At 44.8% G+C, this 134,962-nt stretch overlaps 1 protein-coding gene across 2 annotated transcripts; it reads left to right on the top strand.

Moving 5' to 3' along the window:
- Nucleotides 1-14,103: 14,103 nt before the first annotated feature.
- LOC140494230 (uncharacterized) lies at nt 14,104-86,457 on the top strand. Of its 2 annotated transcripts, none has more exons than XM_072593456.1 (12): nt 14,104-14,233; nt 29,774-30,160; nt 40,257-40,595; nt 54,619-54,735; nt 57,637-57,676; nt 61,900-61,961; nt 68,120-68,167; nt 68,261-68,296; nt 80,987-81,063; nt 84,631-84,684; nt 84,779-84,814; nt 85,338-86,457. In XM_072593456.1, exons 1-9 carry the CDS (start codon nt 14,173-14,175, stop codon nt 81,046-81,048), a joined length of 1,152 nt encoding a protein of 383 aa, XP_072449557.1. In that variant the 5' UTR covers nt 14,104-14,172; the 3' UTR covers nt 81,049-81,063; nt 84,631-84,684; nt 84,779-84,814; nt 85,338-86,457. The 2 variants fall into 2 exon arrangements, with proteins under 2 accessions (XP_072449557.1, XP_072449552.1); XM_072593451.1 differs by having other exon boundaries at nt 40,248-40,595.
- Nucleotides 86,458-134,962: the final 48,505 nt, after the last annotated feature.

Below are 134,962 nucleotides of genomic sequence, written 5' to 3'. Positions count from 1 at the left end.
GCCTCGGGCAACTGTCTGTGTGGAGTTTGCATATTCACCCCGTGTCTGCGTGGGTTTCCTCCGGGTGCTCCGGTTCCCTCCCACAGTTCAAAGATGTGCAGGTCAGGTGAATTGGCCATGCTAAATTGACCATAGTGTTAGGGAAATGGGGCTGGGGGGGTTACTCTTCGGAGGGTCAGTGTGGACTTGTTGGGCCGAAGGGCCTGTTTCCACATTGTAGGTGATCTAATCATATCTTGCTTAATGATGTTGATCACTCCAATTCTCTGACCCAGAAAGGAACAATTATTGTTTTTCAGATTGTGACCTGTTTCAGACAATTTATTTGCTTCAGATTTAAGTTTAAAGATACATTTAATTCATTCAGTCTGCTTCACTCTTCATTTCCAAACAAACAGCATTGTGCTAACAACCAGGTACTGATGTCAGTTCATGAATAAACATTGACCAAAATGTAAGGGAGAACTTTGAATAGTGACCAGAGGTTCTTTTAGGTCTACCCCCAGTGTCCCAGAATCTTCAGGGGCCTGAGTGATGAGCCAAGATCAAATTTGTGGTGGAATCAGATGAGAAGTGCGCTGAGGTCTATCTCAGTATCGGAAGCATCTCGCGGCATCTTTTATGGATTTGCTGAGCAGTGAGGCAGGTCTCTCACTGGGCAGCAGCAAATTGGGAATTAAGGGACATTATAACTTTTTAAATGTCTTATTACTGCCCGAACCTTACTGACTAACATTCAGCTTCCTGTCTTACCAAACATGCCGAACAAGCTAGACATCATGAATCCTCAACATGGTGGACAGAGCAGGTACCTGGAGACTTCAGCTCACCGCTGGCTGTGAGGAGCCTCCACGCTGCTCAGCACCAAACAGCGTCTCAGGGAATGATCCACAGGAATCATCCACACACACACCCATCATCCACAGACATTGGCATCCCAACATTTACCAACCCCTCCCCATCTTCACAGCAGCTCAACGATACATTGACGGGTCACTTTGGAAGCACAGACCCATATTGAGGGCAACTAACATTGAAAGGTTACTGCAGGGACAGTTTGTGCAGAGTACTCAGCTCACAGATAGGATCAGGGACCACATACCAGGCCTTATCACCACGTGGGCTGCAACCTCAAATAATCCATTGTCAGCCACTAGTGGTCCCCATCAGCAGCTCTTGATTCTCTCAGGCTGACCTTTGCCCATTCTTTTGTCTGCCTAACTATATCTCTCTCTCTCTGGGTTTTATCTCCAGCTATCATTTACTCCATCTCCTTCCGTCCACCCCTTCTTTGGTGTAGACACCAACCCTTTCCTGTGTGCAATCAGTTCTAAACAATGATCACTATACCCGAAACATTAACTCTGCTTTCTCTCCACAGGTGCTGCCAGTCCAGCTCCAGAAGTTTCTGCTTCTGTTTCTGATTTCCAGCGCTCGCAATTCTTTGCTTGTTTTTGATCTCAGGGTTGCTCGCTTGTTGTTCTCTCAGCACTTGCTCGGTCAGCACCAACCTGCATGCTCACAGTATCCATTCCTTTCCTTTCCTCACCTTGCCAGGCCTTACTGTGCTGTGCCTGGCCATGCCAGTTCGTGCATTGCTGCTTTAGCCAGAGCTGAAGGCTCTCATTACTGCTGTTTTGACAGGCTCTTCCGCACAGGTTCACCAGCTCCTTTCCATGCTTCTCTGCCGGGATCTATTCAACATCTTAAGGCACAATTGGAGACTTCACTCTGACAACTGCAGCATGTGCCAGCTGCCCACACAAGCAAACACACTGCATGTCTATTCAACTCGATGGCCTTGTCAGAAACTGGGTGGGGGCTGGACCTCAGGCCAGTTAAATGAAGGTGTCACCTGCTCAGGCCAGGCACCATCAGCAAATCTGTCTGCCTGCAGTTCAGGGAGAGGGCGACAGTCAGTGCTGTGGGGCCAGCAGCTTCAGTCAGGAGAACCTCGTGTTGTTAGTCTGGGAGTGGTCAGGGCTCTGACCAGTCATGTTCCAGGGGCTGTCAGTCAAAGTCACTCAGAGATTTGGGGTGAATACGGTCCTGGGGACCGGTCCATTGATTGTTCAGGAGGCACAGTGGTGGAATCATTACTGAAAGGGTTGGGGGAGTTGAGGCCTGGTGGGGAAAGGCAGAGGGACTTGTGGAGGTTGGGACAAGTTTGATAATTGGCGAGGGCATCTCAAGGTGTATGGGGGGAGGGGGATGAATATGGATCAGCACAGGAGGGTATGTCAGGCCATGGGGTGGGGGAGTGGTTTGCATTGCCAGTGACCACCATCATGGTCTCCACAGGGGGAATGTAAAGGGGCAGAGTAGACATCACTAAGGTGTAATGTCAGGGTTCGGGGCAGGGAGGACAGTCATTGGTGATGTTCATTGTGGTGGGGATTCATGTCCGAAAATGTGTGGACAGGGTCTGTCAGGTAGTGTGAGGTATAAAGGGGACATGGAGGTGTGAGACCGTGTACCTCGTGATCTGGCAGAGCCCAATGCTGACAGTGTCCACCGTGAACTGCATTCCCTGCCAGCACTTACCACTCTCTAAATATGAAATGGAATGGGAAATGGCTGGGCCAGTGACCCAGGATAGATGGGGATAATGTCACTCTGACAGTAAAAGCCTGGGATCCACCTCTACTGTTACAAACTCCAGTTACATTTAATTTACAGTCATTTCATCATCTGTTTGCAAACTATGCAGAGCACACATGGAGAGGGGTCATCTGCTGGGTCAAAGTAATTGGCACCTTGCCATTGGTGTTGCCAATTGAACACTGGCTCCTCAATGATGCAGATGCTTATTGTCTCAGACTTAGAAAGAGGTGAATGTTGGCCAAAGATGTGCAACACCCAATGGTGCTGACATCATCTCTCACGTCAGTGTAACAATAGTCTAAGGAAGGGTCACCGTACCCGGAACATTAACCCTGATTTCTCTTCACAGATGCTGTCAGACCTCCTGAGCTTTTCCAACAACTTCCTTTTTGTTTCTGATTTACAGCATCCACAGTTCTTTCAGGTTTTATTGAACAATCGTCTGCACTGAATGCGGCGAGGGCACATGGGATCCTTGTCTTTCAGTGGTTTCCTGGTGAGTGGTGAGTTGTTTCAGGAATAGCCCTTGGTAAAACTGGGATAGAATTGGATGTGCAGGAGCCACAGGAACGGGGTAGGTAATGATGTACATTTGGTAAGATGAAGTGAGAAGTCTCACTTGTCCTCACAGCAGGAGTCTCTCCAAAAGTCCTGAGGCAACTTGTACACCGACAAAGCAATGCAAGATTCAGCTCAAACAATTAACCACATTGTGTAGGACCAAATCCAGACACAGGCCTGACCTGGGAAAGACAGCAGATTCCGTTCCTTGAAGGACATTCATGAACCTATTGGCAATAAATGCTGGCCCAACCCACGTCCCATATCCCATCAACAGATAATAAACATTTACTGAACACGTTTTGGAAATCCTGGTATTCTACAGCGATCCCTTTCTCCATGTTGATTGTCACTTCCTTAAAGAACTCGAATAAATTCATAAAACATTATTTCCCTTTCAACAAACCACATTGACTCTGCCTGATTGCATTCTGATTATCTAAATCCTGATCCCACCTCCTTCCTAATGGATCTCAGCATTTTCCCATGGACAGCATAAAGTCTGAACACCCAGATGCTTTCAGCAAATTAATCTTTGCGCTCTTTCTTTTTGACAATCCATGAAATCAAATTGATTTAAGTAACAACCCAAGAATGTTGTAAAAATAAAAATCAAATCTCCAAAGGAAGTGTGCAGATTGTCATTAAAATGTCATCCCCTGAATGATGTACTGCAGCTCCTGCAATGCCGAGTGTTCAAAGCTGGCTGGACATATCGATGTGGGTATTGCAATGTCTCTTTCTCGTCATTGTTTTAAAATTATCAATATAATGTCATTGTGGTGGAGATAGTGCCCTCCTACCTGTCACATTTAGCATTTTTCACAGACACAGGAAGCTTCTTACAGTTGTCAGCCATCCACAGTTGAGTCAGGGAGACAGCCTTTCTCAGGGGCCCCTGGTGCACTCAGCCGAGTGCAGCCTCCGATCTGTCCTGGCCCTGCTCGGGGCAGTCAGAGTCAGGATGGTCTCCATATAAGGGATGAGGAACCGAATAATCAGCAGCACACTCTCCGTCCAGACTCTTTCTGCCCCTTTGCAGGCTGTTTTTCTCCGGGAATGAGAGAGAGCCAGGTAACAATGCTCAAAAAAACTTAGTACTGCTTGGACTTACCAAAAAGACACAAGATACAGCCCAAAGCGCCAGGGGTCTGAGAAGGAAAGTATAGAAATTAAAGAAATAACATGCAAACCACACACAGGCTTCAGCATCCACAACTGATTTCTTTGTTCTATTAAGACCTGTGCTTGGTTTTAAAGTCAAACCAGACTCACTGAATTTGTATCTTTCTCCACCTGGATTAGTGATTAACTCAGCAGGGATCTGTGACCCTGGCTCACCCCTTATCCCCACAATGTGTGCTCAGGACGGACAGTCCAGGATAGCAGCCTCCATCTGTGTCCCCAGTCACTGTCCCTTCAGCAATACAGGGGGATCTGGGTTACCAGAGAGAAGGAGCGAAACTCTTTATCTGATCTTGTGCTCTTCCTGTCCTGGGATTGTTAGATGGGGACATTTATAAGGGATCTTTGTTTTCCATTTCCTTTCAGTTTTGAAAGAGTAGGGATTGCCTCATTCTGTATCAGACCTTGTGATGTTCCTGCCCTGGGAGTGTTTGATGGAGATAATGTCAAGGGTGCTTTCCTTCAGGTTATTTTCAGGTTTAAAAAGTAGAAGGAACATGATTCTGTATCCAACCCTGTGCTGGGTGTGTTTAAACAGAATTATAAAACTTTATAATAAAGACACTGAGAGAAAACATTGAGGAAATGCTTGGCATATCTTGTCTCATTCGCTAAAGAGTGTTAACAGGAGGAGGAAGGACAACATTTGAATATTGCAAATTTTATAACAGAATCAACTGTATTTTATCGAAAAAGAATAAAATTTGATCGAGATAGCAAATACAATGAACAATAGAATTCAAGGAGTTCTCAGAGATAAACAAACCTGGGACATGACCAAAAGAGAACAGCTATTAACTTTGGAATACAACATTGAAAAATCCCAAGCCTAGAGAAAACAATGATTGTTAAAAGACAAAGGAAACCCAGGATTATCTATAGGAATGCCCATCATTGATCAGGTGTTTTACAGGAGTGGTCCCATAGAGGGGAATGGGAGGGCACAGCAACTATTTTGGGTATGATCATTATAACACATTGTATAAAAATGTGGACGGACACCTCAGCACCACACTCTACCGCAAACTCACAGACAACCTCACAATGCTACACTTCTCCAGCTTCCACCCAAAACATATTAAAACAGCCATTCCCTATGGACAAGCCCTACTCATACACCCGATCTGCTCAGATGAGGAAGAACGTGATGGACACCTGGAAGTACTCAAGGATGCCCTCACAAGAACGGGGTACGATGCTCAACTCATCGACCGTGAGTTCCGACGTGCCACAGCAAGGAACCGTAATGACCTCCTCAGGAGACAGACACGTGCTGCAACTGACAGGGTACCCTTCGTTGTTCAGTACTTCCCAGGGGCTGAAAAACTACACCATGTTCTTCGTGACCTGCAACACATTATCAATGAGGCTGAGCACCTCACCAAGACCTTCCCCACACCTCCACTACTTGCCTTTAAACAACCGCCAAACCTCAAACAGATCATTGTTCTTAGCAAACTGCCCGGCTCTCAAGACAACTCCATACAACCCTGTCAAGACGCTGCAAGACGTGTCAGAGTGTGGACATAGATACCACCATTACGCATGGGAACACCTCCCACCTTGTACATGGCAGGTACTCATGTGACTCAGCCAACGTTGTCTAGCTTACACGTTGCAGGCAAGGATGCCTGGAGGCATGGTACATTGGGTAAACCGAGCGAAGGCTACGACAACGGATGAATGGGCACCGCACAGCAATCAACAGACAGGAGGGCTCCCTCTCAGTTGGGGAACACTTCAGTGGTCCAGGACATTCAGCCTCGGACATTCGGGTGACTATCCTCCAAGGTGGACTTCAGGACAGGCAGCAGAGGAAAGTGGCCGAGCAGAGGCTGATAGCTAAGTTCAGTACCCAAACGGAGGGCCTCAACCGGGACCTTGGGTTCATGTCACATTACAGGTGATCACCATTGTACTACACACACACACAGATATTCCTACACACACACACTCTCACATACACACGGACACAGGTACACACAGACACGCACACAGACACCCACACATAGCCTTATAGACACACACACTCCCACACATGCACCCCCTCACAGACTTAAGACACTCTGCACTCACTACACACACACACACACTTTCTCACACTCACAACCCCCACCCCAGACAGACACACACAGACAGACAAAGACCCACATGCACACATATATTTTGTGTGGTGAATTGTTTTGTACTTGCAGAGTTACATTGCACTTTGCTCAAAAACTGCATACATTCATGTCGAACTCTGAGCTCAAAAACTGCATGATTTTATGTAAAACTTTGTTATCTCACCTTTTGGATTGGAATCAATCTGAACATCAGGTCATAGACAGAAAACACAGGGGGCTAACACCTTCAACATATTGTCTAGCTATCACCATTGTTAACAGCTAACCTGAGAACGCAACTTTAAAAAGAAGGGTTTTGTGATTTACATATGAAAGAAGTGAAACTATCACTGTATTCTAACAGATGAAAGGCTTAACAGACAATCAATTTTTCAATGTATAATTTCAGTTACATCACACTGCAAATTTTTGCTATAAATTCTGTTTTACGATCGAGCCCTCCACAATCACCTGATGAAGGAGCGTCGCTCCGAAAGCTAGTGTGCTTCCAATTAAACCTGTTGGACTATAACCTGGTGTTGTGTGATTTTTAACTTTGTACACCCCTGTCCAACACCGGCATCTCCGAATTATAAAAAGACTGTTTTTGACTGCAAAAATCAGAGTGTGTCATTGATCTCTCTTCCGGCCTGAGCTGCAGGTTCAGGGATCGATTGTGTTCTCACGTTGAAGACAGATTCGGGGATGATCCTTTGGCCCTCTCCGTGCATTCACCAGTTTCTGATTGAATAAAAGTCAGCCACGTCCCTGAATCCTGTCTGTCTCCTGACTCTTTGTCTCCAGTCTGGGTTCTCTCTCCTACAGATTGATGAGACAATGAGGAGGTTCAGCTTGAAGCCGAGATGTGGGAGAGCAAAATTTTATGTACCACCCTTCTTAGAATATAAGGCACTTGGTGTGTGAAAAGCCAGAGCAAACATAAAGTTTAATTGGAGTGAGCAGGAGGAGACAGAATTACAGTTCGGGGTGGACTGGGGGTGCCCGGCACACGACAGCGTGAGACAAAGAGACACCAAGAGACTCGGGTGGGAGAATGCAAGATAAAGAGAGACCAAGAGTCTTCAGCAAGGGACAATGTGAAAACAAAAAGAGCAAGGGAGACCCTAAGACATGAAGAAGTAACAAAGAGGATTGATGAGGGCAGAGCGGTAGATGTGATCTATATGGACTTCAGTAAGGCGTTCGACAAGGTTCCCCATGGGAGACTGTTTAGCAAGGTTAGATCTCATGGAATACAGGGAGAACAAGTCATTTGGATTCAGAAAGGGGAGGGTGAACAACCAGAAATCATGTTACATGTTGGCACCAATGATATAGCCAGGAAAAGGATTGAGGATATAAAAAGTGATTTCAGGGAGTTAGGTTGGAAGCTGCAGAGCAGGACGAATAGAGTAGTGTTCTCAGGTTTATGACTAGTGCCATGAGATAGCAAGGCGAGGAACAGGGAGCGGGCGCAGCTTAACACGTGGCTGCACAGCTGGTGTAGGAGGGAGGGCTTCAGATATGTAGATAATTGGGATAGCTTCTGGGGAAGGTGGGACCTGTGAATGTAGGATGGGTTGCACCTGAGCTGGAAGGGGACCAATGTCCTGGGTGGAAGGTTTGCTCGAGTGGTTCAGGAGGGTTTAAACTAGTATGGCAGGGGGGGTGGGAACCTGAGCTATATACCGGTGGTGAGTGTTGATGGAGATGAGGCAATAGCAAGAGGTAGCGCAGCCAGTGGGAAGGAATTTCCTGGGAAAGAACCAAGGGATTGATTAAAGTATGTTTGCTTTAATGCAAGGAGTATCAGGAACAAAAGTGATGAGCTTAGAGCATGGATCAGAACCTGGTGCTATGATGTTGTGGCCATAACAGAGATGTGGGTTTCTCAGGGGCAGGAATGGTTGCTGGAAGTTCCAGGGTTTAGAACATTTAAAAAGAATAGGGAGGGGGGAGAAAGAGGAGGGGGTGTGGCACTGCTAATCAGAGAGGGTATCACAGCTACAGAAGTTACCATTGTCGAGGAGGGTCTGCCTACTGAGTGAGTATGGGTGGAAGTTAGGAACAGTAAGGGAGCAGTCACCTCATTCGGGGTTTACTACAGGCCCCCCAATAGCAGCAGGGAGATTGAAGAAAGCACAGGTCGGCAGGTTTTGGAAAAGTGTGAATGTAGTAGGGTTGTTGTAATGGTGACTTTAACTTTCCCAATATTGATTGGAACCTCCTTTGAGCAGAAGATTTGAATGGAGCTGTTTTTGTAAGGTGTGTTCAGGAGGGTTTCCTAACTCAGTACGTTGACAGGCCGACAAGGGGAGAGGCCATTTTGGATTTGGTGCACGGCAATGAGCCGGGGCAGGTGACAGATCTTGTGGTGGGAGAGCATCTTGTTGATAGTGACCACAACTGCCTCACATTCTACATAGCTATGGAGAAGAAGAGAAGCAGGCACAATGGGAGGATATCTAATTGGGGAAATGGAAACTATGATGCTATCAGGCGTGAGTTGGGGAGCATGGACTGGGAGCAATTGTCCCATGGAAAGGGCACTATAGACTGTGGAGACTGTTTAAGGAACAGTTGTTGCAAGTGATGCATAGATGTGTTCCTCTGAGACAGGCAAGAAGGGCTAAGATAAAGGAACCTTGGATGATGAGAGCGGAGGCGCTTCTCATCAAAAGAAAGAAGGCAGCTTACATAAGGTGGAGGAGTAAGGGCCTTGCTCAGCTCTAGAGGATTACATGACCCCAGCCCCTATCACCAAACCATTATCTCCCAGACCATATAGAACCTCATCACCTCAGGAGATCTCCCACCCACAGCTTCCAACCTCATAGTCGGGGAAGCCCGCACTGCCCGGTTCTACGTCCTTCCCAAGATCCACAAGCCTGACCACCCTGGCTGGCCCATTGTCACAGCATGTTCCTGCCCCACTGAACTCATCTCTACCTACCTCGACACTGTCCTATCCCCCCTAGTCCAGGAACTCCCCACATATGTTTGAGACACTACCCATGCCCTCCACCTCCTCCAATACTTCTGTTTTCCCGGCCCCCAACGCCTCATCTTCACCATGGATATCCAATCCCTCTACACCTCCATCCTCCATGATCAGAGCCTCCAAGCCCTCCATTTCTTCCTCTCCAGACGTCCCCAACAGTACCCTTCCACTGACACTCTCATTCGTTTGGCCGAACTGGTCCTCACCCTTAACAATTTCTCCTTTGAATCCTCCCACTTCCTCCAGACCAAAGGGGTAGCCATGGGCACACGTATGGGCCCCAGCTATGCCTGTCTCTTTGTTGGCTATGTAGAGCAGTTGATCTTCAGTAATTACACCGGCACCACTCCCCACCTCTTCCTCCGCTACATTGATGACTGCATTGGCACCACCTCGTGCTCTCGCGAGGAGGTTGAGCAATTCATCAACTTCACCAACACATTCCACCCTGACCTTAAATTTACCTGGACTATCTCTGACACCTCCCTCCCCTTCCTGGACCTCTCCATCTCCATTAGTGACGACCGACTTGACTGACATTTTTTACAAACCCACCAACTCCCACAGCTACCTGGATTACACCTCTTCCCACCCTATCTCTTGCAAAAATGCCATCCCGTATTCCCAATTTCTCTGCCTTCGCCGTATCTGCTCCCAGGAGGACCAGTTCCACCAGAGAACACACCAGATGTCCTCCTTCTTTAGGGACTGCAATTTCCCTTCCCACATGGTTAAAGATGCCCTCCAACGCATCTCGTCCACATCCCGCACCTCCGCCCTCAGATCCCACCCCTCCAACCGTAACAAGGACAGAACGCCCCGGTGCTCACCTTCCACCCTACCAACCTTTGCATAAACCAAATCATCCACCGACATTTCCGCCACCTTCAAACAGACCCCACCACCAGGAATATATTTCGCTCCCCACCCCTTTCCGCCTTTCGCAAAGACCGTTCACTCCGTGACTACCTGGTCAGGTCCACACCCCCCTACAACCCACCCTCCCATTCCGGCACTTTCCCCTGCCACCGCAGGAACTGTAAAACCTGTGCCCACACCTCCTCCCTCACCTCTATCCAAGGCCCTAAAGGAGCCTTCCACATCCATCAAAGTTTTCCCTGCACATCCACTAATATCCGTTGCTCCCGATGTGGTCTCCTCTACATTGGGGAGACTGGGCGCCTCCTAGCAGAGCGCTTTAGGGAACATCTCCGGGACACCCGCACCAATCAACCACACCGCCCCGTGGCCCAACATTTCAACTCCCCCTCCCACTCTGCCGAGGACATGGAGGTCCTGGGCCTCCTTCACCGCTGCTCCCTCACCACCAGACACCTGGAAGAAGAATGCCTCATCTTCAGCCTCGGAACACTTCAACCCCAGGGCATCAATGTGGACTTCAACAGTTTCCTCATTTCCCCTTCCCCCACCTCATCCTAGTTCTAAACTTCCAGCTCAGCACTGTCCCCATGACTTGTCCGGACTTGTCCTACCTGCCTATCTCCTTTTCCACCTATCCACTCCACCCTCCTCTCTGACCTATCACCTTCATCTCCTCCCCCACTCACCCATTGTACTCTATGCTACTCTCTCCCCACCCCCACCCTCCTCTAGCTTATCTCTCCACGCTTCAGGCTCACTGCCTTTATTCCTGATGAAGGGCTTTTGCCCAAAACGTTGATTTTGAAGCTTCTTGGATGCTGCCTGAACTGCTGTGCTCTTCCAGCACCACTAATCCAGAATCTGGTTTCCAGCATCTGCAGTTATTATTTTTACCTCTTGAGGATTACAAGCAGGCGAGGAAAGAGCTCAAAAATGGTCTGAGGAGAGCCAGGAGGAGGCACAAGAAAGGCTTGGCAGGAAGGATTAGGGAGAATCCAAAGGCATTTTACACGTATGTGAGGAAGAAGAGAATGATCAAAGAAAGATTAGGGCTGATCAGGGATCGACTCTGTGTATAGAGTCTGAGGAGGTAGGGGAGGCCCTAAATGAGTTTATGCTTCTGTCTTTGCTAAAGAAAAGGACCTTATAGTGAATGAAACCATTGAGGAGCAGGTATGCATGCTGGAATGGATAGAGATTGAGGAAGCTCATGTGCTGAAAACTTTGACAAACATTAAGATTGACAAGGCGCCGGGGCCAGACCAGATTTGTCCTCGGCTGCTTTGGGAAGCGAGAAATGTGATTGCTTCGCCGCTTGCAAAGATCTTTGCATCCTTGCTCTCCACCGGAGTCGTACCTGAGGACTGCAGTGAGGCAAATGTAATTCCTCTCTTCAAGAAAGGAAATAGGGAAATCCCCGGCAATTACAGACCAGTCAGTCTCATGTCTGTCGTCTGCAAGGTGTTAGAAAGGATTCTGAGGGATAGGATTTATAACCATCTGGAAGAGCATGGCTTGATTAAGTGCAGTCAGCACGGCTTTGTGAGGGGCAGGTCATGCCTCACAAATCTTATTGAGTTCTTTGAGGATGTTACTAGACAAGTTGATGAGGGTCAAGTGGTAGATGTGGTGTATATGGACTTCAGTAAGGCATTTGATAAGGTTCCCCATGGTAGGCTCGTTCAGAAGGTCAGGAGGAATGGGATACAGGGAAATTGAGCTGTCTAGATACAGAATTGGCTGGTCGACAGAAGACAGCGAGTGGTAGTGGAAGGAAAGTAATCTACCTGGAGGTGAGCGGTGTTCCACAGGGCTCTGTTCTTGGGCCTCTACTCTTTGTAATTTTTAACAATGACTTGGATGAGGAGATTGAAGGATGGTTTAGCAAGTTTGCAGACGACACAAAGGTTGGAGGTGTCGTTGACTGTATAGAAGACTGTTGTAGGCTGCAGCGGGACATTGACAGAATTCAGAGATGGGCTGAGAGGTGGCAGATGGAGTTCAACCTGGATAAATGCGAGGTGATGCATTTTGGAAGGTCGAACTTGAAAGTTGAGAACAGGATTAAAGACAGGATTCTTGGCAGTGTGGACAAACAGTGGGATCTTGGTGTGCAGGTACATAGATCCCGGAAAATGGCGACCCAAGTGGACAGGGTTGTTAAGAAAGCATATGGTGTTTTGGCTTTCATTAACAGGGGGATTGAGTTTAAGAGCCGTGAGATCTTGTTGCAGCTCTATAAAACTTAGGTTAGACTGCACTTGGAATACTGCGTCCAGTTCTGGTTGCCCTATTATAGGAAAGATGTGGATGCTTTGGAGAGGGTTCAGAGGAGGTTTACCAGAGTGCTGCCTGGAATGGAGGGCTTATCTTACAAAGAGAGGTTGACTGAGCTTGACTTTTTTCATTGGATAAAAGAAGGAAAAGAGGGGACCAAATTGAGGTGTACAAGATAATGAAAGGTATAGATAGAGTTGATAGCCAGAGACTTTTTCCCAAGGCAGAAATTGTTAACACGAGGGGTCAAAGTTTTAAGCTGTTTGGTGGAAGGTATAGAGGGGATGTCAGAGGTGGGTTCTTTATGCAGAGAGTTGTGAGAGCATGGAATGTGTTGCCAGCAGCAGTTGTGGAAGCGAGGTCATTGGGGATATTTAAGAGACTGCTGGACATGCATATGGTCACAGAAATTTGAGGGTTCGTACATTAGGTTTACCTTACATGAGGATCAATGGTTGGCACAACATTGTGGGCTGAAGGGCCTGTCCTGTGCTGTACTGTTAAAAGAAATCATATTCTTGAAATAACTTACAGTTTTACAATAAAACGTGACATCTTCGTTCAGTAAATGCATTAAAGGTGTGAGGTTAGAGTCTGTCTGTATTCCAATCTTGAGTCAGACTGGTTCTATTTCCAAAGTAGGAATTTATAAAATGTTACATTGATTGGCTGCCTGCAGGTTGTGGATGTTTTGACAAAATGGAATGTCCCTGCACTTTTGCAAATTCACATTCACCCAATATAAATGTGTGTGAGGATGTGAGGGACAAAGAGAGAGAGAGAGTGTGTATGTGTGTGAGTGAGAGAGCGAGAGAGTGTGAGAGTTTGCACTTGAGTGTGTATGTATGGATGTGAATGTGAGTGCTTGAGAGTGTGTGTTTGCATGTGTGCGTACTGGGTAGTGTGTGTGTGTGAATGTGACGGCGTATAAGCCTGTGAGAGGGTTTGTGCTTGGGTGTGAGTGTGAGGAGTGTATGTGTGTGTGTCTGAGAGAGAGCGGGTGTATAAGAAAGGGCCCTTTGGTCGTCTCCCTGCACTAACTGGTTTTTACTTGAATAAACGTTGGCCACGTGCCTGAATCCTGTCTGCCTCCTGAGTCTTTGTACCCATTCGGGGGGGATAATGTCAAGGTGCTTTCCTTCTGGTTATTTTCAATGTTAAAAAGTTGAAGGAGTTTTACTCTGGATCCAACCCCGAGCTGTGGCTGTCCTGGGAGTGTTTGATGGAGATGGAGTTGAAAGAGTTTTACTCTGTCTCTAACACTGTCCTGCCCCAGCTCACAGAGTGTTTGATGCTGAAGCTGTTGATTTAGAGATTTGTGTTGGAAGCTGATGGAACATCTCCCTTTCTCAACGGTTGCTGTGGTTGGTGCCTCATTTTATAATAGCTTTGTCATTCTCTCAGCTCCTCCTGACCGTACACAGACTTCCTGTTTGTTGTTCGTATCGTGCATGATTGCCTCACATTTATTTGGCAGGAAGTCAAGTAACTTCTGTATTTTTCTGTAAAAGGACAAGAGTAAGCGAGTGAGAAGGATGAAATGGTGAAGTATTAACGATGAGGTCTCTCTATGTTTGTCTTTCTGCAGTCCTGCTGTCAGTCTCAGTACGGGGTCACAGTAAGTACTTTCTAATACTGACCTTTCAAATCCACTTTGTTCATCATGGAATTGCCTCCTCCTTGATGGTCTGTTTACTGTCTGGTATTTAGTTCCCAAACTGTTCCTGCTCAGCACGATGTGCCTTTTCCTTCACTGCGGTTTCTACATCAGGGAAAAATCATTTGTTTTATCAAAAATGAAAGCAGTGACAATTGACAATTCCGAGTGTGATGATTTATTCCTTCATGTTTTCCTTGTAGATTCATGAATCTTAGACATTTACAGTGTAGAAGGAGGCCATTTTGGGTGATCATGTCTGTATCAGTCAACAATGATCTCACTCTACTTCTCCCATTTTGCAGCTCTCCATCTAAAAGCCTTCTTAACCAACTTATTGGGGGCTTTAATGTAATTAGTGAGATGGAGATCGCGGTGGGAGGTGGGATTCAGTTGGAGGGAATTTTGAAAATCAAAAAGGGATGCTGTTCAGAGGGTCAATGTGGATTTGTTGGGTCAAATCTCCAGTTTTCACACTGCATGGATTCGGAAAAATAGAAATGACAGAGTAGAGGTGCAGGCGACTGAAGAGGCAAACAGAAATGCAAATGAACATCGAAGTACAAATGTTACCAGTGTTTATAACTCAACCGCCCTTTCAGGCAGTGTGTTCCAGAGTCGGATTAACCTTGACCTGAGGAAGAATCTGTTCAAGTCTCCTCTCACCCTCTATCTCCGACCTTAAATCTATATTCCCTGTTTACTGACCACAGTATGAATGAAGAAAGGACCTTCTTGCCTATCCTATCTGAGCACTCAGAATTATCCATATTTTATTAGTTTTCCTGTCAACCAATCAAAAAAAAAGAGAGAGCAGAGAATGCAGGGTAGTGAAGAGGTGAATGATAATCAAAGTGTGAAGGGAAGGGGTCGGAGATGTACAGAGAAAGATACAAGAGGCGAGGCCACATTGGATTTGGTACTGGGCAATAAACTGGGCCAGCTGTTAGATTTGGTGATAGTGACCACAATTTGGTTAAGTTTACTTTAGCGATGGCAAGGTGCATGTATATACTGCAGGGCAAGAGTTATAGCTGGGGGAAAGGCAATTATGATGCAATTCGGCAAGATTTACGAAGCATAAGATGGGGAACGAAACTACAGGGGATGGTCACAATTGAAATGTGGAGCCTGTTCAAGGAACAGCTCCTGCGTGTCCTTGATAAGTATGTACCAGTCAGGCAGGGAGGACGTGGTTGAGTGAAGGAACCATGATTTATGAAAGAAGTTGAAGCTCTTGTCAAGAGGAAGAAGGAGGCTTATGGAAAGATGAGACGGGAGACTCAGATAGGGCACTTGATTGTTAGACGTTAACCAGGAAGGACCTAAAGAGAGAGCTAAGAAGAGTCAGGAGGGGACATGAGAATTCTTTGGCAGGTAGGATCAAGGAAACCTCTAAAGCTTCCTTTCGGTGTATCAGGAATAAAAAAATGACTAGAGAAAGATTAGGGCCAATCAACGACAGTAGTGGGAAGTTGTGTGTGGAGTCTGAAGAGATAGGAGCGGCATTAAATGAATATGCTTCGTCTGGGTGGCACAGTGGCTCAGTGGTTAGCCCTGCTGCCTCACAGCGCCAGGGTCCTGGGTTCAATTCCCACCTCGGGCGACTGTCTGTGTGGAGTTTGTACATTCTCCCCATGTCTGTATGGGTTTTCTCTGGGTGCTCCAGTTTCCTCTCACAATCCTAGGATTGAGAGGTCAGGTGAATTGGTCATGCTAAATTGCCCATTGTGTTCGGTGCATTAGTCAGCAGTAAATATAGGGTCGGGAAATGGGTATGGGTGGGCTACTCTTCGGAATGTCACTGTGGACATGTTGGGCCAAATGGCCTGTTTCCATACTGTAGGTAATCTAATCTAATCTAAGCATTCACACAGGAAAAACACATTGTTGTCGAGGAGAATACTGAGGTGGAGACTATTATAGACAGTAGGTGCAGGTGTAGGCCATTCTGCCCTTTGAGCCAGCACCACCATTCATTCTTATCATGGCTGATCATCCTTAATCAGTATCGTATTCCTGCCTTATCCCCATAACTCTTGATTCCACTTTCCTGAAGAGCTCTGTCCAACTCTTTCTTGAAAGTATCCAGAGACTTGACCTCCACAGCCCTCTGGGGCAGAGCATTCCACACACTCACCACTCTCTGGGTGAAGAAGTTTCTCCTCAACTCTGTTCTAAATGGCCTACCACTTATTTTTAAACTTTGCCCCTCTGGTTCGGGACTCACCCATCAGCGGAAACATGCTTCCTGCCTCCAATCCTTTAATAATCTTACATGTCTCAATCAGATCGCCTCTTAGCCTTCTAAACTCAAGGGTATACAAGCCCAGTTGCTCCAATCTTTCAACGTAAGATAGTCCAGCCATTCCAGGAATTGACCTCATGAACCTACGCTGCACTCCCTCAATAGCCAGAATGTCTTTCCTCAAATTTGGAGACCAGAAGTGCACACAGTACTCCAGGTGTGGTCTCTGTACAGCTGCAGAAGATCCTCTTTGCTTCTATACTCAATCCCTCTTGTTATGAAGGACAGCATGCTATTAGCTTTCTTTACTACCTGCTGTACCTGCATGCTTGCTTTCATTGACTGATGTAGGCGAGACTTTTCCACATTAAACTTCATTTCCCATCTCTCAGCCCAGCTCTGCACCTTATCTGTGTCCCTCTGTAATCTGCAACACCCTTCTGCACTGTCCACAGCTCCACTGACTTTAGTGTCATTTGCAAATTTACTAACCCATCCTTCTATGCCCTCATCCAGGTGACAAACAGCAGTGGCCGCAAAACTGATCATTGCGGTACAGCCACTAGTAACTGAACTCTAGGATGAACATTTCCCATCAACCACCATCCTCTGTCTTCTTCCAGGAAGCCAATGTCTGATCCAAACTGGTAAATCATTAGGACAAGGTGTCACATTCTGTCCAATTCTGGAAAGTGTGAAAATTGATAAATGTCCTGGGCTGGATAGGATTTATCCAAGGACTGCCTGGGAAATCAGGGAAGAGATTGCAGAGGCTTTGGTTTTGATCTTTATGTCATCATTGTCTACAGGAATAGTGCCAGAAGACTGGAGGATAGCAATTGTTGTCCCCTTGTTCAAGAGGGGAGTAGAGATAACCTGGTAATTATAGACCAGTGAGCCTGACTTCGGTTGTGAGTGAAGTGTTGGAAATGATTATAAGAGATAGGATTTATAATCATCCAGAAAGAAATAAGTTGATTAGGGACAGACAACACTGTTTTTGTGAAGTGTAGGTCACACCTCACAAACCTTATTGAGTTCTTTGAGATGGTGACCAAACAGGTGGATGAGGATAAAGTGGTTGACGTGGTAGATATGGATTTCAGTAAAGCATTTGATAAAGTTCCCCATGGTTGGCTGTTGCAAAATATACGGAGGCATGGGATTGAGGGTGATTTAGCAGTTTGGATCAGAAATTGGCTAGCTGAAAGACGAGAGAGGGTGGTGATTGATGGGAAATGTTCATCCTGGTTTTCAGTTAGTAGTGGTGTACTGCAAGGATATGTTTTTGGGGCCACTGCTGTTTGTCATTTTCATAAATGAATTGGATGAGGGCACAGAAGGATGGGTAAGTATATTTGCAGATGGCACTAAAGTCAGAGGAGTTGTATACAGTGCTGAAGGACATTGTAGATTACAGAGGGACATAGATAAGCTGCAGAGGTGGGCTGACATGTGGCAAATGGAGTTTGATGAGGAAAAGTGTGAGGTGATTCACTTTGGAAGGAGTAATAGGAATACAGAGTACTGGGCTAATGGTAAGATTCTTGGTAATGTGGATGAGCAGAGAGATCTGGAGGTCCATGTGCATTGATCGCTGAAAGTTGCCACTCAGGTTGATAGATTTTTTAAGAAGGCTTACAGTGTGTTAGCTTTAATTGGGAGAGGGATTGTGTTTCAGAACAAGAGGTCAGGTTGCAGCTGTACAAAACTCTGGTGTGGCCACACTTGGAGTAGTGCATACAGGTCTCGTCAGTACATTATAGGAAGGATGTGGAAGCTTTGGAAAGAGATCAGAGGAGATTTCTGAGGATATTGCCTAGTATGGAGGGAAGGTTTTATGTGGAAAGGCTGAGGGACTTGAGGCTGCTTTCATTATCGAGAAGAAGGTTAAGAGGTGACTAATAGAGAATACAAGATGATCAAAGGATTGGATAAGGTGGACAGTGAGAGTCTTTTTCCTCGGATGGTGATGGCTAGCACGAGGGGACATAGCTTTAAACTGAGGGTTGATCGATAGAGGACAGATGTCAGAGGTAGGTTCTTTACTCAGAGAGTAGGAAGGGCATAGAATGCTCTGCCTGCAACAGTAATAGACTAACCAACTTTAAGGGCAATTAAATAGTTATTGGTCAATATATGGATGATAATGGAATAGTGTAGGGTAGATGGGCTTCAGGTTGGTGCAACATTGAGGGCCGAAGGGCCTGTACTGCGCTGTATTGTTCTGTGTTCTACGTTCTAAAGATGTAGTAGAAGTTAACAGCAGCTTAACAAATAAAGTTAAAAAAATTGAACTTTGTGCTCTTTATCCCTGTCTGGAAAAACATTCAAAAAATGAAAGGAGTTGGGGTCACATTGTTAATAAAGGAGGGTTTCAGTGTGGTGATGAGGAGTGATACAAGGACTAGAGGTTATGATGTGGAATCAGTTTAGGTGGAAATTCGGAATATCAGGGGAAAGGAATCACTGGTATAAGTTGTTAATAGGACGTGGAAAAGTTGTCTCACTGCAGGATAAATTATAAACCAGGAAATAGTAGAGGGGTGCAACGAAGTTATGACAATGGTCATGGGTGATTTTCATCTGAATATTGACTCGACAAATCAGATCAGCAAAGATAACAAGGAGAATGAATGTGTAAAATGCAGAAAGGATGGTTTCTTTAGAGAAGCCCATTGCAGAATTTGCCTGGTAATAGGTTACTTTGATCTACTTATGTGTAATAGGGGAATATTATGAAGCGTTTCTGTAATTGAGGATCCTCTCGGGCATAGCGATCACAACATTGTAGAATTTCAAATCAGCTTGAGGGAGAGCAACTTGGGTCTAAGAATCGTGTCCTCAACTTCAGTGAAGCCAATCACAGAGATTTGAAGAAAAAGGATTGTCTAAAGTGAGCTCAGAAAATACACAATGGGGAAAGTAGAAAGCAAGGTGACCAATGACAGACATTTAAATTGCTATTTCCCAAAGCTGAGTGTGAATTTATTCTGAAAAAGTTGATGAGAAGGATAAACCACCTGAGGTTAACAAAGATGGTCAAGGAGAATATCCAAACAAAAACTAACACACGTTAAACAGAAAAACCAGTGCGAGGCCAGAGGATGGAGACATTGTTTTAGAAACTGTGAAATGTAAGAATAATAAGCCCAGAGAACCATAAATGTCAAGGAATACTCAAAACTGGATAAAATGGAATAGAGAGTTGCACAACAGATATGAAATGGGTAAAACAACACAGGCCCGAGGGGAGTGCAGGTAGTTCAGGGGTGGGGGGGGATCTCAAAAAACAATTGGAGAGCAAAGAGAATGATGTGAAAACACTGGCGGGAAAGATGAGGGAGAATCCCAGAATTCTACAAGTGTATCAAGGGGAAGAGAATAACTGGGGAGAGAGTCAGGCCTATTAGGGACCAAGGGGACAACCTGTACATGCAGCTGGAGGACACTGGTAGAGGGTTAAGTGAATATTTTACATCTGACCGTATCCTGGAGAAAAGTATTCAGGAAGATTGACTGTTAAGCTCTTGAGCAGATTGATATATAAAGTGAGGAGATATTGTTGGTTCTGGCTTTATAAAAGTGGGTAAATCACCAAGGGCAGTTGTATATCAGCCTACTGTGGGAGATGAGGGAAGAAATTACAGGGGTTCTGATCCAAAACAGTAAATTGTCTCTGGCGACAGGGAGATACTAGAGGATTGGACAACAGCCAGTGGTTCCACTTTACAAGAAGACTGGTAGAGATAGAACAGGGAACTATAGACCAGAGAGTGTAACATTAGTCCTGGGGAAATTACTGATGGAAACAGTGAAGTAGGGGATTAATCTCCATTTTGAGAAACAAGGTTTAATCAGGGATAGTCAGCATGGGTTTGTCAGAGGGAGGGCATGCCTTACTAACCTGGTGGAATATTTTGAGGAGGTGACCAAGTGTTTGAATTAGAGTAGGGCAGTTGATGTTTTTCATATGGAATTCAGCAAGGTCTTTGAGAAAGTCCCACTTGGGAAACTGATAAAGAAAGCAAACACTCATCCGATCCAAGGTAATTTGGGAAGTTGGATTCAAAATGAGCTCAATGACAAGAGACAAAGGATGGTGATAGAAGAATGTTTGTGTGACTGGAGCTTGGTGTGCACTGGTGTACCACAGGGATCAATGCTGGGTCCTTCATTGTTTGTGATGTTCATAATTTATGTAGATGGGCATGTGGGGGGAATGATTTGTACATTTGTGGATGAGACAAAGATTGGCTGGGTGGTTGATAGTGAGCTGTTAGGTTATAGGAGGATACAAATGGATTGAGAAGATGTGCTGATCAATGGCAAATGGAATTTAACCCTTACAAATATGAGGTGACACACTTCAGAAGAAGGAACAAGACAAGGGAGTAGCCAATGAATGAAAATACTATCAAGCTCAGATGACCAGAGGACTCTTGGTTGTGTTTGTTTGCAGATCCCTTTAAGATGGCAGGAGAGGTTGATAAGGAGTTATGAAGGCATATGGGCGACTTGCATTTATCAGTTGTAGCATATATTATAGGTGCACTGAGGTCATGGTAGGTCATGGTGTGGCTGTACAGAAGTTTGGTTTAGTCACAGCTGGAATAGGGTGAGCAGTTCTGGTCACCACACGATCAGAAGGATGTGACTGCACTGTCGGAGGCTGACCAGGATGTTCCTGGGATAGACCAGTCCAGCTGTGAAGACAGGCTGGATAAACCTGAGCTATATTCTTTGGAACAGAGAAGGTTGAGGGGGAACTGATCAAGGTTTCTCAGATTATGAGGGGTATGGTCATAATATAATGAATATAAAGCAGCTATTCCCTTTATTTGAAGGGTCAATAACAAGGAGCACCATTTTGAAGGGAAGGCAGGAGGTTTAGAGGGGAGTTGAGGAAAGGCTATTTTACCCAGAGGGTGGTGGGACTCTGGAATGCACTGCCTCAGAGGGTCGTTGAGGCAGGAAAACCCACAACTTTTAAAAATTATTTGGATGAAAACTTGTGGTGTCATAACATTCAAGGCTATTGGCCGAGTGCAGGAAAGTGGGACTTGTGTTGGTAGTATATATTTTGGTGGTCCAGTCTTAATGGGCTGAAGGGCCACTTCTGCACTGTCTGATTCTGTGATTCTAAACCAACTGCAGATACCAACAAAGATCGTAAAGGTGGAGACAATTGGGATGACAGGAATTGGACAAGAAATAGAAAAACTAACAGCAATCGATGCTCTGGGCATATACAGAGAAAGAAAATAATTGTGGAACTATGTGAGGGAGAAAGTTGGGAATTTAAAACATGGAACAGGGAAATGGCAGATAATTTAGATTTACATGGTGATCAGCTCATAGAAGTTAACAGCACAGAAGGCCATTCAGCCCACTGAGTCTGTGCTGGTCTCCTATGTATTCCAATCCGATTATCCAGCCCTTGCCCTCACATACCCCATGACCAGCCTGTCCATATTTTCTTTCTGCCTAAGGCTATCCTCCTCATTATTGATCACCCCACCAAGTTGTTTATCCTCTGGGAACTTGTTGATCAATCTGCCGACATATAAGTTTATATCATTGATATAAACCACAGACAGCAAGGATCCCAAACCTACCCCAGTGGGCCCCTAGTGGACACGAACATCCAGTCGGAAAAGGGTCCCTCATCCTTCATCTTCTACTTCCAACCAGTCAGCAAATTGTGGATCCAATTTCCCAAATGTCCTTGGATCCCATGGGCTCTGACCTTTACTATCAGTCTCCCATGCGGAGATTGATAAAAGCCTTGCTGAAGTCCAAGTAGACAACATCAAAATCATTGCCTCATCTGCACACCTGGTCTTTGCTTCAAACAAATTCAATTATTGGTCAGATATAAGACCGTAGGATATTGGAGTAGAGCTAAGCCATTTGACCAATCAAGTCTGCTCTGTTTGTGATCATGGCTGATATGTTCCTCAAACACATTCTCTGCTTTCTCCCCATAACACCCTTGAACCCCTGACTAATCAAGAACCCTGTCAGAAATACACTCAAAGACTTGGCCTCCACTGCCCTCTGCAGCAATGAGTTCAACAGAATTCTCACCACAGGCTGAAGAAATTCTTCCTCGTCTCAAATCTAACCCTGCATTCTGTGGCTGTGCTCCTGGGTCCTCATCTCTCCCCCGAGTAGAAACATCTTCACGTTCATGATATCCAGGCCTCTCAGTATTCTGTAAGTTTCAATCAGATCCCCCTCATCCTCCTAAACTCCCTTGAGTACAGACCCAGAATCTGTACTCATCATAACAAGTCTTCGTCCCCTGGATCATTCTTGTAACTTCCTCGATCTCTTCCAATGTCAACAGCTCCATCCTCAGATATAGGGCCCAAAACTGCTGTCAATATTCCAAATGTAGTCTGGCCAGATATAGCCTTATACAGCATAGGCAATACACCCCCTAGCCTTGAATTTACACCCTCTCGAATGTAATGCTAACATCGGATTTGTTTTCTGAACTGCCAACTGTACTTAGAACTTAGAACATAGAACATAAAAAAGTACAGCACAGAACTGGCCCTTCGGCCCACGATGTTGTGCTGAGGTTTAATCCTCATGTAAATTATAGTAACTTCACCTACACACCCCTCAACTCACTGCTATGCATGTTCATGTCCAGCAGTCGCTTAAATGTCCCTAACGACTCTGCTTCCACCACCACCACCGCTGGCAATGCATTCCATGCATTCGCAACTCTCTGTGTAAAGAGCCTACCTCTGACATCTCCTCAATACCTTTCTCCTAATATCTTATAACTATGACCCCTCGTACCAGTCAATCCTGCCCTGGGGAAAAGTCTCTGGCAATTGACTCTATCTATTCCTCTCATTATCTTGTATACCTCGATCAGGTCTCCTTTCTTCCTCCTTCTCTCCAGAGAGAAACGTCCGAGCTTATTCAATCTTTCTTCATAAGGCAAGCTCTCCACTCCAGGCAGCATCCTGGTAAACCTTCTTTGCACCTCTCCAAAGCCTCTGTATCTTTCCTATATTTGGGCAACCAGAACAGGAGACAATATTCCAAGTGTGGTCTCACCGCGGACTTGTAGAGCTGTAGCAAAACCTTACAGCTCTTAAACTCAATCCCCCTGTTAATGAAAGCCAAAACACCATATGCTTTCTTAACAACCCTATCCACTTGGGTGGCAACTTTGAGGGATCCCTCTGTTCCTCTACACTGCCAAGAATCCTGTCATTAATCCTATATTCAGCATTCGATTTTGACCTTCCAAAATGCATCACTTCACATTTATCCAGGTTGAACTCCATCTGCTATTTCTCAGCCCAGATCTGCATCCTGTCTATGTCACGCTGCAGCCTGCAAGAACCCTCAATACTATCAACAGCACCTCTAAACTTTATGTCATCTACAAATTTACTTAGCCACCCCTCAACTTCCTCATCCAAGTCATTTATAAAAACTACAAGGGCAGATCGTGCCTCACAAACCTTGTTGAATTCTTTGAGAAGGTGACTAAGGAGGTGGACGAGGGTAAAGCGGTAGATGTGGTGTATATGGATTTTAGTAAGATGTTTGATAAGGTTCCCCATGGTAGGCTACTGAAAAAAATATGGAGGTATGGCATTGAGGGTGAGTTGGAGGTTTGGATTAGGAATTGGCTGGCTGGAAGAAGACAGAGGGTAGTAGTTGATGGTAAAGGTTCATCTTGGAGTGCAGTTACTAGCGGTGTTCCACAAGGATCTGTTTTGGGACCATTGCTGTTTGTCATTTTTATAAATGACCTGGAGGAGGGGCTAGAAGGTTGGGTGAGCAAGTTTGTGGATGATACGAAAGTCGGTGGAGTTGTTGACAGTGAGGAAGGATGTGTCAGGTTACAGCGGGATATAGATAAGCTGCAGAGCTGGGCAGAAAGGTGGCAAATGGAGTTCACCGTGGGTAAGTGTGAGGTGATTCACTTTGGTATGAGTAACAAAAAGATGGGGTACTGGGCTAATGGTCAGATACTTGGTAGTGTGGAAGAGCAGAGGAATCTTGGTGTCCATGTACACAGATCTCTGAAAGTCGCCACTCAGGTAAATAGTGCGGTGAAGAAGGCATATGGCGTACTGGCTTTTATTGGTAGAGGAATTGAGTTCCGGAGTCCTGAGGTCATGTCGCAGTTGTATACGACTCTGGTGCGGCCACATCTGGAGTATCGTGTGCAGTTTTGGTCACCATATTATAGGAAGGATGTGGAGTCACTGGAACGGGTGCAGAAGAGTTTTACCAGGATGTTGCCTGGTATGGTAGGAAGATCGTATGAGGAAAGGCTGAGGCACTTGGGGCTGTTTTCATTGGAGAAAAGAAGGTTTAGGGGTGACTTGATAGAGGTGTACAAGATGATTAGGGGTTTAGATAGGGTTGACCATGAGAACCTTTTTCCCCGTATGGAGTCAGCTATTATGAGGGGGCATAGCTTTAAATTAAGGGGTGGTCGGTATAGGACAGATGTTAGGGATAGATTCTTTACTCAGCGAGTCGTGAGTTCATTGAATGCCCTGCCAGTAGCAGTGGTGGACTCTCCCTCTTTATGGGCATTTAAATGGGCATTGGATAGGCATATGGAGGATAGTGGGCTAGTGTAGGTTAGGTGAGCTTGGATCGGTGCAACATCGAGGGCCAAAGGGCCTGTACTGCGCTATATTTTTCTATGTTCTATGTTCTATGTACAAAGAGCAGACCCCTGCAGGACCCCACTCATCATTGTCTTCCAGGCAGAATACTTTCCATCTACAGCCACTCTCTGCCTTCTGTTAACCAACCAATTCTGACTCCAGATAGCCAAATCTCCCTGTATCTTATACTTCCTGACTTTTTGAATGAGCCTACTATGGGGAACCTTATCAAATGCCTTGCTGAAGTCCATATACACCGTATCAACTGCTTGACCTTCATCGATGTGTCTTGTCACCTCCTCAAAGAACTTGCTCTTCTCCACAATCTCATTCTTAATGATGGACTGTAAAATCTTTCAAATAACCGAGGTCAGGCTAACCAACCTATCGAATCCCATCTTCTGCCTCGCTATCCTGAACAAAACCATTCTGTCTGCTTTTGATCCATCTCCACCTCTTAAGTGTAGATGAATTCTGCCCCTCAGAATTGCTTCCATAGTTTCCCAACACTGAGGTTAGACTGACTGGCCTGTAGATACCTGGTTAATCCCTTGCTCACTTCTTGAATCACGGTACCACATTGGCTTTCCTCCTGTCTTCTGGCACCTCTCCATCTGCAGATCGAAGCTCCATCTGTATAACCTGAAGTCTAATCTTTAAGCTTTTCTACAAAGATAAGAGGATTATAATTAGCAAAAACTACTGTCTCATTAATTCCATATCAGACATAAATTTCAAAGTGTTGAAGAGCTGAGAGCAATGTTTCCTTTTCCATCGTTAAGCAATGTGAACCAACCAGATAAGAATAACAAATTTCCTTCCCAAGAGTTTATGGTCATCATGAGATTCTTAATTCCAGATTAAAAAAAAATGAAACTCTACTATGGAGGGCTTTGAACTCCATTACCCCAGAAAATGACCTGGATCTCTAGATTTATAGCCTCCTGACAAGACAACTCCACTATTGCACCCCCAGTATGAACAGTCACTTGTTTTGAGTGAACTGCACAGAATCTTCACTTTTCAGTACAATACTGAGCAATGACCTTGTTCCTGTCTTTCTTCATTGCTTCAATATGTGGTTTTGGAGCAATAATCTTCCCTCATGGAATCTCCTAGTAAATCACTGCAATCTCGTACAATTCATGTCAATCTTTTTTTGAAGCTTTTCCAATGTCGTTGGGTTTAGCTGCCTCTGGCTTCAGCACTGTAACCTATCGGTCCGTAAGGGAGGGAGGATTGCTGGGTTGTCACGGGGAGTCAGTATTCTGGTCTTGGTGAGCTAAGCGATCTTGACATTGAGCTTATGTCCTGTTCAATATGTAGGACATTGTTGTGGTGCAGTGGGGAGTGTCCCCACTTCAAGAAGCTCTGGGTTCAAATCACATTTGGTTTCGCCTTCAGCCTACTCAGGACTCTATCAAAGATTGTCATCATTAATGGATCCTAATTCACTGGATGGCCCTTTAAGAGAAGGTTGGGAGTCAATTATAACACTTTATTACATAGGAGATGTTGTGACAACATACACCTTAAACTGCTGTCAATCATTACATACTTCATCAGCATATGATGGGTCAGCCCCATGACTTGTTAGAAAGTCTGAAGCAGCAAAATCGAAGTCAGATTGACAATAAACATCACATCCCAGTCAATCAAAATATTCCCTTCACATAAAAACACACATTATTGTTTCACATACACACTGACCCTGTGTGTGCCTGTTATTTTTGCATCGAAGAGAAGAACATAACAAAAGGATAATTAAACAGAGATATTTCAAATCATGCAATCTTTAGATAGAGTGGATAGAATGTTTCCCCTTGAACTTCACAATTGGAGACATCAGAATAACTGAGGTCAGAATGGATCTGGGCCAAAGGGAAGGCTGAGGGAAGATTTGATTGAGATGTCCAAAATCATGAAGGGTCAGGATAGTGTCAATAGAGAGACTGTACCCACTCATGAAGGGATCAAGAACTAGAGGGCACAGTGGGATGGTAGTTTATAAAATATTATTGTTCATTCAGAATGTGGATTCAAAAGTGGCGTGAAAAGAGATTTTAGGTTTCAGTTCTGTGAAAGTGACTTGTTCATTTGAAACAAAGGGTCAGAATGTGATCTGGAACAGTGAAGTAAAGACAGTGAGAAAGTGTCCTGGAGATAAATGACCTGGAGAGTTCATTGCTGAATATTTACCAAGGTGAGTTTTACAGTCGATACAAACAGATTTTTGAGTACCACCAGTCAGCTGAGTTCAGAAGAACAGAAGTCAGAAGAGTAGTTGTTTTAAAAAATTCCGTAAGTCTCCAGGTTGAGAGTTGTAATAAAATCTCCAGATTATCAACATTGAAAATAAGTGAAGCTGCTTCAGTACTCAAAGGAAGAGGGAGAGAAAGAGTCAATGAGTTAGTTTATGTTAATGCATTTCATAGAGAGACAGAGAGAATCCTATCTGGTGAAAATGCTGAGATTCAGTTGAGTGAGACATCCTTAAGTGAAGCTTAATGAAGTCAATGTAGACGACAGCAACTGTATTATTCTCATCTTCATACCTAGTCACCTCCTCTAAAATTCCATCAAATCCAACTCAATCAAATTCCTTTACAAATTCATGCTAAATATCCTGGATTAACCTTTGTCTCTCCAAGTAATGATTCATTCTGTCCCTCAGAATTGTTTCCAATATTTTCCCCACCATTGATGTTGGCCTCACTGGCTTGTACTCTCCTGGTTTATCACTACCACCCTTGAACAATAGGGTAACAGGTAAAGGGATGATTGGCAAGTGAAATAACAAGGGTTCAGAGATACTGTCCTCCTGTGAGAGTGAAGGGTAAGGCTAGTAAGATGAGGGAACAATGGATACATAAATATATTGAGGCTCTGGTTAAGAATATGAAAGAGTCATGTATTAGGTGTAGACAACTGGGATCAAGTGAATCTCTTGAAGAGTATAAGGGCTGTTGGGGCATTCTTATGAGGGATATCAGGAGGGCAAAAAGTGGACATCAGATAACCTCAGCAGAGAAGGCTGAGGATAAGCCAAAGATATTCTACAAAGTCATTAGAAGCCAGAGGGCAACCAGGGAGGGAATAGGGCCTCTTCAAGATCAATGAGGTCATCTATGTGTGGAACCAGAGGAGAGGGGGGAGATATCCTAAACAAATATTTTGCATCATTTTTTACTGTGGAGAAAGAAATTGATGCAAGGGAACTCGGACAAATAAATATTAATGTCTTGAAAGCAACTCACTTTACTGAAGAGGAAGTGTTGGAGGTCTTGAAAAATATAAAAGTGGCTTTGTGCAGGGAAATCATGTGTCACAAACTTGACTGAGCTTTTTGAAAATTTCACCAAACGACCAGTGAGGGCAGAGGGGGAGATATTGTTTACATGAACTTGTGTAAAGCTGTTGTCAAAGTTCCACATGGTGGACTAATTAGTGAAGTTAGGTGGCATGGGATTCAGGGAGAGAATGCCAGTTGGATACAAAATTTGCTTGATGGTAAGAGACAGAGTGTCGTGATGGGGGATTGTTTTTACATTGGACCATGTGACCTCATTTGAGGAACATTCTAAGATATCATCCATCTTATGTCATTGATTAACTCCTTCATCAATGTTGCAACACCCCCTCCTCTTTGACATTCCCCCTACCCCTACATGTCTCATCTCACAGTTCGATAGCCCAGAACATTGTGCTGTCAATCCTGTCACACCCTCAACCATGTCTCTGTGATAACAACAATATCTCATCCCCACTCATTAATCTACACCCTCAGCTCGTCTGCCTTACTCACAAGTAAATGCCATCCAGCCATGCCACACTCCCTTATGCCCTCATTTGACGATATTCACACTGCCTTCTGGATTTACTTGGATTGCCTTCTCAACGTCAGTTAGCTCAGTTGGCTGGACAGTTGTTCTGTGATGTGGAGTGGTGCCAACAAGGGATGTTTAATTCCCATATTGTCTGAGGTGACCATGAAGTTCCAATCTTCTCAACCTTGCCCCTTGTCTGAGGCCGAGTGACCCTCAGGTTAAATCATGACCAGTCATAACTTCCTTTAACGAGACAGGAGTTCTCTCGCACAATGATGAGTTTACTTTTTTACTTCAGTTTACTTTTTTCCATCTTCATGTCTCTCTGTATCCCCTCCCCCCCACCCCCAAAATGCTTCCACTGCATCCCCCATCCCTCTGCTATGACTGATGAATGAGTCAGGTTGCTGAAGGCTGGCTGGGTAATAGAGTAGAAAGTGATGGGAAATAGAAAAGGTTCTGCAGGGAGGGCCCTGAGTCCTGCTCTTCAGATCACTCTGGGTCTCCTGGAACAATGGAGAGTTCAGATAACTCTCAGGCACCAAACCCTCTCTTCAACCAACAGCTACAACCCCCCACAGTCTAACCTCAGGATGTTTACAAACCACCTGAAGCCCTCTCTTGTATCCAGCCCGGAGCTCATTCCACTCTGTCACTAGTCTGTTCATATTATATCTTTTCTCACTAAATAACAGATTCAGTGCTTTACCTCACTGTTTGGTGTCTTTGCTGTGTTCATATCCTCTCTCTCTCTCTTCCCTCACAGCGGATTCTGCTAATGGTTGGTCAATGACAATCGCGGATGGAGTGAGGGCTGAGGAAGGAGGCTCCGCTGTCTTACCCTGCAGCTTCACCCACCCTGACACTCACCTCACACTCACCGGCTCCATCTTATGGTACAAGGAGGAAACACGGGCTTTTATCTTTAAGTGCACAGATCCTGGTCCAGACCATTCCCAGGGTGAGCTGTGTGAGAATGTGATACAGCGGGACGGTGGGAATCGATTCAGATTCGTGGGGAACCTCAGCAACAAAGATGCCTCAATAATGATGGAGGGATTGAACCGGGAGGATGCTGGTTCCTATTGGTGTCGTGTGGAACTCAATATTGACAATTTTGGATCTGGAAAAGGAACACGCCTGAAAGTGAAAGGTGAGGAATAATGTTCTGATGTGTCACTGCTCTGACAGCTCAATGGGGACAGGCTCCACCTGGTCTGGGAGCTCACGGGTTGGCTCCTTCTCTTGGGCTCTTCCAGTTGGTCTAAGGCAGGAGGCAGTGAGAAAGACAGAGACAGAGAGGCACAAAGAGGGAGAGAGAGAGAGAGAGAGGGAGAAAGAGGTATAGGGAGAGAAAGAGAGAGAGACAGAGAGACAGAGAGAGAGAGACATGACTGGGATTTAGAGACCATTCCATCACCATCTTTGAAACCTCCCACAGTCACATTCATTCATTCTCACGTTCAAACTGGCTTCATTGCTCTGGGATGGGGAACAGAGAAAACAGCACTGACAATCCAAGCTCCAAGATCTCCACCAATGAGGGTCCAGCTTTATCAGCATTGGGTGAGGACAAGAGAGACCTGGCACCTCCTGAACCCTCATTGGATGAGCTCATCTCAGGGTGAAGGAACCCTCAGCTCACATGAGCTGAGAACCTCACTGTTGCTATCCTTCCCGTCTGTTCGCTGAGGAGAAAATGGGGGGAGCTGTCCTTGCCAGAGGCTAATGTCCTGGGGATTGTGGCAGATTGTGAAATTTGAATTTGAAAATATCTAGAACTGAAAACTAGTCTAATAATGACCGTGTAATCGTCACCATTAAAAAAGAATCTGGGTTAATCATGTCCTTTTGGGAGGGAAATCTGCTATCCTTACCCGATCTGACCGACATGTGACTCCATACCCACAGTTATGTGTTTGACTCTTAACTGCCCCTCAGTTGTGGATAAGGAGTGAACCCAGGAGGGCAAATGAAACTGTGGCTGCAAGAGCAGGTCACAGGCTAAGAATCCTATGAATTAACACACCTCCTGACTCCAAAGCCTATTGGCCAGTCAGGAGTGTGATGAAATACTTCCCACTTGCCTGGAACGGTGCAGGAAAATATATCACTGCTCTGTCATTATTACTGGGTCAAAGTCCTGGAAATCCCACCCTAACATCATTGTGGGAATAAAAATAACTATAAAATGCACTGCAGCAAGACAGCAACATTTCCTCCACCAGCACCTTCCAAAGTAGGGACCTTGAAGAGCTCAGTGAACAATGACATCGGATACAGGCCATCCTGACTTGGAACTATCTTTTCATTGTCCAAGGGGATGTGGGTGTCCCATGCACAGTCAGCCTTTATTGGCCAGCCTTGGAGAAGGAATGGTGAGCTGCCTTCTTGAACTGCTGTATTCCCTCAGCTGCAGAGACATTCACGATACGGTTGGGAAAGGATTTCCAAGGCTTTGTTCCAGTGACACTGAAGGAATGATGAAATATTCCCAAATCAGGATGGTGAGTGTCTTGGAGGGAAGCTTGTAGGTGGAGATGTTCTCCTGTATCCCATGTTCATCAGTGAACAACCATCCCCACTTCTGACCTTATGGTGGAGGGAGGGTCATTGACGATGCAGCTAAAGATGGTTAGACCAAGGACACACTAACCTGTGGAACTCCTGCAGAGATGTGTTCTGGAGCTGAGATGACTGATCTCCAAGAAGAACAACCAGCTTCCTCTGTGCCAGGTCTGACTGAAACCCATGGAGGTTTCCTGATGTTTAGGGTATTAAAAAAAAGCAGATATTTTGAAAGTTAGACAGAGAGTAACTGCCATTGAAAGACTGCCGTACAAAACACTCTCAATCAAAGGGACCTTCTTCATATGAAACATCTTTGCAGTGAAAGACAGAAGTCGACCCAGGAGATCTTTAGCTGAATGAAGAAACACACTGACAATAACAGCCATTGTGTGGTTTTGTAATGAAGCTGATGTAACTTTAATACAGGTGGTTATTGGAACAGTATATTGTGATAGAGTTCGAGGCAGAAAGCAAGCAGTTAAAAGGAAAGTTAAAATGGAAAGTTAAAAATCACACAACACCAGGTTATAGTCCAACAGGTTTAATTGGAAGCACACTAGCTTTCGGAGTGACGCTCCTTCATCAGGTGATTGTGAGGGCTCGATTGTAACACAGAATTTATAGCAAAAATTTGCCGTGTGATGTAACTGAAATTATACATTGAAAAATTGATTGTCTGTTAAGCCTTTCATCTGTTAGAATACAGTGATAGTTTCACTTCTTTCATGTGTAAATCACAAAACCCTTTTTTTTAAAGTTGCATTCTTGGGTTAGCTGTTAACAATGGTGATAGCTAGACAATATGTTGAAGGTGTTAGCCCCCTGTGTTCTCTGTCTATGACCTGATGTTTAGATTGATTCTAATCTAAAAAGTGAGATAACAGAGTTTTACATAAATTCATGCAGTTTTTGAGCTCAGAGTTCGACATGAATGCATGCAGTTTTTGAGCAAAGTGCAATGTAACTCTGCAAGTACAAATTCACCACACAAAATATATGTGTGCATGTGGGTCTTTGTCTGTCTGTGTGTGTGTATCTGTCTGGGGTCGGGGTTGTGTGTGTGTGTGAAATCAGTTAAGGGAAAGGAGGCTTAGAGTTGGAAATAGTTGTTGTTTAATGTTCACTTTGAGAGTTAAAGAATAATTTGATTTTTTTGTTTAAGTAGTGGAATTTGGGAGTTCTCTCTCATTCAGACTTTAACAGATTACGATGTGAGGTGAGCTTTTCTGGGTGTTTGGTTTAATTAGCAGAGGGGTTCACCACCATGTCGTTACAGTTTGGGGGCTCAACTGCGATTTGGACGGGTTTAGACAGATCCAGTCTGAGATTTGGAAAGATTTGGGTACAAAAGATCCCAGCAGGTTTAAATACTTGCCGATTAGTGTCCGAGATTTTTAAAGAAAATGTAGGTGAGAGAATTGATTTATTTTCGGTTATTTGTGGTTGGTTAAATTAAAAGTGAGAGAAATGGCTCTTAAAATTGCTGAAGATGTTCTGCAGTTTGAAAATGGTTCCACATTTGCCAAGAAAGTTTAGAAAGACAGCAGAAGACCATACTTTTAGAATTAGCATTGAGGTTAGAACATAGAACATAAAACATAGAACAATACAACATAGAACAGGCCCTTCAGCCCTCGATGTTGTGCCAACCTGTGAACTATTCTCAGTTCATCCCCCTTCACTATCCCATCATCATCCATGTCCTTATCAAAGGATTGTTTAAATCTCCCTTAGAATTGGATCTAACCAGGGACATGGGAAAGCTGAAATTGTAAGGGAGTTAGTCAAGCACTTTGGTGTGTCAGAGAAACAGAGAAGTGCAGGAGAGTTAGAAAAATTTAGTTTACAATTGAGGAAAATGGAGTTACAAGATAAAGAAAAGGAAAGAAGAGCCATGAGAGAAGAAAAGAAGAGAGAGAGAGAGACAAAGAGAGATAGAATAAATGGAGGGAAAGAGACAGAGATAGAGAAAAAGAGAAGAAAGGGAGAGAGAAAGAGAGAAGAAAGTGAAAGGAAAAAGAAAGAGAGAGAGAGAGAGAGAAAAAGAAAGAGAGAGAATGTTGTTAACAGAGCAAAGAGAGAGCGAAGAAAGAGAAAGAGAAAGGGAGAGAGAATTTGAACTTCGGAAGTTGTGAATTAGTCAGGAAAGCCAAGTTAACAGGAAGGAGATGAAGAGTGAAGGTCGTGATATATACAAATACATCAAAGCTCTGCTACATTTTGATGAGAAAGATGTTGAAGCCTTTTTTATTTCATTAGACAATTTGGCTCGGCATAGAGAGTGGTCAGGGAACCTCTGTGTAATGCCAGTTCGGAATAAGCTAGGAGATGTTCCATGGACCACATGAACTACGGGTAGGAGGTCACCTCAGTGTAAGGAAGACTCAGATTAAGGTACAAAAGCAGTTGTATTGGCCTGAGATGCACAAAGATGTTGTTAACTTTTGCCATATGTGTTATACAGGCCAAGTGGTCAGTGAGCCAAAGCAGTAAACCCAACACCTTTGTTGCCAGTTCCCACATTTGAAGAACCTTTCACGTGGGTTATGATGATTGTGTAGGTTCCCTGCCTATAACTATAAGTGGGAACCAGTACTTGCTAACCATAATGCGTGTGTCTCCCAGATTTCCGGATGCAATTCCATTACGGAGCATTAAGACAAAATGGGTGGTAGAGGAGTTAGTAGCTTTCTTCGCTTGGTATGAGCTAACCAGAGAGATTCAGTCAGACCATTACCTCATTTTATTGCTCAGCTGTTTAAAGAAGTCATGGATAGATGAGGCGTACAGCACATTAAACCAAGTGCAGATCATCCTGAAACTCAGGGAGCTTTGGAAAGGTGGCATCAGACCCTGAAGACCATGTTAAGAGTGTGCTGTCAGGATTACCTGAATGATTGGGATGAAGGTATCCCATTAATATTGTTTGCCATTAGAGATGGCTCAAATGAATCTACTCAGTTCACTCCCTTTGAGTTAATATTCGGACATGAAGTGAGAGGTACTTTGAAATTATTTAAAGAGAAATTGACAGGACTGAAGTCGGAGGTCACACACTTGGATTATGTATCAGAGGTGAGAGAGAGATTAAATCAGGCAGGTGAGTTAGCTAAAGAGCATTGAAAGAGGGTGTAGTGGAGATTGAAGCAGGTGGCAGATAAAAACCCCGGAATTCAGACATTTTCCCGTGGGGATGACGTGTTAGTATTGTTACCAATGACAGGATATCCTTTCAAAGTCAGGTTCTGTGGTCCCTGACAAATTGAGAAAAAAGTTGAGTCAGGTAAACTATCTGGTAAAGATGCTGGACAGGAAAAAACTATTGGGTATGTCTTGTGAATATGTTGAAACATTATTATAATAGAGAGAGGGGGAACTGGAGGAAGTGTTAGTTACTGCCCCACAGAGTGAGGAATCAAATCTCATGCTGTGCAGTTTGATTGCCTTAAAATACATTAAACAATGAAGAAGTCCTTGAGGAGTGGGATAGGTTAGTGAACAATCCGTCCCAGGAACAAAGAAGCAGTTGAAAGGATTGTTGCAGCAGTACAAGGACATATGCAGGAATAAGATGGAGAGGCCTGATCCTCTTGTGCATGAGGTAGAAGTAGGGAATGCTGTTCCAATACAACAACACACCTACAGGCTTAATCCTTTTAATGCCACACAGGTCCAGAAGGAAGTGGATGCAATGCTCACTGAAGCTCTCATCAAACTGACTCAAAGCAAGTGGAGTTCGATGATCGTGTTAGTTGTCAAACCTGACGGGATTCAACAATTTTGCGTGGACCATTGGAAGGTTAAGGCCGCTACAAAATCAAACTCAGATCAATACTAAAATTGGAGAAAGTTGGACAAGCCCCTTACATCACAAAGTTGGACTTACTGTTTGGGTATTGTCATCCCTTTATTAGAGAAAGTGAAATAAATTTCTGCGTTTGTCACCCCAAATGGGTTATGTCAATTGAAAGTGCTGCCCTTTTGAATGAAGAACACACCAGCCACAGTTAAAAGGCTCGTGAACAGAGGTGTGGCTGTGTTAACAAACTGTGCAGTATATCTGGATGATGCAGTGATCTTTAGTGAGTCATGGAAGATCACATGGTACAGTTGGCACACAGCTCTTTGAATGATTAAGAGAAGCAAAGCGGTAATAAAATTGAAGAAAACACAATTTGTGAAGGCAGAGGAGACATTATTGGGACAATACATCGGGCATGAAATGTTGACCCTCGGGAATGCAAAGACAAAGACCATCGAGGAATTTCCACAAACAACCTCAAAGAAAGAAGTGCTTTGATTTTGGGGACGAAGTGGATTCTACTGGGAGTTTGTTCCAAATGTCAGCAGGGTAGTGACTTCACTCACGGATTTCCTGAAGAAGACCATAACATTTCGGTGGATGGAACAATGCCTGGAGGCACTTGACAATGTAAGAGTTGTACTAACCATGGCACCAATTTTAGCTGCACCAAATGTTGCAATCAAAGTTGCAATCGATGCTCATGATATTGGTCTTGAGGCTGTACTGCTACAGGAAGATGATGATGGAATCGAATAGCCAGTTCGTTACTTTTCAAAGAAACCCAACACCCACCAGAGAAAAATATTCAACCATCGAAAAGGAATTATTGAGTTTGGTACTGGCCGAACAACATTATCGCAAATTTAATGGAGAAATATTAAATAAGGTTGAACAGATAACAATATTATACGTATGTGTGCGGAAATTAATATGAACTTAAATTAATATCCAATGCATTTCATTGTCATGGGGTTTAGAATGAGGCAAAAAATGGAGACATCTTTTCATTATGATGGTCCTTTTTTTGATTCGGGGGGGTTGTTATGAAGTTGAAGGTGTATACTGTACCTTTAAGCGAGGGTGAAAGCTCTTCTGCACTGAGAATGTGCAGGCACCTGTCACGTGACTGACAAGCAGTCTCAGAGTGTACTGGAAAATTGAAAATATGTAACATTTAGCTGTAAACTAGATACTAGTTGCTTTGACCAAAATTTAAATCTAACCAATCAGTTTAAATTATGCCCCAGGATACTAAAACCCAATCGAGTTTGAATTTATTGTTTTTGCCAACTTCAAAACAATGAAACTACCTGATGTTTGGGGTATCAAAAAAGCAGACATTTTGAAAGTCAGACAGAGAGTAACTGCCATTGAGAAACTGCGATTCAAATCATTCTCTATCAAAGGTACCTTTCTCATATGAAACATCTTTACAGTGAAAGACAGAAGACAACTCAGGGAGATCTTGAGCTGAAAGAAGAAACACACCAATAATAACAGCCACTGTGTGGTTTTGTAATGAAGCTGATGTAACTTTAATACAGGTGGTTCTTGGAACAGTAGATTGTTATAGAGTTGGAGACAGATAGCAAGCAGTTTAGGGAAAGGAGGCTAAGAGTTGGAAATAGTTGTTGTTTAAAGTTCACTTTGAGAGTTAAAGAATAAATTGATTTTTAATATAAAAGTGAATTTTGGGAGTTCTCTGTTCCTCATACTTTAACAGATGGCGATACGAGGTGAGCTTTTCTGGGGGTTTAGTTTAATTAGCAGAAGGCTTCACCACCGTCTCGTCACAGCAGCTTCACCTGGGCAATCAGGATGGACAATACATGTACATCATCTGGGCCAGCGATACCCATGATGGAATAAAACAAAAGTAGAAATTAATGAAACAAAGAACATCCTGAGGAAAAACCAAAAACAAAGCTGCAGATGCTGCAAATCAGAAACAAAAATGGAAATTGTCAGAAAAGCTCAGCAGGTCTGGCAGCACCTGTGGAGAGAAATCAGAGTTAATGTTTCAGGCAGAGTGACCCTTCCTCAAGATGCTGAGGAGTTTGACAAGACAGATTCTGAGAGGATATTTGTTCTTGTGAACAGAAGTCAAACAGGGGGACAATTGCAAAATAACGGATTTTCTATGTAAATTAAGATGAGGAAACATTTAATCTCTCAGCTTCTCTTTTAAGTTGATGAAGCAAAGAACCACATGGCTGATTATGCCCCTCCTCCTGCACCCAAATATCTTACTTAATGTAGAAAAGTTTAATCTGGACTCTGAGTTTAAATTAACCTGTGCTCATTTCAAAGGTCACAGGTTGGAGCTGGTGAATGGTTACATTAGGAATGACACCAGGGGGTTCTCCTTCACACAGAGTGTGGTCAATACTTTGAAGGTGTTTGCTGGACAGAGTGAGGGGGAAGGCTGTAAAATCCTTGACCTCGTTTAAAGAAAATTAACTTTGAGCAATGGGTGGAGGGTTCTGTATGAATGAATTCAGGAGGGTTCAATGGATCCAATCTGTAAGTACCTTCAGCAGTCATACGGCACCAGGTTATTGTCCAACAGGTTTATTTGAAATAACAAGGTTCAGAGTACTGCTCCTGAATCAGGTGAAGTCCTGGTGTAGTGTGACTTCTGACTTTGTCCACCTCAGTGCAACACTGGCACCTCCACATCATGGAAATATCTTGTAACCAAGGTTTGGAGATGCTGGTGTTGGACTGGGGTGTACAAAGTTAAAAATCACACAACACCAGGTTATAGTCCAACAGGCTTATTTGGAAGCACTAGCTTTTGGAGCGCTGCTCCTTCATCAGGTGTTTGTGAAGTATAAGATTGTAAGACACAGAATTTATAGCAAAGGTTTACAGTGTGATGTAACTGAAATGATATATTGAAAAAGATTTGGATAGTTTGTTAAGTCTCTCGTCCGTTAGAATGACCATGTTGACTTCAATTCTTTTATATGTGGATCACAAAAGTTTTTTTTAAAAGTTCCATTCTCAAGTGAACTTTAACAATTGGTGTCTGTCAGCCCAGATAATGTATTGAAGGTGTGAGCTCCCCTGGGTGATACTGTCTGTGCCACAATGTTTAGACTGAGTCTAATCTAAAAAAATGAATTTATAGAATCTTACATAGATTTTTGAGCAAAGTAAAATGTAACTCTGCAAGTACAAATTCACCCCCACAAACTTATATGTGCATGTGTGTGTGTGTGTGTGTGTGTGTGTGGGGGGGGGGGGGGGGTGTGGCGGGCTGGGGTGGGGAAGGGGGGAGGGGGTGGTTGTGAATGTCTGTGAGGAGTGTGTGCCTGTGTGTGAGTGTAAGTATAAAGTCTGTGAGAGGGGCATGTGTGAGTGCGGCAGTGTATGTGTGAGCATATGAGTGAGGGTCTGCATCAGTGTGTGCATCCATAGGTGTGTGTGTGTGTGTGTGTGTGTGTATCGTGATGGGGTCACCTGTAGTATTTCATGAACCCAAGATCCTGGTTGAGGCCATCCCCAGGGGTTCCGAACTTGGCCAAGAGCCTCTGCTCGGCCACTTTTTGTTGCTGCCTGTCCCGAAGTCCGCCTTGGAGGATGGTCACCTGAATGTCCAAGGTTGAATGTCCCAGACTGCTGTATGTGGCAGGTACTCATGCAACTCAGCCAACGTTGTCTATCCCATTCGCTGCAGGCAAGGATACCCTGAGGCATGCTACATTGGTGAGAGCAAGCAGAGGCTACGGCAACGGATGGATGGGCACCGTACAACAATCAACAGACAGGAGTGCTCCCCCCCCGTCCCCCACCCCCATAGTCAGAGAACACTTCAATGGTCCTGCACACACAGACATACACACACATATACAGAGACAAACACATACACAGACACTCCCACACACACACGCATGCGCGCACACACACACTCAGACCCTTCCACACACACACACACATACACACACACACATATTCCTCTAGACACACATACTGGCGCAGATGCTCTTTCATACGCTCACAAATACACTCCCACAATCACACATGCCCCGTCTTACAGACTTATACCCCTTTATACTCATACTCACACACATGCGCACACTCTTTCACAGACACTCACAGCCACCCCCCAACAAACACACACACACACACACACACACACACATATACGTTTGTGGGGTGAATTTGTATTTTCAGAGTTTCATTATACTTTGCTCAAAAAACTGCATGAATCCATGTAAGTTTCTATAAAGTCAATTTTTAGATGAGAATCAGTCTAAACATTGTGGCACCGACAGTATCACCCAGGGGAGCTCACACCTTCAATACATTATCTGGGCTGACAGACATTATCTGGGCTGACAGACATTATCTGGGCTGACAGACACCAATTGTTAAAGTTCACTTGAGAATGTAATTTTTAAAAAAAAATTGTGATTTACATATAAAAGAACTGAAACCAACATGGTCACTCTGACAGACGAGAGACTTAACAAATATCCTGGTCTTTTTCAATATATAATTTCAGTTACATCACACTATAAACATTTGCTGTAAATTCTGTGTCTTACAATCTTATACTCCACAATCACCTGATGAAGGAGCACCGCTCCGGAAGCTAGTGCTTCAAATTAAACCTGTTGGACTATAACCTGGTGATATCTGATTTTTAATCTTGTAATCAAGGTTTTCAAATTGAGTGGCGAGGAGACATTTTGATCAGGGTGACTCTTCTTGGGGAATGTCCAGCACAGACCTGTTAGAGATATGAGTGGAGTTTTTAATTGTTCATTTTATTGTGAAGTTGAAAGGAATGTAACATATTGAAATAAGACCTTCTGCACACTGACCTCATCCATTCTGATGTTTGTCCTTTCCTCAGATGTTCAAGGAGACGTCTCAGTGGTGAGTGGGACAGAGGGAGATTCAGTTACTTTACCCTGTATCTTCATGACCAGGTCCTACCCTGCCCTGACCACTGTTACCTGGATGAGGAAGGAGCCCTACCAACACATCGTTACATTTACAGCCCAATCGCAGGGAACTTGGACAACTGGACACGGTGGAAATCGGTACGAGCTCATCGGGAACCCAGAGGAGGGAAACGCCTCGACCAGGATAAACCAGCTGAGTGTGAGGGACAATCACACTTACCTGTGTCTGGTGGAGTACAGGTCAAGACACAATCTTTTGTATCTGATCCAGAAAGAGACACGGCTGCAGGTACATGGTAAGAAACCGTTCACACATTCTTCAGCCTGTAGAAGGTGCACAATGAGAGTGGAACAGATTCTGTGAATGTTTTGTGATTTGATTTTCTGCTGAAAGGACATGGAACTAAAACATTAACCCTGTTTCTCTCCATCGGTATTGTCTGCCCTGCTGAGTGTTTGCAGCATTTTGATGTTTATTTAAAATGTCCAGCATCTGTAGTGTTTTAGCTTTTGGTTTCAAATTTTTTTCAATATTTAATGTACTATGATGTGCTGATATTTTTTTGGCGCTTCTGATGTCAGTATTGAAAGACATTGACACACTCAGAATATTTAGTTCAATCTCCAAATGACCCAAAGTTATACTGACATTAAGATCATCTCCTTGAACAGGAAGGTGCTACAGACTAATGTGTCCCTCTTGGTTCCAACCTTCATCAGGAATAGTTCCATCAATGCAAGTACATTCCCCCAGTGTCCATCTGACTGTGTGAGGCATCCCAGCCACGTAGGACCTATCCTCACCGTGCATTCAGCCTTGGGTTATAACAGGAGTTGGTGGTGTACTGTTACTGTTACTGTCACTGGGTAACTAATCCAGACACCCAATCCTGGGGCCATGGGTTCAAATCCCACCACAGCAGAAGGTGAATTCTTTTTAAAATCTGGAATTTTAAAAAAAAGCTAACCTAATGGTTGCATGTGACCATTGTTGAGATTTGGAAAAGCCGATCTGATTCAATCATACACTTTAGGGAATCTGGGGTTTGATTCAGTTAGCTGGATGGTTGGTTTGCAAAGCAGTGTGATGCCAACAGTGTGGGTTCAATCCCCACATTGGCTCAGGTGACCATGAAGGACCCTCCTTCTCAACTCTCCCCTCACTGAGGTGTGGTGGCCCTCAGGTTAAACCACCACCAGTTGTCTCTCTCTCTCTCTGTCTCTCTCTCTCTCTCTCTCTCTCTCTCAAGAGAAAGCAGCCCATGGTCTGGTAATAACATAGCAACTTGATTTAGAGAATGAAATCTGCCATTCACACTCAGTGTCATGTGTTGCCATATGCACAATCTTGAGCACTCTCTCTCCATCAGCACCACCTCACACAGACACAGGGCTGCTCATAATCCACCAACTCTGCACAGTCCACTTCTAACTCTGTTTTGGGAAAACAAAACACTGACTGGGTGATTACTTTGCTGAACAGAAATGTTCTGCCCACAAAAATGATTCTCAGCATCCATTTGCCTGCCATTTCCACACCCCACTTTTTGGGGACCCAGTGACCTTCTGGACTCAATATTGAGGTGAATAATTTGAGGGCCTCAGCACCTTCTCCTACCTCCTTCCCCCAACCCCCACACACCAGGCCTTGTCATCACATGGGCTACTACCAAAACAATCCATTGTCAGTGACGAATGGTCCCCATCAGCAGCTGTTCATTCTCCCAGGCTGACCTTTCCCCTTTCAATTGTCTGTCCAATTGCTTTTCTCTCTGTCTGGGGTCTGTTTCCACTGAGTGTTTACTCCTGCCCCCTCACCCCCCTCCCCATCTTCAGCCTCTATACCAACCTTTTCCCAGCTATAATCAGTTATAGAGTCATACAGCACAGGAGCAGACCCTTCAGTTCAACGAGTCCATGCTGACCATAATCCCAAACTAAAGTAGTCCCACCTGCCTGCGCTTTGTACATATCCCTCCAAACATTTCTTTTTCATGAAATTATCTAAATGCCTTTTAAACGTTGTAACTGTCCCCACATCCACCATTTCCTCTGGAAGTTCATTCCACATAAACCACTCTCTGTGTAAAATAAAATTGCCCCTTAGAGGCATAGAGTCATAGAGATGTGCAGCATGGAAACAGACCCTTCGGTCCAACCCGTCCATGCCGACCAGATATCCCAACTCAATCTAGTCCCACCTGCCAGCACCCGGCCCATATCCCTCCAAACCCTTCCTATTCATATACCCATCCAAATGCCTCTTAAATGTTGCAATTGTACCAGCCTACACCACTTCGTCTGGCAGATCATTCCATACACATACCACCCTCTGCGTGAAAAAGTTGCCCCTTAGGTCTGTTTTATATCTTTCCCCTCTCACCCTAAACCTATGCCCTCTAGTTCTGGACTCTCCGACCCCAGGGAAAAGATTTTGCCTATTTATCCTCTCCATGCATCTCGTAATTTTGTAAACCTCTATAAGGTCACCCCTCAGCCTCCTTCCTTATGTCTTTTTAAAATCTTTCTTCTCTCACCTTAAAGATATGCCTCAGTCTTGAAATCTCCCACATGAGCAAAAAGACACCTGCCATTCGCCTTATCTATTTTCCTCATGCTTTTAACGATCTTGATAAGGTCACCTCTCAATCTCGTACGCTCCAGTGAGAAATGTTCTAGTCGCTCCGGACTCTTCCGATAACTCAAGGCCTGCTTTATTTGCAACATCCTGGTAAATCTCTTCTCCAGCTAAATGATATCGTTGCAATAACAGGGTGACCAGAACTGGACACAATAGAGGCCTCACCAGCATCCTGTCCAACCTGAACATAACATCCCAACTCCGATTCTCAAAGGTCTGATCAATGAAGGCAAGTGTGCTGAACCACCGTATATATAGATGATGCAAATTTGGAAGAATTCTGTTCCTGAATCCCTAGGTCTCTGTTCTTCAGCACTACCCAAGGCCCTACTTTTAATTGTGTAAGTCTTCCCTTTGTTTGTTTTCCCAAAGTGCAACACCTCACACTTATCTTAAACTCCATCTGTCACTCTTCACCCCATTGACCCATTTGACTAAGATCTTTTTGTATTCAAAGATAACCTTCTTCACTGTTCAATATTCTATCAATTTTGGTATCAACCACAAACTTGCAAAACATGCTTTTTGTAGTCTCATCGAAATTGTTCATATAAATGACTGACAAAAGTGGGCCCAGCACTGATCCCCGTGGAACACTGCTGGTCACAGGCCTCCAGAACAAAACCCTCCCTCCACCGTCACTCTCTGTCTTCTGCCTTTCAGCCAATTGTGCATCCACTTGCCAAGCTCACCCTGAATCCCATGGGATCCAATTTCACTAATTAGTCTACCATGCGGAGCCTTGTCAAAGGATTTACCAAAGTCTAAGTAAACAATGTTTACCCCTCTGGCCTCATCAATTTTCTTGTTTACTTCTTCAAAAACCTCTATCAAGTTTGTGAGACACGATATCCCTTGCACAAAACCATGCTGACTATCCCGAATCATTCCTTGCCTCTCCAAATGCATATAAATCCAAACTTTCAGAACAACTTACTCACCACCGAAGTCAGACTCCCAGGTCTGAAGTTCCCAGGCTTCTCCTGACATTCCTTCTTGAACATGAGCCACTCTCCAGTCATTCAGCACCTGCCTGTTATTTATGGATGATACAAATGTTCCTGCAGGGGGCCCAGCAATTTCCTCTTCACTTCTGACAAAGTCCTGGGATTGAGTAGATCACGTCTCAGAGATTTATATTTATATTTTCAAAGACCTTGAACAATTCCTCTTCTGTAATACAAGCTGTTTTCAAAATGTCAAGATTTATTTCTCAGAGTTCTCAAGCCTCCACTTCTTTCTCCACAGTAAAAACTGACACAAAATATTCATTTGATATCTCTCCCATCTCCTGAGGGGTGGCATGATGGCTCAGTGGTTAGCACTGGCACCAGGGACCTGAGTTCAATTCCAGACTCAGGCAGCTGGAGTTTGCATGTTCTCCCTGTGTGGTGAGGGTTTCCTCCCACAGTCCAAAGATGTGCAGGTTCGGTGAATTGGCCATGCTACGTTGCCCATAGTGTAAGGTGCATTAGTCAGTGGAAATGGGTCTGGGTGGGTTACTCTTTCGAGGGTCGGTGACGGTTTGTTGGGCTGAAGGGCCTGTTTCCACATTAGATTAGATTAGATTTGTTACAGTGTGGAAACAGGCCCTTCGACCCAACAACTCCACACTGACCCGCCGCAGTGCAACTCACCCAGACCCATTCACGTACATTTACCCCTTCACCTACTACTACGGTCAATTTTAGCTTAACTAATTCACCAAACCTGCATATTTTGTGGACTGTGGGAGGAAACCGGAGCACCTGGAGGAGACCCATGCAGACACGGGGAGAATGTGCAAACTCCACACAGTCGCCCGAGGCATAGAATTGAACCCGAGATTCTGGCGCTGTGAGGCAGCTGTGCTAACCACTGTGCCACTGTGCCACACACATTGTAGGGAATCTAAAACACTAAGGCAATCTCTTTGTTTTTTAAGGAGACTTACACTCTATCTCTTGTTGCTGTCTTGGTCTTAATGTAGTTATAGAATCCCTTTGGATTATCCTTAACCTTATTTGCCGAGGCTATCCCATATCCTTTCTTTGACTTCCTGATCTCCCTCTTATGAATGTCCTGACAGTCATTATATAGTGCAAGAGATCCATTTGGTCCCAGTCGTTTATATTTAGTATATGATTCTTTTTTATCCCTGACAGGAACCTCCATCTCTTTATTCACCTGTTGTTCTCGAAAGCAGTACAGTTGAAACCATCCTTTGTGAATGGTCTTTTCTGTCTCAGAAGAGATCGCAGTGATCCAAGAATCTGAATCCCTGAACATTACTCCACCTCTTCAGCCATTGATTTGTCTCCTTTATCCTTTTGTTCCCTCATCTGAGCTTGGCCCTGGGAGTAAATTAGAGATTACTACTTTTGAGGGTATGTTTTTTAAATCTTCTCCCTAACCTTTGATATTACTTTGTAAAGCCTTTATTCTTTCCCTAACTATGTCATTCCCATGAATGTGTACAAAAACTTCTAGTATCTCACTCTTCCCTTTAACAGTATGTGTCAAACATTTTGCAATGTCCTTAATCCTAGCACCAAGTAAACAGTATAATATCCTAGATTCATGCTCACTGCTGCGGAACTTCCTGTCTGTGCCCTTGACAGGAGAATCACCGACAACAATTATTCTTTTCAATTTTGTCAAACCCCTCCAAACATCAGATTCATTCTTACAGCCCAAGATCTGACTGTCCCTTCTAATTTCCTCTGAGAGATTATCCTTTCAACAGTACGAGAGATTTCTGAACTACCTTCTTACCTTTCCTGACAGTCATCCTTCTATCTGACTGATCCTGCTGTGTTATCACCTCTCAAAATCTACTGGCCATCTAACTCTGTGTCTCTTGGATGCCCTCAATGTCATTAAGTCTAAAAAGAAACAACTTACACTAACATCTTAGTGGGCGGCACGGTGGCACAGTGGTTAGCACTGCTGCCTCACAGCGCCAGAGACCTGGGTTCAATTCCCGCCTCAGGCGACTGACTGTGTGGAGTTTGCACGTTCTCCCCGTGTCTGCGTGGGTTTCCTCCGGGTGCTCCGGTTTCCTCCCACAGTCCAAAGATGTGCAGGTCAGGCGAATTGGCCATGCTAAATTTCCCGTAGTGTTAGGTAAGGGGTAGATGTAGGGGTATGGGTGGGTTACGCTTCGGCGGGGCGGTGTGGACTTGTTGGGCCGAAGGGCCTGTTTCCACACTGTAAGTAATCTAATCTAATCTAATCTAATCTAAAATAAACTACATTTCTTTATCCAAAGATAAACCTTTCTTTATCCAAAGAGTTAATATTAAGCACAAGTGGTCCAGCAGACAGCTATCAATGTTCTGATTAAAAATAAAATCCCACGTGTCAGCCTGTCCAAGAGGTGTGTAAACACAACTTGGTTTGAAACAAAACATTCCTCAGCAATTTCAAAAAAAATTGCTTCAGTGAGTTTAAAAACATCTCTCTCATAATTTCATAGTGGAAAAAGACTGAACAGTCCACATGTGGGCCTGTCCAAAACTTCCATTCAGAAAACTCCATTTCATAAAAAATTGTGTCAGTTTGTTTTGCTTCTTTTGCATTTTTGACGAGAAAAGAGCTAAAAATGAATCAAATAAAAAGCTTTTCTGACTGAAATTTAATAAACGTAAGAAATCTGAAAGTAAACCTGGAAATAAATCTGAATCTCAGGAGCAGCTGCAGGATCCACACTCCTCTCGGTCCACTGTTTTTGATCATTTTATTTCTGAAGAAGTGTCACTGGATCCAAAACATTAACTCTACTTTCTCTCCACAGATGCCCCTATACCTGCTGAGTTTTTCCCGCAATTTCTGTTTTTGTCTCTGCCATCTTTACTTGGTCAGGTCTCCAGGACAGGGGTGGACAGTACATCAGTATTGAAGAAGGGTGTTCACTGTGTCAGGTCAGTGGAAGCGAGTGTGGGTCCTGGAGGTTGGGTCAGGGGCTGTGTGAGGAACAGCACTAGGTCCCATGATTTCTGTCCCTAGCCCTATCTACACGTGAATGCTGACCCACTGAATTATATTTCGCGGCTGGGTAAGGAATCATCTATGATGCTGGGGACATCTTCTGGGTCAAGTTAGTTGTGAATCCTTCAGCCCTGTCATTTGCACTGGTGAGCAGGGCTCCCCCTCATTGAGGATGGGGATATTTGTGGAGACTCATATTCCTGTTAGTTGCTTAATTGTCCTCAACCATTCGTAACTGCATGTGACAGGTCTGCTGAGCTTATATCTGATGCACTGACAGTGGAATCACTTACCCCAGAGCATCAATTGCTGCTCATGCTGTTTGACACGGAAGTAACCCTGTTTTATAGCTGACATCTCATTTTCAGGTTTGATGGTGCTGTTCCTGGCATCCCCTCCTGCATTGTTCATTGAACCAGGATTGATGTCCTGACTTGATGTTAATGGCTGAGTGGGGGAAATATTACAGATCATTGCTGCGAAACAACACAAGGACTGTGAGAGAGAGCGATCCTTCCATCTTGTGGTCAGGACTTTTATTTTCAGTGTTCTGTTTAGCCTGTTACCCTGTCTACATTCTTTTTTTCTCTCATGGTAGAAATATATATCATTTATCTTTTGGATAAAATGGGATTTACAGGTTTCAGCAATGGAGGTGTTGAGAACTGAGACAGGTAGCCCATAAAACATAGGAACAGAAGAAGGCCATTCAGCCCATTGAGTCTGTTCCACATTCAATGAGATCGTGACTGAGATGATAAACGTCAATTCCCCATACTTGCTTTATCTTCACAATCCTCGATTCCGTGAATGATTAAAAATGTATCTATCTCAGCCTTGGTTATACTTAATGACCCAACATTAACTGCTGTCTGTGGTAAAGTAGTCCAAAGATTCACTACCCTCTTAGAGAAAACATTCCTCTCATCTGAAATGTGTAACCCCTCATTCTGAGCTGATGCCCTCTGTTCCTGACAAGGGGGACAACCACGCTGCATCCACCTTATCAAGCACCCGAAGCATCTTTAATGTCTCAATTTGGTCACTCTTCATTCTTCTGTAATCCATCAAGCACAGGCTCAATCTTGTCAAACGCTGCCCATAAGACAGCCCCTCCCGACCTGGCATCAACTAATTGAATCTTCTCTGGACTGCCTCCAATGCCAGTTTCACTTTCCTTTGATAAGGGACCAAATCTATCCACAATATTCCAGCTGTGAGCTAACTAGTGTCTGGTAAAACCTCCCCACTTTAAAATTCTATTCCATTTGAAATAAAGGTCAGCATTCCATTGACCTTCCCTACTCTCTGCTGAATGTTTTTGTGAAACTTCCATATTCTTCTGTTCTGTAACTTTCTGCAGGCTTTCTCTGTTTCACTATATTCAGCCTCTCTATTCTTTGTGCCAAATGTATAACCTTACATTTTCCACATTATATTCCAACTGCAAAGTTTTTCCCACTTATTTAACCTGTCGACATCTCTCTGCAGCTTCTTTATTTCATCCTCATCACTTGCCTTCTCATTTACGTTTTTATCATCAGCAAACTTGGCTACAGTACATTCACTGACCTCATCCAAATCATTAATGTATATTATAGTAAATGTGGCCCCATCTCAGATCCTGTGATACACCACTAATTACAGTTTGCAGGCTGGATATCACTCCTGTCTTATCCCAACTCTCTGTTTTCTATCAGTTAGTCAATTCTCTATCCATGTTCGTATACTACCACCAGCACCATAGAATCTAATCACCTTAAGGAGTTTAATGTGTTGCACCTTCTGAAATATCTTCTAAAAACATATGAAACATCCACCAATTCCCCTTTATCTATCCACCTTGTAACCACCTCAAAGAATTCAAGATAATTTCCTCTTTATGAAATCATGTTGATTCTGCTTGATCGTATTATACATTTCTAAATGTTCTGCTAAGATATCTTAATTTTGATCTCACATTTTCCCAATAAAAGACATTAACTAATTGGTCTACAGAATCATAGAGATGTACAGCATGAAAACAGACCCTTCTGTCCAACCCATCCATGCTGACCAGATTTCCTAAATTAATCTCGTCCCTTTTGCCAGTGCTTGGGCCATGTCTCTCTAAACCCTTCCTATTCATATACCTATCCAGATGCCTTTTAATTTTTGGAATTGTACCTGACTCCACCACTTCCTCTGGCATCTCATTCCATACATGCACCACCTTCAGTGTGAAAATGTTGCCCCTTATGTCCCTTTTAAATGTTTCCCCTCTCACCCTAAACTTATACCCTCTAGTTCTACACTTTCCTACACCAGGATAAAGGCCTTGTCTATTTTCCTGATGAGATTGCCAGGACTATGCCGTGGAAATGCTTAATTTGCTTCAAACACAACACTTGGAGCAACATATCTGTGCTTTACTCACTGATGGAAAGTTATTGGCCTGAAATGTTAACTCTGTTTCTGACTCCACACAGGATGCCAGACCTGCTGAGTTTCTCCAGCACCTTCTTTTTGTTTCCAATTTTCTGCACCCACATTTTTTCACTTTCATTTTTGCTGATGTCTTTATCTCAAATTACGCCCCCAATTCTCCCTCTCCTTCTCCCAATTTGCAGGGCATTCCATCATGTATTGGACTCAGCTATCCACACAGTGACCTGCAGAAGTCTAACCAGATGCTTGTTACTGTAGTTGATGTAAACCTTGGAGCAATGTGCCAGTAAACTATATCCAGCCTGCTGCCTGATGCAGTCCCTTCTTTTTTCCTGCCATCTTGAAAGGAAACATCCGCCATCCCCAGTGAGACCACATTGCTTCAGAACTCCAAGTGATGGACACTTTGGGTAACTTTGTTTTTTGTTTCCTTTTCTTGAAAAACAAGAGTGTTACTTTGGGAGATTTCCAATTCTCTGGGAACTTTCCAAAGATTCTTGGAAGGTTAACACCTGTGTGTTTATTGTCTCTTCAATAACTTCCTTTAATACCCGAGATGCATCCAGTCAGGTCCAGGGGACTAATTGGTCTTTAACTCCATCAGTTTCCTTCGCGGGTTTTCTCTCGTGATAGTTATTAGCCGTATAGATATGTACAGCATGGAAACAGACCCTCCAGCCCAACTCGTCCCCAGCAACCAGGTATTCTAATTAATCCAGTCTCATTTGACAGCACTTGGCCCATTTCCTTCTAAACCCTCCGATTCATACAGGCACCACCTCTTCATATAAAAGGTCCCTTTTCAAATCTTTCCCCTCTCCCATTAAACCTATGCCTTCTAGTTTTGGACTCCCATACCCTGGGGAAAAGACCTTGACGAATCACCCTCTCCATGCCCCTTCTTAAAGCTCAGCCCTCAGCCTCTGATGCACCAGGGAAAATAGCCCAAACCTATTCAGCTTCTCCTTATATTCAAATACTCCAACCCTGGCAACATCCTCCCATATATTTCCTGGACCCTTTCTGATTTCACAAAACCTTTCCGATCGCAGGGAAACCAGAGGTGAATGCAATATTCCAAAAGTGGCCTTACCAGTGACCTGTTGAGTAACAACATGACCCCCCAACTGTTATACTCAATGCACTGACCAAGAAAAGCAAGCGTACCAAACACCCTCTTCAGTACCCTGTCTACCTGTGACTCGACTTTCAAAGAACAATGAATTTTCACTCCAAGACCTCTTTGTTCGGCAACACTCCCCAGGACCCGACCATTAAGTGTGTAAGCCCTGCACTGATTTGTCCTACTAAAATGGAACATCTCACATTTATCTAAATTAAACTCCATCTGCCATTCCTCAGCCCATCATCTCATCTGATCAAAGTCCTGTTGTCCTCTAAGATAACCTTCTTCGCTGTTCACGACGTCATCGATTTTGCTGTCATCTGCAAACTTACTAAACATAGCTGCTGTCTTCAAATCAAAATTTGTTCCTCTAATGATTGAGTCTCCTGCCACTAACACTTTTCTCTTCTCCCCCTTCCCTTCTGAGCCACAGATCCAGGCTCATTGCCAGAGGCCTGGCCACTATGACTTTCCCCTGGTAGGAATGTTATGATGGTTCAACTGCTCATCCAGATACTTTTTAAATGTTGCCAGGTTTTCCGCCTCTATTACCCTCCCAAGGGAGTGCATTCCAAACTCCCATCACCGTTTCTGCAAAGCCCCTCTCATCACACTCGCTTTCACATGAAAATTATGCCCCATCATTCCTGACTTTGCAGTTCAGGGGCCGAACAACTGTGGACATTGTTAACTCTCCAACTGGTCCCCAACGAGAGTATTGTGTCCAGATCTGTCACCACCCATTAAGAGGAATGTGAATGTCCTTGAGAGATTGCAGAGTGACCCGAAATATTATAGGGATGGGCTTGGGGTGTTTCAGGGAGGGGATCAGAGACTGGTTTTCGTTGTAAGTTTTGAGAAGCAAGGGTCATTCTCCTCGGAGCTAAGGAGATTGAGGGGAGATTTGATTGAGACAGTGACAAGTGAAGAGAAAGTAAACAAGTAAAAGGTCTATCCATTAACTGTTGGGACAAGGATGCAGGCCTTAAATTTTGGGGCAGAGGTACAGAGAGAATGTGAGAGGGAAAGGTTTACAAAGTGAGTGCTGATGACTGACAGTCACCAACAGCAACGAAGGGGCATGTGGAAACAGTCATTGATCTCAGAATTAAACCTGATAGGTCCTTGAAGGAAGTGAACCGGCAGAACTTGGGGGGACTCGAACAGATGGGTGGGTCTCACCTGGATTGTTCCATGTGGAGCTAACCAGGACCCAATGGGTAAAATGACCTCCTTCTTGTTGTCAATCCAATGATTGGCATTGACTGAGGACAAGATAGGGCAAGTATCTTCCAATCCCTCACTGAGTGAGCACATGGTGGAACTTCAGGTCTCATTGGCCGAGAATATGTGAAGAGTCACCTCCCTACCTCCCATTGGCTGAGAATGTCAGAGTGTTGTTACCTGCCCATCCTGATTGGTTCAGAGTCAGATGGGGGCTGCTCGTTGCTGAAGATTGAGAAGTGACTTTATTGAAACTTGCAAGATCTTGAGGGGTCTTGAGGGAGTAGATGCTGAGAGGATGTGGGTGAATCTGAAACTTATTTCAAATTAGGACGGAGATGGGGGAGATTACCTCTTTCATGGGATTTTTAATGTATAAAGGTGGTACAGGGTGGGTCTAGTTCCTAACCACTGCCCCACCACATCCCCCCATCCCCCCCTTCCACAGAGTGAAGGAGCACAGACTGAAGTATAGGGCTGTGGAATGAAAAACAAAAGGTTTTAGTGAAGGTGGGAGGGATGTTGGGCCCAGAATGAATGAAGTGATGTGGGTTCAGTCCATTTACTAAGCTGGAACTATCCCACGAATGAGAAACTCAAAATGAGGGGGTGGAGCGTAAGTGATTTTCAACACGGTGCATCCTTCAGGAAACTATAATTGTCTGGTCCAGACACATGAGAAATATGCGTGAGGTATTTAATTACTCATTTCATTGTGAAGTTGAAAGAAATGTAAAAAATTGAATCTGGAACTTCTGGGCACTGACCCCATCCATTCTGATGTTTGTCCTTTCCTCAGCTGCTCAGGGAAATGTCTCAGTGGTGACTGGGACAGAGGGAGATTTAGTCTCTTTACCCTGTATCTTCAGGATCTGGGACTCCCACACACTGACCACTGTTACCTGGATGAGGAAGAAGCCCTATCAGCACGTCATTACATTTAGAGCCCAATCACAGGGAACTTGGACAACTGTACACGGTGGAAATCGGTACGAGCTCAGAGGAGGGAAACGCCTTGACTGGGATAAACCAGCTGAGAGGGAGGGACAATCACACTTACCTGTGTCTGGTGGAATACAGGTCAGAACCTGAGTCTCAGTATCTGATCCTGAAGGAAACCCGGCTACTGGTACATGTTAGAAATCATTCTGCAAAAAAGGCAACAGCTGATGGTATTATTACTGGACTGTTAATCCAGAGACCCAGGTAATGTTCTGGGGACCAGGGTTCAAATCCCACCTTGGCAGATGGTACAATGTGAAATCAAATAAATTGTCAAAGTAAGAATCTAAAGATGGCTGTGTGACCAATGTTGATTGTTGTAAATCCCCATCTGGATCATTGGTGTCCTTTAGGGGAGGAAACTGCCATTCTAACCTGGCCTGGCCTACATGTGACTCCATACCCCATAGTAATGTGGCTGATTCTTAACTATGAGACATGGGCAATAAAGGCTGACTGAGCCAGTCACACCCTCATAACTTAATGACCATGATGAAGGCTTTAGTCTGTAAAGGGTCGAGAGTGTGGGTGGAACAGATTGTGTGAACTTTTTACAATTTGATTTTCTACTGAAAGGTCATTGAACTAAAATATGAAACTGTTTCTCTCCACAGGTATTAGCTGGCCTGCTGACTATTTGATTTTTATTTCAAATTCCCAGCATCTGCAATATTTTGCTTTTGTGTTTGAAATGTGATTTTTTTCAATGTTTAGTGTAATTTGATGTGCTGATTCTTTGAGGTTCATTCTGATGTCAGTATTGAAAGACATTGACACACTCAGAATATTCAGTTCAATCTCCAAATGCACCAAAGTTATACTGACACTGAGATCATCTCCTCGAGCAGGAAGGTGCAACAGCCTAATGTGTCCCTCTTGGTTACAATGAAAGTGTTCACACCTTCATCAGGAATAGTTCCATCAACGCTGGTATGTTCCCCCAGTGTCCATCTGACTGTGTGAGGAAGCACAACAATGTGGAACCAATCCTCGTCCTGCATTCACACATGGGTTATAAAGGAAGGTGGTGGTTTTCTGCTACTGTCACTGGGTGACCAATCCAGACACCCAGATCATGGGTTCAAATCCCACTACAGCACATCTCTGGCCTGGTAATGACATGAGCTGCTTTCACCTACTTCCTGGTCCCCATTATCACATTGTCTTTCTCCCTGGAGGGCCATTCAGTGTCCCTTTGTCTATGTGACTGTCTTTCTCACCTTCTGGGCTCAGTCTCCACCCAGACTCTCACTCATTTCCCCCCCACTCCCATCCCGGTCCCACAATTCCCTGTCAACAGTTTCCATACCACATTTCCTTAGCAGCTGTCAGTTCTGATGAAGGATCACTGGACTCAAAACTTTCATTCTGAGTTCTGAGTTCTGTCCACAGATGACTGCCAGATCTGCAGAGTTTCTCCAGCAATATTTGTTATTGATTCCTTCATGACAACATCTGGTGTGCCGAAATCCCGAGGACAGTCACTATTACCAATTCTTCTCACCCTCAGTCCGGGGGTAGCTGGAGCTAAATCTGTCCTTCCCATTATCCAGCTGAGACCGGGCAAGTCAGCACCGGATCCAACAACTGCCCTGTGGAATGATGTGAAATATCCATCTAAACTTCTATTCTGTGTCACAGAATTAAGCAGCTGCCTCCTTCAAGAATTGTCCTCATCTGGAAAGCACTGCCTGACAGGGCGATGGAAACAGATTCAACAGGGGCATCTTTCAGAAACAAGGGATAAGTATTCGGAAAGGAGCAAGTTACAGGGTTATAGTGATGGACAGGGGGAGGGGGAGGAACTGGATTGCTCTGTCAAAGAATGTCCAATGTGTACATTTAATCTCACACTCTATCACCCAGCTACAGGTTTCACTGCAGCAACATTGAGATATTCCTAACCAATGTTGTTCTTGCTGTTTTACAGTGAAGACTCAGCCTGCTCAGTATGTCTCAGTATATTCACTGGTCATTCCACTGCTCATCCTCCTCCTCCTCCTCATCGTCATTGTCATCATCTTCATCACCTTCAGGAAGAAAGGAGGTGGGTTCTGTCGAGAATGAGGTTCATAAAACAATATGGTTCTGTTTTTGAAACAGCAATAAACAATGACCCTGGATTAATTTTCCCTCACCGACTCTCTCCTCTTCAGTACATTCTCTGAAAACGCTGGCTTTGTCTTTGGTGGGTGGTGGAGGGTGGGTGAAGGTGGCCTGTTCAATAGTATCACCCACTGTCTGATGTCTGACTCATGGGTGATTGAAGATTGAGGCTGTTTCACAAACAAGGCCATTCCACTCCATTCTATTAAACTCTGATGGATTCATCCCCATTCTTCTCCCCATTACTGTCAATTCTCAATGCACCAAAATGTCTTCTCATTCACTTCCATTTGACAGAATCCCAACAGACCACACCTTTTCCATTCATTCTCACTCAGTACAGAATCTCGATGGAACATAAAGGAAGCTGCAATTTGAAACAATTCCTTTTTGTGTTTTTATTGTTAAAATTGATTTGCTGCAAAAAGACAACCTGGTGCCTCAGATAGTCTGAGTAACAGACATCTCGGGGTGGAATGGTAACAATGGCTCCTGTTCGGGCCTGTGCAGTGGGGGCAATGCTCAGGCACTGATCTGTTTTGGGGCTGACCTCGTGACCTACCTGTGCACTGGTTGATCAAATTAAAAACATAGTCTCTTTTTGAACACAGGAGTTACATTTGCTATTGTTGAAGGCAGTGGGACCAGCCCAGAACCTTGGGAATTGTGGGAAATATAAAGCAATTGTTCAATTTTCCCAGCAGCTCCTCTTTAAAGACCCTGGGATGAAGTCCATCAGGGACTCAGGGAACTGTCAGTCCACAACATCAATGATTTACTCAGGACCACTTCTCTGGTGTTTGGAATTTTCTGGGTTGCTCCTTCCTTTTCATTTCCGGATTTATAATGATCAGGAATGTTATTTTTATCCCTTATCCTGAAGACTAATGCAAAATACCCATTTAATGCAATTGCCATTTCCATGACTAATTCTACAAACTCCTGTTGTTTTTAAACCATCTCAGTGTAACGTTGCCATATTCCTAGAGGACCACAGTGGTGTTCTCTGATCAGAGAGAAAGAGAGAAAAAAACAAATGACTGGTGGTGTGTTTAACCTGATAATCATCTTATCTCAAGTAAGAGTTGAAGTTGAAAAAGTGGGACCTTTGTGGTAAGATCAGCTAATGTGGTAATTGAATCCATGCTTTACATCCCAAGTCAGCTGTCTCACCAACTTACCTGCAAAATGTCTTGAGAAACTCTAACTATCCACTCTTACATTACTGCCTAACTTTCTCTGGACAGTAAGTTTTCCCTCCTTATGAATTTTGTTGCCTTTGATTGATGATTTTTATATCCTGTCCAATCTTCTCACCTGTTCCTTTATTTTGTGTAAATATTTGTGTTTTCTTTCAGTTTGACACTGTCATTAATTTTTTTACAGTTAACTATTACTCCTCGTCAGATATCTGTAACTGTATCTCTTCACCATTCCCTTCACATAATTTATAAGTGAACTTTAGCTCATTGACTGCTTATGATCAAAATTAAATCTCCCAGTGTTTTCGAAACAGGGACCCTGGGGTTAGTCTTGCCCAAGTCGTCTTTCTGGGTATAAAACAAGATGTATTTTTGAGTACTGTACTGGGGATGAGTGCTGGGGTTGACACAGAGCTTTTATTATTTTTAATTTATAAAGAAGTATTTTGGCATTAATATGATAAAGTTTGACTCTATTTTTAAACTTTTTTGAACTTATGTCTTAAGTAGACACATGTTTTATCTTCATTTCTTTTGGGAATGAGCTTCTGCTATAGTATGATGCAAACTCTGCAGCATCGTGCGCTTATCTTTCAGAGACAGACCATTTCATCAAAAACAAAAACAACTCAAAATATGCTCGAGCAAACCTGTTTCAGTCTGGGACCTGACTTGTCCAGGAATAACATCAACTGGGATCAGAACAATATTAATACCTTTCTCTATTGTTTCTGCTCTTTGACTGAACACGTGGGCACAGCCTCAGAATTAGAGGGGGTAAATTCAGAACAGAAATGTGGAGACATTTCTTCAGCCAGAGAGTGGTGGGCCTGTGGAATTCATTGCCGCAGAGTGCGGTAGAGGCTGGGACGCTAAATGTCTTCAAGGCAGAGATTGATAAATTCTTGATGTCACAAGGAATTTAGGGCTACGGGGAGAATGCAGGTAAGTGGAGTTGACATGCCCATCAGCCATGATTAAATGGTGGAGTGGACTCGATGGGCCGAATGGCCCTACTTCCACTCCTATTGTCTTTTGGTCTTATGGATGGGTATATGAATAGGAAGGGGTTGGAGGGATATGGGCCAGGTGCTGGTGGGTGGGACTAGATTGGTTTGGGATATCTGGTCAGCATGGACAAGTTGGACCGAATGGTCTTTTTCTGTGCTGTACATCTCTATGACTTGTGCTACATCTTCCTGCATCTGATCTCTTGTTCCCACTGATTATTGTAAAACACTCCAATCTGACTTGGTCAACTATCATTTACATCTTACCACTTCCCCTCACCCTATCTTCTGCATTTAAGCCAATATTTTCTGAGCTACCGTCAGTTCTGAGGAAGGGTCACCGGACCTGAAACATTAACTCTGATTTCTCTTCAGAGATGCTGCCAGACCTGCTGAGCTTTTCCAGCAACATCTGTTTTTGTTGTTGGTCCATTATTGATATTGGACTGGGCTAAGGAGAACACTCCTGAGTAAAGCTTTAGCAATCAGATAAGATTCGAGAGATCACTGTATCTAACTGTGCAAAATATATGTATTGTTGGTCAGGGATGGTTTTGCTTGAGACTCATCCAACTGTGGAGACAATGTGGCAAATTTGTTCATATTTATGAATCATTTTTATCTTTTTAGGGGGTTCACAGCAAATGGATCCGACCACAGTTTTGAAAAGGTAAAGTCATCAGTGACTGATATAAACGTGGTTGTAGAAATGCGCTGGGCCATAGAGTCATACAGATGTACAGCATGGAAACAGACCCTTTGGTCCAACCTGTCCATGCCGACCAGATATCCCAACCCAATCTTGTCCCACCTGCCAGCACCCGGCCCATATCCCTCCAAACCCTTCCGATTCATATACCCATCCAAATGCCTCTTAAATGTTGCAACTGTACCAGCCTCCACCACATCCTCTGGAAGCTCATTCCATACATGTACCACCCTCTGAGTGAAAAAGGTGTCTCTTTTATACCTTTCCCCTCTCACCCTAAACCTACGCCCTCTAGTACTGGAGTCCCCGACCACAGGGAAAGGACTTTGTCTATTTATCCTATCCATGCCCCTCATAATTTTGTAAACCTTTATAGGATCACTCCTCAGCCTCCGATGCTGCAGGGAAAACAGCCCCAGCCTGTACAGCCTTTCCCTACAGCTCAAATCCTCCAACCCTGGCAACATCCTTGTAAATCTTTTCTGAACCCTTTCAGGTTTCACAACATCTTTCTGATAGAAAGGAGACCAGAATTGCACGCAATATTCCAACAGTGGCCTAACCAATGTCCTGGACAGCTGCAACATGACCTCCCAACTCCTGTACTCAATACTCTGACCAATAAAGGAAACATACCAAACACCTTCTTCACTGTCCTATCTACCTGCGACTCCACTTTCAAGGAGCAATGAACCTGCACTCCAAGGTCTCTTTTGTTCAGAAAAACACCCTCAGACCTTACCATTAAGTGTATAGGTCCTGCTAAGATTTGCTTTCCCAAAATGCAGCACCTCGCATTTATCTGAATTAAATTCCATCTGCCACTTCTCAGCCCATTGGCCCATCTGGTCCAGATCCTGTTGTAATCTGAGGTAACCCTCTTCGCTGTCCACTACACCTCCAATTTTGATCTCATCTGCAAACTTACAAACTGTACCTCTTATGCTCGCATCCAAATCATTTATGTAAATGACAAAAAGTAGAGGACCCAGCACCAATCCCTGTGGCACTCCACTGGTCACAGACCTCCAGTCTGAAAAACAACCCTCCTCCAGCACCCTCTGTCTTCTACCTTTGAGCCAGTTTTGTATCCAAGTGGCTAGTTCTCCCTGTATTCCATGAGATCTAACCTTGCTCACCAGTCTCCCGTGGGGAACCTTGTCGATTGCCTTACTGAAGTCCATATAGATCACATCTACTACTCTGCCCTCATCAATCTTCTTTGTTACTTCTTAAAAAAACTCAGTCAAGTTTGTGAGACATGATTTTCCACACATAAAGCCATGTCTACTATCCCTAATCAGTCCTTGCCTTTCCAAATACATGTACATCCTGTCCCTCAGGATTCCCTCCAACAACTTGCCCACCACTGAGGTCAAGCTCACTGGTCTATAGTTCCCTGGCTTGTCCTTACTGCCTTTCTTAAACATTGGCACCACGTTTGACAACCTCCAGTCATCCGGCACCTCACCTGTGACTATCGATGATACAAATATCTCAGCAAGAGGCCCAGCAATCACTTCTTTAGCTTCCCACAGAGTTCTCGGGTACACCTGATCAGGTCCTGGGGATTTATCATTTCAAGACATCCACCACTTCCTCCTCTGTAATCTGGACATTTTGTAAGATGTCACCATTTATTTCCCTAGAGTCTATATCTTCCTTATCCTTTTCCACAGTAAATACTGATGCAAAATATTCATTTAGTATCTCCCCCATTTTCTGTGGCTGCACACAAAGGCCGCCTTGCTGATCTTTGAGGGGCCCAATTCTCTCCCTAGTTACCCTTTTGTCCATAATATATTTGTAAAAGCCCTTTGGATTCTCCTTAACTCTATTTGCCAAAGCTATCTCATGTCCCCTTTTTGCCCTCCTGATTTCCCTCTTCCCTAGTATACTCCTACTTCCTTTATACTCTTCTAAGGATTCACTTGATCTATCCTGTCTATACCTGACATATGCTTCCTTCTTTTTCTTAACCAAGCCCTCAATTTCTTGAGTCATCCAGCATTCCCTATACCTACCAGCCTACCCTTTCACCCTGACAGGAATATCCGTTCCCTGGATTCTTGTTATCTCATTTCTGAAGGCTTCCCATTTTCCAGCTGTCCCTTTACCTGCGAACATCTGCCTCCAACCAGCTCTCGAAAGTTCTTGCCTAATACCATCAAAATTGGCCTTCCTCCAATTTAGAACTTCAACTTTTAGATCTGGTCTATCCTTTTCCATCACTATTTTAAAATGAATAGAATTATGGTCACTGGCCCCAAAGTGCTCCCCCACTGACACCTCAGACACCTGCCCTGCCTTATTTCCCAAGAGTAGGTCAAGTTTTGCACCTTATCTAGCAGGTACGTCCACATACTGAATCAGAAAATTGTCTTGTACACACTTAAGAAATTCCTCTCCATCTAAACCCTTAACACTATGGCAGTCCCAGTCAATGTTTGAAAAGTTAAAATCCCCGACAATAACTACCTTTTTATTCTTACAGATAGCTGAGATGTCCTTACATGTTTATTTCTCAATTTCCCTCTGACTATTGGGGGGTCTATAATACAGTCCCAATAAGGTGATCATCCCTTTCTTATTTCTCAGTTCCATCCAAATCACATCCCTGTTTGTATTTCTGGGAATATCCTCCCTCAGCACAGCTGTAATGCTATCCCTTATCAAAAATGCCACTCTCCCTCCTCTTTTGCCTCCCTTTCTATCCTTCCTGTAGCATTTGGAAAAAAAGTCAAAAGTTAAATTAATAGCTGTGGCTTATATTTTAAGTTTAATCAAGAGACATATCTCCAAAAACATATAATCAAGAAAGAACCCACTGTACTCACTAATACAGCCTTTCTCTTGGACAGACATAAAACAACAATTAACTTATCTGATTCTGTGCTGTGAACTTCGCCCAATGTTCCTCCAAGATTAGTTGTGAAATTCACTGTTTGTTAATTTTCCCAAATGCATCCGATGTCCAGCGACACATGAATTCAAAAGCAGCAAAGGCAGTAACTGTGCAGGTTCTCTCTCTCTCTCTCTCTCTCTCTCTCCTGCACCGTCCTCACCATGTGCTTCCTTTGTCTGTTCTTCTCCCTTTTAAAACTGATGTTGTTTTGACTTTTTTTCCAAAGTTCCAAAACAATGCGACAGCATATAAACCAGTAATTGCTGCTCCTGGGATTTGAGGAAATCACCTCCAGCACCTAAAATACCTCAAAAAAGGAGCAGCTCTTACAAGTTGAAATGTTTCCCGTCCTCCATCTTGGATTACCCAGAATCCTGAATATCTCTTGCTCACAGACAGAATGCAGGTCCCTGCTGATGAGCTGCTAATGTGGTTTGCCCTTTTAAAAAGCTGGTCGAACACTCAGAGTTGAAAAGTGATCAATGGACTGAGGTAAATGACAGACTAATGATTTCTGAGCAGCAATTTCCAGCAATTGTAAAACTCTAGCTCCTGATTCACCGTCTCCAAATTAACCTGCAATTTATCCTCAATCAAAACTGAAATGTTGCTCATTTTTATCACAGTGGATACTTTGAGTTGTATTGAATGGTGGGAAAGATTAAACGATTATCACTTGCAGCGAGTGCTGAGGATAAAAAGGATGTTTTTGTGAATCCTACTATTTTCTCCCTTGTTGTCCAAGCAGCTGAATTTCTATTGGATGGGAATGTGATTTCCTGATCATCCCCCACTTTCCAAGATTTCCATGCGCTGTAACACCCTCCAAAGTTACAGCAGATGGGAAGCCCCTGCAAGCACTTTCCCCTCATCTCCAACACCCTCCCTCCCTGCCCTGTGACTAGTTGCTCCAAGCTGAGCCCGAGCTGCCTGGAATGATCTGTCACTGTGATTCCTGACAGTGTCTGCACAGCCCTCCCTGTGTTACAGCTGCTGACTACACCTTGGGTTCCCTGGGTGCCAGCCATATTCTGATGCCAAGGCAAAACTGTTTCTCATGACAATTTATTCAACGGTGGCTTTTCTGATTGTGTTTATATTTGAGTATCTGTGATTTCTAGCAAAGTTCATTCCATTAACTGTGTTTATCACTCTTTGGAATCTGTTCTCTGTGGAACCAAAGCAAGAGATTGATGTACAGTAAGAATGTTCCTTTCTGTGACCTGGCAGAATGCATTTAGATTCCTCGGAATATTCATCTTCCTTGTGTATTTTTCAGGAATGATCCAGGTTCATCCAGCATTCCCGGGACTGATCAGGCCCAGCAGCTCACTGTTCCAGGTACTGTCTGTACTCTAACTGACCGATCATTGTCCATTTCAGAGACTCTAATGGAGAGAGTGTGAATCCTGGAGAGATATTCAGGGACAGACTGTTACATTGAGTTAAACCGTTCTCCAGCACAGAATAAAGCCCTTCGGCCCATTGAGTCTGCATCAGTTGAAAACTATCCCTACCCCTAACCTTAACCCTTCACACTTATTGCACAGATTGATGTCTTTGATAGATGAACCTTTTAACTTTCAGACCATTCAATGTAAATGAATGAAAAGCTATGGGTTTCCATTAAGGGAGCTGACCCGACTCTAGATTATTGTTCGGGCAATGGAGATGGAAATCTTCTCCTCAGTCACTGACCCTGGATAGATTCTTGGGACAATAACCATTTCCGATTGCCTGAATCATCTAGCTGAGTAACTGGCTCGGCCCAGTCCTTGCTGCCTCGAGCTGTTCACGGCCAGTTTGTCTGCTGCTTCGGTATGGGTCAAGGAAAACAGTCCAGTTGGGTGTCACACGTCCCAAATGACTCCCAGTAGCTGGGCTGCTGTGGGGAACCTGAGGGTCGGGTTCATGCTCTGGGGAGAGGGGTTCAATTTTCACCATGGCAACTTGGAGAATTTACATTTAATTATTAAATCTGGAAGCATAAACTCAACTCTGTGATGGTAGCCATCTGAATTAACATTAGTTGTCGTCTTAAAAAAAGTTCTGGTTCGTCAGTCTCCTTCAGGGAAGCAAACTTACCATCTTTACCCAATCTGCCCGACAGGTGACTTCAGATCCCCATTTCAAACCTCAGTTGTCCTTTTAGGAGCGATTGAATGCAATGTGTCTGACTCTGACTTGCTGCCCTCTGAAATGGCCAAGCAAGCCTCTCACTTCAAGGGTGTTCAGGGATGGGCAACAAACGCTGGCCTTGCCTGTGAGACCCACATGCCTTGCAACTATTACATTTTCATCCATATGTTTATCCAATGACCATTAAATACTCTTCAAGTTGGCGAGTCTACTGCTGTTGCAGGTAGCGTGTGCCATGCTTATACGAATCTCTAACTAAATAAGCTACCTCTGACATCTGTCCGATATCGTTCCCCCCTCAATTTAAAGCTATGCCCCTTCGTGCTTGCCATCACCATCTGAGGAATAAGGGGGAAGGGAATTGGGGGAAGGGAAATTACGATGCTGTAAGACAGGATTTGAGGAGCATACGTTGGGAGCATAGGCTGTCAGGGAAGGATGTGGTGGAAATGTGGGACTTTTTCAAGGAGCAGATACGACGTGTCCTTGATATGTATGTACCGATCAGGCAGGAAAGAAATGGTCGTGTGAGGGAGCCTTGGTTGACGAGGGAGGTTGAATGTCTAGTAAAGAGGAAGAAGGAGGCTTACATAAGGTTGAGGAAACAAGGTTCAGACAGAGCAGTGGAGGGATACAGGATAGCCAGAAGGGACCTGAAGAAAGGGATTAGGAGAGCTAAGAGAGGGCATGAAAAATCCCTGGCGGATAGGATCAAGGATAACCCCAAGGCATTCTATGCGTATGTGAGAAACCTGAGAATGACGAGAACGAGGGTAGGTCCGATCAAGGACAGTGGTGGGAGACTGTGTATTGAGTCGGAAGAGATAGGAGAGGTCTTGAACAAGTACTTCTCTTCAGTATTTACGAACGAGAGGGACTGTATTGTTGAAGAGGAGAGTGTGAAACGGACTGATAAGCTAGAAGAGATATCTGTTAGGAAGGAAGATGTGTTGGACATTTTGAACAACTTGAGGATAGACAAGTCCCCCGGGCCTGACGGGATATATCCTAGGATTATGTGGGAAGCAAGAGAGGAAATTGCAGTACCGTTGGCAATGATCTTCTCGTCTTCACTGGCAACGGGGGTGGTACCAGGGGACTGGAGAGTAGCGAATGTTGTGCCCCTGTTCAAAAAAGGGAATAGGGATAACCCCGGGAATTACAGGCCAGTTAGTCTTACTTCTGTGGTAGGCAAAGTAATGGAAAGTGTACTGAGGGATAGGATTTACGAGTATCTGGAACGGCACTGCTTGATTAGGGACAGCCAGCACGGATTTGTGAAGGGTAGGTCTTGCCTTACAAGTCTTATTGAATTCTTCGAGGAGGTGACCAAGCATGTGGATGAGGGTAGAGCAGTGGATGTAGTGTACATGGATTTTAGTAAGGCATTTGATAAGGTTCCCCATGGTAGGCTTATGCGGAAAGTCAGGAGGCATGGGATAGAGGGAAATTTGGCCAATTGGATAGAAAACTGGCTAACCGGTCGAAGTCAGAGAGTGGTGGTAGATGGTAAATATTCAGCATGGAGTCCAGTTACAAGTGGAGTTCCGCAGGGATCAGTTCTGGGCCCTCTGCTGTTTGTAATTTTTATTAATGACTTAGATGAGGGAGTCGAAGGGTGGGTCAGTAAATTTGCAGATGATACAAAGATAGGTGGAGTTGTGGACAGTGAGGAGGGCTGTTGTCGGCTGCAGAGGGACTTAGATATGATGCAGAGCTGGGCTGAGGAGTGGCAGATGGAGTTCAACCCTGCCAAGTGTGAAGTTGTCCATTTTGGAAGAACAAATAAGAATGCGGAATACAGGGTTAATGGTAGGGTTCTTGGTCAGGTGGAGGAACAGAGGGATCTTGGGGTCTATGTACATAGATCTTTGAAGGTTGCCACTCAGGTGGATAGAGTTTGTAAGAAGGCCTATGGAGTATTATCGTTCATTAGCAGAGGGATTGAATTCAAGAGTCGTGAGGTGATGTTGCAGCTGTACAGGACTTTGGTTAGGCCACATTTGGAGTACTGTGTGCAGTTCTGGTCGCCTCACTTTAGGAAAGATGTGGAAGCTTTGGAGAGGGTGCAGAGAAGATTTACCAGGATGTTGCCTGGAATGGAGAGTAGGTCATACGAGGATAGGTTGAGAGTTCTCGGCCTTTTCTCGTTGGAACGGCGAAGGATGAGGGGTGACTTGATAGAGGTTTATAAGATGATCAGAGGAATAGATAGAGGAGACAGTCAGAAACTTTTTCCCCGGGTACAACAGAGTGTTACAAGGGGACATAAATTTAAGGTGAAGGGTGGAAGGTATAGGGGAGATGTCAGGGGTGGGTTCTTCACCCAGAGAGTGGTGGGGGCATGGAATGCGCTGCCCGTGGGAGTGGTAGAGTCAGATTCATTGGCGACCTTTAAGCGGCATTTGGATAGGTACATGGATGGGTGCTTAATCTAGGATAGAAGTTCGGCACAACATCGTGGGCCGAAGGGCCTGTTCTGTGCTGTATTGTTCTATGTTCTATGTTCTATGTTCTAAGGCTCTCACTGTCCACCCTATCTAACCCTCTGATTATTTTATGTTTCAATTAAGTCAGCTCTCAGCCTTCTTCTCTCTTATGGAAACAGCCTCAAGTCCCTCAGCCTTTCCTTGTAAGGCCTTCCCTCCATACCAGGCAACATCCTCAGAATGTCCTCTGCACCCTTTCCAAAGCTTCCACATCCTTCCTGTAATATGGTGGCCAGATCTGCATTCAATACTCCAAGTGCAGCCACACCAGAGTTTTGTATAGCTGCAGCATGACCTCATGGTTCCAAAACTCAATCCCTTTACTAATGAAAGCTAACACATTGTATGCCTTCTTAGCAACTCTATCAACCTGGGGAGAAACTTTCAGAGAGCTGTGTGCATGGACACCGAGAACTCTCTGCTCAGCTACACCGCCAAGAATCTTACAATTAGCCCAGTACTCTGTACTCCTGTTACTCCTTCCGAAGTGAATCGTCTCACACTTTTCCACATTAAACTCCATTTGCCACCTCTCAGCCCAGCTCTGCAATTTATCTATGTCTCTCTTTAACGTACAACATCCTTCAACATGATCCACAACTCCACCAACCTGAGTGTCATCTGCAAATTTACTAACCCATCCATCAAAGCCCTCACCTGGGTCATCCACAAACGTGACCCAAAACAGATCCTTGCATACACCACTAGGAATTGAACTCCTGGATAAATATCTCCCAGCAACTATCACTCTCTGTCTCCTTTCACATAGCCAATTTCTGATCCAAACAACTAAATCACCCTCAATCCCATGCCTTTGTATTTTGTGCAGTAGCCTACCATGGCAACCTTATCAAATGCCTTACTGAAATCCATATACACCAAATCAACAGCTCTCCCCCCCATCCACCTGTTTGTTCACCTTCACAAAGAAGTCAATAAGGTTTGTAAGGCACGACCCTCACAAAACCATGTTGACAATCCCTAATTAACTTATTCCTTTCCAGATGATTATAAATCTTATCTCTTATAACCTTTTGCAACACGTTACCCTCGTTACTCACTGGTCTATGATTACCAGGGTTGTCTCTACACCCCTTATTGAACAAAGGAAAAACATTTTCCCTCCTCCAGTCTTCTTGTACCATTCCTGTTGACAATGACAACATAAAGATCAAAGTGAAAGGCTCATCAATCTCCTCCCTGGCTTTCCAGAGAACCCATGGTAAATCCCATCTGACTTATCTATTTTCACACTTTCCCGAATTGCTAACACCTCCTCCTTGTGACCATCAATCCCATCTCGTCTAGTAGCCTGTATCTCAGTATTTTCCTCGACAACATTATCTTTATCTTGTGTGAATACTGAGGAAAAATATTCATTTACCGCTTCCCCTATCTCCTCTGACTCGATGTACAATTTCCCACTACTATCCTTGATTGGCCCTAGTCTTACTCTTGTCATTCTTTTATTCCTGATATCCCTATGAAAAGCCTGAGGGTTTTCCTTGATCCTATCTGACAATGGTGTCTTATGTCCCCTCCTGGCTCCTCTTAGCTCTCTTGTTAGGTTTTTCCTGGCTAACTTGTCACCCTCAAGCACCCTCACTGAGCCTTCACATCTCATCCTAACATAAGCCTTCTTCTTCCTCTTGACAAGAGATTCAACTTCCTGAGTAAACCATGGCTCCCGCGCTCAGAAACTTCCTCCCTGCCTGACAGGTACATATCTATCAAGGACCCACAGTAACTGTTCCTTGTATAAGCTGCACATTTCAATTGTGCCCATCCCCTCCAGTTTCCTTGCCCATCCCATGCATCCTAAATCTTGCCTAATCACATCGTAGTTGCCTTTCCTCCAGCTCATAAATCTTGTCCTGAAATATATACCCATCCCTTTCCATTGCTAAATAAACTTAACCAATTTGTGGTCACTATCACGAAAGTGCTCAACTACCTCCAAATTGAACACCTGGCCAGGTTCATTACCCAGTACCAAATCTGACGTGGCCTCGTCCCTTGTTGGCCTGTCTGTGTACTGTGTCAGGAAACGCTGCTGCACACATTGGACAACAACTGACCCATCTAAAGTACTTGAAGTATAGTATTGCTAGTCAATATTTGGAAAGTTAAAGACCCCATAACAACGACTGTGTCACTCTTGCTCCTGTCCAGAATCATCTTTGCTATCCTTTCCTCTACATCTCTGGAACTATTTGGAGGCCTATAGAAACCTCCTGACAGGGTGACCTCACCTTTCCTGTTTTTAACCTCAGCCCATACTACCTTAGTAGAGAGTCCTCAAATGTCCTTTCAGCAACCATAATACTGTCCTTGACTAACAATGCCACTGCACACCCCCTCCCCCCACCTTACCATCTTCCCTGTTCTTACTGAAACATCAAAATCCTGGAACTGCAACAACCATTCCTGTCCCTACTCTACCTATATCTCCAAAATGGTCACAACATCGAAGTGGGAGAAAGTGAGGACTGCAGATGCTGGAGATCAGAGCTTAAAAATGTGTTGCTGGAAAAGCACAGCAGGTCTGGCAGCATCAAAGGAACAGGAGAATCGACAATTCAGGCATAAGCCCTTCTTCAGGATGTTTGATTCCTGAAGAAGGGCTTATGCCCGAAACGTCGATTGTCCTGTTCCCTTGACGCTGTCTGACCTGCTGCGCTTTTCCAGCAACACATTTTTAAGCACAACATTGAAGTCCCAGGTACCAACCCATGCTGCAAGCCCAATATTTCACCTGCTCCAATCACATCTCTAACTCAGAGAATGATGTGGTGTCCACTGAGCCATTGCTGATATTTAAGGACAAGCCTGTCGATGCATGGTCCCTTATCATTCCTGTTTGTGTTACAGATCAGGACAGTTCCATCCTCTATGCTGAGATTGACAGCAACAGAACAGGTAAATGGCTGTCCCTTAAAGGTTTTGAGCAATTGTCTAATTGATAATCAGATTCTATAATCAAACTAAGAGAACATTTTGTCTTTGTTAAAGGTGGCAAGAGATTCACAAACAGTCTGTCAGAAGGCCGTGAGTCAACATTTGTTTCTATATTGAGAAAGTGTATCGTTTGAGATCACTCCCACTCCCCCATATCTTTAAGAGCTGATTTCACTGGGGGTCTGGTTTCCTGAGGAGGAGTTGCAGTGTTGATGTTTGAAGCTGCAGTGGGAAACTGGTCAACTCATAGAATTTGTGCCTGGTCACCGTCAGAGAATCATCCCAAATGAGAACTCCCAGTTCAGTTTTAACTGACCTTGAATTCTCCCCTGATGAGGTCTTCATGATGCGAGTCTGACCCAGTACCATTCCCTCAGAAGACGATTGTTGAAGGGTGGTCGGGTCTGATAAACATGATCGAATTTTTAAGGAGTATTGAAGGATGGTTGATTGGGTGTTTGATATTGTCCATCAATGCGGATGTTAGCAAGGTGTTTGGTGAAGTTCCACAAGGCAGACTGGTCACAAAATCAAAGGTTCATGGGATCCAGGGGAAAGTGGCGAGATTGATCCAAAGCAGGAGACATTGAGTTATTGTGAGCGGGTAGTTTTGTGACTGCGATGCTGTTCCGAGTGCCACTCAGAACCAGTTCCCTCAGTGTTCAGGTTCTATCAAAGTTTGGACATGTCTGTAGGAGTCATGATTGAGAAACAAACAGACAAACTCAGCAGGTCTGGAGAAAAGAAATGGAAGAAAGCTACAACATGAAGGGACATAGGGGTACTTGTGCACAAAACAAAGGTGCAGAAGAGATTGAGCAGGATGTTCCCTGATTTGGTGTGTGTTAACTATCAGGAGAACTTGGTCAAACCTGGATTTATTTTTGCGAGAGTATTGGAGGGTGAGGGGAGACCTAACAGAAATACATAAATTTATGAGAGGCAGGGATAGGGGGCGCAGTCAGTTTTCTTTCAAAGAGTGGAGATGTCATATACAAGCGGCAAAAATTTGAGGTGAATGAGGAAAGATTTGAGGGTTATTTGTGAGGATAGCTTTTAACAAAGAGAATGATAGACGTCTGGAACAGGGTACCAGGGGAGGTGATAAAAGCAGATACGTTAGCAACATTTAAGAGCCATTTAGACAGGCCCATAAACAACAGGAACAGAGAGGGATGGACCATGTGCTGGGAAATGGGATTAGTTTAGAATGGCATCATGGTTTGCACTGACATGGAGGACCAAAGGCCATGTTCCTGCACTGTACTGTTCCATGTTCTGTATTCTACGTTTAGAGAGACAGGAACCATCAACACATCTAAAACCCAGGAGAAAGTGTGGACTGCAGATGCTGGAAATCAGAGTCAAAATGTGTGGTGCTGGAAAAGCACAGCTGGTTCGGCAGCATCCGAGAGGCAGGAGAGTCGATGTTTCAAGTATAAACTCTTCATCAGGAATGAGTCTTCTGCTCCTCGGATGCTGCCTGACCGGCTGTGCTTTTCCAGCACCAACCTTTTTGACTCCGACATTTAAAACTCACTTGGATAAGGATTTGAAGAACATGAGTCTCCAGGGCTATGGACCAGGAGCTGGGCAGTGGGATGTTCTAGAGAGCTCTGTATCAATCAACACAGTTACAATGGGCTGAATAGCCTCCTCCTCTTGTTCGGGAAACCTTCCAATATAAATCAATAGAAATTGCTGGAGAAACTCAGCAGGTCTGGCAGCATCTGTGGAGAGAAACCAGAGTTAAAATTTCAAATCCTTCTTCAGAACTGTCTGTAGCTGGGGAAAAGTGGTATCTATGGTAAAGACAGGTGGTGGGGGAGGGGAAAAGGAGTGAGCAGATAGGTGGAGATGGAGCCCAGAGAGAGTGAATGGAAGTCAGATCATCAAAAGGATGGGAGGGAGAATGAAAAGCTGATAGTGGGGACAATAAGTTGGTGAAAATGGTTTGGCTGTGCTGAAAACAACTCATGTCACGGCAGGGCCTGAGGTGTGAGGATGGATAAAACACCTCATTCTGGCTGTAAAATTATTTAGAACTCAATACTGAGGCCAGGAAGCTGCAGGGTGCCCATGTGGAGAATGAGATGCTGTTCTTCCAACTTGCACTGAGCACCGCTGGAGTGCTGTGGAAATGGTGGTTAATGATCCTCTGGATATGGATGCTGGTGCGATGATAGATGAGGGCAAGGCAAGGGAAGGGAAGTGATGAGGGCAGAAATGCAGGAGATGGATTGGACACGGCTGAGGGCCTTGTCAACCATGGTGATGGAGAATCCTTGGTTGAGGATAAAGCTTGACATTTCGGACGTCCCCTGTGCAGAATGTGGCCCCATCAGACAGATGTGGTGGGCTTGGAGAAACTGGGAGAATGGAACAGAGTCTTTCCAGGAAGCAGGGTGTGAGGATGGAAAGTCAAGGTAACTGTGTGAGACTGAGATTGTCATGAATATTGGTGGCCGGCCTATCCCCAGAAATAGAAACTGAGATGTCAAGGAAGGGAAGGGAGGAGTCAGAGATCAGGTGAAGGTGAGAGCTGGGTGGATATTGGAAGTGAAATTGATTAGATTAGATTAGATTACTTACAGTGTGGAAACAGGCCCTTCGGCCCAACAAGTCCACACCGACCCACCGAAGTGCAACCCACCCATTCCCCTACATTTTCACCTTTACCTTACACTACGGGCAATTTAGCTTGGCCAATTATACCTGACCTGCATATCTTTGGACTGCGGGAGGAAACCAGAGCACCCGGAGAAAACCCACGCAGACACGGGGAGAATGTGCAAACTCCACACAGTCAGTTGCCTGAATTGAACCCGGGTCTCTGGCGCTGTGAAACAGCAGTGCTAACCACTGTGCCACCGTGCCGCCCATAATTGATCAAATTTTCCAATTCTGGATGACAGAGGGAAGCAGCACTGATGATATCATCGACATACAGGAGAAAGAGTTGTGGGAGTGGTCTGAGGAGGCCTGGAATGAGGAATGTTCCACTTGCCCCACAATGAGAGAGGCATAACTGGGGCCCAGGTGGGTATCGGTGGCCACACCAGTGAAGAGGAGGTGGCTGGAGCTCACTAACCAGTAATTCTGACACTGACATAAAGTGGCAAAAGAATCACAGATGTAGTTGGGAAGGAATGGACAAAGGGAGGAAAAATTGAGTCAAGGGGAGAAGAGATAAGTTCCCTCAGGCAGGAAGAAGCAGGAACACTAGGTCTGCCTGGGCAGTCCAGCTATAGATTTTGGGAAGAAGGTGGAAGTGGGCAAGTCAGGATTGTGGGAATCTGAGCTTGGAGGCTGTGGGGGTGGTGTGGAGAGCCTGGATCAGATGAACTTTGTGACTGTTGTGGACACAACAGCCTGAGACCAGTCAATTTGGTGGACATAGGGGTGAATGGAGGAGGGCAGAAAAATTAAAATAACCCAGGTAATGTTAGCAGTTCTCAATGGAAAGGCAAAATCTCCGGTGTGAGATTATTGATGATCATTTCAATCTGTTCGACCACAACATTGATTACTCTTCTTCAGTCATTAATTTAAAATAAGCTTGCCTTCTTATCAGGAGTAGCTCCCTTGTTCCTTGTTACATTCAGTGTTAACTCTCTCCTGTCTCCCAGGAACAGATCCTTGATGTTGCGTTGACTCCTTCTTCTCTGGGACGGCTAATTAACATGTTGCTTTTAATTCCTTGATTACAGTTTCTCCTTGTCCCTTTCATCTCAGTACCACTGCATTTCAGAAAAAATCATTGTTGATTCATTCAAACTCTGAATCATTATCAAAGTTCTGAAGTTTACATTCTCACAGCCCCTCATTATTCTAAACTCCAGGGGAAACAAACCCAGCCTGTCCTCCCTCTCCTCATGAGACAACCTGCTTCTCAATCTCAGAAACCTCCTTTGAGCCAGCACCAATATCCTTCATTATGTACAGCATTTGAGATGTGATCTCAGAACTGCCTTGTATATCTAAAATAACATGTTTACGTTTGTATCCAATTCCTCTTTTATTCAAGGATAGCATTTTATTAACCTTCCTGATTCCATGGTGTAAGAGTGTACCGACCTTTGTGACCTGATTCCCACATCATGTTAGAATTCTGCAGTGGTTCTCCATTCACATATTTCTCTACTTTTTCCCTGTGTTTAGTGTGTCTGCCCTGCCCAATGTCTGTACTCTGTGATCAATACAAGCTAATCCAACTCTCCTGTTCAGTGCTTTAACCAGATTATGACATCATGATCACATTGTGGTTTGTGGCAGCTTGCAGTAAGAAATTAGTTGACTGCAAATATAAAAATAGAGCTTCATCTGCTGTAAGGGGTTATTCAGTGCCCTGAGATCATGAAAAGTTAGGCGTAAATGCATTTATTTTCATTCTTGTAATGAGAAATGCAACAACCAGTTTGTGAAGAGTAATGTCCCACAAACAGCCCTGTGCTCAATCAGTTAGCCTGTGTATTTTCATGATGTATTCTGAGGGATGAGTGATGTTGAGGACACAATGATCTGGGTTGGGGGATGAGTGACAAGGACACAGTAGAGAGCTCCTCTGTTCTTCATTGAAGTAACGCATTTGGAATTGTTCACAACCACCTGAGAGAGCAGACCACTGCAACCTTTAACATCTCAGCCACAAGATAACACTTTAGACATTGCAGCGCTCCATTTGAACTGCTCCGAAGTCTCAGCATTGATCTTACATTGTAGCCACTGGAATGGGGAATTGAACCCACAACCTTCTAACTCCAAGGGGTATGTGGTGTTCACTGAGCTGTTGTTGATACCTAACAACAAACCGACCAATAAATATCCCCTTATCATTCCTGTTTGTGTTACAGATCAGGACAATTCCAGACTCAGTGCCAAGATTGACAGCAACAGAACAGGGAAATGGCTGCACCTTGGTGGTTTTGAGCTTTTGTCTCGATCTGAGATGAGATGAGTGACTGTTGTGGACAGAACAGCCTGAGAGTATTCAGTTCAGTGGGAGATAGGAGTGAATGGAGGAGGACAGAGAAATACAAAGACCAGTGTCAGTTCTCAATGAACAGGTCAAGTGCGGCTTAAAGGCCAGAGGGAGGGGTCCAGGTGGAGGAAGAGAGTTGGAGGTGGGTGAAGGGGTCTGTGGGATGGACAGAGGACTCCTGTCCAAAGAAATGGGCACAGAGGCAAAGGCAACGGAAGAAGAGATCAACATCATGTCGTGTCTGAACTTTGGTGAGGTGGGAGTGCAAAGTGATTAAAACTGAGACCTTTGCTGAATGTTCTGTACTCAGTATCGGAGAAGGGAGAGTGAATGTCCAACAAGAGGTGGAGGGAGGAGAATGGGGAGAGACAAGTGGGAGAGTGGGTGGAGGAAGGTTCCAGAGGGGTGGGGGTACATGGTATCGGGTGAATGAGCCGGAGAATTAAGTTGAACTGGGGCTCAGGACAGCTTTGAGACAGTGTGAAGGGGTGCTGATGGAGAGAGAGGTCAAGACTGTGTATATGATGGCACATAGCACTGAGTGTGGATCTCAGGATGGGGTGAGGGCAGCTGTCTGAGGAGTGATGGACATCATGGAGAGAGCTGTGATCCTGAGTGGATTCAAAACACAAAGGATGAAACTCATTCACTGTTTGTGTCAACGAATGACCCCATCCCGTCCCATCAATCCCTCTCATCCCTATAGCCTCGGTGCTAACACATGCTGTCTGACTACCAGCCTTTGGCCTTATCGAGAGTAGTGGGGACAAGGTAGGAGAGCGGAACTGAGCCTCCTCAGATCTGACCAGTTATGGTCTTAATGAATTGTGGAGAAAACTCGATGGGCCATCGGGCTTGCTCCTGCTGTGAAGTACGATGTACATATCTTCTTTAAATTGAAGCAGATGAGGTTCAAAGTTACTGGCTGTGTGGTTTGAAAATTGGCTTTGGGCCAGGAAGCAGAGCGCTGTGGTCTGTGGTTTTATTTCAGACTGGAGGGAAGTGTGCAGCGCTGGTGATATAATTGAAATGTGGGCCTGGTGGATCTCATTGATTAGATTAGATTCCCTACAGTGCGGAAACAAGCCCTTCGGATCAATAAGTCCACACCGACCCTCCAAAGAGCAACTCACCCAGACCCATTCCCCTACATTTACCAATTCACCAAACACTACAGGCAATTTAGCATGGCCAATTCACCGAACCTGCACATCTTTAGACTGTGAGAGGACATTGGAGCACCTGGAGGAAACCCATGCAGACACAGGGAGAATGTGCAAACTCTACACAGACAGTTGCCCGAGGTGGGAATTGAACCCGGGTCCCTGGCGCTGTGAGGCAGCAGTGCTAACCACTGTGTCACTGTGCCAACCCTTAATGAGCTCGGAGCCTCAGAGCCTCAGAACCATTTGTATTTAACAAGGTGATTGTGAATTGAAACATTATAAAACATCCTGCAAGATGACCAATTGTTCACAAGCTGCAGTAGTTGGTTAATGAATTGAAGAAGTCCCAAACAAACACACAAACAATGAAATGATTCAAAAATACAGAGGCAAAAGATTTTGAAGTTTTTATCTTTGGAAGAACAAGGAATGTGTCCAAACACTGTTCAGTTTCCTGACCGTGAGGATGCAGTCACTACATTCCTGTTCCTTACTACAGTTACATGGGATCACCACCAGCTCCAAGTTCCCTTCCAAGCCACCCACTTTGTACTGACATGGAAATATATTGTCGTTCACTCACTGTCACTGGGTCATAATCCTGGAATTCCCTCCCCAGTGGCATTGTGGGTCTCCCAACATTTACACGGACTGATGATGAAAGCAAGGACTTTTTGCTGCCTTGTGGAGAGCTTTGTTGTCAAACAGTCACTGCCATAGTTTCTGGAAGGTTGAGCTGTCTCAGCTGATCCAGGGTTGGATCACTTCCCCAATGGGCATTGAGAAGCAGAGAGCCCTCGTGGTCACCTATGGGCTGGACTGAGACTGGCATTGATGGGCAAAGCCAGTGATGTCAGCCCTGGGCACTGTTTTGAGGGAGGTGCCTCCCTAGCTATCGAGAGTGCGAAATGTATCCCGGAGTCTTAGCATATACAAGAGGTAGAATATTGAACTGACCAGTGATTTGTGGTTTGGTTTGGCAACACTCAAGCATTGGCCAAGTCCCTTGTTTGCAGCATTGAAGAGACCAAGGGTGGCTTGCTAGTCGGGTGCAGAATGTGAAAACAACAGTGATGTTATCAGTGCATACTGCATCTTATGTGGGTCTGTTGTGGTCATTTTATTATTGGCATGGATGAGACTGAGGTTGAAGAGATTTCTATCTGGGCCGTGTTTAATCCTGACACCAGAGGTCAAAGCTGCTGTTTGGTAGATTATAGATAATATGGAGCTATCACACAGCATTGCTTTACTCTGGTCCTGTTCCTTGAAGACATCCGTTCCCGAAGATGTCAAGTCATCCCAAAGCTGTTGCAGAATTTGGAAGAAGTTTCTGGACATTCCAACTTTTAAGAGTATGATTCATCAAGTGATTTACTGAGTCATCTGCTGTGATCAGGTTGAGAAATGTAATACAGAGTTCCTGGTGTTGTGTTTGACATTTTACTTGGATTTGTCTGACAGCAAAGGCCACATTGGAGATTCCATTGGAAGGTTGAAAGCTGTAGTGTGTCTTTGGGAGGATTCCCACAGCCACACAAAGTAGGACAGTCAGAGAATGTGTATCAGGATGTTCTCCACTAAGGACAAGATGCTCCACCATTCAAGAGGATCATGTCTGAGCTTGTAGTTCAACACCACTTTCCTGCACTATCCCCTTATCCCTCAATGTTTTTAATGCCGGGAAATCTATCAATCTCATTGATGAATATACTCAATGGTTAAGCTTCCACAGCTCTCTGATGAGAGAATTCCCAAGATTAACTGCTTCGAAACAATAAATTCCCCCTTATCTCAGTTCCACCCACCTATCCCTCATTCTGAGACTGTATTCCCTGGTTCAAGCCAGTGTATGACACTCACTCTGTAACAAGTGAATCCTTTTGTTGATATGGAAATCCGATCCGTTCACCACATTCCAGATGGGATCTCACCAAAGATCGATATAATTGCAGTGAGATGTCAGGAATTAAGGGAGGGCCGCATCAGGAGTGAAGGAAGGCCTGAACCAGGAGTGAGTAAACTACCCTAGATCTCTTCAATGCTTCCAAGGGTTGTACCATTTACTGTATACTTCCCTCTTGCATTAGACCTTACGCATCACCACATGTCTCTCCAAATTAAATTTCAGCAGCCATTTCTGTGCCCAAGTCTACACCTTTATATGTCCTGCTGTATCCTCTGGCAATCTTCCTCACTATCCAAAGCTCCCTCAATCTTTGTGTCATCTGCAAACTTACTAAACATACCACCTACAATATTCTCCAAAATATTTATAAATGTTGTGAACTAACAGGGGTCCCAACACTGACTCCTGTGGATCACCAATGGTCACAGATTTCCAGTCAGAAAAACACCCTTCCACCACTACTCTCTGTCGTCTATGACTAAGCCAATTCTGCATCCATCTTACCACCTCTCCGCAGATCCATGTGACTTCAATTTCAGAATCAGCCTGCCATGAAAAACTTTGTCAAAGGCCTTATGAAAGTCCATGTGGACAATATCTATCACCCTGTCGTTGTCAATCATGAAACTTGCTCAAAAGGCTGAATCAAGTTTCTGTGACATGACCTTCCTGCACAAAACCATGTTGCCTCGTGTTAATAAGAAGATATTTTTTCAAATTGAGTAAAGCCAGTCATTCAGAATCTACTCCAATATTTTCCCTACCACGGACGTAAAGCTCACCATCCTGTAAGTTCCTGTATTATCCCTGTTGCCCTCAAACAAAGGGACAATGTTGGCTCTTCTCCAGTGCTCTGGGACCTGTCCTGTGACTAAACAGAATCCAAGGATTCTGTACAAGCTCCCAACAATGTGCTTCCTCACCTCGATGAGTCAGAGGAGGCAAATCTCTGTTTCTTTCTATTAAAATATCTGTTTCTGTACCCTCCATTTACCAAAATAAATGGAAAATCATCCTGTACAATGTTTCTAAATGCAGACTTGCTGCAGTGCAATCTTTGAGACTGGCTGCTGCTTTCCATCACTTCCTGATGACATTGGCTTCCTCTTTGAGCATGTGGCACCTTGTAGCCCTGTATAAATCTGCTCACTGACAGCCCCTCTCATTCTTCAACAATTACTGTACCTTACACCAGTGTCCTTTTGTGGGACTGGAGTCACATGTAGGCCAGACCAGGTATGCAATGGGATGCATTGAAGAAGGAAATAAGGAGAGTCCAGGGCTAAAAGGTGGGACCAACAAATCCAGTGAACCTTGAATACTGAGGAATACACAGCATTGGATGAAGGGAGGTAAAAACAATGACTGCAGATGCTGAAAACCAAATACTGGATTAGTGGTGCTGGAAGAGCACAGCAGTTCAGGCAGCATCCAATGAGCAGCGAAATCGACGTTTCGGACAAAAGCCCTTCATCAGGAATAAAGGCAGTGAGCCTGAAGCATGGAGAGATAAGCTAGAGGAGGGTGGGGATGGGGAGAGAGTAGCATAGAGTACAATGGGTGAGTGGGGGAGGAGATGAAGGTGATAGGTCAAGGAGGAGAGAGTGGAGTGGATAGGTGGAAAAGAAGATAGGCAGGTCGGACAAGTCAAGGAGACAGTAACTGAGCTGGGAGTTTGAAACTAGGATGAGGTGGGGGAAGGGGAAATGAGGAAGCTGTTGAAGTCCACATTGATGCCCTGGGGTTGAAGTGTTCCGAGGCGGAAGATGAGGCGTTCTTCCTCCAGGCGTCTGGTGGTGAGGGAGCGGCGGTGAAGGAGGCCCAGGACCTCCATGTCCTTGGCAGAGTGGGAGGGGGAGTTGAAATGTTGGGCCACGGGGCGGTTTGGTTGATTGGTGCGGGTGTCTCGGAGATGTGACCTAAAGCGCTCTGCTAGGAGGCGCCCAGTCTCCCCAATGTAGAGGAGACCACATCGGGAGCAACGGATACAATAAATGATATTGGTGGATGTGCAGGTGAAACTTTGATGGATGTGGAAGGCTCCTTTAGGGCCTTGGATAGAGGTGAGGGAGGAGGTGTGGGCACAGGTTTTACAGTTCCTGCGGTGGCAGGGGAAAGTGCCAGAATGGGAGGGTGGGTCGTAGGGGGGTGTGGACCTGACCAGGTAGTCACGGAGGGAACGGTCTTTGCGGAAGGCGGAAAGGGGTGGGGAGGGAAATATATCCCTGGTGGTGGGGTCTTTTTGGAGGTGGCGGAAATGTCAGTGGATGATTTTGTTGATGCGAAGGTTTGTAGGGTGGAAGGTGAGCACCAGGGGCGTTCTGTCCTTGTTACGGTTGGAGGGGTGGGGTCTGAGGGCGGAGGTGCGGGATGTGGACGAGATGCGTTGGAGGGCCTCTTTAACCACGTGAGAAGGGAAATTGCGGTCTCTAAAGAAGGAGGCCATCTGGTGTGTTCTATGGTGGAACTGGTCCTCCTGGGAGCAGATACAGCGGCGGCGAAATTGGAAATACGGGATGGCATTTTTGCAAGAGATAGGGTGGGAAGAGGTGTAATCCAGGTAGCTATGGGAGTCAGTGGGTTTGCCTGCCTTGAAAACTGCGAATCCTCTTGCAAGGATGCCTGCCTTGAAACTGATGAAGGGCTTTTGTCTGAAACATCGATTTTGCTGCTCGTTGGATGCTGCCTGAACTGCTGTGCTCTTCCAGCACCACTAATCCAGTATTTGGTTTTCAGCATCTGCAGTCATTGTTTTTACCTTGTTGATTTTAACCCTACTGCGAATCCTCTTGCAAGGATGCCTGCCTTGAAGAAGTTTTCCTCCTCTCTCTACAAGAATCTCAGGGAGTCCCTCTCCCACTGCAACTCCCAGGTCATTTCCTCTGCTCTGAAGCTCTTCAACCATGTTGTGAAACAAACTCGGTACCACAGCCACATTTGCTTCCTCAGTGCATGCCTCCGTAACCAACTCATCCCACACGGACTCCAGACCACCTTTAAACCAGCAGAGTTCACACCCGAACAGGACAGACAGTACAGACTACAGATTCAAAAACACCAGCAACAGTTCTCCTTCAAGATCCTCCGCTCCACGCTTGCAGCAATGCGCTGTCACCTAACCTCTCTACAGTCAGCCCTGCCTCAGCTGAGGGCCACACTCTCTCAGAATAGCAAAGGACCCACACTGTACTACATCCTCAGGAGAATTCATACTCTCAACAAACAGTATTTCAATTCCATCTCAAACATCAAAAACTGTAAGTACAACAAACTTTTATCTACCCACCTCCATAACCAGCGCTCCACAAACATTCCAGAAGATTCCCCTGGCCTCGGAAACGCCATGAGCCATGCGGCTGACGCAGCTACCACCCCCATGCTGCGTGATGATGTCACTTCCGCCCCCAGCATGGCCACTCCCACAGCCACTTCCGGCCCTCACATCATCGCTGATGCCACATGCTCAGTGACTCCCCCCACCCCTACTGCCGTGGTCACCACCACTTCCGCCCCCACCAGCGCCACTCCCCTGCATTCTGCTGACACGCCCCCCACAGACCCCACTGTCACTATCCCCACACCCCAGAACCCCGAGGGCAACATCACCCCAGCTCATGCCTCCAACCCCATTCCCCCCACCATCACACCCACTCCAGATACTGGCTCCGACCCCACTCCCAGCTCTACACCCACACCAGATCCCAGCTCCCAGCCCTGCCGAGTTTTCACCATCCCCCCAGACCTCCCCCTCACTGAGGACGAACGATCAGTCCTCAGCAAAGGACTCACCTTCATCCCCCTCCGTCCACGCATCAATGAATTTAATACACGCCGTGACATCGAACAATTCGTCCGCCGCCTCCGCCTCTGAGCTTACTTTCACAATCAGGACTCCCGCCCACCTTCCGAGGACCCCTTCGCCCACCTCCAACACACTGCATCCACCTGGACACCCCGCGCTGGCCTATTACCTGCCCTCGACCTCTTCATTTCCAACTGCCGCCGGGACATTAACCGCCTCAACCTGTCTACCCCCTCCCCCACTCCAACCTCTCACCCTCACAACGCACAGCCCTCCAATCCCTCTGCTCCAATCCCAACCTCACCATCAAGCCAGCGGATAAAGGGGGCGCAGTGGTAGTCTGGCGCACTGACCTCTACACCGCTGAAGCCAAACGCCAACTCGAGGACACCTCTTCCTACTGCTCCCTCGACCATGACCCCACCCCCCATCACCAAACCATCATCTCCCAGACCATACAGAACCTCATCACCTCAGGAGATCTCCCACCCACAGCTTCCAACCTCATAGTCCGGGAACCCCGCACTGCCCGGTTCTACCTCCTTCCCAAGATCCACAAGCCTGACCACCCTGGCCGACCCATTGTCTCAGCATACTCCTGCCCCACTGAACTCATCTCTACCTACAACAAAGACCATGGTTGTAATTGAAACTTGAACCCAGAGGATGTACGTCAGGCTGTAATTGACAATTTTATGTTGGTGTTCAGGCGTGAGAGGGATGATTTTGGTGCAGAAATCGGGGAGATGGTCTGTGACAAGATTAAAGAAATTAACATAGAGAGGAACTGCTGAGTGGTATGGGCAGCAAAAAGTAGATAAATCTCCAGGGCAGGATGAAATGTATCTCAGGTTGTTGAGTGAGGCAGGGAAGATAATTGCAGGGGCTTTGGAAATAATTTTCCATTCCTCTCCGGCTGCAGGAGAGGTGCTGGAGGACAGGAGGACAGCCAGTGTGGGACCTCAAGAAGGGAACAAGGGATAAACCAGGAAACTTCAGGTGAGTCAGTCTCAACTCGGTGTCAAAACGTGTGGCAGATCAGGCTGATGAACGGCTCGTGCCCAAAACATCGACCCTCCTGCTCCTCAGATGTTGCCTGAGCTGCTGTGCTTTTCCAGTGCCATACTGTTTGACTCTGACTCTCCAGCATGTGCAGTCCTCACTTTCTCTCAGTCTATACTCAGTGGGGTGGAAACTGTTCGAGGTAATTCTGAGGGACGGAATGGATCTGCATTTGGAGGAACAGGGATCAATCATGAACATGGATTTGTTCAGGAAGTGATATCTTTACAACTTCCCTGAATTTTTTTTGAAGAGGTTTCCAGATGTATAGACATGGGGAATGAATTTGATGCATCTTTTTAATACAAAGGGAGATAGATTTTAAAAGAAATCTTATTGAATGATGGAGCAGGCTTGAAGGACCAGATCGGTAGCATCTGCGGTGCAGGAGAATTGACGTTTCGAGTATAAGCCCTTCATCAGGAAGGATCTTTCTTCCTGATGGAAGGCTTCTTCCCGAAATGACGACTCTCCTGCATCTCAGATGCTGCCTGACCAGCTGTGCTTTTCCAGCTCCACACTGTTTGACTCTAATCTCCAGCATTCACAGTCCTCACATTCTCCTCGAGGGGTCAGATAACCCTCTCCTGCTCCTATTTCTTATGTTCTTGTGTCTTCTTGGACTTCGGCAAAACTTTTGACCAGGTTCCACATGGGAGAACGATAGCAAAGGTGAGAGCCCATGGGATCCAAGGAAATTTGGGGTAAATTTGATGAACAATTTGCTGACTGGCAGGAAACAGAGGGTGATGGTTGAGGGGCAGTTTTGTGTCCTGGGGAATCCCACAGGGGTCGCTGTTGGGGCACTTGCTATTTGCGGTTAGTCATAAATGATTTAGACTTGAATGAAGAAGGGTTGATTAATATGGTCCCAGATGATAAACAAATAGTTGGGGTGGTAAATATTGAGGAGGATAGCCTTAGACAACAAGAGGATCTTTACGGACTGGTCAGATAGACTGATCAGTAGCAAACAGTATCCAACATGGATAAGTGTGAGGTGATACACTTGGGCAGGACGGAAAAGGCAAGGGAAGATATAATGAGCAATAGGACCCTGGGAAACACCAAGGATCAGAGCGACCTTGGTGTGCATGTACACCAGTCCCTTAATGTATCGGGACAGGTGGATAACATGGATAAAAAACCCTATGGGAAACTTCCCTTTATTAGTTGAAGCATAGAGTTTAATTCAGAGCAGTGAGGTTATGCTGGAACTGGGTGAAAAATTGGTTAGGTCACAGCTAAAGAATTGTGTGAAGTTCAGGAATCCACATTATGGGACAGAGCAGATTTGCCAGGATGTTACCTGGGCTGGAGAGTTTCAATTCTGAAGAGAATTTGGATAGATTGCTTTCTCCAGGGAGGAGGAGATTGAGAGGAGACATGATTGTGTTGCGTAAAATTATGAGGGACATAAATACGGTTGAAATGAAAATGGTTTCCCCATGATGGAGTGTTCAGTGACCATGGGACATTAATTTAAGGTAAGGGGCAGGACGATTGTTTTTATTCATTCATGAAACATTCGTATCACTGGCTGGCCAGCATTCATTGCCCATTCCTTGTTGATCTCTTGAGAAGATGGCGATGGGGTGACTTCTTAAACCGCTACAGTCCACGTGCTGGATGTAGACCCATAATGCCTTGAGGGAGTGTATTCCAGGATTTTGACCGAACAAGAGTGAAGGAGTGATGATATATTTCCAAGCCAGGATGGTGAGTGCCTTGGAGGGGAATTTGCAGGTGATGGTGTTCCCCTTTATCTGCTGCCACTGAATGTTTAGCTGGAGATGGTCGTGGGTTGGGAAGGTGATGTCTGAGGATCTTTGATGAATGTTCAAGGTCTATTGGAGATGTGAGGGAAACCTTTTCACTCGGAGGATGGCGGGAATATGGAAGTCATTGCTTGTAAGGGTGACACAGACATGAAACCCTCATAATGTTTCAGACCTGTTTAGGTGTGCACTTGCAATGTCGATGTATAAGGCATTGGGGCAACTGCTGGATAATAGAATTGGAATGGGTAGATGGTTAGTTTTGACCAGCATGGACTCAATGGGCCAAAGGGCCTTTTACTGTGCGATTAAGACCATTAGGGGTCTTGTGGTACAGTGGTAATGTCCCTCCATCAAAGCCAGGAGGCCTCCATGAAGTCCCACTTGATCCAGAGGTGTGTAATAATATCTCTAATCAATGTGTTTGGACAATATCTCCAGGAAAGTATTATTCACTTGAAGTACCTGGCAATGGGCATCAAAGTGCCACATCTTAGCATAGTGAGGGGATGGTAAGTGGGTTCTGGAAGGGAGAGCATAAAAGGTATGCCTTAGCAAGGGGCACACTTTGAATTTAACTCCCAATATGTTCCTTCATGTAAACTGTGATCCACAATATCTCGGAGACACTGTGAACCGTGATTCTTTAAAATCATGGACCGACTGGGTGTACATTGTGGAGGAGCAGGATGTGTTTCCCTCTGCAATGGAGGGGATTGGCTCAGAGTGCTGGGTGCAGGGTTTTATGACCTGAACTATGGGACTGTGGGAAAATTGGAAACCCTGGGATAGGGTTGGGAATCATGGAATCAGGAACCTCCATGGGAAGGCATCTGAGACTTCCCGACTTGGAGAATGTGGAAAGATCGTTTATGCTCTTCTTTTGTTGAGAACTTCAATCAAATCATCCCCAAACCTTCCAGTGCAACAGGATACAAACATAACTTGTGATCCCACACCTTGTAATTTAACTCTGTGAGACCTGATGTCATCATTCTGCACCACACTCTTTCTCAGGTCAGAATATCCTTCCCAAGGTGTGGTGCCCAGAACGGCTCCTGAATTGAAAAAGAAATAAAATTAAAAATTATCCTTCTCAGGTTCAAATTCTTCCACGGCATTGGGTCTGTCATCCTCATATACTCACAATATTTCCAAATCTGGCCCCTCCATATCCCTTCGTGTAAATGTAAACTCACCATAGTCCCAGAGGGCATCGGGCTGTTCTCTCATTAGAGAGGAAAAGCTCGGCAAACGTGAGGACTGCAGGTTCTGGAGATCAGAGTCTAGATTAGAGTGATGAAGGGCTTTTGCCCGAAATGTCGATTTTCCTGCTCCTCGGATGCTGCCTGACTTGCTGTGCTTTTCCAGCACCACTCTGATCTACACTCATTAGAGAGAGATGTGTTGGGGTGGATTCACCGGACTGTAATAGTAACATCACTGGGGTCTAATTTTCAATCTCCAAGACTGTGAGAATCCCTGTCCAAACCTCTCCAACTCTCTTTCCCCCTCTTAAGTCGCTCCTTAAGACATGCGTGTTGGAACACCACCTGTCCAAATAACTCCGAATATGGTTTGATGTCTGATTCTCATGCAGTTCATTGAACATTTTCCAATGGTAAAGCTGTGAAATGAATCCAGGATTCTGTATGATTCTTTGATTCTAGAGTCAGAAAGCTGATGCAGTAAGGCAGTTTCAGAGTGAATACTGTTTGTATTACAGCTCAGCCTGATTCCTGTACCTATGCCAGCATCGTGTTTGACAGCAACAGAAAAGGTAACCAGCTACATACTTTTTTCCCACATAGTGGTATTTCTAAACATTTAAAATACATCCTCCTCACTAACAGACTGTTCTCTTTCATTTCAAGGTGGCAAGACTCTCCGGGTTGCTGATTCAGAAGAGAGTGAGTCAGTTTTGTCCTTTCAGAATCCGAATCCTAATCTTTTCTCATTTCCCAATCCCTGAAGCCCATTCTCCAATGTGTGGGACAGTGCTAGTTGGGCCTGGGTGATCCATTTCCTTGTTATTTGAGACCCCAACGTTGGATGGCGCCATTATGGAGATTTGATCACATGACCTTAAAGTCCCATTCCCTCACCATGATGCTGTTGTCATTGGCCCAACGGTCTGTTCATCTTTATTAGGGTGTTCCTTTACTCCACCAATCAGAAAGCAAACAGTCTCTCCATTATCCCATTGGATGATACTTGACTGTCTCTCAAAACGTTTGTCTCTCCCAATGTATTTGTGAGCGTCATAAAGTGAATGAGGGGGAAAATGAACAACTGATGGAGTAAATATTTCCCTTTCCTGTAACTACTCTGATAGTGATGGGACTGATATTTGGGTAAATATGCCCCTTTCCTGTATTTACCTTCAAACTGAATTGATAATGATCATCAGCTCTGATTTCTGTCTCTTTCTAGCGGATGTAACCTATGCAGCTGTGGTGAAGACTCATTAGGAGCGAATAAGAACTGAACCTGTGTAACTGAGGTTGCATTGTTTCTCAGATCAAATTCAAGGAACATCATGGAACTTACCAGCTCAGAAACTTGGCATTATTATTCTTCAAAAGTGTTTTTTAAACTTTTTTTAAACATTTGTGCCTTTTTATCTTAGTGTATTTTTAATTGTGGACTGAAACGCATCAGAATTGTTGAAAACCAAGGATTGTTTAAGGGATACTGCACTCTTTGAAAGCAAGTAACCTGACACTCATTGTAAGTATTGTTTACACAGCTGCTGGGTCAGACAGCAGCAGAAGAAGGTGCAGACGAGCTGGAGACATGCCCATGTACCAATGGTGATTCAGCCAGAAACAAGTATCTGATTGGTCTTTGTACTAAAGACCAGTATCAATGACAAAGACCATCTTGCTGCCAATGACGATGTGATTGGTTCCCAGGTAATTGAACAGGTTGTGGATATGAACATGACAGGGAGAAGCCATCCGACCTCCACCATCTGAGGACCTGTTCATCATCAGCTCTGTTCCTGGCAGGAAAAGCGACTTGAAATCTGAGGATAACCAGCTGATTGTCTTTTCCTTCAGCAGCTGCAGAAAGTTCTGACCTTTAATGAGTAAGCCAGACCTTTTATAAACCACACACTCTATCTCTGGTAAACCAGTGACAGCATCTGGAGAAGCAGCATTCTGATCAGCACAAGAATCATCTCAGCGAATCCCGCGAACAGGGATTGATGAAACTGTTTTCTGTGTGTTCCTTCCACTCAAAGATTGATGTTTAGTTTCTGTGTATGCGTCTGTGTGTGCACGTGCACGACTGTGTGTGTCTGTGTGTGTGTGTGAGTGTGAGTGTGTGTGTCTGTGTGTGTGTGTGTGTGTCTCTGTGTGTGTCTATGTGTGTGTGTCTGTGTGTGTATGAGTGTGTGTGTACAATATGTGCTTGCTTTTAAGGGGACTTGGTTCATGAGCATCTTAGAGTTTTAACTAATGGCATTATAGCTCAATGGTCCATCATTTTTCTGTGGAATTAGGTCTATTTATGTGTGATAAATAGTAATCCTTGTGAAGTCCAGAAACCTAGTGTGTGCTTTCTGTCATCTTTAGTCTAAAACTCAGGAGAAACTAACTTTTGTGACAACACAAGGAATAATGCAACTTGATTTCCAACATGCTACCTCAGTGAGGCATAACAGTATCCATCCATATGTAATAGACCACACTTGGAATATTGTGTCCAGTTCTGTTCGCCCTACTATAGTAAAGATACAGAGGGTTTGGAGAGGGTGCAAAGAAGGTTTACCACTGGATTGGGGGTGGTAAGTGATGTGGAATTCCTGTTTGATACCAAACATGGTCATCACATTTTGCATTACTCGGCTGGTGAAATGGGGTTCCCTGATCTGACTCGATACTGCAGGGTAAACCCCATCTCGTGAACCCCTGTTGTGTGAGGAAGTGGGCTGTTGTTCTCACTGAGTTTGTCCCAATGGGAAATGTATTGATCCATTTTGTAAAAGTGTCGATGATGTCATGGATGGAGGTGTATCTGTTTTCACATGGAGGCAGGGCACCTATAGAGTCAACTTGGAGGTTTGTCCAGGGCCCTTCCACTGGACGTGTGTGCCAACACAGTTTTAGATTAGATTAGATTAGATGAGATTACTTACGGCCCAACAAGTCCACACCGCCCCGCCGAAGCGTAACCCACCACATGTTGTTGGAAAATATATCTGTGGGTGGAGGAACAGGTTGGAGTGGGCGAACTACATAAGCCACAGCTGCTAGTTCCACAGCCTGGGCACTGAGCTGTCTGGGTAATTTTCAGGCTAATTGAACCAATAGCTGTCCCTGAGTGTTGGTCTTGTATATCCCACAGCCGGTGATCCACATGCCATCCTGTCCCGTGGAGGCTCCACCTACATAAATTCCGATGGCTGTGTCTGCTTGGTTATTCCCTTGTCTCATCCCTAATCGTTTTCCCTGCTGTTTGGGTCATAAAAGGGCCGGTGGGGTGTTTTGTGGCTGTGATTTGACAGTCATGTGGGTCTCCTCCATAATTCAGGCCATCAGCTAGGAAGCTGGGCACCTTGGTACGTTTGACCGTAATGTCCCAACTCTGAAGCAGTGGAGTCCATCGTGTGGCTCGAATCTGTCTCACTGAGCCATCTTTGATTGGACTGTCTAGCAGGAGCTAGATTGGTGTATGTTCAGTCAGTATGGGCAGTGGGTTTAAACCAATGATGTAGTCAAAGTATTGGCCTGCCCAAAAGACTGTGTGGTGGTGCCATTCCCACATGGAAAGCCCTTGCTCCACGGGCTGTAGGACCCTGGAGGCATAAGCTCCTGGCCCTTGCCTACCGTGTCACTCTTGCGGTGGAACAGCAGCTATCGTCTGGTCTGTGGCTGCAGCTTCGAGGACGTCTGGTAAATCAGGGTTGGGAACTAGTCAGGCGGGTGTTGTTGTGAGGGCGTGTTTTAACTCAGTTACTCCTCTGTGTGTTGAGGAGTCCAATTCCAGGCAGCGTTCTTTATCAGTAAATCTGAGACTGGGGCTGCTTTGATGGTGAACCCATCAATGTGGTTCCTGCACTATCCCACTAACCCAAGGAAGGATCAAAGTCCATGACCATCTCGGGGGAGTGGGAGTCGTTCTACGGTCTCTAATCACTTTTGGTCTATTTCCCTTTTCCTGTGGGTGATTATCATTCTCAAGGATGTGACCCTAGACTGTAGAATTTGTGTCTTTTTCAGATTAATTTTGCATCCTAGCCTGTGTAATAGATCGAGTAATTCACCTCGGAGCTGAATGTGCTCCTTCTTTGTCTCTGTTTACACAAATCGGTCGTCTACATATTGTATGAGGCAAAAGTGAGGCCTGCAGATGCTGGAAACTAGAGTTTAGATCAGAGTGGTGCTGGAAAAGCGCAGCAGGTCAGGCAGCATCCGAGGAGTAGGAAAATCGACGATTCGGGCAAAAGCCCTTCATCAGGAATAGAGCCGATGAAGGGCTTTTGCCCGAAATGTCAATTTTCCTGCTGCTCAGCTGCTGCCTGACCTGCTGTGGTTTTCCAGCACCACTCTGATCTAAACTCGACATATTGTATGAGGCAGTCAGGCCGGGAAAACATCTCTCGTCCCTTGGCTAACCATCTGTGAAAAATCGAGTGCAAGCTATGAAATCCTTGGGATAGAAATGTCCAGGTGTACGACTGTTCCTGGAAGATCAAAGTGAATTTGTCCTGGCAGGACCAATTTAAGGATATGGACCAGAAACCATGACTGATATCAAGTCCTGTGAAGTACGTCACTTGTGGGACTTTCTTCATTATTGTGGTGACTGTTGGTGCAGTGAAGGGGGGGGGGGGGGTGACTTTATGAAGCTGTCTGTAATCAATGGTTAAACCCATCTGGTTTGCTGATTGGCCAAATGGGAACATTATTAGTGGAGGCTACAGGTCCCAGTATTCTTTGCTGTAACAGACTGTCAATCACCTTGGCCACCTCCCCCTCTGCCTGTCTGGGGAAACCAGTTTTTGTGGTTTCAGGGTTGGGCCCCTCAATTATCACCTGTCCAGGGATATGCTCACAGTCATGTTTGTGCTGGGCCAATATGCCTTTGCGTTTTGTAGCTATCTCTCCCACAGCCAGATCCTTGGTCGTTGTCAGAGGATTAAACCAGAACTTTCCTGTTGTACTGACTCAATTAGCATAAGGACTTGTTGAGATGATGGATGGGATGTTAATGGCTGGAGGTAACTTCCCTATACAGGCATTCACTGGGTCAAATCTAAAATTACACCTCATCAGATAATCAATGCCAAGTATGTGGTTCCCCCCCCCGCCCACCCCCACCGCCCCCCGGGTTGATTAAAATAGCAGGACACTGGCATGTAATATCACCCAGTTTAAATTCTATCGATTCAGTAACGTACCTCTCCTGTACATGACTCGTCAACCCATTTAAAGCAATAGTCCCTGTGGTCCGCCAGGGTATATTTTTAAATCTCGAGGTGTTCAGGGTTGTGTCGGAATCTCCGGTATCCCAAAGGAATTTGACAGGGCGACCTCCTTCCTCGCTGTTGACTAGTGGCCAATCTGCACCATCCCACTTCGTGTCACAGACCTATATCAGGGAGGCAGAAGCCTGACACCGTCGTGCGGATGCCTCAAAGGTTGGCATTGAGGGTACGGGGTTGGTTAATCTCCCACACCCAGGACATTCTCCTCAGAACCCATGCCTCACTGTGTCTCGCCTCTGCAGCATTGAAGTTCACACACACACCTTCCTGCTCTCCTCAGTGCCCTGGGAAACTAAAGTCCTCACCCACTTGGCTGAGTCAGCCTCGGATAACTGACCCCTGTCTAACTCTCCAGAAACCCCTGTGGTGTGTAACCAAAGCAACCGGCAAAGACAGTTGGGTGTGTCCCTTTCTTTTGCCTACCCTTATCCAATCTGTCGACGGGGTCCCCTCTATTATAACCGATCACTGTCAGGATTGGCTTTTTCATGTTGACAAGGGCTCTGTCTCCTACATTTGCTGGGGCTGGGATCATGGGCTGTGCTGACTGGCTCAAACACATTACAATAAGTTTCACCTCCTGCCTCTCGTCCAGACCCTGTAAAATGTTCTGCTGCCTGACCTTCTTATAGAATGTATAAGGATCAGTGGATGGTTCAAATTCAGGAATATTTTTTGCTATCTTTAGAATTAGATTCGATTCCCTACAGTGTGGAAACAAGCTCTTTGGGCCAACCAGTCCACACCGACCCTGCGAAGAGTAACCCAACCCAACCCATTTCCCTCTGACTAATGCACCTAACACTATAGACAATTGAGCAAAGTCAATTCACCTGGCCTGCACATCTTTGGACTGTGGGAGGAAATCAGAGCACCCGGAGGGAACCCACGCAGACACAGGGAGAATGTGCAAACTGCACACAGACAGTCACCCAAGACTGGAATCGAACCTGGGATCCTGGTGCTGAGAGACAGCAGTGCTAAACACTGAGCCACCGTGCCACCCATAGAGTAGGATCTCTACAGGCTTGGAGGGCTGAAGGGCCTGTTCCTGGGCTGTAAATTTTCTTTGTTCTTTGTACAATGTGGAAACAGACCCTTCAGCTGAACAAGTCCACACTGACACTCCAAAGAGTAACCCAGTCAAACCCATTCCCCCCTTCCCAATATTTACCCAACCTACACATCCCTGACCACTATGGGCAATGTAGCATGGCTAATTCAGCTAACCTGCACATCTTTGGATTGCAGGAGGAAGCCGGAGCAAACCCAGGCAGACACGGGGAGAATGTGCCAACTCCACACAGACAGTTGCCTGAGGCTAGAATCGAACCCAGGTCCCTGGTGCTATGAGGCAGCAGTGCTATCCACTGAGCCACCATGCTGCCCTGATCGCTGCAGACTGTGCAGCGGTAAATGGGGTGATGTATGTGATTGGGGGCAGATCCTTCGGGTCCCCGAACTGCCTTTCAATTGTTATCGGGTTCAGTGTGACCGGGAGTGTTCCCAGGGGCATTGAAGGAGGAGACTCCTGTGGGAAGGTGGGGATGGACCCCAAACCTCTGTGCTCCTGGTACACTGTTGACCGTCTTCCCTGAGCTCATCCCAGTCTATCCTTTATTCTTTTTCTTCTCTAACCTCTCCGTACGGGCACATTATCCCATTTCGAATGGAAAGCTGTGATTTTAATTAGTCAATTTCCTGCAGACACTTGATATGATCTGCAGCTGCCTGCTTCTTCACTTGGAGTTGGGGGCCACGTGTCGTGTGTCCAAGTTTTCAGATGACACAAAGATGTGTGGCAGAGCAAAGTGTGCAGAGGACTGTGAAACTTTGCAGAGATACTTAAGTGAATGGGCAAAGGTCTGGCAGGTGGAATACAATGTTAATAAATGTGAAGTCATCCTGTTTTGGGAAGAGTTACGGGAAAAAGGAGTATTATTTGAATGATGAGAAGTTGCAGCATGCTGCTATGCAGATGGACCTGGGAGTCCTTGTACATGAATCACAGAAGGTTAGTCTGCAGGTAAAACAGGTAATTAGCAAGGCAAATGGAATTTTGTCCTTCATTACTAAAGGGATTGAGATTAAAAGCAAGGAGGTAATGTTACAGCTGTACAAGGTGCTGGTGAGGCCATACTTGGAGTACTGCGTGCAGTTTTGGTCTCCTTACTTGAGGAAGGATGCACTGGCACTAGAGGGGGTACAGAGGAGGTTCACTGAGTTGATTCTGGAGTTGAGGGGGTTGGCTTATGAGGAGAGACTGAGTAGACTGGGATTATATTCATTAGAATTCAGACGAACAAGGAGGGATTTTATAGAAACATATAAAAAATTATGAAGGAAATAGATCTGATAGAAATAGAGAGGATGTTTCCACTGGTGGGTGAAACTAGGACAAGAGAGCAGAGCCTCAAGATTAGGGGGAGCAGATTTAGGACCGAATTGAGAAGGAACATCTTCACCCAGAGGGCTGTGAATCTGTGGGAACCCCCTGCTCAGTGAAGTGGTTGACATGACTTCATCAATACTTTGAAAGTGAAGAGATTTTTTTGGAACAATAAAGGAATTAAGGGTCACAGTGAGAGGGTGGGTAAGTGGAGCTGAGGCCATGAATAGATCAGCCATGATCTTATTGAAAGGTGGAGCAGGCCCGAGGGGCCAGATAGCCTACTCCTGCTCCTAGTTCTTACGTTCTTGTGTCTGCCTGGTCTCAAACTTTAACTGCAGCTTGTAAATCCAGACATTTGCTCTTCCATTGGTTTACTTCTTTCTCCAACACTGCGTGCTGAGTATCCTATATCCTCGCTCACACTGGGGCTGAAATTGCTCCACGTGCAGCGTCCTCTAGCTCCTTACAGACAATTTTTAACTCCTGCTCTGTCCCGAATAACTGCCCTAAGCAGCACATGATCACTGTGATCTACTAAGTCTGGAAACCTGATTCCCTTGAGCTTTTCTAAGACCATCCCAATACTTCTGCCCGAGGAATCCTGGTTCCATCTTAACATTACATCATTCTGCCCAAATCGGCTGCATTTTGTCATTGACGTACTGTCTCAGTTTTGTTTCCCATACGGGACAATCCTCTGCTCTGGTCCCTTTCTTTGCCATTTCAATTAAACAGAAAGAGTATCGGGGGTGGAATGGACTGAGGGTACCACTGTTGTAACTTTCTTGGTCCTAATACCACTGGGTCTCTCCCGACTTTTCGGTGTTTTACCTGACCGACCCCAAACACATACAGAAACAGTTGTTTGCTGGACTAGAAGTAAAAACCTGTTGTCTTTACCTTTTCAAGAACAGTTCAGTTTTGACCTTTCTATTCGGATTGATTCACTTGGGACTCCTGACCTTGGTGTGGGACAGCTGTCGTCTTAACAACTGGCTATGGCAAAATCGCACGGAGGGTCAGGTTGGACAGGATTCGATTTCAGAGCAACAAAGGCACGGCATATCGAGGTCCCATCTGGGGTGCCAATTTGTTATACCTGCCACACAGTGTGTTTAAAATCTTATATTCAGCAAAAGAACTGGAAGTTAACCCTACGAGACAAAAATATTTGGTTGTTGAACTCAATCAATATTAGAACAATAAAGTATACCATAAACTAACAAAAAATCCACAACAAACTATCTTATGTTTTAGCTTAACCTGGTGTGACCGTATCCCATCCCACTGGAACGGAGCTCCACACGGTGATGTCTTCTTCTTCTTCCGATGGCCTTGGAGGTGTCTTCTCTTTCAGTGGTTATTCTCGGGTTACCGCTCTGAGTGGGGTTTTGCGATGATTCTAATCCTTCAGAGCCATCCCGCCCTTTTGGGAGGGTCTTGACGAGCTGCCAATGGATTGACCAGGTTTGATTGCCCTGATCAATCAGACCCAACCAGGTGTTGGCACATTGATGCCAGGGTGGTCCTTACGTGTCCATTATGGTCGGTGCTGGGTGCATGTAGTCTCCTCCAAATAAGGGTACTAGGCACCTCCATGTCTATTGAATGACCCCCTGCTCCCAATTGTCCCGAGGGTGGACATTCCATTGTCCCATTCAAGTCCAACTTCAGGTGTGTATTGCAGGGTCTGTAGCTGTCAGGTTTGTTTATAAACCGTCTGTGAGCAGCTGTAGCCTGTCTGGATCCTGCAGCATGTGGATTAGCACAGTCACTTTAGTCAAGGCTGGGTTCGATTTCCCAGCATGCTTTAATCATTGTCCATCTTTTGGAACTCCATGGTAAGTTTGTTATTGTCCATCATAAGTTCATTATTTTGGCTGACCCATCTGACCACAAGATGTTGTGGGCACAAGGGATATCAGACTTTCAGTGGTTTTCCAGTGAGTGGTGAATTAGTTCAGGAATAGCCCTTGGTAAAACTGGGATAGAATTGGATGTGGGGGATGCCACAAGGAGCAGGTCAGTAATTAATGATGTGGAAATGACTGCCGACAGACCGGGATCCCGTTACTGAGTCACCCTTCAGTTCCCTGTACACAGTACACAGGCTGTGGCCAACCAGCTCAGAGCTTCTGATCTCCGAGGTCAGCCAGGGTTCTCCTGATTGGCCTGGGTTAACAATCCCAATCAAGGACCTGGTGGGCAGTGAGATCAACCTGGTTCCAATCACTACAGATGTGGGGACTGGAGGTCAGCAAGTTGATACTGAAACATTTCTTTGGAGTTGTGGTCCTGAAACAACTAATAAAAATAAAGAACCAAACCATAACTTGGAGATTGTTACAAAATTCAGAGCAAATTTAAAATTAAATTCAAAATGCCATTGTGAGCCAAGATGGTGCCCTCCAGCCCATCTCATGCTCACTAATCACATTCAGCATTTAGCACAGACACAGGAAGCTTCTTGCAGTTGTCAGCCATCCCCAGTTGAGTCAGGGAGACAGCCTTTCTCAGGGGCCCCTGGTACACTCAGCCGAGTGCAGCCTCCGATCTGTCCTGGCCCTGCTCGGGGCAGTCAGAGTCAGGATGCTCTCCATATAAGGGATGAGGAACCGAATAATCAGCAGCACACTCTCCGTCTTGACCCTTTCTGCTCTATCCCAGGCTGTTTTCCTCCTGGAATGACAGAGGCAGGTAAAAATACTCCAACAAACTTGGTGCAGCTTGGACCGAGCCAAAGAAACACAAGAGACAGCCCCCAAGCTTTGGAGCATTGAGAAGGCAATTGTGGGGCCTGTAGAAATAACATGCAAACCACACCCTGGCTTCAGCAGCCACAACAAATATTGCAAATCTCCCTCATTCTGTTCAGTTCTATATTTGGTTCTAAATGGATCAGAAATAAATATCCTAATGACACAGGCAGGGAGTGTTTCATTCTGTTAATTGATTCTGTTCATGGTGGATGACATAGTTTAGCCAAGCATCAGGTCTTTGCGACCTTGTTCGGATAGTCTGAAATTCGGATAATTGAATGCCGGATAATTGAGGTTCCTCTGTGTGTGTATGTCAGCAGTGTCAGTACAACCCAGACTCTCTGTGTATCTTTTTACACCTGGGAATGGTGATGACCTCACCAGAGATCTCTGGTCCTGGGTCAGTCCTTAGCTCCACGAGGTGTGTTCAGTTCAGAAGGTCCAGGACAGCAGCCAGCGTCTGTGTCTCCAGTCCCTCTCTCTTCAGCAATAAAGAGGGATCCATATTATCCTTTGTCTGATCCAGGGGTGCTCCTGTCCTGGGAGTGTTTGACAGGGACAATGTCTCATGGAACCATAGTATCCCTATAGTGTGGAAGCATGGCATTCGGCCTATCAAGTCGACACTCACCTTCTGAAAGACATCACACCTGTATCCAACCCCCTCCCTTATCCCTGCATTTCCCATGGTGAATACACCTCACCTGCACACCTTTGGACTGTGGGAGAAAATGAAAGCACCCAGAGAAAACCCACGCTGACACAGGGAGAATGTCTCTGTAGGGTTTGTACAGTTGCCAAAGAGTGGAATTGAATCAGGTCCCTGGTGCTGTGAAGCAGCAGTGCTAACCACTGAGCCACCGTGCTGGCAGTAATGTGCAGAGGAGCTTTACTGTGTATTTAACCCAGTGCTTACCCAGTTCTCACAGCATTTGATGTTGGGAATGAGGATTTTGAGAAATTTATTGGAAACTGGTGCAATATTTCCTATTCTGGAGTGGCTATGATTGGTGCCTCACTTTCAAAACAGTCTTTTCACTCTCTCTGCTACTGACTGTACACAGACTTCCCTTTCTGGTTCCTTTCATGTAAGATTGATCAATATTCCCTTGGCAGTGCACAGGAAGTCAAGTACCTTTTGTAGATTTTTGTGAAAGGACAAGAGGAAGCGAGTGAGAAGGGTGAAATGCTGCAGTATTGATGATGAGGTGTCTCTATGTGTGTCTTTCTGCAGTCCTCCTGTCAGTCTCGGTACAGGGAAACATTAAGTATTTTCTAACACTGACCTTTCTAATCTATTTTGTTAATCATGGATTTGCTTCTTCCTTGATGACCCGTCTACTGCCTGGTATTTATTTCCCAAAGCTGTTGCTGTTCACCACAATGAGCCTTTTCCTTCCCCTTGGTTTCTTCATCAGGGAGGAATAACTTCCTTTTTAAAAAAATGAAGGCAGGATAACATCGCTTACCTGAAGCTGCCAAAACATTCCCATCAGAGCTCCGTGTGGGACAGAACCCACAGAAATTCATGTGACTTTCCAAAGAGTGAGGGGAGATACAGAACACTGCAGGCACACCCAGGTTTCAGAGGGATACTGGGACAGAACTGACTGAGAAGTGACAATAATAAAGGCAAACCTTCCATCTGCCTTTTGAACCACTTTCTCCCCCTGTGCTGCTAACTTAAGTGACCAGTACATATGGACCAATGTCCCTTTCATCCTCTGTTCTTTTCAAGGTGCTGTTGTTCACCATGTCGTCCCTTGCCTTGTTTGTCCTGCCCAAGTGCATCATCTCATATATATCCACATTGAATTCCATTTGTAACTGCTCAATCTATCAGACCAGCTCATCTATATCCTCTTACCATCTCAGACTCTTATATTCAGCTCTATCAAGGTGAATGCTGATGTTGCATTTGCCTTCCTAACTGCCAAGTGAACCTGCATGCTGCCCTTAAGTGAATCCTGAACCAGGACTCCAAAATCTACAACTCTTTTCTTCCAAACAAAGTACAAAACCCTTCACATTTCCCCATTATCATCCATCTGTCACTTCTTTGCCCACTCTTGTATCCTCTCCAAGTCCTTCTGCAACCTCCCAAATAGACCATATCCACTGGCTGTCCTTAGTCTAACTTACTTGTTACCATCTCGAAGAATTCTAACAGATTTGCCAGATATGACCTCACCTTAACAAAGTCATGTTGACCCAGGTGAATTTCATCATGTATTTCCAAGTGCTTTGCAATCTTATTCTTGATAATATAAAAACTAAAATCTCACAAATGACTGAGGTCAGGTGAACCAGCCGACACTTTCTTGTCTTCTGCCTCCCTCTCCTTAACAAAACCGTGTTTTCTGTTTTTAATACATACCTTCCTCTCCAACTGTAGATTAATTGTGTCCCTGAAAATTGTTTCCAATTGATTCCCCCCTCCTGAGGTGAGACTGACTGGACTGTAGTTACTTGGTTTATCCCTTGCTCCCTTTTTGAATTGCAGTACCACATTGGCTTCCCTCCAGTCTAACTATACCTCTCCAGTAGCCAGAGAAGAAGTGAAATGTTTTGCAAACATCCTGACTATTTCCTCTTTTGCCTCACACATAAACCTGGGACATATTTAATCCAGCCTTGGATATTTAGTTTTTATCCTGCCAGACCACTCTGAACATTCTGGATAAAGCATCAGCAATTAGTTTTGCTTTCCCAACAATATGTACAACTTTTAGACAGCTGCAGATCTAAGCTCCACCTGCACAACCTTGGAGTCTTAGTTTTAATTTTTTTGTTCAAAAGTAAGCAGATTATGATTAGGAAAAAACACACAGTCTCAGTGTTTCCATGTCAAACATAATCTTCAACGTGTTGAAGAACTGATCACAATGCTTCCTTTTCTATAGTCAAGCAGCATTTCTGATGTTGGTTCCACGTTTTTGAAAGATAGGCCATAGGCCTCTCCATTCCAGCCTCATCGTCCTGTAAGAGAGCTGCTCTAATCCCCAAATCACTAACATCTCCTGCGAATTGAAATGATCCATTACACTTCAATGCACTTAATACAGATTCAGTTGTTAAAATTACTTTTCGTTTTTCAAAGGCTGCCTGGCATCATTCTGTAGACCATTCCATCTTTATTCATTTTTGTAACAAATTATTCAAGTGAAATAACTCCCCAGAGGCTGGTATCCATCATGAAGTCCCCCTTTATTTACATGTGGACAATCCATGACACTGATCCAGCTCCCTCAGAGCCAGCTCTCAGAGTGAACAGAACCTCTGACATTCCTGTTTTTTCAGTCAGCCAGGTCTCCTTGATTGGCCCAGATTAACAGCCCCAGTCGGGGAACTGATATTCTATAAGGTGAACCTGGCTGACCTCGTTACAATCACTCCATCCTTCCCCGCCTGAATCCGAGGACAGAAGCCAGTTCTTTTCTTCGTAGATCCTCCTGGAATGTTTGAGCACTGGGTCAGGTCCCTCCAACTCTGCCCCCGATATGGGCAGTGTGGAACACCCAGCCGCTCACCTCTTGTGCCTGGATTGTCTTGGAAGAAATTCCTTCTCCTCTCCAGACATCAAAGGCACTGAGGCAGCGACATCCGCTGTGTCCAATTCAGATTCCGAAGGATCTTCAAAGCAAGATTCCCTACAGTGTGGAAACAGGCCCTTCGGCCCAACCAGTCCACACCGACCTTCCGAAGAGTAACCCACCCAGACCCATTTCCCTCTGACTAATGCACCTAACACTATGGACAATTTAGCATGGCCAATTCATCTGACTTGCACATCTTTGGACTGTGGGAGGAAACGGGAGCACCAGGACGAAACCCACGCAGACAGGGGGAGAATGTGCAAACTCCACACAGACAGTCACCCGAGGCTGGAATCGAACCTGGGACTCTGGTGCTGTGAGGCAGTAGTGCTAACCACTGAGCCACCGTGCCGCCCCATGCTGGATGGACAGGCAGAATGCACGGGTTCCTGAACAATTAGAAACACTGCCAAGGAGCCGGGCATGGGTTGTTTCTGCACTGTTTGTGAGTTTGCAGCTTTCATATGGTCCATGTCCTTGTTCAGGACCATTGGACTGACCAGAACTTTATACATCACAGGACCTGACCTCGTGTTGACCATGTAGCTTACCCATGCAGAGCCATTCCTGTGGTTCCTCAACCAAACTTCATCCCCTGAAGAAGGTCAGAAGTCAGATGACACAATGGGCGCAATTGCTTGCGCTCACTTTATCTTCCAATGAGTGTGACCTGGTCTTGTTGACTCTGGAGCCCAAGTCGGTCCCTTGGGGTTCCTGGAATTCACATTTTTACCTTCTAAGGTACATGGTCACCTGGGAGAAACATCTAAGGACTGTGTCTAAGTTCTTTAAGTGCTCCTTGTTAATCTTCCCTGGTGTTTGCATGTCATTGAGATAAATGCCACCATGTGGCGAGAACTTGTAACATGTTCTCCATTGTCCATTGAGAAACTACCCAGGCTAATGTTACTCCAAATGGCAGTATCGTGTATTGATACTAACCTTTATGGGTATTAATTGTAGAATATTTGTGGGAATCCTCATCTAACTGCAATTACAAATACACACGGGTCATGTTCAGCTTCATGAAGGACAGCGCCCCCTTCCAGCTTTGTGAATATATCTCACTGTGAGGGATTGGGTATTTATCCAGCTGTGAAAAGCTGTTTACCATTTGTTTAAAATACCTACAAATGGCAAACTGACCAAAGGAGTTCACAATTGGTATGACCGGGGCTGCCTATTCTGTAAACTGCACTGGTCTGATGCTTCCTTTGCCTTCCAGCCGTCTGATTTCTGCCTCCAATTTCAGGCAAATGGCACAGGCTGGGCCTTGCAGCCTTCTGGAATTACTTCCTGGTCAACATGTACAGTGGCCTTGTCTCCCCTGATAGTCCCGAGAGCTTTCTGAAAAATGTCAGGTGTTTCATTCGGACTCAGGCAGCCATTTTCCAATTGGAGAATATTGAGCCAATCTCGGTGAATCTTTCTCAACCAATTTTAGCCCCATCAAGCTTGCAGCATACTATAGTCAGTGGCAAATGAACCAACTGGTTCTCATAAGAGGCCCTTAATCTGTAAAGGTTACCCAGTGTAACTTGTTAGTCTAGCTGAGGTCTTGCACAAGCTGGGTTGGAGTCCAGAGTGAATAATGTTAAACACTGGTTCTGTCATCACTGAAACACCCACACCAGTATCGGGCTCCATTAGAAACGGGTTATCATTTAACCAGATGTTAATTTTGATTGGTTCTGATTTGGATGTTGCCAATAAACGTAACTGTTCCAAACCAGATGTAGGTGGATTTTCCCAAGGTGTGCACTCTCCTGGAATATGAGCTCTCTTACCCAGTTTAGGTACAGTGGGACTCTTTTTCTGTTTCGAGTCGAATATCGGCAGCAACTATCGTGGCCTGTTGGCCCAGATCCTGAAGACAATTTTAATTGTTTGGCTGAGGCCTGGCTTTGTTCTGGGGTTTTACTGTGGGCTGATCTCGAGTCCCTCTGCTCAGGGTATGCCCTGAGTGAGGCTATGCAATGGCCTTGGCTCAAATAGTGTTCCCTAAGCTCAATCGGCCTGGTGCGGGGGATCATTTCCATCAGGACGCCTTGCAACATGCTTGCCCAACTTGCCACATTTTCCATGATAAAGCCAGTTGTTGTGCACTTTGAAGTCCAGTTGGGCTTCAGCTAGTAGGTGCTTTTGTATGGTTACATCATTAATCCCAAACACCAAATGGTCTCTCAACACCTCCTTAAGGGTTAAACCAGAGTCACATGCCACTTTCAGTTGTCTTAGCCCAGTAAAAAATCCTGATATGGATTCCCTTGGTTCTTGAATTGCCAAACCAGGAGCATTTCAGAATTAGAGGAGACTTGGGATTATAATTTCTCTTAACTAAATCCACAAACTCTTGAAAGGTTTTAGTATCTGATGCCTCAGTGAAAGTTACTCTCCTCAGAACAAAACAAACTGTGGCTCCACAAGCTGTCAGGAGAACTATTGATTGCTTTTCAACCACCCCGATATAATTTGGCCAGAATCAATAACACATTTTTTCCACATCCTGGGGCCTAGTCTTTGACAGTAGGATAAAATGAGTCAATCTTCAGAAATAACAGGATGATGTCAGAAATGTTTACCCCAACTCAAAGATAACTGTTACAAGCAATTTTTTTTCAGGAGCATACTTATCTCTCAACACCACTGAAATAACTCCACTGAGACTGGAATCCCTCACCAAGTCACCCTTTGTGGAAAGTCCTTCACACTGATCCTCTCTCAGAGCCAGCTTTCAGAATGAACAGGATATTTGACACTCCTATTTATGTCTGTCAGCCAGGGCTCCTTGATTAGACCAGATTAACAGCCCCAATCAGGGGACTCATATTTTATAAGGTCCACCTGGCTGACCTCCTTCCAATCAATACATCAAGGGTGCGTCTATTGTCCTAAACTTAAATCAAAATTTTGGTAAAATCCACACGTGCCCAAAAGCCTCATTTTCTCTCATTTTGTGTGAAAGTCAATGAAAGCTTTTGTTTTTCCTGTTCTGTGTGACACCTGTCCTTGTCCCACACACATCCCACAACATCATCTTGCCTTTCGCAAATTCACTTGTTCCCTGATTTAACACCAACCCAGCTGACTGGAGCTGTGGAATATTTGTAAAATGTTGTAATTTTCCACGTTGTACTATGTATTACAACATCATCCAAGTAAACAACAATTGATGCTTTTCCTACAATCAGGAGTATCAACTGAATATGTTCCCGACCTAACCCTTTTAATTACCTTGAAAGGAAAAACACTGCATTTTGCTTTAAATGATTCACCTTCGAACAGAAACAGTCCCACAACTTCATCTCCTGCTTTAAAAATTCTTCTTGTCTGTTTATCTGGCCCACTTTAAGGGGAGACAATGGCAGCAATGGCCGAGTGGGATTATTGCTAGACTATTCATCCAGAAACTCAGCTCATATTCTGGGGATCTGGGTTTGAACCCTGGCATGGCAGATGGTGGAATTTGAGTTCACTCAAACAAAATGGAACAAAGAGTCTACTGATGGCCATGAAACATTGTTGATTGTCAGAAAAACCCATCTGATACACTGATGTCCTTCAGGGAAGTAAATCTGCAATCCTTACCTGGTCTGGCCTACATGGGACTCCAGATCTACACACTGTGTTTAACTCTCAGTTACCCTCTGAAATAGCCAACAAAGCCATTCAGTTGTACCAAAGACTTCAAGAGAATCCATGGATGGGCAATAAATGCTCTACAGCCAGTGATGGCCACGTCCCAGAGAAGGATGTGGAAGCTTTTGAGAAGTTGAAGAGGATACTTAACAGAATGATGTCTGGACCGAAGGGCATCTGTTATGGAGAAAGTTTGAGGGAGCGAGGCCTTTTCTCATTGGAGTGAAGAAGGACGAGAGGTGACTTGATAGAGGTGTACAGGATGATGAGAGGCATCGATCGAGTGGATAGCCAGAGATTGTTTCTCAGGATAGAAATGGCTATCATGTGGAGGCATAACTTTAAGGTAATTGGAAGAAGGTTTAGTTGAGATGTCAGAGGTAGGTTTCTTACACAGAAAGTGGTGGGTGCTTGGAATACACCAGTGGTGGTAGTAGAGTCAGATACATTAGGGACATTTAAGCAAGTCTTGGATAGGCACATGGATGATAGTAAAAAAAAAGGTATGCAGGTCAGTTTGATCTTAGAAGAGGATAAAAGGTTGACACATCATTGAGGGCTGAATGGCCTGTGCTGTAATGTGCTGTGCTATGCTGTACTGTGCTGTGCTGTGCTGTGCTGTGCTGTGCTGTGCTGTTCCATGTACCTCCAGATGCTCTTGTTAACCCTTTTGAGAAGAGAAAATCTCAGCCTTTGTTTCTATCATTTGGACTCCCATTACCATCGGTTTCGATCATGATTTTGAGAGTTCAGTAATCTGTGCCCAAAGCACTTTGGAATTGTGGATAGTCCACAGTCAACTTTTGTTGTTTAATCCCCAAATTACTGATGTTATCGTCACAATGTTTTGTCATGAAGTCTGATCCTTGATTAAATTGTGCTTCGGGATTGGTGGACCCTAACAATGAAAAGCTGTGCGAGTTTTTGTCACTACCACTGCAATTCTGATTGTTTGAAAGAGAATAGTCTCTGAAAATCCAGTTGTCATATCCAGAATGATAAGAAAATATTCACTTCCAGCCTTTGATTTTGGTAATGGTCCTATAAAACCCACCAGTACATGACAGAATGGTTCCTTATAAACTGGTGTCGGAATCGGGGTGCTAGTTTAATCATATATTGAGTTTTATCTCCAACTTGACATAATGGACACATTTGACAAAATTGGGGTGTCACTATCTGACGTACAACTAACCATCCTTCAGATCCAGCCTCCACTTCCTCACTGGTACTCCATTCTGAAGATAATAACACACTGGAGCTCCTTCAGCCTCTGCCTCAGTATGAATTGGCTGCACTGTTTAATTCAGGATCTGTTTTCTGGTCTGTAACTCAGGATGTCAAACCCAGCACTCTGCCTGCAATATCTTCACCTCTCTGGAATGTTTCAGCTATCCTTGCACTCGCTTGTGGGGTCTCATCAACCCGTTTGGATGGATTTTGTTTAACCATCCCTCTGGTTACTCCACACAAAGGAAAGATACCAAGAGCCTGATCTATAATTATTTTGTCTTTTGAACCTCCTTTAGGTATTCTGTAATTCTGAGCAAAACTATTACCTTCAGTCCGGCCAAATCATTCTCCAGCAGTAAGTCTACTCCCTCAATCGGTAATATCTTTACAACTCCAATAGTACGTCTCCTGATAAAGTACTTTCCAATTTATTTTATATAATGAAACAGGAAAATATTCTCCACCAATCACATTTGTTAACCTTGGCTCCCATCAAACTCACTGGAGGAAAAGCAATCCTTTCTCCAGTAAAAGGGTTGATGTTGTCCCTGTATCTCTTAATATAGTTAAGGGTTTAGCTAGCTCACCTGAAGGAAAGGAGTCACTTTCCCTTTCGACAAAAGGAACCTCTCATCTACCTTACACATTACTGTACTCATGACAGAATTCACCTCTGGCCTTTTTGTTATAGTCAGAGCTACAGCGTGCTCCATGTTATTCTCTTTATTGTGCTCCCTTGTCATCTTTGCTGACTTCTAGAAGTCCCATAGATTTTCCTCACACCTTCCAACATTCCGAATGCACATGACCCAACTTAGTCAAATAGAAACATTGAAGTTTCTGACCCGAACCTCCACCCTCAGCAATTTCCTTGTTAATTTTCGGGGATTCCATCCTGTCCGTCCTGGTGACCTACCTCCCTTTTCCTTCACCACTTTATATTTTTCTCACATTTCTGGGGGGACACAAAAAGAGATCAGAGGATCAGTTCGTATCCATCAGCCATTATAACGACTTGTCTTGCCCTGAGTACACTTTAGTATTTGACCTGAGTTCTATTTACAGAAGATTAGGATAACTTAAATACTTTTGAAATAACAGGGTGGCCCAGTGGCTAGTGCTACTGCCTCCCAGCGCCAGGGACCCGGGTTTGATTCCAGCCTCATGTAAGTGTCTGTGTGGATTTAGATTAGATTCCCTACAGTGTGGAAACAGGCCCTTCGGCCCAACAAGTCCACACTGACCTTCCGAAGAGTAACTCACATCGACCCATTTCTTTCTGACTAATGCACCTAACAATTTAGCATGGCCAATCCACCTGACCTGCACATCTTTGTGACTGTGGGAGGAAACCCACGCAGACACGGGGAGAATGTGCAAACTCCACACAGATCGTCACCCAAGGCTGGAATCAAACCTGGGACCCTGGTGCTGTGAGGCAGCAGTGCTAACCACTGAGCCACCGTGCCACCCCTTTCCACATTCTCCCTGAGTCTGTGTGGGTTTCCTCTGGGTGCTCTGGTTTTCTCTCACAGTCCAAAGATGTGCAGGTTAGGTGAATTGGCCATTCTAAGTTGCCCATAGCGTTCTGGGATGTGTAGGTTAGTCAGGGGAAATGTTAAGTAGTATGGGAATGGGTCTGTGTGGGATACTCTTCGGGAGGTTCAGTGTAGACACGTTGGGTCAAAAGGCCTGTTTCCACACTGTTGGGATTCTATGAATAATTTCTCTTTGTAACATTGTAAGTATTGACAGGCTTAAATGCTCTTATCCATGAATGAACATTATTTTAAATCTCCCAAACTCAGTATATGTTTGTCCAGGCTGTTTCCATAAGTTCCATAACCTCCAGCTGGATGTTTCCAGGACCAACTCCTATTCACATTGAACAGCTCATCGTAAACCCTGCACTGTTCCTGTGACAGGGATGTAGAAATCTCTTCTACTTTACCAGTTCACTTATTTTGCTCGGGGAAGGTCAGTTCTGCTTTTGCCCACCTTATATCTGTTGTTATCTTCTCAAACAACATGAAAATTGCTTCCATTTCCTCCTTTTCAAATTTTGACAAAACCTGCTGCAGTGATTGAAATGTGGGCCTGGTGGATCTCATTGATGAGACTAGATTCCCTACAGTGCGGAAACAGGCCCTTCGGCCCAACAAGTCCACACCGACCCTCCGAAGAGCAACCCACCCAGACTCATTCCCCTACATTTACCTCTAACGAATGCACCTAACACTACATGCAATTTAGCATGGCCAATTCACCTAACCTGCACATCTTTGGACTGTGGGAGGAAACCGGAGCACTGGAAGGAAACCCAAGCAGGCACGGGGAGAATGTGCAAAATCCACACAGACAGTTGCCTCAGGTGGGAATTGAACCTGGATCCCTGGCACTATGAGGCAGCAGTGCTAGCCACTGAGCCACCGTGCCACCCTTTTTAGAAGGTCCTTGATTGGGTTGTTACCTGGACCAAGGAGCACTTGGGGGCAGATAAAAACAGAAGATTCAGAGAGTGTCCTCATTCTTGGAACTGGCTCTGAGCTGGCTGGTTAGAGCCCATGAAAATAAAATGTGACTTGGTGATAGGATCCTGGCCTCTGTGCAATCATTTCACCTGCACAATCTGAAAAATCTCCTGACTGATCTGTGAATTATGGTTCGAACCTTCCTCTTTGAGTCTCTTCCAAACATTTGGTTTAACTTGCCTAGCATAGAGTAACACAGAATCCCTAATGTGTGGAAACAGGCCATTTAGCCCATCAAATCCACGTTGACGTTCAAACGAGGATTCCATCCCGTCCCTGTAACCCTGCATTTCCTATGGCTAATCCACCTAACCTAAAATCCCTGGGCACTATGGGTAATTTAACATGACCAATCCACCTAACCCGCATACCTCTGGACTGTGGGAGGAGACTAGGTGACCCGGAGCAAACCCACACAGACGGTCCCAAGGGTGCAATCAAACCTGGGTTACTGATGCTGTGAGGCAGCAGTGCTAACCACTGACCCACTGCTCCTAAATGGCATCATTTTAATTTCTGTTACTTTTCTTTCTCTTGCCACTCTTGTTCCAATTTTTTAAGCTTTAATGCTCTTTGAATTTTTTTTATTTCTCCTCCCTTTCTATCTCTTTCTCTGTTCTTTGGAATTCTAATCTCAAATTTTCTCAATTCCATTTGCCTTCAGAGACCTTCAGAATTGACCCAAATGACACTGATTTGTAACTTAAACAAAATACTTAGCAATTTATGAACAATACAGTGACTGTAGCAGAGTGAAATTTCAACAAAATTAAAGAGCAAAATAGTCGACTTGATGTCTATTTTCAATTTTTTTTCATTTCAGCCCCATTCACACAAAATACTGACAGATGAACAAACACAGTTAAGGGATAAATACAATACAATAACAAAACTGAACAGATCATGCAGGTGGTTCTCATGATACTTTAGTTCCACAGGCAGAGATGATTGTTTCTCGGTTTGACTTTCTGGAGATATCAATCAGGACCAAAGTTTCAGCTCACTCCGATGAATCCACTAATACTTGGAACTGAGTTTCTATTCTCTGAGTTTCCAATCGGTGCCAATGGAAGGTTAGTCAGGGAGCTTTTAAAACTTCATGCTTTTTCATCAAAACTCCTGCTCCCTGAAAACACAGACCAAAATCCAGTTCAAAACTGTGGTCTTTCACTCTCACCCTGACCATCTCCCCACGAGGTCCCAGTTACCATTCAACATCTACCATCAGCTTGAGCAGAAGGTCTCCCCCAGAGTGGATTGACTGAGGTAATGACAAAAAATTAATGATCAAGATCTACTATCTGTTTAAACAGACTGCTCTCCAAGCTCACACCTGTTCTATAGAATGGTTTTGATCAAGAAGCAATCTGCAAATAACTTCCAGGCCTGGCCTCACAAAGAAACCAAAACTTGTTTGTCACCTTCAGCTCACATCTTTTTAATTCCCAGCTCCAAAGTAAAACTGATGAAATAAAAATAATGAAGTATTAGTGAGGGTTATAACATCATGAACTGCAGCAACTCGCTAGTACCTTTGTGACAACAATGTGGGACAGGTAACACCCGCTCACAACACCTACACCCCATGAACGAATAAAAGTTCAGCATGTTAAGATTTATATGAAGTAATCTGAACAGTTAATTAAGGCGCATGCAAATGGAACTTAAAGAATTCTGTTGGTCTTTGGTGGTGATCATGTTCTGCACAAGTTCCTCCCTACCCTTTATTTTCTCACTTTGTCAGTATTTCAAATCTGTTGCTTCCTCCCTCAAGTGTCAATCAAGCTTCCCCTTCAGTACAACAATGGTCACTGTGTCAACCACTTGGTGTATGAGCAGGTTCCACATTCTAACCACTCCCTGTGTTTTCCTGGATCCCTTGGTGGTTTGGTGGTGATTAGAATATTTACAGTTCCTGGTTTCAGGTCCCTCCACATTTCCTGCTTGTCTGTACTATCTGACATCTCATAACTTTCACCGTCCCCATCAGTTGGCCTTCCTGATTCAGGAGCAGAGTCTGAAATTCTGTTCAGTCTTTCCTCTCCATGAATCCTCTCCGTGAATGCATCATTTTTTGTAAAGACTTCCATTTTGCTTTTTTATAGTTTTGTCAAAACACTTTATTCCTTGTCTCTGCTGCATGACCTGGCTTTGTGACTCGTAATTGTAATCTGGGCTGTCCTCTCCATAATCCTCCTGGCCATTTTCACACTCAGAGCAGTCAATCTCATTGCTCATTGTCAGAAATTCCTGAATCCTGAGGACAATATGGGTTTGGTTTCGTCACCTTCCATGGACTCTTTGTTTTGATTCATTCATGACATCCAGTTGCCACTGGCCGGGCCAGCATTCATTATCCCTCCCGAATTGCCCAGAGGCCACTGGGAAGTCACTCGCATTGCTGTGTGTCTGGAATCATATTTGAACCAATCAGGGAAGAATGACAGACTTTCTACTCGATAGGTCATGGCCATCACGAGCCTGTTAATCCAGACTGACAAAAAGGAACACCCAACATAGTGGGACTTGAACTTCATTCCCCAGAACCTTACCTGGGTCTCCAGATTAATAACCTGGTGATAATAGAATGGGACCATTTCACCTCCTCATTTTGAGTGAATCATACAGAATCTTCACTTTTCAGTACAATTGTTGCCCAGTGGCCTTGTTCCTGTTTTTCTTCACTGCTTCAATAGGTGGTTTTGAAGTCCCCACCTTCCCTCTTGGCAACTCCTTGTGAACTACTCAGACCTATTGTAGAGCGATAGAGTCATACGGATGTACAGCACAGAAACAGACCTTGTGGTCCAACCCGTCCATGCCGACCAGATATCCCAACCCAATCTAGTCCCACGTGCCAGCACCTGGCCCATATCCCTCTGAATCCTTCCTATTCATGTACCCATCCTGATGCCTCTTAACTGCTGTAATTGTACCAGCTTCTACCACTTCCACTGGTAGCTCATTCCATACATACATCACCTTGTGTGTGAAAACGTTGCCCCTTAGGTCCCTTTTATATCATTTCCTTCCCACGCTAAATCTATTCCCTCTAGTTCTGGATTCCCACATCCTGAGGAAAAAACCTTATCTATTTATCATATCCATGCCCCTCATGATTTTATAAACCTCTGGAAAGTCACCCCTCAGCCTCTGACGCTCCAGGGTAAACAGCTCCAGCCTATTCAGCTTCTCCCTATAGCTCAAATCCTCCAATCTTGGCAACATCCTTGTCAATCTTTTCTGAACCCATTCAAGTTTCACAACATCCTTCTGAATTGCACACAATATTCTAAAAGTAGCCTAACCAATGTTCTGTACAGCCATAACATGACCTCCCAACTCATATACTCAATGCTCTGACCAATAAAGGAAAGCATACCAAACACCTTTTTCACTATCCTATTTGCCTTTGACACCACTTTCAAGGAACAATGAACCTGCACTCCAAGGTCTCTTTGTTCAACAACACTCCTCAAGACCTTAACATTAAGTATATAAATTCTGCCCTGATTTGCCTTTCCAAAATGCAGCACCTCACATTTATCGAAACTAAACTCCATCTGCCACTCCTCAGCCCATTGGCCCATCTGATAAAGATCCCATTGTATTCTGACCTAACCCTCTTCGCTGTCCACTACATCTCCAAATTTGGTGACATCTGCAAAATTACTGACTATACCTCCTAAGTTCACATCAAATCAACTATAAAAATGACAAAAAGTAGTGGACCCAGCACCAATCCTTGTGGGACACCACTGGTCACAGACCTCCAGACTGAAAAGCAGCCCTCCACCACCACCCTCTGTCTTCGACCTTCGAGCCAGTTCTGTATCCAAATGGCTTGTTCTCCCTGTATTCCATGAGATCTAACCTTGCTAACCAGACTCCCATGAGGAACTTCATTGAACACCTTATTGAAGTCCACATCAATCTTTTTTTTGCAGCTCCTCCATTGTCTTTGGGTTCAGCTGCCTCTTCCTTTAGCACTGTTACTTATTGGGCCATAAGGGAGGGAGGTTTACTGGGTTGTCATGGGGAACCAGTATTCTGGTCTTGGTGAGTTAAGTGACTTTGACATTGAGCTTTATTTGATTCTGTCCTGTTCAATGTGTAGGACATTGTTGTGATCCACTGGGGAGTGTCCCCGCTTCAACAAGCTCTGGGTTCAAGTCACATCAGGTTTACCCTTCAGTCTATTCAGGGCACCACAGAGGTTGTCATCATGAACAGACCCTAATTCATGAGATGACACTTTAAAGGAAAGTAAGGAGCCAATTTTACCTGTTCTTCATTTTAGGAGATGTTGTAACATCTTAAAATCACTGTCAATCATTATCTACTTCATCAGGATACAATGGGACAACCCCAGGGCATCAATGTGGACTTCAACAGTTTCCTTATTTCCCCTTTCCCCACCTCACCCTAGTTCTAAACTTCCAGTTCAGCACTGTCCCCATGACTTGTCCGGACTTGTCCTACCTGCCTATTTCCTTTTCCACCTATCTACACCACCCTCTCCTCCCTGACCGATCACTTTCATCCCCTCCCCCACTCACCCATTGTACTCTATGATACTTTCTCCCCACCCCCACCCTCCTCTAGCTTATCTCTCTACGCTTCAGGCTCTCTGCCTTTATTCCTGATGAAGGGCTTTAGCCCAAAACGTCGATTTCGCTGCTCCTTTGGATGCTGCCTGAACTGCTGTGCTCTTCCAGCACCACTAATCCAGAATCTGGTTTCCAGCATCTGCAGTCATTATTTTTACCTCAGTCCCATGACCTGTCCGACAGTCTGAAGCATCAGAATAGAAGTCCGATTTCCAACAAAGGTCGCCTCCCAGTAAATCAAAATACACCCTTCAAATAAAAATGCTCATTATTATTTGACCGATCCTGTGCGTGTTATTTTTGCATCGAAGAGGAAAGCAGAGCAAAGATTGAGCAGAGATCTTTCCAGTTGTACAATTTTTGACAGAGTGGATAGAATGTTTCCTCTTGTTGTGAACTGCTCAGTTGGAGACATCATAATAACGAGAGGTCACTTATCATTGAGTTTAGACTGGATCTGGGCCAAAGGAAGGCTGAGGGAAGATTTGATTGAGGTGGTCAAAATCATGAGAGGAAAGACAGCCTTTCTGAGAAACTATGTCAATTAATCAAGTCACCTCAGGAGTTAATTACTGAATATTTTCAAAGTTGAGTTTTAAGATCAGAATTAAGTGTCACTAGCAGGTTGAGTTCAGATCATTAGAAGTCATGCTAGGAGAAGTTTTTTTTCTTAATTTTATAAAAGTCTCCAGCTGAGAGTTGGAAAGAAATCTCCAGACAATCAGTGCTGAAAATAAACCTGAATCGGTTTCAAGACACCAAGGAGGAGGGCTGGAAAGGGCCACTGTGTTAGTTTATGTCAACTTGTTTCATGGAGGGACAGAGAGAATCCTGTCTGGTGAATGTGTAAAAAGTCAGTAACATCCTTAAGTGGAGCTGACTGAAGTCCGTGTAGATTACATCAACTACATTACCCTCATCTATACACCTCATCACCTCCGAGAAAAATTCAATCCAATCCAATTCAATCCAATTCCTTTACAAAGCCATGCTGACGCCAGGTGCGTAACCTCAACTACGACATGCAGCTCTTGTTCGTCGACCGTGATGGTTTGGAGGTCGCCCTCAAGTCAAATTTACCTGTTCTTCACTTGAGGAGATGTTGTAACATCTTAAAATCACTGTCAATCATTATCTACTTCATCAGGATACAATGTGACAACCCCAGGGCATCAATATGGACTTCAACAGTTTCCTTATTTTACCAGGACCTGATCACTGTTTGGAACATGGTTGAATCGCGTCGCGCCTACCCTCCGGCTGGAGTAGCGGCTGTCGTCAGGGAGCTGTTGCTCAGGAATCCGCACCTCCGTACTCGCGGGTTCGAGTGGCTGATGGAGGGGAGGGCCGTGGCGGCGAGGGCGACCAGGGTCGGGGACGTGCTGGGTGCTGGGGGCCTGGGCTGGACGCTGCCGCAGGACATAGCGAGCAGGGCAGCGGTAGACGTCCGGTACGTGGCCACCGCCATCCGACGCCTTAAAACGGCGGTGCTCGGACCCGACGTAGTGCACCAGTTGGAGGACGCTCAGGTGTGCGGTGGGATCCTGTCCGCGCTCACCCCGGCCCGGACGGAATTTCACATTGGCCCCAAGGTCCCGTACTTCCCGCGGGAGCCTGTGCCCCACAACCTGAGCCGCCGCCGGTATTTTAATTTTGTCCCCTTAGGGGATATAAAAAGGAAGGCCCTGTATAGACTGCTGCTGCACACCGTCCACCTCTTCTCCCTCATCCACCGCCCAGACACGCCTTGGCGTGCCCATTTGCCACCGGGCGGTGGGGATCCCCAGTGGAGGGCTCTCTACGCGGGAGTCCTCCCCCTTTCTCTCGGGGATCTGGGGTGGAGGGTGCTGCACGCAGCAGTCCCCTGCACCCGCAGATTGCGGTAGTTCACGGACTCCCAGCCCAACTGCTTGTTCTGTGGCGCTGTGGAGTCCGTGGACCATGTATATATTGGGTGTGGGCGTTTGCACTCCCTTTTTGATTTTCTCAAAAACCTTCTCCTCTGCTTTTGGCTGCACTTCAGTCCCACGCTCCTGATCTTCGGGCACCCGGTACGGAGGAGGGAGGGCAGGTCCGAGGACCTCCTCGTGGGTCTGCTGCTGGGCCTGGCCAAACTGGCCATCAACAGGTCCAGGCAGCGGGCCGTGGAGGGGGTCGTTAGGGCCGACTGCCTGCCCCTCTTCCGGGGTTACATTAGAGCCCGGGTGTCCTTGGAGAAGGAGCACGGTGTCCACCAACACCCTGGAGTTGTTCAGGGAGAGGTGGGCGCCGCAGGGAGTGGAGTGTATTATTTCTCCCTCCAACTCTATTTTGATTTAGCCCCTACCCTCCCCTTCACTGTTTTGATCACACAGCATTGCCCTTTGGTGTGAAGGGCGGTGCTTGTCACTGGCCACTTGGGTGTTTTTCATATCTTCCTGGTGGTGGCAATTGAATAAAGATTCATGCACTTTGTGTCTTTCACTGTGTCTCACACCTGCACACACACACACCATGGGTGCTGGGGAAAAATAAGCACTACCACAGTTAGAAAAAAAAAATAAAACAGGGGTCTGCCCTCCCCTTCACTGTTTAAAAAAAAACAAAGAAAGAAAAAAAAAACAAAGCCATGCTGACGCCAGGTGTGTAACCTCAACTACGACATGCAGCTCTTGTTCGTCGACCGTGACGGTTTGGAGGTCTCCCTCAAGGTGCTGCCTGTCTTTTACCAGGACCTGATCACTGTCTGGAACATGGTCGAATCGCGTCGCGCCTACCCTCCGGCTGGAGTAGCGGCTGTCGTCAGGGAGCCGTTGCTCAGGAATCCGCACCTCCGTACTCGCGGGTTCGAGTGGCTGTTGGAGGGGAGGGCCGTGGCGACGAGGGCGACCAGGGTCGGGGACGTGCTGGGTGCTGGGGGCCTGGGCTGGACGCTGCCGCAGGACATAGCGAGCAGGGCAGCGGTAGACGTCCGGTACGTGGCCACCGCCATCCGACGCCTTAAAACAGCGGTGCTCGGACCCGACGTAGTGCACCAGTTGGAGGACGCTCAGGTGTGCGGTGGGATCCCGTCCGCGCTCACCCCGGCCCGGACGGAATTTCACATTGGCCCCAAGGTCCCGTACTTCCCGTGGGAGCCTGTGCCCCACAACCTGAGCCGCCTCCGGAATTTTAATTTTGTCCCCTTAGGGGATATAAAAAGGAAGGCCCTGTATCGACTGCTGCTGCACACCGTCCACCTCTTCTCCCTCATCCACCGCCCAGACACGCCTTGGCGTGCCCATTTGCCACCGGGCGGTGGGGATCCCCAGTGGAGGGCTCTCTACGCGGGAGTCCTCCCCCTTTCTCTCGGGGATCTGGGGTGGAGGGTGCTGCACGCAGCAGTCCCCTGCACCCGCAGATTGCGGTAGTTCACGGACTCCCAGCCCAACTGCTTGTTCTGTGGCGCTGTGGAGTCCGTGGACCATGTATACATTGGGTGTGGGCGTCTGCACTCCCTTTTTGGTTTTCTCAAAAACCTTCTCCTCTGTTTCTGGCTGCACTTCAGTCCCACGCTCCTGATCTTCGGGCACCCGGTACGGAGGAGGGAGGGCAGGTCCGAGGACCTCCTCGTGGGTCTGCTGCTGGGCCTGGCCAAACTGGCCATCAACAGGTCCAGGCAGTGGACCGTGGAGGGGGTCGTTAGGGCCGACTGCCTGCCCCTCTTCCGGGGTTATGTTAGAGCCCGGGTGTCCTTGGAGAAGGAGCACGCGGTGTCCACCAACACCCTGGAGTTGTTCAGGGAGAGGTGGGCTCCGCAGGGAGTGGAGTGCATTATTTCCCCCTCCAACTCTATTTTGATTTAGTCCTTACCCTCCCCTTCACTGTTTTGATCACACAGCATTGCCCTTTGATGTGAAGGGCACTGCTTGTCACTAAAAAAAAACCAAGCCTTGCTGATTACCCTTGATTAACCCTTGTCTCTCCAAGTAAAGAGTCATTCGGTCTCTCAGAATTGTTTCTAATAGTTTCCCCAGCATTGATGTTGTACTCACTGGCCTATAGTTTCCTAGTTTATCACTACCACCCTTCTTGAATAATGACACCTCTCCTTCAATCCTCTGGCACCCCTCCTGTGTCCAGAGAGGATTTGGAAAGTGATATCAGAGCCCTTGCATTCTCCACCTGGGATACCATGTGGGCCTGGGGAATTAGCCACTTTCAAGTCTGTTAAAATCTCCATCGCCACTTCCATCTACATGATACTTTGTTCACATTTGTCGTGGTCCATGTCCCTGATTTCTATCCCAACATTGTACTTCTCTCTATCATGAATACCGACGTGAAAAACTCATTTGCAACTTCACCTAAGACTTGCAGCTCCACGCTCCGATTGTAATTTTGGTTCCTCATCAGCTCTACGCTTTCTCTGGTTATTCTCTTGCCCCGAACATACGTATGACATTTCCTTGGACTCTCTTTAACATTATTCAACAGATTTTCTTTTTCCTGTCTATTTTTTGGTTTCTTCATTAAGTAACCCCCCTGTACTTTCTACACCCTTGAGGATATCCAGTGTTTTCAGAGCTCAGTAACTCCCATAAGCTTCCTTTTTTCCCTTTTCTAATCAAGTTGGTCCATAATGCCCTGAATTTGCATCACAGGTAGATAGTGTGGTTAAGAAGACATTGAGCATGCTTGCTGTGATTGCTCAGATCTTTGAGTGTACGAGTTGGGATGTCTGTTGAGGTTGTCCGGGATGTTGGTGACTCCTCTTCTGGAGTACTGTGTATAGTCCTGGCTGTCCGGTTGGATTGTGTTTGGCATGGAGCATTTGAGTCATAAACGTTGGGTCTTTTTTCATTGGAGCACAGGAGGTTGAAGGGTGCCCTTATAGAGGTTTATAAAACCACAAGGGGCATAGATAATCAAATAGCGAGAGTTTTTTCCCTAGGGTGTAGGAGTTCAAATCTAGGGGGCATTTTTTTAAGGTGAGAGAAGAAAGATTTAGAAGTACACAGGATAAACTTTTTCACACAGAGGGTGGCACTTGAGTGGAACTAACTACCAGAGGAAATGGTGGACGTATATACAGTTACAACATTTAAAAGACATTTGGATATCTGCATAAATAGAAAAGATTTGGGTCAAATGTAAGCAAGTCGAATGGGTTTAGTTTGAGAACCCGGTCAGTGTGGACTGATTAGACCAAATAGTCTGTTTCCACGCTGTATGATGTTGTGTCACCATAATCTTACCAGATCAGAGGGGCTGCTTTCTCATTAGAGAGAAGCAGCTGGTGGTGGTTTAACCTGAGGGCCACCAAATCTCAGGCAAGGGAAGAGATTGAGAAGGAGAGCCCTTCATGGTAACCTCAAACCAGTGATGGGAATTAAACCCATGCTGTTCACATCACACTGTTTTACAAACCAACAATGTAGCCAACTGAGCTAAACCAACTCCCTGGCCCTATGACCTTATAACTCTGCATCATCCCTCTTTTGTAGCAATTGACTCATTGGTCAATGTTGTAACACCATCTCCCCTTTTACATCCCTCCCCATCTCTACATGTCTCATCTGACGGTTCTATACCCTGGAACATGGTGCTGCCAATCCTGTCCCACTCTCAACCATGTCTCTGAGATCATAATATCACATCCCCACTCATTAATCTACACTCTCAGCTCATCTGCCTTACTCACAAGTAAATGCCATCCAGCCATGTTCCCTTATGCCCTCACTTGATGATGTCCACACTACTTTCTGGACATACTTGGTTTGCCTTTTCAGGTCAGTTAGCCCAGTTGGCTGGCCAGTTGGTTTGCAGTGTAGAGTGATGCTAACAATGCGGGTTTAATTCCCATATTGTCTGAGGGGATCCTGAAGGTCCCACCTTCTCAACCTTGCCCCTTGTCTGAGGCAGGGTGACCCTCAGGTTAAATCACCATCAGTCAACTCTCTAATGAGACAGCAGTTCTCTTGGATTATGACCAATTTTTTTAACTTCAGTTCTCCTTCTTCAAGTCTCTGTGTATCACCTCCAGCCCCTGTAATACTTCCACTGCGTACCCCGTCCTTCTGCTATGACTGATGCCAGTTTGCTGAAGGCTGGCTCGGTAATAGAGTAGAAAGTGATGGGAAAAAGAAAAGGTTCTGCAGGGAGGGCCCTGAGTCCTGCTCTTCAGATCATTCTGGGTCTCCTGGAACAATGGAGAGTTCAGAAAACTCTCAGGCACCAAACCCTCTCTTCAACCAACAGCAACAAACACCCACAGTCTCACCTCAGGATGTTTACAAACCACCTGAAGCCCTCTGTGGTGTTCCAGTCTGTAGTTCACTCCACACTGTCTCAGATCTGTTTCTAATCCATGATTGTACAATACTAAATACAAAGACAAAGTGAGGACTGCAGAAACTGGAGGTCAGAGTCGAGAAGTGTGGTGTTGGAAAAGCACAGCAGGTCAGGCAGTATCTGAGGAGCAGGATAATCGATGTTTCAGGCATCATCCCAGATCCATCTCTCCAACTCGGCACCGCCCTCTTGAACTGTCCTCCCTGTCCATCTTCCTTCCCACCTATTCACTGCACCCTCCCCTCTGAGCGATCACCATCGCCCCCCACCTGCATCTACCAATCATCTTCCCAGCTGAGTGCCCCCAGCCCCACTCCTCGATTTATCTCTCAGCCCACCTCCCCCTCTCCAAATTCCTGAAGAAGGGCTCATGCCCGAAACGTCAATTGTCCTGCTCCTTGGATGCTGCCTGACCTGCTGCGCTTTTCCAGCAACACATTTTTAACTCTAACCTATGGAGAGTTTGACCCATGACTCCCCTTGATTCCATTTTTTTTCAGGGATCCTTCCTGCCACACTCGTTTGCATCCAGCCTTGTTGGGGTTTGTTTAAAACAAAGGGGGAGGGGTGTTATGTATCTGGTTGGATGCTGCCCCTTTAAGAAAGCTGGTTAGGTGATTTGCAGCGTGTCATTTCCCCTTCCCTCACCCCAGTTCTAAACTTTCCAGCTAAGCACCGTGCCCCATGACCTGTCCTACCGGCCTATCTTCTTCTCCATCTATCCACTCCACCCTCCTCTCTCACTTATCACCTTCATCCCACCCCCATCCACCCATTGTACCCTTTGTTACCTTCCCCCGCCCTCCTCCCTGACCTATCACCTGCATACCCACCCCCATTCACCAATTGTACTCTATGCTACTTTCTCCCCACCCCCACCTTCCTCTCATTTACCTCTCCGACCTTCAGGAACTCTGCCTGTATTCCTGATGAAGGGCTTATGCCCGAAATGTGCTCATCTGATGCTGCCTGAACTGCTGTGCTTTTCCAGCACCACTCTATTCCAGAATCTGGTTTCCAGCATCTGCAGTCATTGTTTTTACCTTGCAGGGTGTGGTGCCAGGGGCTCAGGAAGGAGACAGTTGTGGAGGTGTGAGCATCATCAATGAAATGTTCCTGTCCAGAATTTTACCTGTGCCTCCCTAATGTGGAATTTCTGGTTCCCAGTGGATTACGAACTTCACACTAACAAAATGGCATAAATTTAATATGAAAGGTCGGAGGTTCAGAGGGAGTTTCAGGCAAAATGTTTTCACTCAGAGGGTGGTGGGATTCTGGAATGCATTGCCTGGGACTTTACTAGATGCAGGAAGCCTCACAGGCTTTATAAAGTATTTGGATGAACACATGAAGTGTCATGAGATCAAAGGCTCTTTGCCTAGTATGGGAAAGTGAACCTTGTGATTAAGCATGAGGGATCTCAAGAAAACGTATGAAATTCCAGCAAAGACTAGACACACTAAATGCAAGAAAGATGTTTCCAATGACTGAGGGGTCAAGAACCAAGTGGTCACTGGATAAGGATATGGGGTAGGTCACTTAGGAAAGAGAGGAAGGAGAAATTCATTTCCTCACAGAAAGCATAAGGAATACATTATACAGGTGGCACAGTGGCTCAGTGGTTAGCACTGCTGCCTCACAGCGCCAGGGACCCGGGTTCAATTCCCATCTCGGGCAACTATCTGTATCGAGTTTGCACATTCTCCCCGTGTCTGCGTGGGTTTCCTCCAGGTGACCCGATTTCCTCCCATTGTCCAAAGATGTGAAGGTCAGGTGAATTGGCCATGCTAAATTGGCCGTAGTGTTAGATGCATTAGTCAGGGGTAAATGGAGGGGAATGGGTTTGGGTGGGATGTTCTTCGGAGGTTCAGCGTGGACTTGTTGGGTTGAAGGGCCTGTTTCCACACTGGAAGGAATCTAAACAGAAAACAGTCGAGGCCAAAACATTGAATGCTTTAAGAAGGTGTTAGATAGAGTCCTTCAGACTAAAGGTGTCAAGGAGTATAGTAAGAAAACCAGAAGAAGGTCCTGAGTTTGACAATCAGTCATGATCATATTGAAAGGTGAAACATGCTTAAAGGGCCGAATGGCCTCCTCCAGCTCCTATTTTCTATGTTAACAAATGCCTTCTGGAAATATAAGCTCAATGTATCCACATGTTGTCCTTTATCTGCAGTACATTTCATTTTCACAAAGTGACCTGCTAGAACGTCTTCAATATTAATTTCGAGCATTTTCACTCTGATCGATAAAAAAACAGACCTGTTGTTTTCTACTTTCTGCCTTCTTCCCTTTTTGAATAAATGACTTACATTCACTATTTTTGAAAGGAATGTGACATCCCCTGAACCTTGAGAACTTTGGGAATTTAAAGCAATTGGTCAACTTTCCCTGCAGCTACACCTTAAAGACCCAAGATACCCTCCATCAGGGACCTGGGAAGTTGCCAGCCCACAGCTTCAATGATTAACTCAGTGTCATTTCTCTGGGGATTGTAATTTTCTTGCAGATGCAAAAATTATTTGAATTCATTTGCCATTTCCATTATTAATTCTGCAGACTGACTCATATTGTATTTGTTTCTAAAGTCTTCATAGAAATACATATTTCGACATGATTTTCTCTCGTACATTAATTTTTCCCTCTTTGTACATCTTGGAGACATTGATTCCTGTGCCTTTTATATTCTGTTCAATCTTCAGACCTGTTCCTTTGCTTTGTGTAATTATTTCCTTTTCCTTTCATTTCAATACTTCATTTCTTGTTGCGTTTCCCTCCAAATGCTAGGTCCTGCCCCTTGCAATTTCTCTTTCTCATTGGAATATTTATCCCCTTTAATATCTGCCACTACATCCATTGATCATTCCCTTCACCTTATTTATCAGTTCAATTCAACTCGTTCTGCTTTCATACTCTCATAATTATCCTTATTTTAGTTTAACCTAACAGTCTTGGATCCATGGTTTCCTCCCTAGAACTGTAAAATTCAGTCATATTAGTATCATTGCTACCTCGGGGTATCTTTGTTTTCATTTTATTAATTAATCTTATCTTATTGCAGAATAACAAGTCTTGTAGGGTCTGATATACTTTTGGCTCCAGAATGTGCTGTTTGTAAAAAATGATTCCAAACATATTCAAAGTACTCCTCATCTCGACTATCTTTACCCATCTACATTTATCAGGGTTTCTGCATTTGGAAATTCCATGTCATTGCTTGTGGGTACTGTGGGTCATTGTGTGGCTGATGAGTATAATCCAGCAACCGCTAGTCCTTCCACACTTTTGGAATTTATCCTTGGCCACGGGGTCACTGGTATTCCTTTTTCTGGTTCCTTTTCCATGCTTCCTCTTTTCTATCGGTATTTTAAAAGAATTGTATCCCTTCATACAAGAGCTGCCTTCAAGTTGGTTGAAAATATCTTGTGCATGAATGGCTGTGGAGGACTTGTTTTGCGGTTGCATTTTGTCTTGTTCCTTTTTTTGCTACCAAAATGGATGATCTCATACTTAACCACATTATACTTCAACAACAATATATTTGCACACTCACTGAACTGATCCAAATTGCACTGAAGTGTCTGTATCATCTTCATAGTTTACTCTCTCGCCCAACTCAGAGTATTTAATATTAAAAATGCCCAGTTTGCGATTTTGTTTTTTAAGTGAGTAACATGTGGATTTTCTGTGTCTCTAAGATTGATAATTGGCTTAATATTGCTATAGCCATGGTGATTTCTTCAGAGAAGTGTTTTTGCGGACAAGCTTTAGAATTGATGGATTTTTGTTTATCTTAGATTGTTCTGTGGCACAGGGATATAAATAAGGGGCCCTCAAGGTTTGTTAGAACTTTCTGGAACTTCTTTTTAAAGCTTCAGGGATACAGCTATAATTTGGAGGAAGAGTCTTTATACTTAGTTTTACTCTTGGTTTGTGCAATCTTATGAAATACTTGGATGAATATGGCACCTGTGAAGGGAAGAACAGAGTAATTGACTTTACATTCAAGTGAAGAGTTAATGTTAATCACTGTCCAGAAATGTTGGGACAAAACCCTGAAGAGGTTACTTGAAACTCAGTGCATTTGAACTCAACTGTATCATAGTTCCAGTAAAAACCTATATATTAACCAATAAGTTAAAATTACAAGTGGCTTATATCTACTGAAGTGATAGAAACAGGGATTCTGGTGTAAGTATTGCACAAGTAGTGTTTTTGATTCCTATATGAAGTGTGATTTTAGTCACTGTCCCAGTGAAAAGCTTTGGGTACAATGAAAAAGCTTCTCATTGAATTTAATTTGTAAAAGAGTTTTTTAGCAAAAATGGAAATATACTTGTAGCCTACTTTTTAAAAATCTTTGGGTTTGTGTCAGATGTAGACAGTTTTGTTTATTTTATATTGTCATTTTGATTCTGAATAAACTTGTGATTTATTATTAAAGCAATAAATGCAGCATTATGTGCTTATCTTTCACAGAGAGAACATTTCTTTGTAAACCAAGAATAATCTAAATATGATCTCGCAAGCCAGGTTCCACGCCTGGGATCTGATTTGTCAGTAATAACATCAGCTGGGATTATAACAATATTAATACCTTTCTATCTTAATTTGTCTCTGCTCTTTTACTGAACACATCTTCCGACATTTGACGCTTCACCCCAGTAATTATTTTAAAACAGTGCAATCTGAATTGGTCAATTACTGATCTTGGACTGAGCTATGTAGGATGTTCTTGAGTAAAGGGTTTAGGTACCACATTAGATTCTGGAGATCTTTGTGGCTGACTGTGCGATATGTATATATTGTTGATAAGGGACAGCTTCATTTGAGACACTTCCAGTTGTGGAGAGAATGTAACAGATTTGTTCATCACTTACCAAAATATTGACTGATCATTTTTGTCTCTTTAGGGTGTTCACAGCCAAATCGAGCACACTCCACCTTTGAAAAGGTAGGGTAATTAGTGATTGATACTAGGGGAGTGGTGGAGAGGCTCAGGTTCAGAGATGAATTGAATATCTCTTACTGAATGCAGCTTCCTGCTGATGAGCTGCTAATGTGGTTTGTCCTTTTAGGAAACTGCTCAAACACTCAGAGTGGGAAAGTGATCTCCATAAACCATGACAGGTTAATAAATTCTCAACAGAATTTGTTAATTTCCAGCTGTATGCAAATCTCCAGCTCCAGAATCACCTGTGATCTCCCTTCCCCAAATTAACCTGCGATTCACCTCCGTGGAAAACTAAACTATTGCTCATTTTTATTACCATGAATACTTTGAATTGTAATTAATGTTTTATGAAGGGAATGATTGAAATGTTATCACTTGCAGTAAGTGCTGAGTATAAAATGGAAGTCTTTGTGAAACCTATTACTTCCTCTTTTGCTCTCCAAGCAGCTGAATTTCCATTGGGTGTGGATGTGATTTGCGCATCACCCTCCACTTTCCAAGATTTCCAAGCCTTGTAACTTCCTACAAATTTGCAGCAGATGGGAGGCCCCTGCAGGATCTTTCCCCCCATATCCAACACCCTCCCTCCCTGCCCTGTGACTCGTTGCTCAAAGCTGATGCAGAATGATCTGTCACTGTGATTCCTGACAGTGTCTGCACAGCCCTCCCTGTGTTACAGCTGCTGACTACACCTGGGTAGGCAAGGCAAGGCTGTTCATGGTGACCACTTTTTCAAGGCTGACGTGGGTGATTTGAAAATCTTTTAAATTTAATTTCTTGATGTGAGCATCTCTTGTTGGGTCAGCATTTATCCTTAGTTGCCCTTGAGAAGTTGATGGTCAGCTGCCTTTATGAAACACTGCAGTCCGTGTGTTATAGGCTGAGCCACAGAGTCCTTAGGGAGGGAATTCCAGGGTTTTGATTCAGCAACAGTTCCCTACCACCTTCTCATGGGCAACTAGGAGCAGCCAGCCACATCCATGACCTGTGAGGGGATAAGCAAAAAGATAGGATTCTTGTTACTGGGATTATGCCATTAGCTTCCTCTGAATACTTATGTTCCTTGTGTGTTTTTCAGGAATGATTCAGGGTCATCCAGTATTCCCAAGATGAATCAGGCCCAGCAAGCGTCTGCTCCAGGTACTGGCTATACTCGAACTGACCAATCACCATCCATTTCAGACACTGTGACAGAGAGAGTATGAAGCATCAACACAGTGGGATTCTGCTCCAGAGGTTAAGGATCAATAAAGGTACTTTGAAGAAAGCTATTCTCTGGGCAGTTTGCAGAAGATATTGGCTTGGCAGTTCTCCTCTAAACTGTTCAATTTTCCATGGTCTTTTCCCATCAAAGCATCAGATTGTATCATTGGCTTTTCAGAATGTCAATATACGAAATTCAATCTGGATTGCAGTTTGTTTTATTTGGTATATAATGTGGCCAAATTCAAATCTGTTTTTGCCTTCAGGCAACCAGCTACCGTAACTAACCCAGTAGCTGGAGCACATGTTATGTTGTATCGTATTGAGAACACTTAGTGCCGTGACTACTAGCTTTTAACTCTCTTAAAGGTACAGTACATCCATATCTTCATAACAATACACCTTTCCTCACTTTATCTGTCTTCTTAACGATTCTGTCAACTTGGGTACCAACTTTTACGCATCTATGGATGTGGACACCAAGATGACCCTGCTCCTCCATACTGCCAAGAATCCTGCCTTTAACCCTGTAATCTGTGTTCAAATTTGACCTTCTAAAATGAATCACTTCACGCTTTTACAAGTTGAACTCCATCTGCCACTTCTCAGCTGGGCTCTGTATCCACTCAGTGTCCCATTACAACCTACAACAGCCCTCCACACCATCCGCAACTCCACTAACCTTCATGTCAGCAGCAAACTTACTAACCCACCCTTGCATTTCCTCTTCCATGTCATTTTTAAAAATCACAAAGAGCAAAGGTCCCAGAACAGATTCCTGCAGAACACCATTGGTCACCGAGCTCCAGGCTGAATACTTTCCATCAACTAGCACCTTCTGTCTTCTTTGGGCCATCCCATTCTATATCCACACAGCGAAATATCCCTGAATCCCATGCCTCCTTACTTTCTGACTGATCCTATCATGTGGAGTTTCATCAAGCGCCTTGCTAAAATCCATGTCCACCACATCCACCGCTGTACTTTCATCAATGTGTTTTGTTACACCCTCAAAGAATTCAACAAGACTTGTGAAACGTGACCCGCCCCTCACAAATCAAGATTAGATTACATACCTACAGTATGGAAACAGGACCTTTGGCCCAACAAGTCCCCACCAACCTTCCGAAGAGTAATCCACTCAGTCCCATTGCCCAACCCTATATTTACCTTTGACTAATGCACCTAACAATATGGGCAATTTAACTTGGCCAATTCGCCTAACCTGCACATCTTTGGATTGTGGGAGGAAATCCTGTTTTACCATATAATACTGACTAGTCTGTAATCCTCAAGATTATCCATGTTTTCTTTCTTGAACAAGGGAATAACATTTGTCACCCTCCATTCATTTGGTACAAATCCAGTGGACAGTGAGGACACAAAGATTATCACCAAAGGCACAGCAGTCTGCTCCCTCGCTTCCCATAGTAACCTTGGATACATCCTCTCTGGCCTCGTGGATTTATCTATCCTCACATTTTTTAAAAATTCCAGCACATCCTCCTTCTTAACATCAATCTGTTCAAGTATATCAGCCTGCTTCACACTGTCCTCACAAATGACAAGGATCCTCTTTCTATTGAATACTGAAGCAAAACATTCATTAATGATCTCCCTTACCTCCTCCATCTCCAAGCACAAGTTCCCTCCATTATCCCTGAGCAGCCCTATCCTCACTCAGGCCATCCTCTTGTTCCTCACATCAGTGTAGAATGCCCCTTGGTGTTTTCCTTAATCCTACCCACCAAGGTTTTATCATGCCCCCTTCCATCTCTTCTCACTCCATTTTTCAGTTCCTTGCTGGCTCCCTTGTAACCCTTCAAAGCCCTGTCTGATCCTTGCTTCCTCTACCTGAAGTAAGCTTCCTTCTTCCTCTTGACTAGATGTTCTACATCCTTTGTCATCCAAGGATCATTCACCCTACCATCCCTTCCTTGCCTCAGTGGGACAAACCTGTCCAGCACTATCAGCAAGTGCTCCCTGAACAACCTCCACATTTCAGTCCTGCATTTCCCTGAGTATATCTGTTCCCAAATTGTGTTCCACAGTTCCTGCCTAATAGCATTGTAATTCCCCCTCCCCCAATTAAATACTTTCCCTACCATCTGCTCCCTGATTACAGTTAAGGTCAGGCAGTTGTGATCACTATCACCGAAATGCTATCCCACCGAGAGATCTAACACCTGACCTGGTTCATTGCCAAGAACCAAATGGAATATGGCCTCCCTTCTAGTTGGCCTATCTACATATTGAGTCCGAATCCTTCCTGGACACACCTGACAAATCCTGCTCCATTCAAACTATTTGCAGTAAGGAGATTCCAATTAATAGTAGGGAAGTTAAAGTCACCCATGACAACAACCCTGTTACTTCTGCACCTTGACAAAATCTGCCTCCCAATCTGCTCCTCCATGTCTCTGTTGCTATTGGAGGGTCTATAGAAAACTCCCAATGAAGTAACTGCTCCTTTCCTGTTTCTGAATTCCACCCACACTGACTCTGTAGGCAAACCCTCCTGGATGACCTCCCTTTTTGCAGCTGTGATACTATCCCTGATTAACAATGACACTCCCCCTCCCCCCACCTCTTTTACCTCCCTCCCTATTCCTTTTGAAACATTCAAACCCCAGAACATCCAACAACCATTCCTGCCCCTGTGGTATCCAAGTCTCCAGAATGGACACAACATCGTAGCTCCAAGGAATGATCCGTGCTCTCAGTTCATCATTTACAAAAGATGAGAAAACAAAAAGGGAACAAATGTAATTGGAATCTGGCTTGGAAAGACAAAGCAGGTTAATTCATTGTCATCGTCATTACTCACTATGAGTGTGACTATCCACTGAGGAAATTCCGTGCCACTGGTCATGGGGTCTGTGGGTCCTTGTGTGGCTGATGAGCCTGATCCTGGAGCCACATCTCCAACCACATATTTGACGGGTGTTTCCCCACAGGTGAGATTGGTCCTTGGCCTGGAGATCATTAAAAGTCCATTCTGTGGTTCCTTTTCCATGCTTCGTCTGCTGATGGGTGTTCACAAACAATTGTGTCCCTTCACACAGGAGTTTCCTTCAACACACTTTCATTTGAATGAGGGTCTCCCATGCATTTACATCAATGTTGGATTATTGAGGGAAGCCTTTTGGTCATTTTTGAAATGATTCCTTTATCCTGTGATCCTTGATAAGTCCCATCAACACTGAGGCAGACTTTCCACATCAGCTGGAGGGACATGTGTCAGCATCCTTGAAGCAGCGAACAGCAGGTAAATTCCAGCTGGAAAGACACTGTGGATGAACTGAAATGTTGCTCTGCCTCGGAACTGGCAGCTGGCTGTGTGTTGAATTGGTTCATCATTGGAGGACCGTTTGCTGGCCTGCCACACACAGGGAATGTTGAAAGTAAAGGTTAGAACCAGAGTGAACTGGCTCTGACTGATGCTGTGCCTGTGTGCCATCCCTCACATACTCCAGCCCGCTGGTCCAAAGACCCTCACATGTTGCTCCATGTCTCAATCTTGAACCCATATCCATCTTCAGTTTTCTTTGCCATCTCTTGTCATGCCTTATCAGAGACCATGTTGACCAATTCTCACTTAACTGCAGACTGTATCTATGTGTCAAATTTTTAGTGAATAATTAAATGAAGCAAGAGAGTAGGCTCAACAGCAGTTAAAAATAGTACAGCATATGATGAAACAGGAAGGAGACAAGAAAACCAAAAAATTGCAATTTTACGAAAAGAGGTAAATTGTCAGTGTTTTTTCAGTGAAAGGTGAACCTTTAAAAGCAAGGCTTAGTGGATCTTAACAAATCAAAAGGAGATTGAGTGAGGCGAATTATTTGATAAGGGTTCCAGATAGAAAAGAAATTTCACAGAATGTATCAGGTGATTATGCGCACAAGGTATTTCAATATGCAATGAAAGCAAAAGGAGAAGGTGTTACTGGTGACAACACAGAGTGAAGAAGCAAGTTCAGAGGATTCTGAATTGGACATCTCTCAAATTAATTTGGACAATGAGGAAGATCTCAAAAATTGGGATAAACTATTGAGTCAACTTCCAGAGGAAAATTGAAATGACCTGAAAGAGTTATTACCATGGCGTGGAGAGATATTCGAGAATAAACTGGAAAGTATTCATTTAACTATAAATGATGTAGATATAGGAAATGCTGTTCCAATTAATCAAAATCTTTTCAGACTTAACAATCTAAAGATGGTACAGGTTCAAAAAGAGATTGAATGCATGTTAAAAGACAACATCATTGAAGCGAGTTGCAGTGACTGGAGCTTACGCAAAGTAATGATGACAAAATCAGATGGTACCCAACGAGTATGTGTGTGTACTACTGCAAAATAAATGTAGTCACAAAGTCTGATTGATCCTGTACTCTATGTTTGGAAGACTGCATTGAGAAGGTGGGCCATCAATTTAATTGTCAGTTGAACTTACTCAGAGGATACTGGCAGGTAACTTTATCTGTTAGAATTAAGAGAGTTTTGGTTTTCATGATCCCAAAGACACTATACCTTACTCCAAGTTCCACCACCTCCACCCCATCTATTCTCAGGAGGACAAATTCCACCATAGAATATCCCAGATGGCCTCCTACTTCAAGGACCCCAATTTCCCCTTCCACATGGTCAATGATGCCATCCAGCACATCTCCTCCACCCTCTACACCTTTGCCCTTGAACTCCACCCCTCCAATCGCAACAAGGACAGAACCCCCCTGATCCTCACCTTCCACCTCACCAACCTCCAAATACAATGCTTCATATTCCCCATTTCCACAACCTACAAACAGACTCCACCACCAGAGATAGATTTCCCTCCCCATTACAGTAGGTGTTCTGTCGAGGCCAATCTATCCACGACTCCCTTGTTCAGTTAATTCCCCCCCACCTTCACCAACCAACCTTCCACTCCGGCACCGTCCCCCGCCACCACAGGAAGTGTAATACCCATGCCCACACCTCCTCCGTCATCTCCATCCAAGGTTCCAAAGGATCCTTCCATATCCGGCAGAAATTTTCCTGCACATTCACATACATCATCTACTATGTCCATTGCTCTCAATGTGGTCTCCTCTACATTGGAGGGATAGGATGACAACTTGTGGAACATCTCTGGGATACAGTCATTAAACAACCCCACCGACCTGTGGTCAAACACTTCAACTCCCCCTCCTGCTCAACCAAGGATATGCAAGTCCTCGGCCTCCTCCACTGCCAGATTCTAGCCATCTTACCCTTGGAGGAAGAATGCCTCATTTTCTTCCTTGGGACCCTCCAACACACAGGATCAAAGTTGATTTCACCAGTTTCCTCATCTACCCTCCCCTCACTTTATCCAAGATCCAACCTTCCAACTTGACATGGTCCTCTTCAAATGTCGTACCTGTCCATTGCCCTTCCCACACTCCTCTCCAACTATCACCATCACCCCTCCCAACCTTCATCTACCCAACACTTTCCCAGCTCCTTTCCCCCTCGCCCCCAACTCATTTATCTCTCAGCCCCCTTGGGCCACCCCCACATTCCTGATGAAGAGCTTCTGCTCGAAACTCCGACTCTCCTGCTCCTTCGATGCTGTCTGATGGCTGTGCTTTTCCAGTCCCACACTTTTTGACACTGATCTCCAGCATCTGCAGTCCTGACTTTCCCCGACCAATTGGACAATACCAATTTAAAGGCATGGCAATTGTGATGAAAAATGCTCCTGCCACATTTCAAAGACTAACCAGTGAGTCATTTCTGGATTACCTCACTTTGCGGTCTACATTGATGACCTCGTGATATTTAATTACATATGGAAGGAACATTTACAGTTTTTATTGGAATGATTTGATTGACCTTTGGAGACAGACCCTGTAATTAACCTGCCTAAGAGTGAATTCAGAAAAGCTCAAGTCAAGTTCCTGGGCCATGTCATCGGACATGGACAGTTGGCCCCATGGAATAAGAAAACAGAGGTTATTGGGGCCTTTCCAATACCATCATTGAAGTCAGCAGTTCCTGGAACTGAATGTGTTTTTTCAGAAGTTTGTCCTTAAATTTAGCAGTGTGGTCATTCCACTGAATGACTTATTGAAAAAGTGCAGAATATTTCAGTGAACAGCAGACTGTCAGAAGGCATTTAACAGCCTGAAAGCTGTGTTAATCACAGCTCCAGTGGGAGCCACACCCAATTATGCAAAGCCATTCAAGGTGTCTATCAATGCAAATGATGTGGGTTCAAGGTTTGTGTGAAGGTTTGTAGCTCGGGTGCTGGTTACAGTTATTGTGGGTGTGTTTGCTGAGCTGGGAAGTTGGTTTGCAGATGTTTCATCTCCTTTCTCAGTGACATCCTCAGTGCTGTGGAGCCTCCTGTGGAGTGCTGCTGTACTGTGTCGATTGGAATGTATTTGGGTTCATTCCTGCTGCTTCTGCCTGCTGGTTCCAGTTGCTCGTTGCAGTGGTGTTGGTGCTGTACTCTTACAAGAAGATGATGAGAAGATCTATCAGGTAATTTTCCAGAAAGTTGAATATTCATCAATAAAAATATCCCATGATTGAAAAGCAGTCTTAGGGTTCATATAATGTCTATGTATTGTAGTGTACTAATAGAGAAAGACTAAAGGTTTTAAAATGAAGCTGTTTCTGTAGATTGATGGTTGATATTTATAAAGGGCGGAGAGTGTGACAACTCTGTCACTTTAAAAAGGGGATTTTGCCCTGGGTTTTTATGAAGAGAGGTTGTAAAGGCAGAGATGCTGAAGTCCCTGTTGATACCAGCCTCAGTCAATAATGTCGAGGCCCTGAATTATTTTTAAAGTATTTGTAACAATGGAAGGGGAGGGGCCAGTTCTGCCAGAGCAGGGTTTCTAGTTTTTTTTAGCTGTAGCAGTAAAAGCTGTTTGTGTCCCTGAAGTGTTGTAAGCTTCAGTAAATGATTTTAACCGTGACTTTCTCTGAAATCTCTCTTGATGTTGAATGACATGTAAACATCTGTGTCTGAATTTACCATTTTGGCAAGGGCTATGTTTATCGGATGTTACGATATTGGAAGAGTTAATTAGCAATAGGTACTGTATCTATTGTTCAATTAAGTTTTCCACTCATTAAGTTATTCTAAATTCCTCTTTCTTTTGTTTGTATTTTACCTATAGTGATTAAATAAATTGTGTTTTGCTAAACGTTGAGTGGTTTGACTGATGGCATCACATCTGGAACACCCAATTCATATCTACCTTTAAACTAAGAAACAGTTCGGATCTAGGGTACCTTTTTGAAATATTTTGAGGGGGGTCGGGTCTGGACCATAACATTCTACAGAGGTTTATAAAATCTTGAGGGACATGCCGAGAGTGAATAACCAATGTCTTCTCCCTAGAAAAGGGGAGTCCAAAACTCGAGAGCAGAGGTAAAGATGAGAGGGGAAAGAATAAAAAAGGAACCTGAGGGGGCAACGTTTTCACACAGAGTATGGTGAGTGTATGAAACAACTTACCAGAGGAAAGGGCATTTAAAGACATTTTGGACAGGTACATGGTTCGGAAAGGGTGAGAGAGATATGGGTCAAACACAGGAAAATGGGACTGCTTCAGTTTAGGAAACCTTGCTGGGATGGACATGTTAGGCCAAAGGGCCTGTTTCCGTGCAATATGACTCTGTGACACGAAGTGCCAATTAATTTTGTCCCAGAACATTGCCTTTTAATGTTCCTCTTTTCTATAATTATCCTCAAAGTGAAAGGGAAGGACATTGGGCTAAATGCTCCCCTCACAGTAATTACCCTCACCATGAAGGGAAGGATGTTGGGGTAAATACTCCCGTCACACTAATTACCCTCACATGAAGGGAAGGATGTTGGGGTAAATACTCCCCTCACAGTAATTACCCTCACACTGAAGGGAAGGATGTTGGGGTAAATACTCCCCTCACAGTAATTACCCTCACACTGAAGGGAAGGATGTTGGGGTAAATACTCCCCTCACAGTAATTACCCTCACACTGAAGGGAAGGATGTTGGGGTAAATATTCTCCTCACAGAAATTACTCTCACACTGAAGGGAAGGATGTTGGGGTAAATATTCTCCTCACAGAAATTACCCTCACACTGAAGGGAAGGATGTTGGGTAAATGTTTCCCTTTCGTGCATTTCTCCTCACACTGAACAGGCTGGAAAGGGAAGGCACAGGAGCAGATAACGGTAAGTGACGATAATTGTTCTTCAGCATATTTTATATCTTGTTCCATTTTGTGATGAATCTGAATGTTAAAATAATCCTCCTCAATAACAGACAATTCTCCTTCAGTTCAAGCAGCAAAACTCTCTGAGTTGCTTATTCAGACGTGAGTGAATCAGTCTTTCCTTTCAACACCAGTTCTAATTTTCCCTCCCTTTCTCCCTGACACTCTATCTGCTCCCAGGCTCCAGGATCCCACTCTCCATGTACTGGATAGAACCAGTTGGGGCTGTGTGATATAGTTCCTTGTTGCTGGCATCTCTAATGCTGTTCAGTCAGATCATTGGGGTTTGATCCCTGACTTCCAAGCCCCAACTCCTCATCCCAGTGCTCTAGCATTGGTCTGCCAACCTGCCCATCTTCATTGGGGTGTTGGTTTTCTGCACCAATCAGAAGGCAAACAGATTCTCCCCTATCCTATTAGATGGTACTTGACCGTCGGTCAACAATTTGCCTCTCCCAGTATGTTTATCCTGGTCAGGAAGAGAATGAGGGAAAAGAGGATGTGAGGGCATCATGGTAAATTGGTTGGGCGGTTAATCCAGAGAACCAGGTAATGTTCTGGGGAACTGGATTTTAATCATCCCACAGGGGATGGTGGAATTTATATACAAAACAATCTGGAATTAAGAGTCTAATAGTGACGACAAACTCATTACCACTTGTGAGGAAATACCCATCTGGGTCAGTAATGTCCTTATGGACAGTAAATGTCATCCTTACAGGGACTGCCCTCCATGTGACTCCTGATGAATTCCTGGTGAAAGGCTTTTTCCTGCTTTTCAGATGCTGCCTGACCTGCTGTGATTTTCCAGCACCACTCTAATCTTGACTCTAATCTCCAGCATCTGCAGTACCCACTTCTGCCGACATGTAACTCCAGACCCACCGCGGTATGGTTTGGTTGCTCTCTGGGCAACTATGGCTGGGCAATAAATGCTGGCCTGGCCAGTGATACACTCATTCTATCAATGAATAAAATAACTGTACAATTGTTGAGGTAAATGTTCCCCTTTCAGGTAATTCCCCTCAAACTGAAATTATAATTCTGAGCTGCTCTGAATTCTGTTTATTACAGACTTTCAAAAAACATTATTACAGGTATCACCGACCTGGAGAAGGAAGAGCAAGGATCAGCATTCTGATCAGCACAAGAATCATCTCAGCAGGTCTTGTGAACAGAGAACCATTGAAACTGCTTTATGTGGTTCCCCCTCCCCAAAGACCAGAGCTTAGTTTGTGTGTGTGTGTGTGTGTGTGTGTGTGTGTATAGCTTTGTGTGCGTGCATGTGTCTGTGTGTATTTGTGTATCTGTGTATGTGTGTGTGGGTGGTTTGCGTGTGTCTGTGGGTGTGTTTGTGTGTATGTTGGTGTGTCTGTGGGTGTGTGTGGGTGTGTATCTGTGTGTGTGTGTGTGTCTGTGTCTGTAAGCCAGGGGATTACTCCAGTTTAACTGGAGAGTGTAGGAGGGCATGTCACAAGCAGCAACAGCCACACCTAAAACTGAGGTGTTAGTCTGGAGAAGTGACCATACAGGTGTACTTGTGTACCAAACAGCACAAGCAGCAAATGGTAGACGGAGCTTAGTGATCCCACAACCAATGGGTTTCCATGAAGGGAGCTGACCAGGCTCTTTAAATTATTATCTGAGCAATGGAGATGGAAATCCACCTTTAAATTATTATCTGAGCGATGGAGATGGAAATCCACCTTTAAATTATTATCTGAGCGATGGAGATGGAAATCTTCTCCTCAGTCACTGACCCTGGATGGATTCTTGGACAATAACCATTTCCGATTCCCTGAATCATCTGGCTGAGTAACTGGCTCGGCCCGGTCCTTGCTGCCTCGAGCTGTTCACGGCCAGTCTGTCTGCTGCTTCGGTATGGGTCAAGGAAAACAGTCCAGTTAGGTGTCACACGTCTCAAATGACTCCCAGTAGCTGGGCTGCTGTGGGGAACCTGAGGGTCGGGTACATGCTCTGGGGAGAGGGGTTCAATTTTCACCATGGCAACTTGTAAAATTTACATTTAATTATTAAATCTGGAATTGTAAACTCATCTCTGTGATGGTGACTATCTGAATTAACATCAATTGTTGTTTAAAGATAGAAACTGTTTCACTAATGTCCTTCAGGGAAGCAAATCTACCATCTTTACCCAATCTGCCCGACAGGTGACTTCAGATCCCCATTTCAAACCTCAGTTGTCCTTTTAGGAGCGATTGAATGCAATGTGTCTGACTCTGACCTGCTGCCCTCTGAAATGGCCAAGCAAGCATCTCACTTCAAGGGTGTTCAGGGATGGGCAACAAACGCTGGGCTTGCCTGTGAGACCCATGTGCCTTGCAAGGATCTGAAAACTACCTAATCTGTTTTCACCGTCTTCTCACTCCCTACACCCTCTAATATTTGCTCCTGCCTCACCTCAACTCTCTCCTATTGTCCAATATCCTTCCTGCTCCAATCACATCTCTCATGAATGTTTTGGACAGTCTGTGTGCTCCTACCCAGAATGAAACACATGACCAGAAGCAATTAGGGCAGAGGTAGACCATTCAGCCCCTCAAGCCTGCTCCAACATTCAGGAAGATCTTGACTGATTTGTTTGTGCTTCATATTCCACATTTTCACCTCGATTTCACGGATTCACAAGAATCTGTTCATCACTGCCTTTAAAAATATTCCATGACCCTACCTCCATGGTTTCCTGACGCAAAGAATTCCAACATCACACAACTGTCCAAGAAAACTGGACACCAACATTGGTGGTGGAGTGGACAGTGAAGAAGGTTATCCCAGAGTATAATGGGAACTTGATCAGTGGAATGATGTGCCAAGTAATGGCAGATGGAGTTTAATCGAAACAAATGTGAGGTGTTACATTTTGGAAAGGCAAATCAGGGTAGGACATACACACTTAATGGTTAGGTTCTGGGGAGTGTTGCCAAGCAAAGAGACTTTAGAGTGCAGACTCACAGTTCCCGAATGATGGAGTTGCAAGTAGAGCTGGTCTGTGATGAAGGTATTTGGTATGCTTTCTATTATTGGGCAGTGCATTAGGGATAGGAGTTGGGATGTCATACTGTGGCTATATAGTGCACTGATTTGGCCAATTTTATCATGCTGCATTCAGTTCTGGTCTCCCTGCTATAGGAAGGATGTAGGGAAACTTGAAAGGGTTCAGAAAAGATTTACAAGGTTGTTGTCAGGGATGGAGGGTTTGAGGTTTCGTAAGAGACTAAGGAGGCCGGGGCTGTTTTCCCTGGACTGTTCAAAGCTGAGGGGTGATCTGAGAGAAGTTAAAATCATGAAGGGCATGGATAGAGCTCCAGCATAGTGGACTTCAAAACTAAAGGGCATAATTTTAAAGTGAGAGGGGAAAGATTTAAAAGGGGTAACCTTTTCCCACAAAGGGGATTGCATGTATGTGATGAGCTGCCAGAGGAAGTGATGGAGGCTGGTACAATTACAATATTTGAAAGGCATCTCGATGGGTATATGAACAGGAAGGGTTTAGCAGGATATGGATCAAATGCTGGCAGATGGGACCAGATTAATTTAGGATATCTGGCTGGTATGGAAGTGTTGGACTGAAGGGTCTATGGCCATGTTGTACAACTGTATGACTAAAAACATTTACGATATTATACATTTCAATCAAGTGATCCCTGTTGTGTGTAAATTACTACAAGCTTCGCTTAATTTGAATACATTTTAAGAAATCTTTGAGACAATGAAATATTGAACCACCTTCTCAAATTTTATTGCATATAGCAATAAAATAAGACTCCTTAAAAAACAAGTTAAGCCTCACGATTCAACTGAGCTAGTCCCTGATTTTTGGTGGAATTTAGTCTACGATTCAAACCTAAGCGTCTATCTCTGGATATCCAAGGTCCAAACCTTTTGCTGAATTGTTCTCTGGAGTTCTCTTACTGAAAAATTCTGAAGATGAATTCTTACAGGATATTACTTCATGTGGAGTTTCTGATGTGACATTATTGAGTATCCGTTAGATCCTTTCATCCACAAAATCCATGAGTGATCAAGTCTGTAACTTGCCTTCTTATCAGGAGTAGCTTCCTTGTTCCTTGAT

The sequence above is a fragment of the Chiloscyllium punctatum genome, chromosome 2, assembly GCF_047496795.1.
Source record: "Chiloscyllium punctatum isolate Juve2018m chromosome 2, sChiPun1.3, whole genome shotgun sequence".
In the NCBI taxonomy this organism is placed as follows: domain Eukaryota; kingdom Metazoa; phylum Chordata; class Chondrichthyes; order Orectolobiformes; family Hemiscylliidae; genus Chiloscyllium; species Chiloscyllium punctatum.
Note: the sequence above shows the minus strand (reverse complement) of the source record. Positions and strands in the feature narration are given on the sequence as shown.

What these genes read in the sequence shown, in the direction of transcription:
- LOC140494230 (XM_072593451.1), top strand. Translation starts at nt 14,173, where the DNA reads ATGAGGTCTCTCTATGTTTGTCTTTCTGCAGTCCTGCTGTCAGTCTCA. An exon ending in AGTCTCAGTACGGGGTCACA is followed by an intron (nt 14,234 to 29,773) that starts GTAAGTACTTTC and finishes CTTCCCTCACAG; the next exon opens with CGGATTCTGCTAATGGTTGG. An exon ending in GACACGGCTGCAGGTACATG is followed by an intron (nt 40,596 to 54,618) that starts GTAAGAAACCGT and finishes GCTGTTTTACAG; the next exon opens with TGAAGACTCAGCCTGCTCAG.